Source organism: Phascolarctos cinereus, unplaced genomic scaffold (genome assembly GCF_003287225.1).
Source record: "Phascolarctos cinereus isolate Bilbo 61053 unplaced genomic scaffold, phaCin_HiC Scaffold_3;HRSCAF=262, whole genome shotgun sequence".
Lineage (NCBI taxonomy): Eukaryota > Metazoa > Chordata > Mammalia > Diprotodontia > Phascolarctidae > Phascolarctos > Phascolarctos cinereus.
Window position 1 is genome coordinate 154,928,609 of NW_027555736.1, and position 144,179 is coordinate 155,072,787.

The window sequence follows — 144,179 nt, forward strand, 5'->3', positions numbered from 1 at the left end:
TGAAAGGGATTTTCGCTATGACTCTCAACAAGTGGCTGTCCAGTTTTTGGAGACCCTCAAGAAGGAGGACACCTCCATTTCTCCTCTGCTGTAGTTTCCAGTACACAGCTTTGGGTACTGCTGTCTATTGTACACTTCTTGGTTCTTCTGAAATCTCTCTACTCTATTGTTCCTTCTCTGACCCCAACCCCAGTTGTTCCCAGCAGGACTCTGCAAGCTTGGTATTCCTCACTTGGTCTCCGTTTTCTTTTGTCCAGCCAAATGCAAAAATTCTTCTCTGAGACTAAGGTAAAATATTCTATTTCTCAAAGGGGAAAACATTTTTGGACTCTTTTCTGACAGAGGATATAGGAAAAACTTTCAAACAATTAGAGCTATCCAAGACTAGAGTGGGCTTGAGCCACAGAGAATGATCTTCCCTCCTCACCAGAAGTCTTAGGATCATCACATAGATTTAGAGACTGAAAGGAACTTGAAGGTCATCTGGTCCAATCTCTTTGTTTTCCTAATAAGAAAATTGACTTTCTCCCCTTTCTTTATATCCCCAGTGCCTGGAGCATAGCAGGTGTTTAATAAATGTTTGTTGACTTTACTTGACATATACCAAATAGTGGGATAGCTGGGCCAAAGGGTAAGAACCAATGTTCTTTCCAACTATACCATTGGCCCTCAAAATTTTATAGTCCATCTATTGGATATACTTTGTAGTAAAACTCAATTTGATCTCAAAACTCAGATTAACTTCAGTAAATTCAAAAAGCAATTTGTCTCTGGAGCCTCCTAATTAGCTTCATGAGTAAAGTAGGCAACCAAAGTAGATCATTAAATGTCTGGTACTATTTAAAGACTACTTAGATTACCTCTCTGCCCCCAAATCTTTCCCCAATATCTCCCCATGTGGTAAGAAAAATACTTTTATATTAGTGAAACTAATTTTTCCTTAGAAAGTACTGAAACCACTCCTGGAACCAAATTTGGCTCAGGGGAATAAGCTCAGAACTTTGGCCCGGCTTCCTGGTGGCGTAAGTACAAAAGTCAGCTCACAAGGAGCCAGAAGTGGCTCTTAGACTTGGCTGGTGTGTTCAGTATGACCAACAGAGAAGCAGGGAAAGCTGCATTCAGCTCAGGCAGGGTTGTGTTGCTGGAGGGGATCCTGTCCACACTATGGCTAAACAAAGTTTTGGTTAACGGGTAGATCAGCTGTGAGGGTTTCATTTCATTTTGATTTCAAATCTGAAATGCCAGATTGGGGAATCAAGCCCAGCCTGCTGGATCTCTTAAATCCAACATTGTTTAAAATACATCTCTTTATTTTGTCATACTACTTTTCATCCCACCAAGTAGTGAATTAACTCCTCCCCTACAATTAAATTCAAACATTGATCAGGCACCAACTATGTATAAACACCCACTGGGGGACTGGAGAAACAGAAAGAGATATTACATAGGTCCTCCTTTTAAGGACCTTATAATCTAATGAGTAGGGAAGGCTAAGTACAATTATAATACAAGGGTATAGAGAATATTCAATTCAATTCAATTCAATAAACATTGCATTATGCACCTACTATGTGTCAGGAACTGTGCTAAATAGTAGGGGTACAAAAAGAGGCAAAAGATGGTTCCTGACCTCAAGGGGTATACAATCTAATGGAAGAGACAACATGTAAACAAATATGTACCAAATCGGAGAGGTGTGTATATGTATGTATGTATGTATGTATGTATGTATATAGGTGTGAATATGTGTGTGTGTATGTATGTATGTATGTGTAGGAGAGTAAGACAGGTATAAGGAAAGTTACTGTGAGAAATTTGAGAGAGATCACTTTGACCTGGTAGGTGGAGCTGTTAAGGAAGGCTTCTTAGGTGAACATACAATCTGAGATGAGTCCTGAAAGAATGGATGGGTTTAAATAGATAGCAAAAGAGAAGACTTGGGGAATTCCCAAACAAAACACTTAGAGTTATGACAGGACCCTCCAAGATAAGAATAGGAAATCGAATAATCCAGTAGAGCTGGAAAGAAGAATCATGTGAAGGGGAATAGTATGACATAAATGTGGCCAGATGAGTTAGAAAAACATTATGTAGAGCCTTGAAGAACAATCAATCAATGTCAATAGGCATTTACTAAATATTAACATTTATTAAATATTAATTTAATTAAATTAATTAATTAAATGAATATAAATATTCATCAGACACTGTGCTAGGAATTAAGGATACAAAGAAAAAAACTAATCCTGGTCCTCAATGAGCTTACCTTCTGTGAGGGAGGTATATATATATAGGTACATATATAGGTATATATAAATAGATAGGAAATAAATATAAGGTAATTTATGGGAAAATATAAGGTAATTTATTGGGTAGGGGACGGGTGGGATTAGGAAAGGTTTCATATAGATGGTGGCACTTAAAACAAATTTTAAAAGAAACTGGAGATTCTAAAAGGCAGAGGTGAGGAGGGAGTATGTTTCAGATATGGTGACCAGCGAATGCAAAGATAGGAAATGGGAAATGGAATACCATGTGTGGGAAACAAGAGAAAGATCAAGTTGACCAGACAGTAGAATGAATGAAGGGAAATAATGTATAATAAGGCTGGTAAGATGGGTTAGGGCCAGGATGTGAAGGGTTTAAAATGCTAGTTTATATTTGCTTTTAGTTGTAATAGAGAACCACACAAACATTTTCTGTTTTGGTCAGAATCTTTGAGGGACTTCCCCTCCCAGACTGATGTTTTTATGATGGTAAATTAGGCCATCTTTTGTCTCAATTCTTACCTAAGCCTTTGTTATTAAATGGGTGTTGCCTCAGACAAACTGAGACCTGGGAAAGACCTTAATTTGGAAAGATGAAGGTCATTCACCACATCCTGGGCAATCATCAGATTTTTGTCTTGCCACTGGACTTTGATAACTTCAGAGGACAGGATAAGGCTGATGACTGTGCCACTCTGCTTCACTTAAATCCAATTCACTTGCAAGTCAAGATATCACCCTCATGAAATCATTGGTCCATTACAAGAACAAAGGCTGAACAACAATAGGGAGCTACTGCAGTTTACTGAATTAAATAGTGACATGGTATGTTCAGACATTTAGGAAAATCACTTTGGTAGCTGTGTGGGATAGAGCAGCTAGGCAGCTCATTGGATAGAGTGCAGGGCCTGGAGACAGAAAGGCTAAATTACTTCCAGAGTTCAAATTTGACCTTAGACACCTACTAGCTATGTGACCCTGGGCAAGTCACTTACCCCTGTTTGACTCAGTTTCCTCACCTGTAAAAGGAGCTGGAGAAGGAAATGGCAAACCACTCCTGAATGTTTGCCAAGAAAACCCCAAATAGAGTCATGAAGAGTTGGACATGGCTGAAATGACTGAATAACAACAACAAACTGTGTGGTGAATGGACTAGCAAACAGAGACTTGAGGAAGGGAGATTAATTAAAAGGCTATTGCAAGAGTGTAGGTCAGAAGTGATGAGGTCCTGAACTTGAGTAGTGTCTGTGGAGAGAAGGGGTTGGAGTTATATTTCAGGAGCTTATACTTTATTTCATAGGCAGTGGAGAAGCACTGAGGATTTTGGGGTAGACTGACATGATCACAGCTGTATGTTAGGATTACTTGGACTGAGCAACGGAAAATGGATTAGAGAGGGGATGGCCCAGGGCAGGGATCTTTAACCTTTCTTGTGTCATGGACCCTTCTGGCAGTCCAGGGAAGCCTATGGACCCTTTCTCAGAGTAATGTTTTCAAATTCATAAAACAGAATACATAGTATTAAAAAGGAAGCAAATTATCTTGAAATGCAGTTATAAATATATTAAAACAAAGCAAAATAAGTTCCTGGACCTCAGATTAAGAGGGGAGGAGAAAAGACTAAATAGGAGGCTATGACAATTTACTCTGTGAGAAGAAATATAAATCTAAACTACAGTAGTTGCATCCATCAGAAGCAGACAGAAAGGATCATCTATGGAGATAATATGGAGATAGAGATGACAGGGTCTGACAGATGATTACATGTGTGAGTAAGGTGTAGAGAAGAACCAAAAATGATTTCAAGAGTATGCACCTGGGATACTGGGAGGATGTGGGCGCCTTTAACAAAAATAGAGAAGTTGGGGGAGGAGCAGGTATAGGGGGAATGTAATCATTTTCATTCTAGACATGTTGATTTTGAGGATCCAGGGCTGTCACTTAAACTTGGTATCTCTGTTGCTTATCCTTCATTTTCAAAGAGGACTGATATCATCATGCGGTGATGTCTTGATTTGCACATGAATTAGATTTAAGTGAGGCAGAGCTGAACAAAGTCCTCAGCCTCACTCTCTGTTCCAGACTCATTGAAGGCAGTGGCAAAACAAAAGTCAGGATGGCTGGCAATGGTCTGGGATGCAGTGGATGACCTTGGTGGCTTTGATGTCCGACTGAGCTCTAAACACTCCACAGTGCCTGCTTCAGCTGCCTTCGTCACCTCTCCATTCTGCCAGAAGAAGTCTTCACACGCTTGGGGGAGACACCCCCCTAACTTACTGAAGGTTTGGAGGCCTCTCTGTTACCCTCAACCTGGTCTAGCCCCTTTGCCAGGAAGGTTTACCAGGGTGTGGTCACTGCACATGCTACAGCTTCAAAATAGAGATCTGAAGATTGTGTGTTGTACATAGAAGGTACGTAATAATTACTCGTAATATCTAGCTGGGAGTTGCAAGAGCAGAACTAGAGCTCTTGGGAGAAGTTGTGGATGAAGTTAAAGATCTGAGAGGTGATAACCAAAGCTGGGGTTAATGGATGAGATCACCAGGGTAGAAAGTGCAGAAAACAAAAGGGTAAAGGTCAGGGACAGAACCTTGAGGAATAACTATGATTCCAAGACATAACTAGAATTCTGGTGCTGGGGGTGGGGAGAAGAGCACTACCAAAAATATTCAGGACAAGAAGCCAGAAAGATGTCCTCAAATCAACTGTTGCAGAATATCAGGGGAGACCTCGAGATAGTAAAGATCTTGGGACTTTGCTCCATGGAGGGGAGGCTGTGTGTACAGGACACAGTAAGGCCATTAGGGAAAGGATTTGAGTGAGGCTGGTCTGAGGAGGAGCACACCTGGGGTACTGCCATGACCTTCTGGATGCTTCCTATTTTAACTATGTTCACCAACTCTACAAAGTCCTACTTTTAATGCCACATTGAGGCATGGAGGTGATCCTATGTTCTCAAAGATTATGCCAGCAAAGTACAGTTCTGTTCAGGTTTATCATGCTGGAATGCCTTTGAATACAGTCCCTGCAGCGCCCAACTCCCCCTTTCTAAGGACCAGTCTAACAAACACAGAGAGACTCATCACCAGTAGGCTGGCCACTTCGTGATGAATTCTTTGACCATGGCAACACATGAAACAAAGAAAAACGCAAGATGGCCCTGAGCCCTCCATAGCTGCCTACCTCTCATATACTGACAATAGTAGAATGATGGGAAAGAACAGACGTTACTAAGCATAACACAAGTTTTAGATCATCTAATTTAGCAGTTGTAAATGTGAAAACCTTGCCCTAATGAAAGGACATAATTTAGGAGGGAATGAATTACATCAATCTTGACATTCTTGCTCTAAACAGAATCCAAACACAAAAGGGATTAGAACTAAATGGAGAGTTGGCTCACTGTTTCTCCTTGGAAAGACAAATAAAGGAGTTGATGGAATTTGTTTTATCATTCATCCAAAGGCAATGAGAAACACTATTATGTTATGATAATGAGGATAGAAAATGGACCTGTGATTTTTTTGGAATAGAGGACTCCCAGGTCAATAAAATCCTTCTACCAATGCAGGGCAGTACCTTCTCTGCAATTTATATTCTTAGAGATGTGTCTTGAGCATTAAGAAATTATTTGATTTACCCAGGGTTCTACAGTCAGTATTAGTCAGAAGTGGAACTTGAATGGAAAACTTCCTGGCTTTGGGAACAGCTCTCTATCTACAATACCAGAGGCATTAAATGCATGCCTAAATACCACATGTGGCCCAAAATAATCCCCCCTGAACTAAATTAAAATATAAGTGGGAAATATCTAACAAGATAAACACTAAAACCTAGATAATATTCCTTTTTAAAACTAAGTCAAAATGTGGTCTGTTAGGATCCTTACGTGTGAATTAGTGACCTCCATTTTTATTTGAGTTTGACATTCTGATGACTCTGGTCATGACAAATTTCTGTAAAGAGGGCATCATGAAAATAATTATAGCTTATACGCCAACATTTGTGGCAGAAACTAAAAGGGCTTCTAAAAACTCAATAAGACAGTTAAACTTAAATCAATATATACTTTTATACTTCAATGCCAAGTTGAACAAAGCTGGGAATGGAGGAAAAATATGTGTGAAAATGCAGTTCAAGATTTTTAGACTATACCCAAGCCTCCCTCCCATGTATTATGAATACTTTCTTCAAGAAAAAAATTGGAAGGCATTGGACATGGTGAGCCCAAGATAACATCACAAAAAATGAAACATTATACTTTAACAAGAAGGAAACAATATGGAAGTCATTCCTGAGTCAGCCCTCTGCTAGAAGCAAAATAATGACTTATTAGAACAACGATAAAAGTTCATACAAAGTTGAATAAAGAATAAAAACAAGAAAAAAAATTGCATCCAATTGAAAGGCCTTTGACCTGACCTGTTTTAGAAAAGTTGTTGCCACTAAAAAAAAAAAAAGGGAAATGGATAAAAGAGAGGATATAGATACAAAGTCTCACAATTTCATACAAATATGTAAGTGATGTAAATTACCTGCCATGACAGGTAAACTAAAAAAATAAAAACTCGTCTTAGTTTGTAAGCACTTGACTTCCTTGTCAACCAAGGGAGGGTAATACTAGTTTAGAACCTAATAACTACATGTTGGTTGATGAGTGAAAAGGTTGGTAGAAGATTCTGAGCACTATCATTTCATTAATATGCTGAGAAACAGTGGGTTATAAAAAAAAAACCCAAACTCCCCCTGTTCCCCCCAAAAAACAGTTTAAAGAAAGCTTATCAAGGCAATTTGTCCCACAACAATTTACATTTTCAAACTAGATAAATCTTAAGCTGGATGAATAAATCCATAGTTAGACTTTCAGGAAAGTTATAATAAAGATATTTTAGAGAGAGGGGAGAAAGGGAGCCTTTCTAATATAAGATATAGATGACTTTTTTTGGCCCACTCTGCTTGAAAGTCTGGTACTGCTCAAGAATGGTCATCCCATATCTTTCTATCCCTTGAAAAGGACTTATCTTTAGAAATTCTTCTATAGGGTTGCTGCAGATGAATATTGGCTTTCGGCCAAAGGGCTGGCTTTCTCTCTGTGCTTAGCCACCCAATAGGTAATAGGATATGCTCAGAAACAGAGCCCTATTGTTTCAGATTGCCTGACATTTCCGTCATGTTGTGATTTTGCTTTGACCACTGGGGTCAAGCTGCTTCTTCCTTTCTTTCTCTTTGGTTCACTGTCCATTTATCTTCCTCCTCAGAAAGTGACAAAAGCGAGTCCTTTGGTACATTCATGTCCAGGAATGAGACAGGCCAGGCAAGCTAAATTCTGTATTTTTTTCCTTCTCCTTTTTTTGTGTCACTCTTCAATCACCTTTTTCTTCCCAGAAGTTTGGGCTCTGAAATCCAGAGCACACTATCCCCTCCCAAATAAAAAGGAGCATGACAGATATAAGCAAATGATTCGGGGGGAAAATCAAAAAGCATAGTTATTCTGAAGGTATTTTCTGTCATCTCATGTCCTCTCTCCCCTTCATCACCATTCCCTTGCCCCCATCTCTGAGGCAAAGAGAACCTGCTGAGGAAGTGATCTGTGTCCTACATCTGTCTCCCTTTTTTTTCTCTATCTAATTAATTTCTAGGTTCAGAAATGATCTGTTATCTGGAGTTAAGACAGTCAAATCAAACCTTAGCAGTCAAGAATGAGCAACTAAAGTTACTGTTTAAGAGAAAAACACATAGGAGTTATAAAAGGCCAGGAAATGCAGCTAATCCTCAAACATTTCCCCATTGTTGACAATTGGGCTTATTCAGTGAGAGGGTTGGTTTTCTTTTAAATGGCAAGAACAAAGCCTTAACAGTTATATTTCAAACCAATTAAAGGCTTCACCCTTTGACAAAGCATCCTCTTGACCTCTTTCTTTCATGTGTTCAGCAAAGCAAACAGGCAGGATAAACACAATGGACCTTTGACTTTCCAAACAGAGCCAGGCCTTGTTTGTAGGGTGACCTCATTCAGGTCCATGGGCTGAAATGGATGGTGAACAGCCCTCTCCCCAGGGCTACTGTCTGTCTCTTGGCCTCCCAGCTCTCCTAATCTCAGGATCATTTAAGGGATGGTCACCCTGGTACAGAAAGAAGAAGCCTGCTTGTAAGGCCTCTTACTAAGTTGGAGTTGGGGTTAGGTAGGAGAAGTAAATGTCCCATTTGCCACCACTGCTATTATGACTGGCCAAAAGTATGAGGGAAAGTCTTGGCTTCTTCTAGAAGAAACACATCTTCAAGACAGAACAGGAATGCCTGCCTTTTCCCAAAAGAATTCAAAGAAAGAAGGAGAATGATAGAGAAGGAAGCCAAAGGAGTGAGGCACCATTAGACAGGTGTTAACATTTACTGAGGCCGATAGAAATATTTCTTCCCCTGAGATAGGGCTAGTTTATACCTCTGGTATAATAATGAGTGAGTGTTCCCCAATCTTTAGTCCTAGGTGGTATCTGGATGTTAATGTTAAATGAGTAACACATTATGTCAATATTTAAAACCAGTTGGGTCAGTACAACAGAGAACAATACCTTATATGCAGCAGGTGTTTAATAAATGTCTGTTGGATGAATGTAAAGAGCAATATATATGTTCACTGTTCTTTCCCACAAAATGGTAGGTTTTTGTCTTTTTTTTGGCACCACCGGAAAAAGGAATTCACTTATAGGGGTCATTTGTGACAATGTGTTGAATTCTTGGCTAAAGGAACAGGGAGTCACTCTACTTTGTTTCTCTAAAGCTGAAACAATGTAATCCCTGCATTTTAGAGTTAGAAGAGCCCATGGAGACCAGTCAAATTTCCTTATTTTGTAAATGTGGAAACTGAGGCCAGGAAAGGTGAAGTGACTTGCCAACACCATCACAAAGTCACTTAGTGGCAAGACCCAGGTGTCCTGACTTCCAGGCCAGTCTTCTCACTACCACTCCTTTTTGCACTTCATCAATATGGCTGATGTTTATAGGTCCCTTGCTAACTACCAGATTTTTATTTCATTTTTGCAGAAATGAAAATAACTTCCCAATATCTTCCTCATTACTCTGGTGTTTAAGTCACCTTCATACATTATCAGAAAAAATTTTGAGAACTTGATATAAAGATGTTATCACAGTGTTTTCTTATTTTTAAAGCTTTTCCTTTTTTTTGCTTTTAAAAACATTTATTATTTATTTTTTAACATTCTTTTCTTTTTAAATTTTGAATTCATAGTTCTCTCCTTCCTTCCCTCCCATACCTCCCCGCTGCACTGAGAAGGTAAGTAAAAGTGATATCAATTATACTTGTGAAATCATGCAAAACATATTTTCATATTAGCCATATCACAAAAAAGCAAGAAAAACAAAGAAAATGAGAAAATTATACTTCAATTTGTATTCAGAGTTCATCAGTTCTCTCCCTGAAGGTGAATAGCATACTTCATCATGACTCCTTTGTAATTGTCTTGGATTACTGCATGGATCAGAGTAGCCAAGCCTTTCACAGTTGATCATCATTAGAGCACTGCTGTTACTGTATGCGATTTCTTGGTTCTTCTCTCTTCATTTTACATCAATTCATATAGGTGTTACCCTGGTTTTTTTTCTGAAATCATTAGGTATTGTGCAATGGTACTCCCATTACAATCACATGCCACAAACTCTTGAGTCATTCCCCAATGGACGGGCATCCCCTCAATTTCCAATTCTTTGCCACCACAAAAAGAGCTGCTATGTAAGTCCTTTTTGTACATACATCCTTTTTCTTTGTCTTTGATCTCTTTGGGGTACAAACCTAGTAGTGATATTGCTGGTCCAAAGAGTATGCTCAGTTTTAAAGCCCTTTGGGCATAGCTCCAAATTGTTCCACAGAATGTTAACAACTCCAGGAGCAGCTTATTAGTCTACCTATTTCCCCCTCCTCTTCTCCAGCATTTGTCATTTTTGATAGGTGTGAGGTGGTACCTCAAAGTTCTTTTAATTTGTATTTCTCTAATCAATAGTGATTTAGAGCATTTTTCATATGACTATAGATAGCTTTGATTTCTTCTTCTAAAAACTTCATGTTCATATCATTTGACCATTTATCAATTGCAGAATGGCTCTTATTTTTATAAATTTGATTCTGTTCCCTATATGTTTGAGAAATGAGGCCTTCATCCAAGAAATTTGCCTTTAAAATTTTTTTGATATTACTTCATTGATTATGCTACTTTTTAGCAAAATATAGTTTCCTTGCTTATCTTTTTTGAGGATTCTCTTTTCTCTTTTCTAATCCTTTCTGTTATCAGCTTCCATTTTATGGGTGAGCTCATCCTATTCACATTCAGTTCTGACTACTGTGTATTTTTTTCTGCTTATCTTTCTCTCTCTTTTTTATCCTGTTCCTCCTCAAAAGTCTGTTCTGCTCAGGACCACTGCCTCCCTTAATCTGTCCTCCCTTTTATTATCCCCCCCTTTCTCTTCTTCTTATTTCCCTATTGTGTAAGTTACATTTCTATACCCAGCTGAGTGTATATGTATATTCTTCCCTCTTTGAACCAAATTCTGATGAGAGACTTCATTTTTCCCTCCATTGTAAAAGTGCTTCTTTGCGCATCACTTTATGTGAGATAATTTTCCCCATTCTAGCCTTCCCTTTTCTCTCTTCCCTATGCATTCCTCTTTCTCACTCATCCCTTTTTTTGAGATCATCCCAACATAACTGACTCACATTCATGCCTTCTACGTAGACTCTTTCTACCTGCCCTACTAATAATAAAGTTCTTAGGCATTACATATATCATCTTCCCATATAGGAGTGTAAACAGTTTAACTTGAGTCCATTATGATTATTCTTTCATGTTTACCTTTTTATGCTTCTTTTGAGTCTTGTGTTTGAATGTCAAATTTTCTATTCAGCTCTTTTCATCAGGAATGCTTGACAGTCCTCTATTTCATTAAATATCCATTTCCCTCCTTGAAGGATCATATTAAGTTTAGCTAGGTAGGTAACTCTTGGTTACCTTTGCTTTCTGGAGAGAAAGCTCCTTTGCTTTCTGGAGTATCATACTTCAAGCCCTCCACTCCTTAAACATGGAAGATGCTAAGTCTTGAGCGATCCTGAGTGGGGCTCTATGATATCTGAATTTTTTCTTTCTGGCTGCTCGAAGTATTTTCTCCTGGACCTAGGAGCTCTAGAATGTGACTGTAATATTCCTGGTAATTTTCATTTTGGGATCTCTTTCAGGAAGCAATTGGTGGATTTTCCCAATTTTTATTTTGCCCTCTGGATCTAAGATACTGGGGTAGTTTTTCTTGATAATTTCTTGAAATATGATGTCTAGGTTCTTTTTTTGATCATGGCTTTCAGGTGTTCCAATAATTCTTAAATTATCTCTCCTCAATATGTTTTCCAGGTCAGTTGTTTTTCCTATGAGATAATTCACATTTTCTTCTAATTTTTTTCCATTTTTTGGACTTTGTTTTATTTTTTTATTGATGTCTCATAGAATCATTAAATTCCACTTGCCCAATCTAAATTTTAAGGGATTATTTTCTTCAGTGGGCTTTTGTCTTTCTTTTTCCATTTGGCCTATTCTTCTTTTTAAGGAGTTCTTTTTTTCAGTGAAGTTTTGTGCCTCTTTCATCATTTGGGACAATTCTGTTTCTTCTGTATTTTTTTGGGGGGACCTTTTTAATAAAGTTGTTAATTTTCTTTTCACAATTTTCTTGCATCACTTTCATTTCTTTGCTCAGTTTTTCCTCTACCACTCTCACCTCCGTCTTTAATTCTTTCAGGAATTCTTGTTGGGCTTTGGTCCAATTCACATTTTTTTATGGCTTTGTTTGTAGATGTTTTCACATTATTGTCTTCTTCTGAGTTTATATCTTGTCACCACAATAACTTATTATAGTTAAGGGTTTTTTTTTTGCTTATTTTCCTAGCCCATTTCTTGAATTTGAATGTTAAGTTGAAGTTATAATCTGCTCACCTAGGGGTGGGGATGCACTGTCCCAAGCTTCAGGCTGTTTCATGCTGCTAGAGTTAGTTCTGGGAATTTACAAGTTTTAGGTACTTCCAGAGTGGTGTGATCCAGGGGGAGATATGATCACTGTTCTCCCGGTCTGTGCTCTGATCTTTCTCCTGCTCCTCCGCAGGTGGAAGCTCTAGTACTCCTCTTGGCCCTGGAACTGTGACCAGGTTCCCTGTTCTCCCGCAGCCACAAATGCTAGTGTTCCCTTCACCCTTGCAATTAGGACCAGAGCCCCTGCTCCCTTGTGACCAACTACCAGTGTTCCTCTCTGTCCTGTAACTGCAACCGAGAACTATGTATACGCAACACAAGCTGCACCCAGTGCCAGCAAAAGGTCTCCTGTAATCTGTTTCTGACAAGTTGTCTGACCCCCTTACCATCTCTGGGCTGAGAGCTCCAGGGGCTGTTGCTGCTGCCACCACTTCCAAGGCTCATAGCTAGTGATGCTACCTTGCTCTGGACTGACTCCCACCTCAGTGTTACAGTAGCTTCTGTCCACCTACTAAATTGTCTTAGGCTGGAAAAATGTCTCACTCTGACCTTATGTTGGCTCTGCCACTCCAAAATTTGATTTGAGCAGTTATTTTAAACTTGGGAGGGGAATGTTGGGAGACTTCAGCTGTGTAGCTGCCTCTAATCCATCATCTATCATAGTATTTTCAATTTTTAATTCAATGAATATTAAGATCCAACCATGTACAAGGACACACTGTGCTAGGTGCTGAAGACACAAAGATGAAATAAGACATAATCTTTGCCTTCAGGGAGTTTACAAAAGGATTATATATTTATACAAATATTTAGAATATTAGGCAGAATGTGAGAAATGCAGAGAAGTTCAAAGTGCTACAACAAATTTGAGGATGGAAGAATTGAATTAATTTTAATCAATATTTTTAAAGCAACAACTATATAAAAGACAAAAGTGAAACAGTCCTCACACTCAAGGAGTGCATGTACTAATTGGGGAGACAACCTATACATATATAAGATTATTATATACATGATATATATGTAATACATATAATAGCATATGCATAATAAATACAAAATGAATACAAGGTAGTTTTGGAAGCAGTTTCACTGGAAGCTGGAGAGACCAGAAAGTCTTCATGAAGAAGGTGGGGTTTGAGCCAATTAGAGGCATTCATTGAAGGAAACCAGGAATTTCAAGAGGGAGGTGAGGAGAGAGGGCATTCTGTCATGGGAAAAAGCCAGTACAAAGCACAGAGATAGGAGAAGTAATGTTATGTGCATAGAAAAGTGAGCAGGCCAGCATGGTATGATTGCATAGTAAGAAGGGGGGAGGACCAAAGTGTAGGAAGATCATAAAGGTAGGAAGGATCTTGATTATGAAGGGCTTCTGTCTACCTTACTTGCCTCTCTCATAGCCTCAATTTATCCTAGAAACTATCTGGGATGGCCAGGCAGTGGGAAGGGCTATCACCAACATGTATACCTGGCTTCTAATTTTCACCTTTGCCTCTCCCTGACTGGGCTGTCCAGAACTCACATGGCTTGCATAACACGTGGGTCATCTATTTTATTCCTTTTGGTGAGATGAAGAACCACTTGACCTCACCATCTGCTTTGCCACTGCCTCCTAAAGTCCTCTAGGACTTACAATCTGCCCTGCCTCTAGCCCTGCAGATTCCTGGAACTGTCAGTTAACCTACTGGCATAATCCAAGGACCCCCTTTGAACCTTTCCAATACACTTTGCTGCAGAACTTTCTTTTTATGCATTGTCTTTCCCAATTCTGATATAAGTTTCTTGAGAGCAAGGGTTATCTCACTTAAAAAATTCTGTATTCTTAGCACTTAGCTCAGTACTTGGCACATACTAATAATTTAATAAATGCTTTTTCCTCCCTTCCGTTCTTCTTCTGAGAAAGCAAAGAGAGCCAGAGAGTCTGTTGAATGGGAGTGGGGGGAAGAGGTTGATGTGTCACATGATCAGACCTGTGCTTTAGGAAAATCACTTAAGCAGCTGTGGTGGATGGATTAGAGTGGAGAGAGATGTGACCAAAAGAGGCTATTGTAGTACTCTAGCTAACAGGTGAAGAATAAGGGGTCTATACAGGAGTGGTATCAGCATGAGTGGGAAAAAGGGACATATTTTTAAGGAGAGTAATGTTGACTTTAAGGAATAGCTAGTAGTATAGTTTGGCTGGAACATAAGAATACCTACCTGAAGGATATTAATGTGAGATGACTGGAAAGGTAGTGATGATGATGATTTTGGAGGGCCTCAACTGCCAATTAGAGGCATTTATATTTTATCCTACTGGCCATAGGATCCACTAAAGGGGTTTGATCAGTGTAGTGAGGGATCCCTGCCTTATGGAGATGATTTTGGTAGCTAAGTGGAGGATGGCTCAGAGAAGGGGAAATACTGGAACCAGGGCTACCACTGAGGATGCTATTACAATATGCCAAAGAATGAGTGTTGTATAGTAAGGAGTGTTGGACTTGAAGTCAGGAAGATGCATGTTCAAATCCCAGCTCTGATACAGCTATAAGATCATGGACAGTCTCTTAAACTTACCGCTTTAGGTAACTCTAAGACTTATCTACTAAAGGAAAGAAAGAAAGAAAGAAATATAGATAGAGCATTTATTAGGCTCTAATTGTATGCCTGGTACTGTACTCACTGCTGGGGATATAAATATAAGCAAACAAGACAGTCCCTGCCCTCAAGGAGCTTATATTCTAATAGGGGAAGATAAAACATGAAGGAGAGCTGAAAGAGGGTAGGGAGATTTCCAATTTTCAGATGAGAAGCAAGCAGAGCTCATATAATCTGAGTGGAGACTGTATGCTAGAAGCATATAGTAGAAGCTTGAATGTGGACACTATAAGGCCAAAGTTGGCCTATCAACACCCAAGGTTGTAGTAGCATTTTCTACGGGGAAAGAGGTGAAAATCATGGCCCTAGTGCAGAGGAGGGGAGACAACACAGTGCGGAGATGTCCAGCAAGTGCTGTGCGGACCTGACTGGCAGTACGATGAGGCCACAGCTGGCCAATCAAAGCCCAGGGCAGTTCTAGGGGTGGCGCCCAATTTTCTGCTGGGGAGGAGGCAATGATGGCCTGAGCGAAGACGAAGACAGATCATAGATGGTTAGGTTGCTGCTGCTGTTCAAGCTTAGGCCACCTGCACTGAAGGAAGACATCCCCAGCCTTGTGAAACCACAGATTCTTGATGTTACAGGTCAGTTGATGTTGACTTAAGATAGGATGAGAAGTGACAAAACCTAGCTATGGTTGTGACATTAAAAAAGAAAATAGGCAGCTAAAATTTCAAATAAAAATTCAAAAAATGTTTGTGCCCAGGATAGATATGTGTACACTTGTGTGATATACATATACATACATGCATGTATACATAAATGCAAACACACACATACATGTGGTTGAGAACCCAGAATTAATGAATACTGAATCATTGTTACTAGAGGAAATGCAGGGTTAGATTCCTTTAAGCCTATGGTCACAACATTTATTTACTTTAGCACTTTCTGGAGTAGCTTTACATATACATTGGTGAATTTCCTCTTCCCTTTTCTGGATGTATCATATTGTTGATTCATTAACACTGAACTCATGGCCAATAGCACTATAACCCATGCCTGAATGAAGCTTATCTAACACACATATTTTCTCCATAAGGCATATCACAGCCTTCTTGCCCATAGGAACACTAGACAGTACTTCTACACTACACTTGGGGGCCATTTTAAACAGTGAAATCACCAACAAAAAAGCACAAAAATACAAAAAACGTGGGTACTCAATAGGCTGCAAAAAGCACACTTGTTTACAGTATAAGAGCTGAAACACGAAGGCAGAGTTCTCCTTGTTTGACCTCAGCTGGAAATGTGCAGTGGATGCAGCTCTGTGAATGACTGAAAATGGCAAAGTATCGACTGTGGAGTTACAAAGAAATTTTAGTGAATTCGCAAATAATGAGAATCTACTGCATACACACACACACGCACACACACACACACACACACATGCACGGGTGTAGATAAACACAGGTGTGCATACGTGTATATATCTGCACATATACATATACACACATATACGTAAAATGCCTTAGACCATACTTAGTGAAGATACTGGGGATGCAGGAGGCAAGCTTGGGGTGGCCCTGGTCCTCTTATTACCAGTGCCCACTCCCACCAATTGGCTCCCCAAATGACATTCTGATGGGCAGACAGGGCTGATGAAAATGTTGAAGGCTGGGTGATATTTAAGAACAAAAGAATTTCAAAGTGTTTTGCTTATGTGAATGATATTATCATGAAGTGCTACTGGCCATGCCATCTTATTATTCTTTTATGTTTATAATCTCTCTTCTAAGCTGAAGCCCTCCCTCAACTCATTTCCTCATCATTCCCTAGGGATGAGGAGAAGGAATTACTATCCTCATTTCACAAATGGGGACAATGAAGCAGACAAAAATTAAAGGAACTGCCTCAGGGTGAATTGGTTGTAGAGCTAGATTTAAGCCCCAGATTTCTGGGAGAGGCTCTTTCTAGCAGACTACAGCAGACCCTGGGGCTGGCCCCAAGTCAAATTATGAAGTGGTTCCAGAGATACTAATTTGCTCATCAGTTTATTCATTTACTCATGAAGCATTTACTGAAACTCTATCGCGCCCACATTTCTGTGCAAGGTGCTTTGATGGATAAAAATGAAGCAAAAGAAAGTCATCCACCAGTTGGTAGTGGATTAACCCCATACTTCTTTCTCCATGCCCTGGCTGGTCAAGTATCCAGCATATTTGCAGTTCAGGAGGTTCCCATCCTCACTATGTCCCCCTTTCAGCCTCAGGCAGGGTAGGAAGAGCCTCAGAAGAACCAAGGGAAGAGCAGATGTCTGATCCAACCACCCCAAACCCTGGTGAAGGGAGGGCTGCAGCGTGTGACAGTGTTAGTCTCGTGTCTGAAGGTTCTAGGCGCATTATTGGTTCTACCCTTTCCACTGTTATACTCCTCAGACTTGTGGTTGCTTCCCCCGTTCATGCAGAGGTTGGGAGGGGCTTGACTTTTTGTGTGAGTTCTCTAAATTTGTCATCTTTTACATTCAGGTGCTTTGGGCAAGTCTTGGCTGCCATGACTCAGTTACAACTCTATCTATATTCTTGATTCTTTGGTGGTTGGCCCCTTACCAAACCTAAAAAAAAAAAAAAGTGCAAGAAGAGGGAGGAAAGACAGGCCCTGGTTTATGGCCTAGGTTGTGCAAACTCTGGCACTATGGGCACCTTGTTAATCTGAAATATCTTGTGCTACTTTCTATACTGGCTGGACACTGGGGCCAGCCAGGTGCAGAGTACAAATCACATTGGTTGAAGGGAGCACATTACAGATGATTTCCTTTAAAAATATCATTCTCCTTTTGTATTTCCCTATTTTGCTGTGAGAACAACCAGGCATTTCATTGCCAGGAACATCTGTGTTGGAATTGTATTTGGAGTCCTAACAAAGCCAAGTTTCTTAAAAGCAGCTTCCCTCTGTCCAGATGGCTTCAACAGCCTTGACTGAAGAGGTGGAACAGGTAATGTGGGAGAAGGATAGGAAGAAGCAGGAGAGAGAGGTAGAAGGATAGAGAGAGGGAGAGAAGAGGAAGAAGAATAGGGAAAGGGGGAGGGAGAAAGATGAGAGAGGGAGAAGCAGAGGGAGAGAGGGAGAAAGAGGAAGAGGAAGAAGGGGGGGATAAAATAGGCATCTCAATTTCTTATTGCTTTTAAAGATTATGTCCCTGTGTGACTCTTGTCCCACTAGGCTGGCTCCAAACCTCACTTGCCCTTCTCCAGTGTCTTGCTTTGAGGGAGAGAACAAGGGTTTTCCCAAGTTCCTCCCAGCCTAGAGTTTCTTAGTGAAGGGATCCTAGTTCCAGATAATTGATGATTCAGGATGAGAGTTCAAGTAGAAGACAAGGGCTGGCTGGATAGATAAATCGGGGAGTCGTATATATAACTGCAGACATATTTCTCCCAAAGGCAAAACTTTTACTTATTGAACTGTTTGACAAATATTTATTTACCTCTCTTTTTAAAAATTAACTTATTTTTAATTTATGGAGAAATATTTATTAAGAATCTATGATTGTCATATTCAACATTGGGTATATAATGATAAAATAAAGCAGTCCGTGCCTTCAGGGAGTTGATAATCTGTGTGAGTCTGGAGCTCAGAAGAGAGGATAGGGTTGGTGGACATGATTATTTTAGAGTTATTTACATGAAAATAATTGAATCCATAGGAGCTAATCTCACTGAGGGAGGGTGAATGGGTGGCAATATGGTTCAGTAGATGGCTGGATTTGTAATCAGAGTACCTGGAGGTGAATCATGGGTCAGATGCTACCCAGGTGACCTTGGCCAAGTTTCTCATTAAATGAGGGAGTTGGACTTCCAGTTCTAAAACAATGATCCTATAAGAGGGCAAATCAGATCTGCCCATGTATAAGTGTGACACGAGGTAGAATATGAGATGTGTAAAGCAGTGGTTCAGACAAAGCGCTCTGTGAAATTCGAGTAAGGAGAGATCAATTCCAGTTGGAAAGATCAGGAAGAGCTAATAATTAGCAATTTCAGCACCTAGGGCAGGTTGCTTGGGGCAAACAAAATGAAATGTGCCCTTAAATCAACTTTATGTTTCAGGCTTTGAAAATAACATAAGAATTAATAAAGGCAAATTAGTTGAATGGGGAAGAGAATTTGTTACTAGAGTGGCTTCAGGGCAGAATCTCAGCGTTGTGAGGGACCTTGGAGGCCGGCTGCTCCAGACTGTGCCTGGCCAACATTTCCTCCCGCCCATCGTACAGGAAGAAAGCTAACACAAAGATGAATATGCATCCTGTCTGCAGGAAAGTGTTAATACTTGCAGAGAGAGGGTGAGACAGAGATTGGTCTGCCTGGAATGATGATGGGAAGGCAAACCTAGGGAGGGAATCAGGTGGTGTGTGGAGAGTTGAGGATTTTTTTTTATGGAATAGAGGAACAGAGAAAAGGAACAGTCTGCTCCCTCCACGGTCATCATCCCCACTCCTTGGATAGTATCTAAACTCACCTTGCCCTGAACAATTTCTACTCCGCTGAACGAGTACAGGTGTTAAATTTTTGTATCTTCCAGATGGTACAACCCCAGTAGCCCTGGGCTAGTTATACTTATATAACCTGCAAAGGTGACATGGAGGGTGTGGCAGGGAGGGATTTTATCAGTCAGAGGTAGGTAAAGGGCATGTGGTATAGATACAAAATCACGCTTTAGAATGTAGATTGAAATATGAATTAGGAACATAGTGATATCGGCAAGGTCTGGAATTAATATTGTCTGTCTGCCCCCCACTCCCATCACAACCTCCCCCCAAGCTTTCAAATGATTCAGAAATATTGGCACATTTATTCATCCTTATACCAGGAAGGTATCAAAGACAGGCTTTTTCATCCTTTACATTTTAGATGGGAAACCAAACTCATGTAGAAGTAGAATAATTTTAAAATAAAATTAAGCTCCATTAAAAGGAAACAAGGTGGTGACAAATTAAAATGATGATAACAAGTGAATAAACGTCCAGTAGCTTTGGGACTATACTCCTAGATAAACATGAGAATTGTCATGCTGGGTCAATCTATGGCTCAGCCAGCCTGGTATCCTGTCTCTAGCAGTGATGGTTAGGTTTTTTGGGGTTTTTTTTAATAGGAAAGATCTTTTTGACAAGGTGCTCACTGACATCCAGATTATCCCTTTGGGGATGGCAATAGGTAAGAAAAATGCAGGAGTTTTTTGCTTGTCACAAACACATAAAAAGACACATTCCAGTGTTTCATTGTGGTGTGGAGGTGGTTCTGGTTTTGCAAAAGCTGTGCTAGGAGATGCTAAACTCTAGAGCAGGGGTTCTTAATGTGGGGTTGTGGACAGATGTCAGTGGGTCCATGAACTTGGATTGGGAAAAAAAACCCTACATCTTTGTTTCAATATAATTGTTTTCCTTTTTAATCCTATGTGTTTTTATTTTATGAATTTAAATACATTACTTTGAGAAGGAGTCCACAGGTTTCACCAGATTAGCAATGGAGTCCATGATGCCAAAAAGGTGAAGAACTCCTGAAATCCAGAGGGTCTTGCTAAGCTCAAAAGACTTCTACTACAAGTCCAGTTATAGGTTATATCTGTGATCAATGAATTTTAGATTTCGAGTTGAAAGGGACTTTAGTTCGATTCTCTCATTTTACAGAGATTTGTCACAGGTCACTCAGTATATGAATTAAGGTTATCTGACTCCAAATCTTTCCAGTGGTCTGGGGAACAGTCCATCAACAAACATTTATTGAGTGCCAAGCACTGTCCTAAGCACTCTGGATACAGAGAAAGGAACAACCTACTCCTCGCTCCTCAAGAAGCTCAAGGTCTAATGGTGGAGAAACATAAATATCACTATGTACAAACATGCTATCCACAGGATAAACTGAAGATGACCAACAGAGGGAAGGCCCTAGCACTAAGGGGGAGTGGGAAAGGCTTCTTGTAGGAAGTGGAATTTTGGCTGGGACTTGAAGGAAGCCAGGGAGGGCAGGAGATGATAGAGATGAGGAGGGAGAGAATTCCAGGCACGGTAGACAGTCAGCAAAACTGCCCAAAGATGAGAGATGGGGTGTCATGTGAGAGGAAGAGCAAGGAAGCCCATGCTACTGGATCACAGAGTACATGAGGGGAATACTGTATAAAAAGAAAGGAAAGGTAGGAAGGGACTGGGTTTTGAATGCCAAATAGAGGATTTTATATTTTATCCTGGAGGTGTTAGGGGGCCAGTGGGGTTGACTGAATAAGAGAGGGAGGTGACATGGTCAGGTCTGCACTTTAGTTGAGTGGAGGATGCACTGGAGTAGAGAGAGACAAGGCAGAGAGACAAGACAGCAGATATTGTAGTAGGTCTCATAGTAGGAAATGAGGGCCTGCTCCAGGGTGGTAGCAGTGTCTGAGGAGAGCAGGAATCGTATATGAAAGATATAATGGAGGTAGAATTGGCAGAACTTGGCAACAGATTGAATTGGAGGAAGGATGGGAGACAGAGTGAGGAGCTGAAGGACGACATCTGGATTGTAAGCCAAAGTGACTGAGAAGATGGCGGTGCCCCAAACAGAAATAAGAAAATGAGAAAGGAGGAAAGGCTTGGAGGGAAAGATAATGAGTTCAGTTTGGGACAAGTTGAGTTTCAGATATCTACAGGACATCCAGTTTGAAATGTCTAATAGACAACTGAAGATGCAAGATCAGAGGTCAGGATGAGAGATTAGGACTGGATAAGAAGATGTGAGAATTATTAGCAGAGAGATAATAATAGAATCCATGACAGCTGATGAACTCACCAAACAAAACAGTATAGAAAGGGGAGAGAAGAGGGCAGAGAACAGGGCCTTGTGGGACACCCACAGTTAGCGGGTATGACCTGGTTGAAGATGTAGCAAAGGAGGCTTAAAAAGGAGAAATTAGACATGTAGGAGGAGAAAAAAAAAACAGTGTCATGAAAACCTAGGGAAGAGAGTATCAAGGAGAAGAGGGTAATAAAAATGTCAAAGGCTGTAGAGAAGCCAGAAGGACTGAGAAAAGGACATCAGATTTGGAAATTAGGAGATATAGTAACTTTGGAGCAAATAGTTTCAGTTGAGTGGTGAGCCTGGAAGCCAGACAACAGAGAATTAAGAAAAGAAGGAGAGAAGAGGAAGTAGAGGCATCAATTCTAGATAGCCTTCTCAAGGAGCTCATCCCCCGATGGTTGGCCACCAAGTGATGAATCGTTTTAGCCACAGGCATTCACTAAATCATTTACTGCATCGATGGAGGGCTACCCATATTTGAAGCATTAAAATTACAGCTCATTTGAAATATTGAAGCAAGTTAATACATTCGTTGTAAATAAGATTACAAGTCTGGGTCAACCACCTTGCCCACGGTCATGGAACTAGACAGGGATAGAGCAGGAGCACGTGGTTCCCAGGCCAGTATTCGCTCCATCTATTAGAATGCATCATTTTATTTTATTCTTCCCTGGAGGGCCACTATAGTAGAGAATATTAAAAGGCAATAATTAGCCTCACATTGTAACATCCTTGACTTCAGGCTAGCTTTATCAAGGATGTGGCAGGAAAAGGTCAGTTCTGTCCTCTGAGAGAACTACAAGCCGAGTGGGTCATGGAGTTCCTGCAGGCAGGGAAGATGATATCTAGGGAGCTTGCTACATGCTAGTGACCGGGGGTGGGGGACAGCAATTTATTACCTTATTATTAAAAGCCCTTGTATTATCTGTCTATAGCACCCGAGGCAATCTGTCTCAATGTGGGACACCAAGAATAGCTACTCCAGACTCAAGCTGCAATGTGGGTTCACATTCACTTATAACCATAACTCATTAGCCCCCACTGATGTGTTTACTTTTCTTCTAGTCAACCAGAGGACACAATTAGTTCAAAGCAAAGGCATTTAGCAAAATAGCATCATAAGAAAAATCACAATAGAAGATTCTTTTTATAACCCTGGGATATATTTTCTCATAAATACCTATATCATTAATAAGAAAAGTGGGCAGGGATAGGAACCAGGTCTGAGGGACACACATGCAAGGAAAACATGTTGCTGAAGTAATTCATGTTTCTGATGCAGGACAACCAATGTTCTGCTCACTTCACTCAGCATCAGTCCATACAAGTCTTTCCAGGTTTTTCTGTAAGCCTGCCTGCTCATCATTTCTTACAGCACAATAGTATTACATTACATTCACATACCACAACTTGTTCAGCCATTCCCCAGTTGATGGGCATCCCCTCAATTTCCAATTCTTTGCCACCACAAAAAAGAGCTGCTATAAATATTTTTGCACATGTGGGTCCTTTCCCTTTTTTATGATCTCTTTGGGATACAGACCTAGCAGTGGTATTGCTGGATCAAAGGGTATATGTACAGTTTGGTTGCCCTTTGGGCGTAGTTCCAAATTGCTCTCCACAATGGTTGGATCAGTTCAAAATCCCACCAGCAATGCATTAGTGTCCCAGTTTCCCACATTTTCTCCAACATTTATCATCTCCCTTTTCTATCATATTAGCCAGTCTGATAGGTGTGAGTTGTTTTAATTTGCATTTCTCTAATCAATAGTGATTTAGAGTATTTTTTTCACATGACTATAGATAGCTTTGATTTCTTTGTTTGAAAACTGCCTGTTCATATCCTTTGACCATTTATAAATTGGGGAATGACTTATATTCTTATAAATTTGACTCATCATCCATCTTCTTCACACACATAAGGTCACCAGTATATTTAAGGTCTTCATGTAATAGCCTCCTAATTGGTTTTTCTGCTTCAGTCCTCTCTGTTCTTTAAAATGGGTTAAATGGGTGTTAAAGTTAAATTCTTAAAACACAAGTCTGACTGGGTCATTTGCCTATGCCATTAATCATAGGGGCTCCCTAGAATCAAATACAAACTTCTCTGACTGGCATTCAGAGCATCTTACAACCTGACTCCAACCTATCTTTCTAGCCTTATTTTTCATTATTTCTCTAAATTGGCTTTCTTGCTTTTCTTTACATGTGACAATCCATCTCCTATCTCTAAACCTTTGGATGGGTGGCCGCCATGTTAGTGCACTCCTCTCTCACTTCTGCCTCTCAGAATCCTTAGATTCCTTCAATGCTAAGTTCTACTTCCTGCGTGAGACTTTTCTTGAACCCCCTAGCTACTAATGGCTCCCTAGTCTACCTTCCCATCCCAAACCAATTACTTTGTTTTTTATTTTGTATGTATTTCTATGTGTATATATTTTCCTCCCAATAGAACATGATATGTTCCAAGTAGTGACAGCATTCACAACCTTAGCATCCACTTGTCCTGGGGGCTGGATCTGTATCAGTCAAATTGGTTTTCATTGGTTTTCATTGGTTCACATTAGTGATGACTGTTGGGCATTCAGCTGAATGTTTCTATTGTGCTACTGGATGGGTGGATCCTTGCTAGGATCTTAGTGTGATTTTTGCTCCTTGCTTCTGGGCTTTCTCTCTTCAGAGTTACCATCTGAACTTCAATGTGCTAGGTTATAGTGGCTAGAACCTTTCCCTACCAAGAGTGCTAAGGTACAGGGAAAAAATAAACTACCCCATGAGACTTTGAGGAAGTAAGGCTAGGACTTCAGTCCTAGAGGATCTGGGGTATTTGAGGGGAAAACAAACCAGACTTTCAGGCATAGAGGTAGACGAAAACTGGGGCAAGACCCAGCTACTGAATCAAGACACAAGGCTGGGCCTTAGTGATGAAAAACAAGCCAAAAGCCCAGTAATTAAAACTGGGATCCAAAGTCAGGATTGGAGCAATAGGAAGACTGACTTGATGCCAAGAGGGCAACCTATCCATTTCTCATTTCCTATGTTTGTCCTGCTTAGGAACAGGGTCAAACCTATGGGTAGGGGCTAGGTGGCACCAGTTATGGGAACCCAAAGGTTTCCAGGTCAGATAATCTAGCTAATTATTTCAGGAGGACACTATCACAGGGTTTGACACACTTAACCATCTCCCAGCTCTAGGCATTTCACTGGCAGTACCCCATGCCTGGAATATTCACTCTCCCTTTTCATCTCTGCCTCCTGGCTTCCCTTGGCTTCCCCCATGTCCCAGCTAAAATCTCACCTTCTACAGGAAGTTTTTCTCAATCCTTAGTGCCTTTTCACTGTTGATTATTTCCCATTCATCCTGGATATAGCTTTTTTGTAAATAGTTGTTGAATGCTGTCTCCCCCATTAGATTGTAAGTTTCTTGAGGGCAGTGACTGTTTTTTGCCTTTCTTTGTGTCCTCAGCACTTAGCACAGTGCCTGACTCATTGATGGTTAACTCATAAATGTTTATTGGCTGACTGACTTAATCGGACTCCATGTGACTTATTTTTTTTTCAATTTTTCATTAGAGGATGAATAACCAAGAAAAACTGAGGGTTCAATTTAGAATTATAGGATTCAGAGTTGGAAGGGGCCTTAAAGATAGGAGATGTAGGTTTAGAGCAGAAGGAATTTTCAAGGTCAACTAGTTCAAATCCCTCATTTTATAGTTGAGGAAACTGACACCTGAGAATACAGTGACTTGCCCAGTATCACATAGATAGTTATATTGCTAAGTTAAGATTTGAACCCACGTCTTTTGACTCTAGGGTTGTTTCCACTATAGCACACATCTCTTAAGAGATTTTTTTTTCAGGCACATTCAAATTGATGACTGAAATTTCTGAGCTCTAGAGAGCTAATGTTTTCTGCAAGATAAGAGTCTGCTTTTTAAGTGATAGGGAAAAAATTACGGGTATTTGTTTCAAATTTTTCATTTGATGTTGCAAGGAGGCATCTACTTTTTTCATTTTTTCTAGGTTTTGTAGATACTTAAAATGGGAACTTCCTAACACATTCCCTGTGCTGTCAGTGCTTTGTTTGGCCATGAAACAATTTATTTTTCTGCCTAGGGGACATCTTCAAATTTCTTGACTCTGCCCATAATGCTTTGTGGCTCCTGAGACCATTCTTCAAGCCTGTAATATATCCACACCATTTGTCTGAAGATATTTTCAAAGAGCTTTGTTGATCTGAAAATCTTAAAGAACTGAGAATGAAGCATGGTTTTAAACTTACACTGTGACTATTTTCTGAGGTTCTCATTTTGTTTATGGCCTTGAAGCCTAAATTAAGTGGAAACATAGTCTATCCAATAGTTCCATCATTGCCATAAATAATAAAGGAGATGGCTCTGTAAAGCACCTGAGGATTTTTCTTAAAGCTCTTAATAGCATACATGAAACCTTGTAAATTTAAAGTAATTAGTGAGAGAATCAGCCTGAATCAGTCAAAATTCTCAGTTATAGTATTTTGGAAATATAATTTTATTACTTCTGAGTAGATATCGAAGTACTCCTTCCTTCCCCCCAACTACATTAACAAAATATTAGTAAGTCAAAGTTCTTGGCATACTACTTTAATAGATAACAATGATTTGTAATAAACACATTCAATTAAATTTAACTGACATTTATTAAGTGTTTACTATGTGCAGGCACAATACTGGGATACCAAAATAAAACAGTTCTTGCTCTCAAAAAACATACACTCTGGGGGCAGCTAGGTGGCGCAGCGGATAGAGCACCAGTCCTGGATTCAGGAGGACCTAAGTTTAAATCCGGCCTCATACACATAAAAACACTTACTAGCTGTGTGACCATGGGCAAGTCACTTAACCCCACTGCCTAGCCAAAAACCAAACCAAACCAAACCAAACCAAACCACACTCTACTGGGAGAAATAGCATATATACAGATTAAGTGAAGCAAAGGTGTTATATAGGAAATGGACCATAAACTGAGCCTCAAATGGACTTTAGGATTCTAAGAGGCCAAGATGAAAATGGAATGTATTCCAGGTATGAGGAATAATTAGTGCAAAGCTATAGCAGTAGGAGATAGAATGTCATGTGTAGTCTATATAATTATTGTGAAGTCTACAATTAGTAGGGAGAGCCAGATTGTGAAAGGCTTTCAAATTCCAAAAAGGAGGGTTTTCACTTTATTCCAAAGGCATATATATAAGTAGATGCCGAATATATTAAAAATGAATATAAAGTAGTTTAGGGAGGGAGAATACTAGTAGCTGGGAGGATCGGCAAAGGTTTCACGTAGAAAACGTCACTTGAACTGTCTTGAAGAAAGCCAAAGATTCCAAGAGATGGCGATGAGGAGGGAGTGCATTCCGGCTTGGGGAAAAGCTGACCCAATGGTAGGGAGATGGGAGAGGAGTTGTAACTGACTCTGCTTTACCTTGTTTTGCCAATATAAGAATGTGTGAGGTCCTTTTATTGTCTGTACTTTCAAGTGACTTAAAACATCATTAAGGTTTTAAAAATGAGTGTAATAAAGTAACCTTTGGCATTTTTTTTAAATAAAGCTCATTGTTTACTTCATTTATTTATTTATTTTGGTGAGGCAATTGGGAGTAAGTGACTTGCCCCGGGTCACACAGCTAGGAAGTATTAAGTGTCTGAAGCTGGATTTCAACTCAGGTCCTCCTGATTCCAGGGCTGGTGCTCTATCCACTGCACCACCTAGTTGCTCCAACATTTTTATTACAATCAGATTACCCATCCATTTCCTCACCTATAAAATAAATAAAGGGGTTGGAATAGATATCTTCTAAGGTACCTTCCTGGGCAGTTAGATGGTGCAGTGCCAAGCCTGAAGTCAGGAAGATTCATCTTTGTGAGTTCAAATCTGGCCTGAGATACTTTTATCTGTGTGACTCTGGGCAAGTCTGTTTCTCAGTTTCTTCATCTGTAAAATGAGCTGCAGAAGGAAATGATAAACCACTTCAGTATCTTTGCCAAGAAAACGTCAAGTGGGGCCATGAAGAGTAGGACACAACTGAACAACAACAACAAAAGCTACTTTCCAATTCTAAATTCTTTTATCCTATAAATTTGGGTTCATTTTGTGATTGGGATGAACATTCCTTGAATGGTTTTTCATTTTCTTTGCTTTTTTATTTAGAATTTTATTTTTCCCCAATTACATATAAAAAAATATTAACATTCCTTTTCAAAACTGAGTTCCAAATTCTCTGCCTTCCTCCCTCCCCATCCCCCCTCACTGATGGTCTTTCATTTTCAATTACTCCAGCAGTTGAATATCCCACACATTTTTCAGGGAGATGTTATCTGATCTGAAAACATCTGCTATAGTGTGGACTATCTTCCCAAGTACTTGACTTCAAGCTTATTATAGATATCAGATGTTCTCAGAGATTGTGTCTTATCTGAGTATTACCAAACAAACAGCAGGCATTCCTGTGTATTCATAAACAACACTACTGGAAAACTTGCCATGCTCACTAATAGACCTTTCCATTAGCCTCCTGACACTGTCCATAACTTGGATAATACATGGGTGTTGCCCAATCCGATTCCTTAGAAAATTTTGACATTGATCATAAAACCTTAAATTTGTAAGGGTCGATAGAGGTCATCTAATCCATCACTCTCATTTTACAGATGAAGAAACTGAGGCCCAGAGAGGTTAAACAACTTGTCTTAGGTCATACAACTACTTAGTTATGGAGCCAGGATTCAAATTCAAGTGTCTTGACTCTCAAGAAGTGCTCTCTTTTTCATTCAACTATTCACTTCTTATAGATATAGCCGTAGTCAGTGATGTGCTGGCTGGATAGATCCTTAAACTTTCAGAGTGAACATTTACACCTTGGAAATCAGCAGATGCTTTAAATCAGGGCTAGATATAGGGTTGTGTTGATTGTCTAGACTTAAAAAAATAATGGGGAAAATATTAATAATGTGAGTTAAACTTGAAAGTGTACTGTGGGTATATTTCTTCCCTTCTGGAGGGCTGGTTGTTAAACATTTACCAGCACATTCCTGGCTGACTACTTTTCAGAGCTGGAGGAGTGTTCCCTTCATTACTTAAAAAAATAATTGCTTAGATTAAGATACACACCCAAAGCTGAGCTTACCCATAGTTGGAAAAGATGGTTGCCTGTGGGGTAAGATTTGAATGGCTCTGGGGAAGGAATCTGGTGATAAATTCAAAAGGAGTTGTAGGCTTCAGAAATGGTGCACTTGCAGAACTTGAAGAAATTCAGAAAATATATATAAGAAAATATAAAATAAGAATCCATGTAAAACAGATCAAATTAGATATGGAAACAATTCAACTTAAGAAATGGCGGTATGCTGCTGATAAAACTAGGCAGGTTTTTGCATCCCAGCAAGGGGACTATGCCTCCCTTAAAACCAAGGCATTAAGAAAGACCTAGGTTCTAATTTTTCCTCTGCCCCTAATTTGCTATGTGACCTCAGGTGAGTCATTTAACCCCTCTAGGCTCTGGATTTCAGATCCTATATTTGTAAAATGAGAGAAGTGGAATGCTATGGTGCCTTTTAAGGGGAAATTTAAGGCAAAAAAAAAGAAAAGAAAAGGGAACTTTATTTAATTCAACTAATATTGATTAGACATATAAAACCAAGCACTGTCCTAGGTGCTGAGAGGGACACAAAGATGAATAAAACATGGATACTGTGCTTTAGGAAATTACCATGCAGTTGGGATAAATAAAACATATTCACAAATAAATATAACACAGACCAGAGTATGAAAATAAATTACAGAGGAGTGAAAAAAGTGCTTTGAGTTCATAGGTGGCAAGCATCACTTCTGGCTAGGAGAAATGAGGGTAAGCTATACAAAAGAGGTGGTATGTCAAAAAGGATTTGAAAGATGGGAAGGGTTTTTTCCTTTTTATAGCATTTTTTCCAATTACATGTAAAGACAATTTTTAACATTAATTTAAAGTTCCAAATTTTTTTCCTCCCTTTCTTGCCTCCTTCCTCTCTAAGATAGTAAGCTATTTGAGGTAGGATATCTATAGCTATCTATCTATCTATCTATCTATATATAGATAGATAGATATATACATACACACACAAAATCATGTAAAACACATTTGACAGGAAGGATTTCAAGAGCTAGAGGTGTGTGTGCATGTGTGTGTGTGTGTGTGTGTGTGTGTGTGTGTGTGTGTGTATGTGTGTAGAGGAGGACATTTCAGGCATAGTCAGTGATGTAAACAAAGGTATAGTGGCAGAAAAACCTATGATGCTTTTAGGGAACAGAGGCTCCCTACCTTAAGGGAGGCAGGGAGAGTTAAGTATGGAAAGGGTCAGCTGAAGTCACATCGTGGGGGGTCTTGAAGAAGGAGAGCTTTGAGGATAATCACACTGTGTACTAGGAAGATGATATAAGGTATTCATTACTCTAAGAAGTGGTACAGGCTAAAATTATAAATAGATTCAAGAAGGATTTAGATAAACTCATGGATGACAGACCTAGAATAGGTTATTATGAGAAACTAGGGATCTTTGAAGGGACATCATTAACCTCTGAGTTTGATATCAAGGAAGTCAACTATCCCCTTAAACAACAGTTTAAGGTGTTGCTGTCAAAGACTGAAGAAGGATGCTGGACAGACTATTATGGTTCTGACTCAGGGTTCTGGGGATTCTCATGTTCTTAGGAAATGTGGGATAGCAAACAGCTTTTCTGTTCCTCTAAGGAAAGGATAAGGCAGAATGTGTCAGCTGCAGCAGCAGGAAGATTTTATGCTAGACTTAAGAAAGGTCTTCCCAACTGGAGGGGTTCAAGTATATGATGACAAAAAAATCAGAAGATTTCTTCTCTGGAGAGTTAAGGAGGGGGTAGACTATTATTTTTCCTTTTTAAAGATATTTAATTGTTATCTTTTGTTTTTACATGACCTATCACCTTCATTTTCAAAATACGCTGTTATCCATGCTGAACAAGCCACTTCTTGTAACCCAGAAAAATTTAAAAGCAAGAGAAGGGGGGGGAAGCAACATGTCAGATGAGTCTGACAGTACATGCAATTCTCCACATGTGTTGTCTTTCCCCTTCCTCTGGCCTCTGCAAAGGAGGGAGGGAGGCATATTTTCTCAAAGCATCTTTGGGGATAAGCTTGGACCATTTCAGTTCAAGATAGCTTAATAGAGTCCTGCCTGAAAGCAAAGTAATATAGGACCATAGGAAAAATGGTATAGTAAAGAGGGCCCTGGACTTGAAGTGCAGAAGACTTGGGTTCAAATCCTGCCTCAGATACGCAATATCTGTGTGACCTTAGGCAAGTTATTGAACCTCTCATTGCCTCAGTTTCTCCACCTATATAATGAAAGGCATAGATTTAGTGGCTTTTAAAGTCCATCCCAGTTTATATCTAGGATTTGAACTCAGGTCCTAATGAGGAAGCTGTGGGCCAGAGAAGCCATGTGATTAGCTTCAGGTCATAGAACAAGTTAATGACAGAGCATGGACCAGAAACCTAGCTTTAAAATTAAGCCTCAGATGAGACAACTGCTTCCAGCCCTTTAAGAATATCAGATCCTACCTACAGGGAAGGGAGGACCAGCTGGCTGAGAAAGTCAGAGTTTATTACAGTCTTACCAAGAGTATGTTACCAAAGTTCTGCTTTCTTAGGAAGGAAAGCCACTCCTAATTATCCTGTATACACACAAAATTGGAGGTTGGTGGGGGGGAGAGGGGGTTGTTGTGCTAAATTATACCAAGGTGGGGGAGAGGAAGAGAAAATGGCAAGTATGAACAAAAACTGACTAAATGTTTCATGAGCTAAGATCAATTTTCTGAGAGCCCAAACGACCAATTATTTTTGAACAGATTCATCTTTTGGTATTATTTTAAATGCTGCCAATTGGTTAAATTTTCATTCTGTTTATAGAGAACTGTAATTTGTGAAACAGGAAGAATTTCTCAAGAACAGTAGAAAGCTCAGCCAAATAGACACAGGTAGGGTTAGTGATAAACTGATGGACTTAGAAGCAGGAAGCCATGGGTTCAAATCCTGCTCCAGATACATACTAGCTGTGTGACCTTGGCCAAGTCACTCAACCTTTGTCTGCCTCAGTGTCCTCAACTGTAAAATGAGGATAATAACAATACCTGCTCTGAGATAACATATATAAGTAGTTTACAAACTTTAAAATGATATATATATATATATGTTATCTCAGTCACCTGTTGAAAGGTGACCAGACAAGAGAATCATGAGACCCACAACGATCTGTGTGACTCTTTGGACAAGGAATTTAGCTTCCTGGGATTGCAGCATCATAAATTCAGAGCTGGAAGGAATGTCAAAGGTCACTGAGTCACATACCCTTATTTTCCAGATAAATGATTTGCCCAAGTTTACATATAGTCCAACTTCAAAAGAGGTTGGATTCAAAGGTTCTCTGACTCAAGAGCCAGCACACTTTCTACTAATTCAGAACTCACATCAATATAGCATAAAAATGCGTACCAGCTACCTTGCTCACAACTCCGTTAGGTGATATAAGTATTACTGTCCCAGATTTACAGACAAGGAAGTTGAGGACAGAGGAAATTAGGTGACTTGCCCAGGATCAGATAATCTGTAAGTTTCTGAAATAGGATTCAAACCCAGTTCTTCCTGACTTGAGCACCTTATCTATAATTACACCTGGATTCTCTCTGGTCTTGCCTTCTCCTTCTTGCCCGCCACATTGCCCAGGCACAGGTACCCTTTCTCTCTATCCCTCTTTCAGGTCCTCTTTCCCCTTTTATTTCTTGTTTTTCTCACTAGAATGTAAGCTCTTTGAAGATAGGGACTCTCCCACTAATTTGTACTTTTATCTCCAGTGGTTAGCACAATACTTGGCTCATAATAAGCTAGTATGTAATAAACTCTCTCTCTTTGTGTGTGTGTGTGTGTGTGTGTGTGTGTGTGTGTGTGTGTCTTTCTCTCTCTTTCTCTCTCTCTCTCTCTCTCCCCCTCCCTCTCTCCTTCCCTCCCTCTTTTTTCTGAAAAAAATAAATCCAATCTCCTGTTGGTCAGTCAGTCAATAAACATTTATCAAATGTGTACTATATGCCAGGCACTGTGCTAAATGCTAGGGATTTAAAAAAAAAAGCCAAAAGATAATCCCTGCTCTCTAGAAGCTCACAATCTAATGGAGACAAAAAGCAAACATGTACAAACAAACTCTATACAGGATAAATAGGAAATAAATAAAAGAAGAAAGGCTCTAGATTTAAGAGCAGTTGGGAAGGACTTCTTGTAAAAGATGAGATTTTAGTTAGTAATTAAAGGAAGCCAGGGAAGTCAGTAGATGGAGATGAGGAAGGAGAGTGTTGCAGGCATAGGGGACAGCCAGAGAAAATGCTTAGAGCTGAGAGATGGAGTGTTATTAGGGAATAAGTTTTAAGAAGACTGGAAATTGGGGCAGCTAGGGGGTGCAGTGGATAGAGCACTGGCCCTGAAGTCAGAAGGACCTGAGTTCAAATCTGCCCTCAGACACATAGCACTTACTAGCTGTGTGACCCTGCACAAGTCACTTAACCCCACTGCCTAGCCAAAAAAAAAAAAAAAAAAAAAGAAGAAGACCGGAAATGTACAAGAGGACTAGGTTACGATTGGTTGATGCAGCTTGGGATTGCTGGGAACCCCGATTTGTTAGGATGTAGAGTGGTGTCCACCTGGAATGAATTCATGCACTCAAATCAACTTCCAGTCCAGGGGCAGTTTATTGTAACACCAATAGTAGCCAGCATGATTCCTAGTGAACCTGCAACTTAATTGGGGTGAAACTGATGCTTATATACAAAAAGGACAGTGAAAAGAATCTGGATGGGATTAGGAGGAGTAAGTAGTCTTGGAGTGGGCCAGGCCAATAGTAAAAGGAATGTCTAGTAAGCTAATTAAGTGATCTAGATGGGCAGGGGTGGGCCACATGCCTTGGGTGGAGGCACCAGTGATCTGGGCTACTTAAAAGTGTGGGAAAATTCTGAGACTGGGTTGCTTTCAAAGACACAGTCTTTTCCTTTTAGGGGTCCAGGTCTCATAACCCCATCAGGGCTTTGAAAGCCAAACAGAGCATTTTGTACTTGATCTTAGAGGTGATAGGGAGTCACTGGAGTTTATTAAGTGTGTGGGGGGATGGGGTGGGGGTGGGTGACATGTTCAGAATTGAACTTTAGGAAAATCTCTTTGGTGGCTGAATGGAGGATAGGTTGGAGAACGGGGAAAACTGAAAAACCCTATTATGTGTTTAGTCAGCTTTACAAAGTGAATTGCTGCAAGCTTCAGGCATTAGGAAGAACCTGAGAGGCAGAGTTAAAAACAATGACCTGCCCGGAGGAGCTTTGGAGGTGTCACTGAAAGCTTATGACAAGTAGGCACTGAGGAGTTGAAAAACAGACACTTGGCAAAGCACAGCTACCTTTTGTGTCAAACTAGTAGAAATAAAAAAGCCCAATGGTAGGGAAAAGGGCTTATTCAAAAAACGGAAAAAGAACCCAAGCATGGAGTCTCAGGTTCCTGAATTCAGAGACAACAGGTAGAGATCTCTACCCATCCAACTCTCCACCTTCGTGTCAGCTGGCTCAATCCCCACTCCCTCCCAAATGACTTTTTACCTCCTGACAATGAAAATTCCCTTTAGAGAAGGCAAAGTCTTTATTCCACATTTAGAGAGAAAGCCAAAAATGCAAAGGCTCCCAGGGAAGGTAATAGACTGAGACTCATACATGCTAACAAGTGTATTTGGACATTAGAGTCTTTTTTAGAAATGAATGTGGAGAGGAGGAAGGATGAAGGCAACTAGATTCATAGCTGGGAATTCTGGTACCTGAGACAAATTCAGCTGGGAAGGCCAGGGTGGTCAGTTTTCAGCAATGATGCTATGGGTCCTCAGGACATGGTCAGGAGTGGGAGGACAGGGATCAAGCATTAAGTGCCTATTATGTGGCAGGCACTGTGCTAATTGTTGTACAAATATCTCATTTGATCCTCACAATAACCCTGAAAGGTGGGTGTTATTAATATCCCCATTTTACAGGAGAGAAAACTGAAGTTAGGTGACTTGCCCAAGGTCACACAGCTAGTAAGTGTCTGATACAAAACACTGAACACAGTTTCTTTCTGATTCTAGGCTTAGTGCTCTATCCACTGTGCCACCTAACTACCTCTGAAAGAGTAATTACTTCCCAATGTCCCACCTTCCTCAAATAATCAGGCATCTTGGCTGCCAAGTATGAAGAGACAACTGACTTTAGCACCTAGTTATGAAAAATGATTTGTTAAAATAGGAAGCTACACCATGGCACTCTTTCTGGGGGCCGGGTTTCTGGGGGGCAATCTCTTCAGAGCCACCTTCTTGTGTTCCAAGGTTTTTGTCTCCTCTCTTGAGCAGTATTTTGTCTCAAATCCTTCCCTCCCCAACGAAATAAATGAGGATGCCTCAGTTGCTGCATTCGTGGTTCTGGACACAGGTATGAACAATCTTAGTCATGGCTTGGGAAGGGGGACAACAGGACGGAAACTCCAGTGAGTGGAGAGAGAGAGGGAGAGGGGAAGAGTGGGGGGGCATGCTCAATGAATGGCATTCCCCAGCTGAGAGCTATTCAATCATTGCCTCTCTCTTCTGCACCTAGCTGTCTGTCTTTATAAAGGTTTATCTTTTTTTTTTTTTCGAGGAAGGCACAGCTAGCTGGGTCTATAATTAATTCAAGAAAAAACCCTTACAGGTTGTATTAAGAGTGCCAAGACAGCGTGTTTAGTGGAAAGATCATTTTGATGTTTGATTTGGATCCAGAGAAGCAGGGTTTGGACCCTGGCTTTGCCACCCTCTTCCTGCGTGACTTTGGATAAGTCACTTAACTCCACTAGGTCTCAGTTTCCTCATCTGTAACATGGTCTGGAGTGACCTCTGAGGTCCCCTTCAGCTTTAAAGCTATGATCCTTACAAGATCACAGTTCTGAGAGTTAGGAAGGCCTTCTGAGCGTCTAACCCAAATCCCCCCATAAATTCAGACCCATTCTTTCTTTGCCTGTCATCAGGAATAATGAAAACCAGCTGCTCATCCCCATCCTTCATGGCATCTGAAGCCAGTTATTAAGGCTATCCTCTCAGCTTTCTTTTCTTCGAGCTAAATAAGTTCAGTTCCTTTTTCTCTTGGGGGCTGTTTCCCAACCCTTCCATCCTTTTCATTGCTTTCTGACAGGTCAATGTCCTGAGCACACCATGTGTCACTCGTATGTGAACATTAACACTTTGAAAGCAAGGTCAGGCTGGGAACATTTGTTGGTTGGTTGAATGGATTTTAGGGAGGGCTCTGGAGAGAAAGCCTCCATTCATTTGGAGACCAATTTGTCAAGGAAGACAGTTTCACTGGGTTCTGGGGTTTTTAGGACCCTTGGTTCCCTGAGGAAGGGTGGGTCCCTATACATGAATGGCAGCTGTTAAGGTAATGGATATTAGGAAGAAGTGTGCAGGTTAGTGGGTAGATAGTAAGACCTTGAAATTCTAGGATTTTAAGGTTTAATTATGATCCCAGGTCCCTACATCAACTAGATCTGTTACAACTTGATGCCATTTAACTGCAACTCGTCCTCCACTGCTATGTGATAATCACCCTTCAATTCAATTTAGCAAACATTGGAAATTAACAAATTTCCTGCTAAGTGGAAGACACTTTGCTAGGCTTGGTGATATAAAGACAAAAATGTAGGATCATTTGTTTAGAGTTAGAAGGGACCTCAGAAGTCATCTATCCTACCCTTTTCATTTTATTACTACTATTATTACTACTGCTGCTGCCACTACCAATAATTGTTAACTAACAGTACTTTAAGGTTTGGAAAGCACTTTACATGTTATCTCATTCAACAGTTTTGTTGTTGAGTCATTTTCAGTTGTATCTAACTGTTCATGACTTCATTTGGGGTTTTCTCGGCAAAGATACTGGAGTGGTTTGCTATTTCCTTCTCCAGCTCCTTTTTCTTGGGAGTTTAGTTTCTTACAGAGTTAGATAACTTGCCCATTTCAAACAGCCAGTGTATGTCAGATGCTTGAACCCAGACCTTCCCAGCTCAAAGGATGTCTCTCTACTAAAACTATTCTCTCCAAATCGCCAGATTTGATAGTTTTTTTTTCTGTATTAATCCTCCTTGATATCTCTATATCATCTGACATTGGCTTTGTTACCTTCCCTTTTCTTGATACTTTTCCCTTTCAAGGAGGCAATGTGGTCTGGTAGTAAGAGAGCTAATTTTGGAGTCAGAGAATCTAAGCTTGAATCCTGCTTCTGTCACTTATTATCTGGATGACCTTGGGCAAGTCACTTGCCCAAACTCTCTGGGCCTCAGTGTTCATCTGTAAAATGAAGGGATTGAACTAGATGAATTCTTTGGATGATGTCTATGGTCCCTCCTAGCCCTAGATGTGATGTATGATCCTAAGATCCTTAGTTTCACATGCCATCATTCCTGTGTTAGTCCTCTGATCACTTCATTTCTGTCTCCCTTGACAGTCCTCATCTTCCCTTACTCCTTAAACATGAGTGCCTAACCATCACCTCCAAAGACTATACTTGCCCTTTTTTCTTGACTCGCTACACTTTCTCCTTTGGTAAATGCAGCCATTTCCATGGTTTCTAGTTTCATCCTACTTTTACCACATTGTGATCTGAAATTTTTTAATAATTTTTGCCCTTTTGAATTTATATAAGTCTTCTCTATGACCGAACATATGAAATTTTTATGAGTGTACTACACATACTTGAATGGAATGTTTATGCCCTACTTCTTCCACTTAATTTTCTCCATATTTCTATCAATTCCAACTTCTTAAATTTGTTGTTCGCATCTGTGATTTTTAAATTGTTCAACTTTTCTTATTTATCACATTCTGATAATGGTATATTGATGTCTTCTGTTATTTTCTTTTCCCCTTATATTACTTCTGGTCTTTCCTTTATTAATTTCAGTGTCAAATTGTTATATATAAATTCAGAATTAATTCCTTCATTTTTTCACGTGTTTCCTTCCTCTCCAGTCTTTATTTGACCAAGTACTTAAGCCCTTTTTTGGGTGTTTCTCCCATTTGTCACATCTTCTCCAGGTCAGGAATGACATATTCTGGTGACTGAGAAAACATCTTATGATGTAAAAGCAGAGAAGGAAAGGTCTGAACTAGGAGCCTAGTATAAAACTAGGCCTGTACCAGGGTTTCAAATACTAATTGGTAAAACAAGTAGAGAAACTGACAGCAAGAGTGGAGATTCCAAATATAAAATTAGATCTAGATTGGGAGGAAAGATATTTAAGAATGCTGAGGAAGCTGACTATCTGACTCAACCTATTTCCCTAAAGCTTGTCTTTTGTAACAGCTTCTTGACTTTCCCTTTCCTATGCTGATATATATCTATGGTTCTGACCTGGGGCTGCTCTGTTCCCTCCTGACCCATCAGTAAAACCTTAGACAGACATCATTGACATAGGCATCAGGTTAAAGCTGTGATTTTTTCTAGAACCTCTTTGGTGGAGATCGAGGGAAAGTAACAAAGATGCACAGTGCATAGAGTTCTGGGCTTGGAGTCAGGAAGACTCATCTTCCAGAGTTCAAATCCAGCCCAGGCACTTACTAGCTATGCGACCCTGGGCAAGTCACTTAACTCTGTTTGCCCCAGTTTCTTCATCTGTAAAATGATCTGGAGAAGAAAATGGCAAACCACTCTAGTATCTTTGCCAAGAAAACCCCAAATGGGGTCACAAAGAGTTGGACATTACTGAAAAAAAAAAAGACTGAACAAAAATTGAAGTTGAAGTCTGAGCTTTCTTCTGCTATTTTTATGCTAACACTCCAGCTCAGGTTTGGGTTTAAAAATCTGGGTTTGGGGGCAGCTAGGTGGTGCAGTGGATAGAGCTCTGGCCTTGGAATTAGGAAGACCTGAGTTCAAATCCAGCCTCAGACATTCAACCCTTACTAGCTGTGTGACCTTGGGCAAGTCACTTAACCCCAATTGCCTCACAAAAAAAAAATCTGAGTTTTATATCAAGGCAGAAGATTGACTGTCAGTTCAGGACCTGAGGAAGAGAACAAGTACAATTTTTATTTAATTTATTTAATCATTCTATTTATGTGACTCAGCTGGAATGCTATAAGAGGGTACAAGAAAAGCAGGATTGATGACTCATTATCATACCCAGAAAATAAATTGCAAGTGCGTGGTCTACTGACTCAAAGTCAGTGGCCTCATTTCTATGTGCATAGGGCCACATGTCTTGTTTTAGTGTGAGACAGAATGTCTTTCCTTCTGGGAGGATGGCTTGGCCAATGCCCACTCTCTTAAAGTGGCAATGTCTTTCATTTGGTTTCAGAACAAAGTTTCAAAAAGAAGGGGGATCTCTGGTTCCTTACTGATTGGGTTGGTGTGATCATGAAGATGAATCTAGCTAGGAGATGATTTGTTTCTTTCATTTGCTCTCTTTCTTTGGCACATGATAACATTAGCATTTGTTCAGGAGTGGGAAGAGATTTGGCTTTTGTTCAAAATACATAAATGGTTTCTGTCAATGACCTTTGAACTTAGGACCCTAAGACCTACAGCAGCAGGAAGAGATCTCAAAGATCAGCTGGTCCAAGGATTCTTAAGCTTTTTTGTATCATGGACCCCTTTGGCAGGCTGTTAAAGTCTATGGGACCCTTCTGATTACGAAGTTTCTAAATGCATAAAACAAAATGCATAGAATTGATTAAAAAAGAAACCAATTACAGTGAAATACAATCATTAAAATATTTTAAAAACAGGTTTATGGACTCCAGGTTAAGGGCCTTGATCTAATTCAATTCCTCATTTTGCAGGTGAGGAAACTGAGGCCTAAAGAAGTGAAAGGGAATTGCCAAAGGCCATGCAAGTAATAAGTAGAAGAGTTGGTATTTGGGGCAGCTAAGTGGCACAGTGGATAGAGCACCAGCCCTGGATTCAGGAAGACCTGAGTTTAAAGCTGGCCTTAGATGCTTGAATTTACTAGCTGTGTGACCCTGGGTAAGTCACTTAACAGCATTGCCTCATTAAAAAAAAAAAGAGCTGGATTCAAAGCCAAGTCTTTTGATTCCACAGCCATCATTCTTTCCACTACATCACACTATTTTTCCCTAGCTGACTTAGCCAATATTGTACAGTTCAGTGACAGAGCCAAGAATGGTATCATTATTCCTCCTTTGACACTATCTATATAGCAATGGGCATATTACTTAATGTCTCTCAGCCTCAGTTTCCTCACCTGTAAAATAAGACAAATACCTTTCATAGTCACCTCACATAGATACTGTGAGCATTAAATGAGGTACAGTGGAAAGATCACTGGATTTAGAGTCACAAGGCCTGGGTTATGAATCTTGGCTCTGCTATTTGAAACCTGTGTGACCTTGGGCAATTTATTTAACCTATCTGGGCTTCGGTTTCCCCACCTGTAAAATGAGGAGGTTGGATTAGATCATCTTTGAGGTTCCTTCCAGCTGTAGATACTATGATCCTGAATTGTTGGCTATTGACAGAGGCCCCTTTGTATATCTTGAGCTAAAAGCCAAACCTCCCCCCACCTTCTTTTGGTCCAGTTGTTTCAGTCACATCCAATTCTTTGTGACCTCACTTGGAGTTTTCTTGGCAAAGATACTGGAGTGGTTTGCCATTTTACAGCTCATTTTACAGATAAGGAAACTGAGGCAAACAGGGTTAAGTGAATTGCCCAGCTAGGCAGATGTCTGAGACCAATATGAATTCAGGTCTTCCTGACTCTAGGTCTGGTGCTCTATCTACTGTGCCCCAAACAGGGGGGCTAAATGACCTCTAATGTCTCTTCTAGCTACAAAACTCTGATCTTACTCATTGTAAATCTTAAAACATTTAGCACAGTGATTGGTATGTATTGTTGTTGTTCAGTTATTTTTCAGTTGTGTCTGATTCTTCATGATCCCATTTGAGTTTGTTTTGTTTTGTGTGTGTGTGTGGCAAAGATACTGGAGTGGTTTGCCATTTCTTTCTCTAGCTTTTTATAGATGAGGAAACTGAGGCAAACAGGGTTTAGTGACTTGTCCATGGTCACACAGCTAGTGTCTGAGGTTAGATTTGAACTCAGGAAGATGAATCTTTCTGACTCCATGCCCAGCACTCTATCCACTGTGCCTAGCTGCCCCATATCAGGTGCTTAACAAATGTTCACTGATGACTTTATTAACTGTATTACTACTGCTTCTACTGCTATATCACGTTACCTTTTCAATTATCATTAGATTTCTTGGAGTTTTCTGTATGTGTATGTATGTCTTTGGTGATTAAGACAGGAAGTAGATGGCTGTGGCATATAAATTATTGCCATCAATTAGTAACAGCAGTGTTAGCACCATTCATGGGGGGATGGCCAATAGAGATTTTTACTGTTAACAGTGACATCTTCAAATGCAAAGTAAGACAAATGAGAGTCAAGTAATGGCCCAGACACTAATAGGTGGCTTTAGAGGGTTTGGGGGGGAAATCTATCAGGAACACATTTTTTATCACTCACAAATTATAGTCATTTTAATGTCTATAGCATTTTATATGGACTTGAAACCCTGGAGAATAGCTAGGAAGCCATCCAGTGATTTATATTGACCATGAAACAAAGAATGAAATTATGATTAGAAGCTTTCCAAAGGTTAGTAGGAAAATAAATTTAGAGAAGCAGATTCTGGAACTTTCCAAATGGGAAGACTGCGCTATATTAGTTTCCCTTCTGTTTTGGCGATCTTATTATGTGTATAGTCTAAGCATAAATTTTATTTCTACAATGGTATAATGAACTCCAAATCCTCGTTTTTCAGAATAACATATCCAAGTGTCTGTAATTCTGTAATGTATGATATAAACAAGGGCTCAGCATGACAGAAGAAAAGAATACTAGACTAAAAAATTCATCAGACCTGGCCTAGAAGTTTAACAAGGGATTTTTCACATGGGGCTTAAAAACAGTTGTGGGGAGTGATCACTCAGTAAAACGGGAATGGTCTGGCCCTTCTCACCTCCTCCTCCCTGAGAACTGGGGGAAGTGGAGGCTGCTACACCCCAAGAGTTGGGAGATATCGGAAGTATGAGGACAGATCCTCTCATAGACACATGAAGGAAGAACACTCCAGCATCCTTCCTCTACAGAAAACTCAGTCCCCTGGATGACAGCATCCTGGGGCAAAGTCCCATTCACCCTGTGAGAGTTATACACACCTCTGGTTATTATTCGAGCTTTACCATGCTTATTCGCTAAGTGACCTGGAACAAGTCACCTTGATTTTTGTTTTTCTCATGGGTGAAATGAGGATAATAATCCTTATTCATCTCACAGGCTGGGTTTTGGTTGTTTTCGTTTCTTTGTTTTTTTGGTGAGAATCAAATGAGAAAACATATGAGAAAGCTTTTTGAAAACTGAAAACTATCCAAAGCTAAGGTATTCTTTTATGCTAAAACAGTCCAAAACCAAGGGAAATGACTGACAATTATCCCACCATATTCAATTACCCCCTTTAACTCTCCAGAAAGCAGTATCACCTCCAAAGTTTTATGGATAAGTGGATATGGTTGAGATGCAAGTTTATTTCTGGACAACTGAGGTTTTTCAAGTTAGCTAAACGAGTCCATCTGTCACCTTTTTCTCTAAAGAATCAAATTGACCCTCCGAGTCCCCCTTCCCACTCCAAAGACTCTCAGTCTCTGATTTTGCCCATACTGCTGAGGTCATTGTTTCCACATATGTTTGCAAAATGAATAATAAGTAATTCATGCTGAAGATAGTTCAGCAGAGAGGGCAGGGGAGAAGGATGAGAGTCTATTTGAAGAGCTCAAGTTCAACATTGAGTGTAAACAAGCACATGCAGTTTCAATTTTCTTCATGTTTCTTAGCTGGATTTTTGTTAAAATGTTAACTACTTGCTAACTGAAGTTAGTCATGCCCTTTAATGTCCTGGGAGCATTTCCAAAGGCAAAGTGAAGTAGAGATTTGAAAGAATGATTTAGATAATAAAGCCCAAATCCTGTTATAAAGGAGCAAGAAGACCAGTGTTTCAAGCCGGAAAGGACCTCAGAGGTCATTTAGTACAGTACGGTGCTGAATTTGGAGTCAGTGAAGCTGGGTTCAAATTCTTGCTCTGCTTATTATTATTTGGGTGACCATGGGCAAATCACTCTCTTAGCTGAATTCAGTTCCTCATCTGCAAGGTACAGGGTTGTACTAAATGGCTTCTAAGATATAAATCTACAACACACCCATCCCCCTCCATTTGTAGGTGAAAAAAATGAGGACCTGAGAAGGAAGGTGATTTGGCATAGGTCACATAGTAATAGATGGCAGAGCTGTATTTGAATCTAGACCCTTTAACTCTAAGTGTAGAACTTTTTCAATGGTACCATGTTGCCTCTCCGTTGGGTGACTAACTATCTTAGATTGTCTATTTATAATGATTGTTTAAATTTCCATTCCCCATGGCTTATGTAGACTCAGCTAGATGGTATCACCAGATATTTGTTTGGGAATTCTTGGAGAAAAGGCTCTGAAAAGTTTGAAAACTGAGTTTATTCAACTTTTATCTCAAAATATACAACAATATTTTTCCTACAGCCCCAAGGTTTCTCTTTCTTTAGAGAAACCACTAAAAAAAATCAGATCAGTAAGAACAAAAGAGAGAATCCTAGAAATTGAGGCTGGGGCCTTGTGGATATTGTTGGGGTAGAGAAAGTGGTAGCTTTTCCAGATGCCATGCTATTATCAGATATGATAAAAGATAGCATAAATAAGCAGACCAGAGTTTTAGTGAATTTATTACATTTAGAAAAGGGAACTTTAAGCGACTCCTAAGGGATTATCAATGTAAGGAGTATATGCACTGTGAAAAACTTGATTTCTCCATCTGTTCATGCTCTACTAAAGAAATGGAGATGACAAGAAGTTTGTTTTGTTTTTTGGGGGGGAGGGGTTGGCTGCTGAATTGGTGTGAGAAGCATCTACTAGAACATCTTTTGCCTTATGGTTTTTATAGGTTAATGTTTCAAATATACATTTCCATTAGCCTGTCAGCTCACTGAGAAAAAGTACTGCCTTTTGTGTCCCCAGTGATTAGCACAGTGCCTGCCACATAGTAGGTGCTTAATATGTTTTTGATTATTGAAACAAAACAAAATCCATCATAATGAAGGCATGGCAAACTAGAATTTCCTCAAACATGGAAGGATTAAGAAGCAGCAAAAATATGATGTCTAATTCTGACGTAATATTATTATTGAAATCATGGGCTACAGGCAAGCTTTGCAGGATTTTTCACTTCTTTTATTCACTGCCCCCAGCCAGGTAATTAGGGAACTTCCATATCATTCACACACACATACATGCACACACACACACACACACACACACACACACACACACACACACACACACGTCTTCCAAAATTGGGGGATATGGTCACCAGCTTTCCTTACAAGCACACAAGCTCACAAAGCTTAAAACAGTAGTCTAAGGGAAGAAAATAAGACTCATATCAGAGTCCATAGAAAATGGCAATACTCGGCCAGTACTGGGGATTTAAATAAGAAAAAGGGGGACAGGCCCTACCCTCAAGGAGCTTACAATCTGGTGGGTATAAATTAAATTAAAATAAAATGTCATGTGAAGATTGCAGTACAATAGAAAGAGCAGGGGACTTGAAATCAGAGACAACTCTGCCACTTGTGACCTTAATGACTTTGAGCAAATCATGGACTCTCTCTGGGCCTCAGTTTCTTTAAGATGAGGGGATTAGACCAAGTGATCTTTTAGGTCCATTCTAGCTCCAAATTCTAAGATCTGATGTATACCTCTTTGTAACTCCCTCAGTGGCCACTACAGTCTTCCATGCATACAAGATGCTTAGTAAATATTCACTGAAGTAAATCACTAGATAATCGTGTCCTTAATAAGATTTCTCGTCCAAAGCACAGATCTTATGAGACTTGCTGCTAGAAAGTGGAATTGTAACTGGACTGCTTTTTTATTTTTTTTTAGTAAGCATAAATATTACTGTATTGGTTTTCATAGGATCATAGAACTAGAGCTGGAAAGAGACTTACATGTCATCTGGTCCAATCCATTATTTCACAGGTGAAGAAAGTGAGACTTCAAAAGGTTAAGTGACTCACCCAAGGTCACACAGAGCTAGGATTCAAACTCAGTTCTGTGGCTCCAAATTCAGCTCTTTTTGAACTATTAGAATTCATTCACAAAGCCAGCACTTACTAAAGAGCCTGTATGGTATGTGGATATAACATTTCCATTTCTAAAAATTCAATTTTATTTTATTTTGAGTTCCAAATTCTCTTCCTCTAATCTTTCTTCCCTCACCCAATGAGAAATTAAAAAAACCCAACCCTATTTAAAATGTATAATCAAGGGGGCAGCACAGTGGATAGAGCACTGGCCCTGGGAGTCAGGAGGACCTGAGTTCAAATCCGACCTCAAACACTTGACACTTGCTAGCTGTGTGACACTGGGCAAGTCACTTAACCCCATTGCCTAGCCTCCCCCCCAATATGTGTGTGTGTGTGTGTGTGTATATACATATATTATATATATATATATATATATATATACACATATATATATATAGTATATATTATATATATATGTATATATATACACACATATGTAGATATACATACATACACATATACATGTATATATATACATATATAATCAAGCACACATAGTATTTCAATTCCCAACTATCCCAAGGTAAAACTTCTAACATTTTTTTAGCTCGTCTCAAGCAATGACTAGAAGAGCTAAAGGCATGATGATTGTGTATAACATAGTGTAATATATTAGTAAAGATGTAGTCTCATGGACTGGCAATGACTTACAAAAGTTGAATCCTATGGCTGCCAACAAAGCATGGAAGAAACCAAGAGTCCATAGAGAGAAAAAAAGACAAGGAGAGAAGAGGGGTTGGGGTGTGATGGTAAGAAAGACAGAACAAAGAAAGAGAGAGAAGAGGAGAAAAAAAGAAACCAAGGACTAGCAGAGCTTCTGGACAGCAAGAGCAATGGGAGGGATTAGAAGCAGTGAGAGGAGAAGTGAATAGCAGACCTTCTGAGAGTTGTGAGAAGTAACAGCAGAGAACAGAGCCAGTCACATCAAAAAGACAGAAACACCAGGAACTAGGACAACTCTGTATTCTTGGGGGCACTTTCAGAGCAAGGGCAAATGAATTCCTACCCACTTCAATAGCTTTTGTCTGTCATTATGGTATTTGAGACAGTATTCCATTCACCGAGGCATGCCTATCAATGCAGCTCAGTACTTCAGAGGCAAGAAGAAGTCATCCAGGCAGAAGAGTGCAAATTAACCCATAGGATGGCAAAGCTGTGCCGCTTATAAGTGTGCTGACACATCAGGAGCTCCTCAGAACTATGTCTGTGGTAGAAGACATCCCATTATTCCAAACCTTCCCTAGCAAAAGGCAGTGGGAAGGATAGCAAGGAAGCTATAGTCTGAAAGATAAAATGGCCACCTGGCATTGTATCTGGGGACAAAGAATTTGGCAGTCACATACCAAATGGATGGGAGAGGAAGGGGACAGGAGGGAAATGTAACACGTATCAATGAAAATAACACATACAGGGGATACTTTATTCCAAAGGTATAATATGGAGCCAAACCAGAGCCATTCAAAATCTGACAGTTTAATAGAAATGATAGCAGTGTTATAGTGGGATATAAACCCCAATACAAATTGTTTGTGGTTTCATCGATGCAGGGAACTAACTCCTGGTGAGGAAACTCTCTCTACCAATGTAGACAGTACCAATTTTGCTTGGATTTGGGTGGTAATGTATCAAAGGTATTACAGTTATCCCTTCCACATCATGGGAGGTTGGGGGCACAGAGCCACTGGGATCTGGAAAATCTGCATAAAATGTTTTGGCCCTCCCTTTGTACCAGAGAAGAAGTCTGAATTATTATGGTATTAAAAGATAAAATATGTTGATATTATACAATACTATACACACATTTTACACATTTCTGAGTTTCTAAACTTTTTCTGGGTTGTCTGCTGGGCTTTGTGTATTATCTATGGCTTCCATAAAATTCCCATTTAATTTCTTATACTGACCCACAATATACTGAAACTGTGACAGGGAAAGTCATGATGTGGAAGGGATAACTGTATTATTGTAACCCTCCCAAGATATCATGAAGGTGGGGAGAATTGCCAGCTAGAGCGTGTATAGGCTTTAAAGGAAAGACTCAGTTTCTCTCCATCTCAAAGACAATGTCTCTATGGAATATGTTACATTTTGAAATGACTTGGGTCATAAAGAAAATGAGCTTTGGGAAATACCATAATAATCTAATCATGAGATGATAAGGGGCAGAAATAGGATATCAGTGAGAATGGAAAGAATGAAATGTATGTGAAAAACACGAAGGACTCTAAGTAGCTGCCATGGCTGCAGGAGAAGAAGAAAAAGAGAATTATGTCTTTTCCTCTTTCCTCATTGAAAAGCTGAGGGATATCTCAAAAGGTGCAAATATTTGACAGATAGGAAGAAAGCATGAGAGGGCAGAGTTACTACTATTAAAGCCTGCTGAGTGGGCTGCTTTTCCTGGCTCAGTGGCCAATCATCCTTGACACATCATGACTAAGACCGAAGACCTTTTAGAAAATCAGCCACATGACTAATAGAATGTCATTACTTATTGTGTATATGGTTCCTTATAGGTTATGAGTAACTCTACAATTCTGTGGGTTATTTTCATAAGAGGTAGCTTGGCATGATAGGATGCTGGGCTTGAAGTTGGAAAGAGCTGGGTTCAAATCTTACTCCTGACAACAGCTGTGGGAATCTGGGGAACTCTCTAGGATCAATCTACTAAATAGTAGACAGCGTGACCTGTGCTAGTGGAGTGAATTTCTCCCCCAGATTAGTAATAAAATCACATATCCTTCATAGAGGAAGCAGTGTGGTACCAAGGAAAGAATATTTGATTTGGACAAGTGACAAAATACTTTCATATACTATACCTCTTTTTGAGTCTTACACCTATGCTTCAAGGTAAATAGTGCAGATGTTAGTGTTCCCATTTTTCAGGTAAGGAAGGTGAGCCTTAGAGAGGTTAGGGGCTTTTTCAAAGCTAATACATTTGCTAAGTGCCAGGATTCCAAGACCAGCCCACTCTACTCCTGTTACAATGCTTTTATATGTTACAGATGAATGAAACTCAGTATTTGCCACTGCTTTTTATTATTTCCTCAAGCTGTTTCCATGCAGGAAAAGAAGCAGATAAGCACACACCTGGAATTTTGCTTCCTTTCTTTGCATCTCTCCCTTCTTTGCAGCGGATGAATGCTATTGTTACTGTTTGGCAAAGTCATCTTTCCCCCTTAATAAATGGTTTTTATCTGTTGCTGCTTTTATCTTATCAGGCCGACACTATTTTGTCTTTTCTCTGCTCCTAAAGATAATTCTTGCTTTGCTATACATCATAAATGTCATCACAGCATTGCACTAAAAAATAAGGAATAAACTACTTATGAGGGAGAGAAAGCAAATACAAGCCCCAAGACCTGGCAGAAGCCTATGGTTACTTCACTGCACAATGGGTGATGTCTTTAACATTTTTTAAGGGGCCCTGGAGTCAGAGAGGTCACAAAGAACATCCAAACCCACTCAGGGAACTGTGGACGTCTTTGCAGGGCAACTTCTTTTGGGATGGGATCCAGCAGCTAACTGGCATTCAGAGAGCAGCATCTCTCTGAAGAATAACACAGCAACCTAAGAATACGTATTTATTTTTTGGCTGTTCAGCCTTTCTTTCCTTTTTTCTTTTTTATTGATCTATTTATTCTGCCACAATAGTGAATCATAGAGACTGATGTAAATGCTTACTAGGTTATCTGTGGTGTCCTTGGTATATTACCATGCCAAATCAAGTCAACAAGCATTTATTAAGGATATACTATGTGCTAGACACTATGCTAAGTGCTGGGGATACAAAAAACAAACAAACAAACAAAAAACCAATCCTTTCTTTCAAAGAGCTCAAAATCTAATGGGAGAAATAACATATGAACAAGTACGTACAAATAAGTTACATACAGGATAAATTGGAGGTAATCTCAGAGGGATGGCCTTAGCAATAAGAGGAACCAGGAAAGGTTCTTATACAATGTGGGAGACAGAGATGCGAAGGCCAATGAAAACTACAAGTCAGGAGATGGATCGTCTTGTTCACAGAACAATGAGTCCAATGTCACTACATCAAAGAGTACATAATAAGGAGTAAGGTGTAAATAAACTGAAAAAGTAGGAGGGAGCTAGGCTATGAAGGGCTTTGGATGTCAAACAGAGGGTTTTGTATTTGATCCAGGAGGTGATCAGGGGCCGATTTATTGAATGGAGGTAGTGGGGGATGGGGGTGGAGATGACGTGGTCCAATCTGCTGTTCAGGAAGATCACTTTGACAGCTAAGTGGAAGATGGACTGAAGAGTGGGGAGAATTGAGGCAGGCAGACCCACCAGTAGACTATTTCAATAGTCCAGGCATGAAGTGATGAGGTCTTGAACCAAGGTGGTGGCAGTGTCAGAGGAGAGAAGGGGGCACATAAGAGAAATGTTACAAAGGTAGAAACAACCACCATGATATATGGCCATAGTAAGGCAAAATAATTACTCAGGCATGTTACCAACAAAGGCTATAAATGAAGACCTGACTATCCTCTGGCATGCTCCAATAATTCAGTGGGTATGTGATACCACTGATGGAGATATTCGCTCCTGTACTACAGATCTCAAACTGCCCATACTCACCCACCCATTGTGTACCTTGCTCATGTCCTCTCATAAGCCTAACAGGGAAATTCACCCAACATAAGAAGGGCCTTCTTCAGATGCTTACAGGCTTGAAAAGAGTTCTGGCTAAGATGTGAGTAAAAGGGAACAGTTAGGAATTGGCTTATGTGTCGAATAACTTTGGTATTACACAACTGTTCTTCACACAATATCAGCAACATTATCTACAACATCCCAAGTGCATGTGCATTTAAATACATGGAAATTACCCAAAGAGGGAAAAATAATTCATGACATGCTCCAGAGTCAGCATCTCCTATAGTATAATCAATTCTCTCTATATAAATCAGGATCTTTAATATCAACTTTTTCTGTATACAGAATATCGTTTAGCCCCTAGATTTACTTATTTACTAAAGTCAAACTTTATAACCAGATGCAAGCCAAATAATTCGATTTCATCATCTCTGGTTACTTTCAGTTTCTATGTAAGAATACTCAAAGGGTATGTTATTTTATAAAATTGGAGATTCCTTCCAAGGGCTACTGGTGCTTGAGTTAGTAGCTGAATCCTAGAGTAATCCTTAAGGCACTTAAAATTTTAGAGTCTTATCAGAATGAAATAGCTAACAAATGTCAGAGGCCAACTGGAACCTAGTTTTTCCTGCCTATACTCTCTATTCACTAGGTTGTCTCTCTTTAAAAAAATTTCTTTAATTCCAGAATTAAAAGAGAGAGAGAAAAAGAGAGACAAAGAATGACACTGACAGAGAGAACTTTTCCATATAAAAAGTACAACAGAAAACGAGGATTATATGTGAAATCATGACTATTGCATACCTACTTAGCCTTCCTGCTATACCAAGGTACCCCCTTTTCTTTCATTTTGGCCCCTGAGATTTGTTTTCCCAGCTCTATTTGTTTGGCATTTCTTCTGTGGCATTGTCCAATGGTTCAACATGAAAAACTGATGTGATTTCTATCAGTGGAAATGACATGAAAGAAGAACCATTAATATCTGTTTGGCCACTGCCCCCTAAAGACCATGGGACTTTTTCACCTGATTTGCTGCTGAAACCTCCAATATGTGCTGCCTTCCCCATTAGAATGTGAACTCTTTGAGAAGCAGGGACTATCTTCCTTTTTTTTTTTTTTGGTGTCTCTAGTGCTTAATACAGTTCTTTGTAAGTAAAATTCTTTGCTTCATAGTAAGCATTTAAAAATCCTTCTTTCTTCCCTTCTTTGTTTCTTTCCTTCCTTCCTTCTTTCTTTTCTCCTAGTGTTCGGTTGTAAGATTTTTGCATTTGTGATAAAGCCACAACAGCAGCTTTGATATCCTCTGGCTTTGTTATCCTGGAGAAACCTAGATTCAATCAAGAGGTAGCGTAGGATACTGGAAAGAGTACCAGTCTTGGAGGCTGACCTAATATAGAGTGCCAGCACTGGCACTTACTAGTTATGTGACTCTGGTAATCCTCTACCTCTCTCTTGAGTCTCAGTTTGCTCATGGGTTAATTGAAGGAACCAGACTGAATCTAAAATTTTATAAGTCCATAATTTTCTCCCCTGACATCTGCCACTTTTAAGTGGGCTTTTCAGACATCCCAAGAGCATACACATGCCAATAACTTACCATTATTAGCTCTTTGTTCATGGGAGGGCAACACACAGATGCTCTAAGGCCTTAGGCTGGTTATCAGAGCCCATGGTTAGTGGGTAAAGAGAGGTCAGGAGGAAGAAAAGCCCATTTATACTCTATTAGGCTCAGTTGCTGAGAAATTAGTCAATCACAGATGATGATAAGAACATCACAAAGAGCTCTTGCTGGTGGCGATCACCAGTTATGTTTTCTAAGGAACAAAATTTGAGGCTCAGAATGTTTGAAGCTGTGAATGTGTACCGGTAAGTCAGAGAACAAACAGGTAGCAGTTGTTACAAGATTTCACAGCCAGTTAATGGTCATGCTTTTCCTATTGTTTGGTGGAATGCAGTGGGGGAAATTTAAGAAATGGCTTTTTAAAAAATGAACAGTCGAAAGGAAATTAGCTCCTCTCACTTTCCACTGCAGGGCCACTCACAAAGAGCTTTTAAAGCTACACGGCAATGGAACAACACCCCCATCCATTCAGTCAAACCAGTGGACAAGTCAGGGGGAAAATCAGTCTAAGTGGTTGTTTGAATTGACAAGTCAATCAATAATGGGGAAATACAGTGAGTGGGCTCTTTGGGGAGTTGTAAGCGCTTCAGGGGAAGAGAGGGAAAGTAGGGGAAGGATGACTCAGAGAGAAGGGGGAGGGGTGGAGAATGAATGGACTGAATTCTAAAGTGGCTTAAACTGGGTTACCTGATGCAGGTGATGGAAATGTAGTGGTCTGAATCATTGAATTTATTTTTTATGAGTGACTTCCAACATCACTTTCAGTAAGCATTTGGCTATATACATTCTATTTTAGCTGATAAAATCTGTAGCAGCTTCCATTCTTTGAATGCACCCCCACGCCCAATCTATTTTGTAATGTCATATCTGCATCTCCACTTCCAATTTCTGCTCTCCATTGTAGGCCCTTATATCTTTTTCTATTCACTATAACTTGGGAGGATCCTAGGAAGATGGCAGAGTGGGAGATTTCCTAGCGGCAGTTTTTCTCCCACTATAACAAGTCATTCAAGTAAAAATCCCCCAAATATAATTAACTCAACAATGACAAGAAGTTAAACGAAAGAAACTGACAAAAGGAAATTCTTAGAGAAAAATAGCTTTAGACCAACTGGCCAGCATGTTACTCTAGATACTTTTCCATCACTTTGTCCTCCCCCCTTTCCTTACACACCCTGGCCCATTGTAGGCCTAAGACCCTTAGAGTTGTGTGATTTTTGGAGGTAACCCTGTTAGAATTTTTCAGGGGAAACTACTACCAGGGCAATTTGAAGCTTATGGATCAGACCAGCTCAAAGCCTAGAAAGTGTAGGAAAAGGGAGGCTGGGAAAGAGTGTGGAGACCTCAGGGAGTGAAAAAGTGGCAGAGGGAAGAGATCCAATATGCAACACTGATTAAAATGAATTAAAGCACAGGAAGAAATGAGTAGCCAACAGAAGGGCTGAGGAAAGGTTGGAGAGGGACCCAATTCAAAAACTTCTCAGAGCATTCCTGAGGAACTCTTCCCCCAACTCTTCCACTACCAGCCCACAGGTACCAGCTAAGTAACAAAGAAAGTGAGCTGCAGAAGAGACAGCGGAGCCCATATGAGCTGAATTGATGAAGGTGGAAAATAGGCCCCATTACAGTGGGCAATGACCTAACTAGCACTTACCCTTTGAGAGAGACAGGCCTTTTCCAACCCTGGTAGGCTGAGAAAAGAAAGAACAGGCTGTACAGGGCCTTCTGTAGGGGAAGAAGTGGTAGCAAGTGCGTTTTCAGCAAAGATACTATGGAAAAATCAGCAGAGCGATTGAATAAAGTAGACAAGAGGTGACTGAGGAGGAGAAATGAACAATCATTTGAACAAAAGAGCCACCCAAGTGGGAAAAAAAACCATTTTATAACAAGGAGTAGAGCTAATATGCTCTGAACAAGATGACTATATCTCACACACACACACACACACACACACACACACACACACACACACACTCCTTCAAGTTCCCAAGATACCATAATGGAGCAACTCTAAGAACTACAAAATAGTTCAAGAGAACAGTCAGAGAATTAAGTGAAAATATTAAAGAAATAAGAACAGAAATTAGATCTCTTAAGGAAGAAATGAACAAGTCTTACTGGAGAATAGTGAATTTACAACCCAAGACAGCATCATGCTGCTTAACAGAAGATTTTCTAGAAAAGAAAATGATAGAATTGGAACTTGAAAATGTAGAGACAAAAGGAAAAATCATGGAGCACATTTTTTTAAAGAATGGTAAAACATGGGCATTCTATCAAAAAAGAATACTGAACTTGAAGACAGGATGTATAATCTAAGGATTATAGATATTTCAGAAAAAAAAACACAAAAAAGGAAACCTGAATATCACACTTCAAGAATCATCCAGAAAAAAATTCTCAGAAAGTTCAGATTGAAAGAATCCATGAAAGATCAACAGAAAGAAGGTCCAAGTTTAAATCACCAAGAAACTGAATGATCAAATGTCATGACTATAAGATCAAAGAACAAATAGTCTAGTCAGCAAAGAAAAACTTTCAAATTCTAAGAAAACCAATAACAAAGCAAAAATTGAAATATGTTATTCTCAAGATCAAAGAAGAATGACCAGTTCACAAAAATAACATATTCTGCAAATAACACCCTAAGCATAAAAAACCATAAATAATTTAGCAAAAGAGAAGAATTACAAGAATCCTTCAAAAGAATACAGAGATAAATGAACATAGTATTCAACCTGCCAACTAACCAAAAAGAAGAAAGTTACATATTTTCGGATAGTAATGACAAGTTCTGTTGGTTGTCTATCTAGGTGGTATAGCAGCTAGAGCACTAGAAACAGAATCAGGAAGAAACAGGACTGAGTTTGACTGCAAAGGTAGAAGTCAGGAACATGATACCCTACTTGCCCATGCACTGAACCTCAGGTCAGGAAGACTTGAGGTCTTGATGCTGAGTGAAGGGAACAGAACCAGGAAAACATTGTACACAGTAATAGCAGCATTGTGAGATGACTAACTTTGATAGACTTAGCTCTATTCAGCAGTGCAATGATCTAAGACAATTCCAAAAGACTCATAATGTAAAATGCTATCCACATCCAGAGAAAGAATTATGAAGTCTGAATGCAAATGGAAGCTTTTATTTTTCCTTTTTCTTTCTTTCTTTTCTTTTTTTTTTCTTGGTTTTTGGTTTTTGTTTGTTTTTTCCCTTTGGTTCTAATTCTTCTTTACAACATGACTAATGTGGAAATATGTTTAATATGATTTTACATGTATGGCCTATATCAGATTGCATGCTGTCTTGAGGAGGGCGAAGGGGAAGGAAAGGGAGAAAATTTGAAACTCAAAATCTTATAAAAGTGAATGTTGAAAAGTAAAAACAAACAAATAAATAAATATTTAAAAAATGTATTTAAAAAAGGAAGACCTGAGTTTGAATCCATCCTTAGATACTTACTAGCTATGTGACTCTGGACAAGTCATTAAACCCTTCTCTGCCTCAGTTTCCTCAGCTGTAAAACACAAATAATAGTACTTTATAGGTTGTTGTGAGGATCAAATGAAATAATATGTAAAGCACTTTGCAAACCTTAAAAGCACTGTATAAATTATTCACACATTACACTGCAAATGCATTTTGAAATCTGGGTAATCTTTCCTTTGTGGATGAGTAGGCCAAATTTATTTGGCTTATCTCTTCCAAGAGATTCTGCAATTTTCTGCTTAAAAAATACTTCTTCCTTCTTTCCTTTGTTCCTTCCTTCCCTTCTTTTCTTCCTCTCTCCCTTCCTTTTTCTTTCTTTCTTTTTTTCCCTCCTTCCTTCCTTCCTTTCTTTCTTTCTCTCTTTCTTTTTTTCTTCTTTCTTTCTTCCTTGCCTCACAACAGCCAAGCAATATGCTAATAAATAAACTAACTTTGAACATCATCCCCTCTAAGGATAACACCAATGTTTTCATAGGAACTTTCCTACAATAATGTCTTAACCACTGAGGGAGATTTTTTGGGACAGGTATTCTCACGTTACATTCAGTATATTATAAATGCACCAAAAGTATAAGCACAGCACCCACTTTCTACAAAGCATTTCCCCCAAACTGGATCTTTGGCTAACAAGCTACATACAGTTGTCTAGTTGTGCACTGCTCAGATCTTAATGATCTGGCTTACTTGCCACCCCCGATGCTCTACCATATCCTGCTATTTTCAGTCCTCGGATCTACAGTATTTTGAGGAGTGAGAATCCTTAGGGATCCTCCGTAAAGCCTTTTGGTGACTGTAATAAGCATCTCCATCTAGCAGCTCTGTCATGTTTGGTCACTGGCTATGCCATCAGGGCCCAGTGGAATTTCATGGTCACATTGTTTTTCTCAACTAGTCAAGTGGTCAAGTCTCTGAGCTATGACTGGGCCCCTCCTCTGCCTGAAAAACTCTTCTGTATTTTCCAGTCTCATAATCTATTCTCTTTAACCTTCTTTTGCCTGCAAATTGCTCTTGGCAACATGATTTATTCTCCTTACTGAAGACTGTGGGGATGTGTAACATCCATGTCTAATAGTTTTCCATGTAGAATTCTTTTCTTGTCAGATGCTTTGTCTCCTGAGTTGAGCTTCCATTTTTCCCAGGTGATTAATTCTATTCTTGCTGGGCTTGTCTGTTCGCATTTTGGGGTCTGTTCTGTTCTGAATGATTTCTCAGGTGAGCATGGCTGGCTCCTATTATGAATGTCAGTCGAACCTGAGCAGAACCTGTGGCTCATGTCACTTAGGTAGTGCCTAATAGGCCTGACAGGAGGAGATGGACAGACTTATTACATGCTAATATTCCAGAAGTAACCCTGAGAGGAAATTTCTTTCCTATAAACAGCATAGATATCCCTTATTAACAGAGCTGTAACTAGGGTGGGGTGATGTGGGCTTTCTCTCTGATCACCAACATTTAAGGGGTTGTGACAGGCCTTATTCTCCACCAACAGCATAGAAAGAACTGAGCTTAGCATTTAGTTAAAATGAACATTTAGTTAAAATAAGAAGCTACCAGACAGCACTCTTTCTCTCTCCCTAGAGGCTTCACTGAGGCTTTCTCTCCCAGCCTTGTCCTTCTCTCCCCTAAGTGGAAGCCTAGGGGCAGCTAGATAGTGCAGTAGATAGAGCACCAGCCCTGGAGTTAGGAGGACCTGAGTTCAAATGTGATCTCAGACACATAACACTTACTAGCTGTGTGCCCCTGGGCAAGTCACTTAACCCCATTGCCTAGCAAAAAAACCCAAAACAAAAAGAAACAAAATGAAGTGGCAGCCTACTTAGTAGCATCCATATTGTGTCATGGGTCTTTTCTTCCTACCTTATCCCAAATAGGCTTGTAGATTAAGAGCTGGAAGAGACCTTAAATCCCTTCTAATCTGAATGCCTCATTAAACAGATGTGGAAACTGAGGTCTGGAAAGATGTGGTAATTTAACAGAAAAGCACATAGGTACTAAATAGAAGAGTCAGGATTCAACCCTAGGTCCTCAAACTCAAATCAAATGTTCTTTACATTGTACTATAGTACATGAACTGAATTTATTTTAAGCAGTTGATGAGGAGAGGGAGGCAGGAGAGGTATGGGTATACTGTGTGAAGCTAGCTGTCTAGGCACCAAAATAACTAGTTATGGCTTTGTTCACTTAAACCTATTCATATGAGGGAGACTTAGGAATTTGGCCCTTGGTATCTGGTGGTAGCAACAGGCATGTTGGGGAGTAGATATAGACAGGTAAGGTTGGAAAATTAGTTTGGGGCTATAGAGGTCCTTGAATGCCTAATTAAGAAATACAGATTTTTATCTCCATGGATAATAGGGAAAGAATGACAGCTTTTAATCAAAGATTGTTGTTGTTTGTCCTTCTTTCCTGAAGAGGACCAATGACTTCAGGAAGGTGATGTCTTGACTTGTAAGTGAATTGGATTTAAGTGAGGGAGGGCTGTACAAAGGCACCAGCCTCTCACTCTCTCCTCCAGAGCCATCTGGGTCTAGCGGTAAGACATAGATCAGGGAGATTGGAAATGGCCCTGGATGCAGTAGGAGACCTTGGCCTTTTTAAGCTAAGGTATTTCCTAGGTTCCAGTTCGTCTGAGGCAATACCCATTCAATAATTAAAGCTAGGTAAGAAATGAGGCAAAAAATGGCCTCATTTACCTACTCAAAAAAAAAATCAGTCTGGGAGGGGAAGATCCTCAGGGTTTCTGGCCAGAACAGAAACAATTTACATTCATTCCTAGCCATCAAAAATCAAACAATGACCAAGTGAGTCACAAAGCAGTGACTTGATGAAGGTAGCAATTTAAGAAGGCAGCCTAAGGAACTATTACTAACCTCAGGGGACAAAGTTAGCTGGAGTCTCAGGGAGTGTATTAGGAGCATCCCATGTCCAGCAGGGGCACACTGGTTTAAGTAATTTACTTGCAGGAAAACTTCTGACCTACAAGTGTGTTCATGAGTAGGCACAGGCCTAGTGGCACTGATGTGGGGAGGTTCGGAGTCTCCTGAATGGCAAATTGCTATATAGTCAGCATGGTGGGGAATTTGCCACTTGCCCTTGGTTCAGAATACTCTTCTTACATTTTGATAATAATAGCTGCCTTTTTATTTTTTCCTAAGTACTTTAGGGGGCTCATAACTTAGGTACTATAAACTTTTTAAAAAATTTCAACAGCAATATTTCAATGTAATCCTATGTATTTTATTTTATGCATCTAAAAATAGTTACCAAACTGACAAAGGGGTCCGTCACATTAACAACCCCATGCTGGAGCCTTCCCCAGTAAGGTTACCTTCCATCTACTCTATACTCTACTTCCAAATACTCCATTACTCCAGGTAACATGTACCTATTTACATGCTGTCTTTTCCATTTAAATGTAAGCTTCTTGAGGGCACGGTGCCTGGCACATAATACCTATTAGCTAAATGACTGATGACTAATTTTGTTTTACTCATAGCACTGAAATATAGGGTTAGGTTTTGTTATTCCTAGTTTATTGATGAAGTAACCATAAGAGTCCATAAGAGGATAATTGAAAAAGTCAACCAAGTCCAAAGTCTAGCATACAGTTCTAATGTCCAAAAACCTTCAATGGCTTCCCAGGTCTCACAGGATAAAGTATAAACTTCTTAGCTTTTTGTTGAAGGAAGGCCACCTACAGTTTGGCTCTCATCTACTTTTCCAGCCTTATTTCATAAGTGTTAGCTGGCATTGGAACCTTTTCATGAAATCCATATTCCAATCAAATTGAATTACTAGGCATTCCCCAAATTTGATGCTCAATCTTCTGTCTCCATGTGCTCTCACAAGCCATTCCCTATGCTCAGAAAGCATTCCCTCCTCCTTTCAGAAAACTTATCTTCCATCAAGACTTAAATTAGGGCTACCTCCTCTTTGAAGCTTTCCCTGTTCTCCAGTGGTTGTGAGTGTTTTCTTCCTCTGCAATTTTCCTTATGTCTGGACAATGAGGGTCAGTTCTCAAAACATGTATAGGAGGCTCTGCCTGCTGCCAACTTAAATATATGTGCCTTTAACATAGTAGTTGATTAGTGATGTTCATTAAAATGAATCTAATTGGCTTCTGGTTCATGTGATCAACAAGGTTAAGGACTGAGTATTTTCTCTGATCCTCAAGACCTCTCAAACCTCTCCCAAATAGGAATTATGCATCAGATACAGAGCAACACCTGCTATCTCCATGGTCTAGGACACCAAGAACCCTAAATGAATCAACAATAGAGAAGGCCCATAACTCCTAACCTCTAATTCACTCACTCAGTACCTCTCCCCAACTGCCAAGAGGGCACGGCAACAGGGCAGCACAAACCAGTGCCTTGGTCTTGGTCTACAGAGATTTCAACTCTATACTCCCATTCCGTCTTCCCAGTGTGGTGGAAATACAGGCAGGAGCTTGCTCAGGCTGGGACAAGAGTTTGGTAGCTCTCTTGGCTACAAACAAGCACAGCCACAGAACTGAAGAACAGAGGTAACTGGGACCAGACACATGTGAGTGGCTGTGTCACACTCTACTAAGCTTGAGGGAAAGAGCACAGTATCCAGCTGAGGCCAGTCTGTCCCCTCAGAAGTTACCTGAGGCAAAGACTGAGGATAGAAAACTGTGAACTGCTCAGTGCAGGAGAAAGCTGAGAAGGCTTCGAGGTCCAGCTCCCAAGGTAACTGCCATCAAAGAGGAGGGAGTCAGAAAATAAGCACTAGTGGAAAATAAGGGAAAAAAAAAACCACCTGAGAATACCAAAGATCTCAGGAGGAAGAAAACTTAGTGAAAGACTTTAGGCATAAGAAGATAAACCAACAGGGAAGATATTAACAACAGAAGGGAATATTGCCTCCAGATCAGGTAAAAGAATTCAGACATCTTTGAATAAATATTTTGAGACAAAGAAATATGGACTAGAAGACCCTGTGGAATTCTAAGAGAGTGTGGAATGCCGGCAGGATGCTCCTCAATGGTTTAAAAAAGAAATAAGCATTGTGAAAGTAGAATTTATGACTGATGCAGCAGAAGTAATTGACAGAATAGAAAACTTGAATTTACAAGTCTCAGAAAAGAAACACATGGCCCCTAAAATCCAATGTACAACAAAGACACTTAGGCAAGCACGTGTTCAATTTATTAGAGGGACTAGTGCTTCCTAAGTAATTGGATCCAAGACTTTCCTCTGCAGTTAAGGATCTGTCAGCTTGAGAAGAAATTGCTTTTACAGTCATTAAAGAAATACCAAAAATAGAATGAGATGGTACAATTCCATGATTGGTTAGTTCCAGAAACAGGAGAAACCTTATGATTGGCTAAGGGACATGTCCATCAATCATCAGTGTTTGGTCGATGTTTAGTCACTAGGACTCTGGGACTTTTCACAAGCAGTTATGAACATTAGGTGTGAAAGAACATAGAAGATAGGGAAACTGGTTTTTTGGAACACAGCTCTCAGAATACACTGGGGATGGGAGATAGAATGAGGCAAACACACAAGTTACATAAATCTTTATAACAGGCCTAATAGGCCTAGCTGATATATTTTAAATCTATCTTATAAATCAATTAAAAGCAATAAAATCATCTATATGTAGTAAGTAAATTAATCCTAAGTTAAATAACTCCTATTCTAACAGTATTGATGAAATCAAACTTAAATTCTATCCTATTTGTCTTACTACAGACAATGACTGATTCCCATAAACACAATGAACTGAGTAAATACTGATTAAATTGAATGGGGGTGGGTGGGTAATCAAGATTATTTTCACAATTCCCTCCTTTGATCCAAAAACATCTAAGGTTTTTACGGATTGCTAAAGTCTAAAAACACATAGAGGGCTGTCCTCTCTGGGCAATGCAAAATACCAGAGGGGGTAGTCCCCTACTGAGATGCAAGGGTGACAAGAAGGGGGGAAAGGGGTACAACTTTTATAACATACTGATTAAGTTACAATGATTCATTTTCATTAAATTCTGTGATATAACCATCACACAGTGCAGTGTGTTAGATCAGTTAAACAACAAAAGTCTATTAAAAAAAAAAAAATGAGCTTTTCAAGTGATATAGATAGGGCCAGAAGAATCATGGTCTGCTTCTGTATCACACCTGTTGGATGCCCTGTGGAAAAGCTGTTTCTTCCTGTATTTAATGAAGTGATTGCAGCAGGTCATATAGTTGTCATGATGGAGATGGGATGCCAAGTTTTTTACAGATGATGCACAATCACATCTATTGAGTATAGGAGGTTTCATGAACTGGCAAGGTGGAAGGAGGCTGAATGGGGTTGTGATATAGTTCAATCATTGCTAGAGTATATGAAGAAGTGGACATGGGAGGCTGAGACGCAGAGGGGCAAACAGGGGTAGATGTATCTGGGGGTGCTGTAGTCACTTGTGGAGATTGGGATCCAGATGGCCAAGGGACAAGCTCAGAGGGAGTTGCAATGGGGCCAGAGTCTTCCCATTCACAAACTGGCAAACATGCAAGCATAAGACCATCAAGGCACAAAATCTATTTGGTAGTAGTAAGGTGCTTGCGTAGCCCAAAATGCATGCCTTTACAGGAGTACTTCTTCCAGCAACATGCTGGGCAATCTAGGAGGGTAATCAATGGTGATGGGGCAATCATTATTGTTCTTGCACTTGGGAAGCTTCCCTTTCTTCTCTATAACCTTAAAAACATAAGCACAGCTGTCACGGCACAGAGCCTCATAATGATAGCCTGAAGCAAACCCACTGCAGATCACACACACAAAAAAAGACTAAATGATGAGGGAGGAGCTCCGTAGGAGCAAAGTGAGAAAGTCCAGATGTAGCAGGAGAAACTGCACTCTGTTGGGATGATGATCCAGGAATGTGGTCACTTAGGCAGGACGACAGGGAAGAAGGGACACAAACTGAGTCAGGAGGAATGACAGGCAGAGCAAAGGCGGGGCTTCCATCCTTCTTAGACTCAGGCAGTTGAGACAAATGACCAGGACAGGCCACACCATAGTCGAATTCTGCAAAAAACAAGAGTCATCAAATAAAGTCTATTCTTTTCATGAATCTATAGAGTGGACATAGTTAAAAGGGAAGCCTGAGACAGCAAGGTCAAATCTTAAGAGGACCTCCAACACAAAACACACTTCTTATCATTAATGCAATTGTCAGTTAAGGTAGCATATTTAAGAAGATGCTTCTTTCCCACACTGACAAAAAAACAATTTATAGCAGTCACAAATAAAAGCTCCTTAATAATACCCAAGAGCAAAATCTCCACAAACACCACAGGAAAAATCTGAGAGAATGGGAAGAGTAGATGGAGAAGCTTTAGGGTGAGCTTCAGGGGAGACTGAAGCGTGGGTGGGCTCCTCAGAGTCAAACACTGGAAAGGTGGACAGATATTCATTGTCCTTTTTAGACTGAGAGATATTCATAACTTGAAGTGCTTTGGAGGTGGGGTTATTTCTTGAGCAGTTATGAAACACAAACAGTAACAATAAATGAGGTACAAAAGACAAGCTAGAGTTTAGCCACCAAGCAATTCCTGTTCTACTACAGCTATTAGTGGTGTTAAAGTAGTTGAGAATTTTACATCTTTCTCTTACAACAGCACAGATAAGGCCTCCAGCCTTCTTTGGAACACAAATATGTATGATAGAATTGAAAAGATTCTGTTCTGTAGTGGCTTTGTCACTACTATGATCATCAATTTCTCCCTTCTCTTAAATACACAGCTAGCTTTCTTGGGACTCAGATCAATGGTATTTAAATCACGTATGTGTTGTATGCCATCTTTAGGGACAGGTATATACCTATCATTTCCAAGGGCAAGAGGGAATAATAATAATAAAAAAACCAGGCCAACATAATAGGGATTGTAATGACAAACAGCTTTGCCATCTTTTTTTGCCTTGCAGTAGACTCGCCAGGTGGATTGGTCCCAAGTTTCTTTACATTTTCATATTCCTTGACTACAACTAAATAACTCTTGCCCCAAAGTTCATCAAGATTCTCACATTCTGATTTCTCCACTCCAGTATCATTTTTATCTGTTGCTTCATATTTATCGATCTCATTTTCAAGATATGTTTCTTCTGTTTATTTGGTTAAATCAGTAAGGACTGTGTTGGGTTGAGGCTATGCTTGTAATATGTAACTCCTACTTGGGTCAGGGATATCATGACTCCCCCAGTGCACCACTTGTAACAATACTAACCCCTTCCCCCCCTATATTGATATAATGATCACCAGTGATACTGCCAATAACACTAGAATCCACATAGGGAGATTACAGCCTGCCCACTGAGGGAGTAAAGTCTGTATATTGCTGGTTCCCCCAATTGCTGGAAGAGTTCATTAGACCAGGAACTGGGTTAGAAAGATTCTCTGAGGAGACTGAAGGGGCATAATATATTGTAGAAGGAATGCTGGAAGTTATACTGATGGGGCTACTACTAGGAATTAATTGAAGAAGCTACTACTAGAGATTATATTGACAGAAGCTAAGATCACTGTTGGATTATCTAGGAGCATAGTTATCTGAGAGCATTGTTGAGATATTTAGGAGTGTTTTTGGTTTATTCGAGGTGACTTGCTTCTATAAAAAGGACTGATTCATGGACGTATTTAAAGGAGAAGAAACCTTGTTAAAAGAATTCAAATAAGCAGGTTTTAGAGTAGATGGGGAAGATGAACTCTTAAAAGGTGTAGGCTTAGGAGATGTGGGCCTGCTGGATGTAGAGGGCCTAGTACCTGTCCTACATAGACATTTCCCTTAGAGGGAAAGTCTTAGTAGAAGGAGTGGGAGCCTTTTCACTCTTATTAGCATTCACAGGGGAGGAAAGTTTTCCAGGAAACTTTTCCAAGGCCCCTATCCTTCACTTTCCAATATATCGGGTTCACCAATAAGGTCCCCACCTTGTCTTGGCTTGCAATTAGTAGACTGAATGCCAGAATGAAGGACAGGTGCTGTTGCCAAAATCAAGACAATGATATGTGGGGGAAAGGTCCTGGGTTTCTTCATGATCTTTCTTATTATCCACATCATAACAGCAAGTAGCAGAAAAGTTGGAATCACTAGATAACGATCTCCAGCCATCTGGGAGGAAATGAGGAGGTTGTTTCCCCATTAGGCATTCAAACAAAGCTCTCCTTTCCTTTACAAGAACAAATGTAACCTTGAGGAGGAGTGTGCCCATAACAAACGTTGGATAGCAACAGCAGAAGGGAAAGCAATGCGTAAGGAAAACCAACTCTGGATCCAGATATTGTCTTAATAAGCATCATAACCCAAAGAAGCAAGAAGCTAATCAAACTATTAAAATAAAGATAAACCCACAACACTACAGGTAGTGGAGATTCATCTTTAATGAGAAGAGTTTTAATAGAATTAGAAAATGCCAGAAAAGCCTACAAGAGTCATGAACCAGAATATGGCACGAACCAGGTTTTACATGTGAGCAGTGAATCCATGAGTCCTTTTCTCCAGTTTTGATGCCAATTGGAGTGGTCAGCAGAACCTGGAATGGAACTTCCCAAGCAGGCTGAGTCCCACTGGTTCAGTGAAAGTTCTTGATGTAGGTAGAGACAGACTAAAGAACAACTAAATAAGTAGGAAGGCTATAAATCAAAGATAAATGTCTAGAACAGATGAAAAGAGAAGATAGACAATGAAGAGAATGAGAGAAGGAAATTCTTTTTTAGAAAAATGCATAGAAAATGAAAAATTTTAAACTAATAAACAAAACAAGTTGTAGGGGAAGAGAGGAAGAGGGATATCGCTTTTAAAATTTTTTTTATTTGACCAAATATTTCTTAATTACATGTAAAAAATTTTTAACATTCATTTTTTTAATGTTGAGTTTCAAATTACTCCCTCCCTCTTGCCCTACCCCCACCCATTGAGAAGACAGGCAAATGATATCAATTATACATGTGAAATAATGCAAAACACATTTCCGTATTGGCCATGTTGCAAAAGGCAGCACACATAAGAAAAATAAAGAAAATTTTAAAAAAATGTTTCAATCTGCACTCAGAGTTCATCAGTTCTTTCTGGGGGTAGACAGCATTTTTAATCATGGGTCCTTTGGAATAGTCTTGGATTCTTGTATTGATCAGAGTAGCTTAGCCTTTCACAGTTGATCATCATTACAGCATTTCTATTACTGTGTATGATGTTCTCTCCTGGTTCTTCTCACTTCACTTTGCATCAGTTCATATAGGTGTTGCCATGGTTTTTTTTTTTCCTGAAACTACTCCCCTTGTCATTTCTTATAGCACAATAGTACTCTATCACAATCATACCACAACTTACTCAGCTGTTTCCTAATCGATGGGCATCCCCTCAATTTTTGATTCTTTGCAACCACAAAAAGAGCTACTATAAAGTTTTTTTTCAAACAAATAGATTCTTTCCCCTTTTCTTTGATCTCTTTGTATTGGTATTTCTGGGTCAAAAGGTATGCACAGTTTTATAGCCCTTTGGGCATAGTTTCAAATTGTTCTCCAGAATGGTTGGACAGTTCACATTAAAGTACATTAGTGTCCCGATTTTTCCATATCCCCTCCAGCATTTGTCATTTTCCTTTTCTTTCATGTTAGCCAATCTGAGAGGTGTTGAGGTGGTATCATTGGGGGATATTACTTAATTATTTAGCTGAGAGGGGAAAAAAGAGGGGAGAAGGAATGTAATCTAATTACCCTATAGCTAATTTTTGGGAGGGACTAAATCTGTGATTTCATTGGTTTTGGGAACTCCTGGTGAGGAACCTGCCTTCACCAAAGCAGATTGATGACATCTCTTCCACTCATGGTTTTAGGGACTTGCTTGGACGCTGGAACACTCACTGACTTGCCCAGCACTGAACTCCTTCACCCCCTTCCAGGCACTTGAGGGGATGGAGGGCTCCCTCTGTCTATTGGAATAGTTTATCCTATAGATACCTTGTTTGTCTATAGCTGTTTTCATGTTGTCTCTCCCCCTAGATAGTGAACTCCTTGAGGGCAGGGACTGTCTTTTGCCTTTCTGGTGACTTGGCACAGCCCTCTTCACTTCAATCCAATTCACTTGCGTGTCATGGCATCACCTCCCTGATGTTATGGTCCTCTTCAGGAACCAAGGATGAACAACACCAACAATATCTCCAGTGGGTAGCACAACTCCTAGTACCTAGTAGGCACTTAACATATGCTTATTGACTGATAAAGGAACAGCTCCTGGATGGTGGGAGGCCTGAATCAGTCCCTGGGGTTCCCAGACAGGGGCCTTTAGACTCAGGTTACTTGGGAATGCAACTCAAATTGGATGGTCAATTCCATCTAAGGTTACATAGGCAAGGAGATAGGTAGCCCACAAGTTCCATTAGGAAAAATTGAAGGAAAAAAACCAAACCAAACTTTGAAGAGAGAGCTCAAGAGGAGGTGAACATGGCTAACCATATTTGGATGATATTGTCTCTCTTTTATAAGAGCCATTTCCTGAGTTCTGAAGTACCCTAGGTAGATGGATTAGTCTTAGCAGCTAAGGTGCTCTTTGTTTTGGAACCCTAAAATGTAAAGTATCCTTCTCTGCTCACAAAGAAAACAAATTCTCTCCTCAAACTGAGCAGGCCCAGCTATCTTTGTGCTCTTCTTTTATTACTTTATCACAGTCCCTTTTCCTTTTATCACTCCTAAAAACTAGGGAGATTTAAAAATTGAACTCCTCCCTCCCTTTGTAAATAAGAGGCTATCAGTCATGTCAGATGCCCGAGCCTGGGCTCAACTTCATATCTTTAATCAGGACTCGAATTTCTATCAGGGATTGTGTAAAAGAATTGACTGAGACCATTTAATTCAATAACTCTTCCTTTTACTCTCTGCTTTGGTGCTTCCTTTCCATGATTTAAATGGTTCCATTAACCGTTGTTCCAAATTGAGCTATTGATTCTTTAGCTTGAGTCTGTAAAGTTTTAGAGCCTCTCTTTAAAGTATTCAGAGTCTAACTTGAATTGTTTAAAAATCTTTGTAGGGAATGTCACATCCTTCAGAATTATTGCCATATATCTTTAGCCAAGTGGACCTTCAGTGAAGTCCCTCAGAATATAGGTAGCGGACTGGAATCCTCCCTATAGATATCTAACACTGGTTTGGGCCCCTTATCCATTCAACACCAATGCTAGGGAGTCCCTTTTTTCCACTGGATCTCTTTGACCTAAGCAGAATTAATAATAGGACTTCACAATAAGGGCATTAACTCAAAATAGAGTGAAAGAGAAGTAATAAGGAACAAAATCTGAAACACATACACTCGCTACATGTTTCCCAAAACTATTTACTCCCAAACATCCAGAGAACATAGGTTTTCAGTGTTCTTGGTGGCTCCTGTTCAGTCCAGAACTTAAGCCATTGGGATGGGAAAAAACACATTTGCAAGGCCGTTCTCCCAGGAGTAGGCTGTTACATCAAGGTTTCATTTCTTGACATATCGATATTCCATGACTATTAATTCATGGAAAAGTTGGGAACTTCCTGCTGATGCAATTCAGGAACTCAGTGATCCAATGGTTTCTCTTGAAGCTCTTCTTTCAGGTGATGGGTTTTTTTTCTCTCCTTCCTTCTTTCTTTCCTCTCTCTCTCTCTCTCTCTCTCTCTCTCTCTCTCTCTCTCTCTCTCTCTCTCTCTCTCCTCTTTCTGTCAGTCTCTCTTTCTACCAAGTGTAGGCATTTAATTGTATATCTTTCCCTTTAATCCTGAGCAAATCTGAAGGTGGTGGGCCTTGCAAGCTGTTTGGTTATCTTGGTCCTGCTAAGGCAAAGGAATAATAATCATAATAATATTAATAATAATGATAATTGCTAGTATTTATAATGTGTTAAGGTTTGTAAAGCACTTTACAAATATTATATCATTTTTATTCTTAAAATGACTCGGGGAGGAAGGTGTTATTATTTATCCACATTTCAGAGATGAGGAAAGTGAGGCAAACAGTTTAAGTGACTTCCTTACGGTCATATAGCTAGTAAGTAAGTACCTAAGGCTGGAATGGAACTTAATTCTTTCAGACTCCAGGTCCAGCGCATGGGTTAGCAAGGTACTATGTTCCTGACCTCTCTCTTTGCAGTCAAACTCAGTCCGTGTTTTAAAATCACCTACCCTGGCTATCTCTTGTGTTTGGTCTAGTGTAGGCAGGGCAAGAGTTTTACAGGTCTCTAATGGTATTTCAGTTTGGGGAATTGCATTTACTGCTATTATTTTTCAACACCTGGGTGAACTCCATGGCCTCAGCACATCAAAATTTAATTGCACTCCCCGCCACATTTAGTATCACTGCAATCTCGGGTTTTTAATATCCCACAGCTGTCTGTACCACATGTGACATCTTCAGTGTCACTTGTTCCTGCTTTGAGGGGTTTGTGATAACTCTTATCTAAGCCATTGTCAACTTGGCTAAGAATATTAGGTGCCCTTGGGTTCTCTGCCATCCGGAGCTCCCAGGTGCCAGATTGGTTGCATGGCTGTGACAGAGCAACCCAGCCATTCTAGGATTTGTATGAACCAGATGCAGAGAGAAAGCATCAATTTGAAGAGTACTTGGAATTATAAAAGAATAGTTAAACTCTTCGCTAATATTTGCCAACCTCTTCTCTCCTGTCTCCCCACATTCTCTTCCATTTGAATAACTGGGGAAAAGAATATGTGTCTCTCTCTAGGGATATGCATGGTGATGGGTGAGGCTGCTAATTGGTAGAGATAAAAGAGAGACCAGAGGAGGAAGCTGTGTTGGGTGAAGGGCAAGAAAGGGGGAAGTTGGGGCAGGGGAAGAAGGAAGAAAGAGTATGTAGTTTTTTGCCTGTACCTTACATCAGGGATATTGCAATGCAAGATTAGAGATCCTTTCTGGCCTTGAGAAACTGGTGTCTGGATGGCTCTGCTATTGATCCTTCAGTTGCAAAAAGCATAGAAATGGAGCTACGAATTGGGAAAATCTTTTAAAAAGCTATATGGACATATACAATAAGAACTATAAAGCTGTTGGAAAAATCTGAAACAAAAATCTGCTACAGTGAGTGAGTGAAGGAAAGTATTACACTTCTTGTAAGAGAAGCGGGCAAAACGCATGTTAGTAGCATGTGGGCACTGTTTCAGTGGTAGAATCGACTTTTAAACCTTTAGTAAGATCCATACTCCACCCATCAAGGCTCCTATTGGTCTAGTTCATCTGAGTTACACCCTTCCTGGACAGCCCATCGCATGTTTGTCCATGTTCTATTAACTCCACCCACTTTATGGGTCCCACGCTCAAAAATGGAGGCTATCTCTGCCCTTGGGGTGTGTCAGTTCATATTCAATAAGCTTATTAAGCAAGCACAGAGGAGAAAACCCTTTGCCTGGTAGAAGCCCAGTCCTTGAACCCAGCCAGTTGCAACTGGTTTAGCCTCTAGGGCTCTTTCTTAGGAACTAGTTGGTTACAGAAAAGTTTGGAGTATTTTCTGATTGGTTGAGGGACTGTCCACAAGATCTTGGAATTTCTTTTCCTGCTGTGGAAGCCTAACCCCCTAAAATCTTTCTTACAAAGCTATTTATAACCTTTGACCCACTTGATCCCACTACTAGGCATATCTGAAGGATTTTATCAGTAGGAAAAAAAAAGACCTATTCTTCAAAATTGTTCCTAATTATACTATATATAATTCCAAAAATCTGGAAATAATCCATGTCTATCAGTTAGGAGATAGCTAAATAAACTGTGATACAGATATATAATGGGCCATCATTGTGCCACTGAATTCTGTAATCCTTGGATAGATATACTAATTTCTTTAGGTCTCTTTCCTAATCTGTAAAATAAGTAGCCTAGGAGTCAGGAAGACCTGAGTTCAAATCTGGCCTTAGACACTTACTAGCTGTGTGACCCTGAAAAAGTCATTAAACTTCTTAACTTCTGTCTGATACAATTTCCCCATAAAATAAGGATAATGGTAGTACCTATCTCCCAAGGTTGTTGAAAGAATAAAATGAGATAATGTTTGTAAAGTACTTTGCAAACCTTTGAACTTGATATAAATGTTAGCTATTATTATCATCTTGAAAGTCATTTCTAGTTCTAAGAGCTCTCTAAATTTCTAATGCTCTACAAGAAAAGAGAAAAGAAAAAAGAAAAAAAAATTCCAACTCCTTAGGTGCTGGGACTAAGGGTTTGGGAAATGGAAAGAGGAACAGATAAGGTAGTTAGAAATTGACACCCTCAGGAAATAGCATAGGATGGGAGCAAGTGGATGAAGGAAAGGGAAGAACAGGATTAGTGGTCTGGTTGACCAAGGAGATGTCTTTGGCAGAGTAAGGCCAAGAAAACGGCCAGGAATGAACTACTGTCTCTGTGGCTGCTGCCTGCCAGGCCCTTTGTCCTTAAAATCTACTAGGAGACCACATCTTCTCAATATGGTCATAACTTCAGTAAATCCCAGAATCTGAGAGTGGGAAGGGACCCCAAAGGCCATCTAGGACAATCTAAACATACCTCAACAAGAATGCCATCTACATCATTCCTGACAAGAGATTATCCCAAGTTGTTTTTTTTTCTAATGAGGCCTAGAATCTCAAAACGGAGTAACACAGGAGCCATGAATTATATTGGAAAGTGGGTTTTTTAAATGAGTATTTTTTAAAAAGTGGGAATTCAGAGATTTCCATCAACCACGAGATTTCAATTGCTTCTAGAATAAAATACAAACTCTGGTTTAGCTTTTAAAGTGTTTTACAATCTGACCTCAATCTATCTTTCCAGCTTCATCATATATTTATTACCTCTCCTCCTTCCCCTTTTCAGAACTCCATGGTCCAGCCATATTGACCTTCTGTTAAAAAAAATAACAACAACAATAATAACAATAGCATTTGTACAGGGAGTTCCAAAAGTATTAATGTAGCTTTAAGCTTTATTAGCTATGTAACCCTTAATTCAAAGGATTAGTTGAATGGGACTCCTTCCTCATTGGTGGAGATTGATTACTCAATGTCCCTGAAACTGCAGGAGGGGTAGGTAGATTTGGTGAGAACTAGAGGGAAGAGAAATCCATGCTTCTAGCTTCCAATGTCAAGACAGAGATGCACCATTCCAATTTCTCTTCAGGTTCTGGAGGGAGAAAGACTGAGAAGATGATGACATGTGGCAAAAGTGGCAATTTCCATCATGTCCCTACTCTCAATGTGTTAGATTACACTAGACTTTGGGGAATTTCCTCTTGGGTGAGAACTGAGACTCTCCCTTGGTTAAGCTGAGTTATCTTATTCACTTTGTATTGTTTGGTATCATATGTGTATGTATATGTGTACTATGTATATACTATGTATATTTTCCCTGATTTCTGTTTTGCTATTGACATGGCTAAGTGGATTCATCGGCTATTTGCTATGTGTGCATTCATTATGGAACTGGTCTTTTGTGGGAAGGAAGTAAAAATTTGGTTAGATATATAGCTTGAGGCCCTTTTTCCTCATCATAGGATAGCAATCAAGAGTATGGTTTGAACCTAAAAATTACTTCTCTTAGAATAACAATAATTGTCATTTTTTTTTCAGTTATATCCGACTCTCTGTGACTTCATTTAGGGTTTTCTTGGCAGAGATACTGGAGTAGTTTTCCATTTCCTTCTCTGTCTCATTTTGCAAATGAGGAAACTGAGGCAAACAGAGTTAAGTGCCTTGGCCAAGCTAGTAAGTATCTGAAGCCAGATTTGAACTCATGAAAATGAGTCTCTTTGATTCCAAGCCAAGTGCTCTATTCATTGTGCCACCTAGCTGTCCAACCATAATTAAGAGAATAGTTATATATAATTCTGTCCCAGTACCCCCTTTCTCTGAGAAGAGCAGAACGGCCACCCTTTGGCCCTGATCTCTTCCTTTGTCTTTCGGCAGGAGTCAAAGTCCCTTTAAAGAAGAATGGAAAGAGGAGAGGGTAGAAATATTTATTTTTGTCTCTCTGAGAGCCACATATAGACAGACCCATGTGGTCTGATCACACATAACCTTCATGGGCAAAATCAAAACAGCACCTTGCCACCCTAGTTACAGCTAGTTAGCTTCTACTGCAGAAGTTAAACTAGGATTTTCCTGATTCCAGGTCCAGGCCTGGAGTCACTTGCATTACCTAATTATTCCTCCCATATGGCACTCTATCTCCCTCCTCTACTCCTTTGCCTTGACTATTGACTATGTCAGGAAGACTTTTCCCTCACATACCCTTCTTGCCTGTGCCACAAAAAATTAGTATCTTCCTTCAAGATGCAGCTCAGGTACGACTTTTCACATGAAGCCTTTCCTGATGCCTCCAACTGCTAGTGCCCTTCCCTCCCAAACTCCCTTGCTTTAATTGCTTTGTAGTTTTTGCATTTTTCTCATTATATTTAATCTGCATAAACACAATATGTATATGTGTACATAGATATGTACTTCTTGTGTGTCTCCCATTAGAATACAGAATGTAATTCCTAGAGAATAGGACTTGTTTCATTTTTTATATTTATATACCTAGTACCTAGCATAGTTCCTAGAACATAGTAGGGACACTTAATAACTGCTTATTGGGGCAGCTAGGTGGCGAAGTGGATAGAGTATCGGCCCTGAAGTCAGGAGGACCTGAGTTCAAATCCGGCCTCAGACCAAACACTTGATACTTACTAGCTGTGTGACCCTGGGCAAGTCACTTAACCCCTATTGCCTAAAAAAAAAAACTGCTTGTCAACTGACTGAACTCAGAGGAGGACATGCATTTAAGTGATTTTTTGGAACTGTAACAAATGACAGTGTCTCAGAGAGGGGGAAAAAATCTGTACATAAAAAACCAAAGAAGGGTGAATACTCAGTGTCTTTGGAGGCTGAATGAAATTAGTAATTGTGATCTTTGGGATTTCTGGAATCACAGACCTTGCCTAAGACACAAAGTGTAGTTATCTGTCCTTAGGAGAACTGGAAAAATCAGGAGAAGATTGAAAAGCAGCATATTAGAATAAAGAGCTTAGGTGTGAGCAGAATTGAGTAGGTCTCAAAGCTCTGAGTAAGAATCTTCAGTGATTGATTCAGTCTTGACTAAACTTCATCAAGACATGGGAGAATATGTAGAGCAATTTGGAACTATGCCCAAAGAGCTATAAAACCTTTGACCAAACAATATCACTACTAGGTCTGTATCTGAAAGAGATAAAAATCAAAAAGAAAAAGGATCCATATGTACAAAAATATTTATAGCAACTCTTTTAGTAGGTGAAAAAGAATTGGAAATTTAGGGGATGTACATCAATTGGGGACTGGCTAAACAAGTTGTGGTATATGATTGTAATAGAATACTGTTGTGCTGTAAGAAATGACGAGCAGGATACTCTCAGAAAAACCTGGAAGGACTTACATGAACTGATGCAAAGTGAAATGAGCAGAACCAGAACATTGTATACAGTAATAGCAATAATATATGATGAAGAACTGTTAATGACTTAGCTATTTTCAGCAAAACAATGATCCAAGACAGATCTGAAGAACTTATGATGAAAAATGCTACCCATCTCCACTGATACATCAAAGAACTGATGGAGTATGAATACAGACTGAGGCATACTTTTTCTTTATTTTTCTTGTTTTTTTTCTGTCCATGTTTTCTTTCACAAGATGACTAACATGGAAATATATTTTGTATGATTGCACGTGTCCAACCTCTATCAAATTGCCTGTCTTTTCAATGAAGGAGTAAGGGAAGGAGGAATAGAATTTGGAACTCAAAAATTTTTAAAAAACAAATGTTAAAAATTGTTTTTATATGTAATTGGGGAAAAATAAAATATTAAATAAAAATAAATATATTTGAGGAAAAAAAAGACATGGGAGGGTATTAGAAGTTCGGTAGCGGAGTTTGACTGCTCTGTTCCTACAGACTTGACCCTAGAGACCAGGAAGATTTTCAGAAATTTATAGCTGTGAGAAAGGCAGTTGTCCTGGTTTTTTTCCCCCTACAAATCCTGAAATTTTATTGAATGCTAATAGTTCTAGTCTAGGACTTAGGATATATATGATCCCAGCTGAGACTCTTAAGATCAAATAGGATCACAGATGTAGAGCTGACAAAGACCTTAGAAGCCATCTGATCTAACCCTCTCATCCTACGGAGGAGGCACCTGAGACACAGATAGGCAGTGTCTTGCCCAGGGTCATGCTATGGGATATATAGCCAATGCCAAGTCATGGAATGATGGCTCTAAAGCTGCAAGAGGTCCTTGAGGCCATTTTGTCCAACACCCCCTCATTTCATAGATGATGAAACTCAGGCTAAAAGAGTGTCCAGTGTTTAGCTTTGTGCCAAAAATCTGGTTGGAGAAAAGAGTAAAAGCATCTAAAGTAAAAATTTTTGGACATCTATGGCTTTTGATTATCTATGTTTTAACAGCCTCCAAAGTCTCTGGGCTTAAACAGACAGGATATGATCCTAGAGAATGACTTCCCACAAAATACAAACCATGGGTGTTGTCTGTCTCTCTTCAGCTAGGTGCTCCCAAATGCAATTACTCCAGGAAAATCTTCAAAAATGCTCCTGATATAGTTCGTGTCTTAGTTTCCCCACGTGTGTAGGAAATGGGTCTCTAGCTCCCATACAAGCACTCAAAGAAATAATACAGATATAGCACTCTAGCCTTTATTTTGCTCCACAGAAAATACATAAGATGCCAAAGACTCACAGGGACACATAAACTGATACAGAAAACAATAACAACCACCACCATAAAGTAGTTAAATAACCTATTAACTCCCCAGATTCCCCTAAGAAAGGTAATGAACTTGAGGTTGCTATGGGGTTGTCCTTTGACAAGGCTGTGGTACAGAAACAGGTAGAGAAATTTCTGTGGAATGTGTCATAATTGGATTAGGTATCCAGGTCATTTCAAAAGCATTTGGTTTTAAATGATAAAGATGGGACACTGAAAGAATTCAAAATAGTTTCAAGGCATAGGAGCTCCCTGAGGAACTCTAACTTGTCTTTCCCCTGAGATGAGATTTCATTGTATTCTATGTCTGAGTTTAACCTGGTGCCTTAAGAGCCCAGGCCATATCACTCATGAGGTTCTAGACCTCACAGGAGCTCCTGGGACTCTTCAGACCATTACTGTTGCCTTTGGCTATAGTGGTTGTGTGTGCTCCTGGTGGGAACTTGAACTCAGTTACTGGTTTATGAGAGATCTTACTGATCTAGTGAGTTCTGGTATAGCCAGGGCAAAATGGACATTACCCAACTGGTATAAAGTGGGCCAAGGGCCTTAGAGACCCTTCTGCCAGCTTCAACCTCATAACAGAAAAAAAGAAATATCACGGAGAACTTCTAATGAAGTCATTGGCTAGCAGAGCTACCTTGGAGGCCTCAGGTGAGAAGTTGAGGGAGAACTCCTCTCTAGGGATCAATGCTAGGCAGGAACCTGGTCAATTTCACTCAGAATAGGCAGAACATCATGATCCAATATTTACATAAAATTTCAAGATTTTTCAAGATTTTCTACAAATGTTATCTTGTTTTATCCCCACGATGACCCTAGGAGGTTATTGCTATTATTACCCCTATTTTAGAGATGAATACCTTCTCTCTTAGACTCCCTATAGATAGATAGATAGATAGATAGATAGATAGATAGATAGATAGACAGATAGATATAGATATAGATATAGATATAGATAGATAGATACATACATACATACATACATATAGTTATATAGATATAGATATCTTATTTGCATGTTGTCTCCGCCATTAGACTCTGAGTTTCTCTAGAGTAGGTATTGTTTTCTGCCTTTCTATCCTCAGCATAGTACCTTGTACACAGTAGGTGCTTAATACTAGCTCACTGACATATAGAGGTTAAGTGACTTGCCCAGGGTCACATTCCTAGTAAGTATTTGAGGTTGGATTTGAACTCAGGTCCTCCTGACTATAGGGTCACCACTCTATTCACTGGGCAACTTAACTACTTCCAGTTTTTAAAATGAAAGACATATCAGTATGCCCTCCAAGCAGAGAGGCAGTTGAAGCAGATAGGTGGTGGTATGGACAGAGCGGTTTCAGGAAGACCTGAGTTCAAATATGATCTCATATATTTGCTAGCTGTGTGATCCTGCACAAGTCACTTAACCCTGTCTCAATTTCTTCATCTGTAAAATGAGCTGGAGAAGGAAATTCAAACCACTCCAGTATCTCTGCCAAGAAAACCTCAAATGGAGTCAAAAAGTCCTGGAGCTGCCCTTTAAAGGAGGGGGCCCCCAAAGGGAGACAGCTGCCTCAGGGAGATGGCCCTAGCCAAGAAAAGCTAGGAATTCTTATAAGGGAAAACCTGTCATGGGCTGGGAGATGAAGTAATCAGGGACATAAACGTAAGTAATTAAGGACAGGAAGGTGATGTAATCAGGGACATGTAGGCAAGGGGGCGGTGGCTCAGAGTTTTGCCCACATCTAGGCACATCAATATTCCATTGTTCAGCCCATTTGCCCAGGGTGGAGGGACCCTTGTTAGTGTCAGTATTTCACTGGCCAGTCCATTTGAATCTTATTATCTCATTGATCAGTCTATTTGAATCTCATTGTCTCCAGAAAGGCTACTCTCATCATCTCCCCCCTCAAGAAGTAGGTACCCAAATTCATTCGGAAAGAAGGGCGAGGGTCATGCATTCCTCATCAGGACACCTGGATTCTGGGCTTGCACTTGGCTGACACTGACTATCTATGACCCCTGGTAAGTTAACTAACCTTTTGAGCCTCTGTTTCCTCACCTAAAGATAACTAGGTTGGGCTAGATGCATGGAAAGTGGGGTTGAAGGAAAGACAGAGAATGTGCTGGGATGAAATGATGGTGAAGAAGCTGGTAGGAGTAAATGAACAATTTTTGCCACCTTTTCTCCCCAGCATTTTCAGTGAAACTGCTGGGAGACCAGTTCTTTTCAGTAGAGTCAAGTATACACTGCATTTCTTTTTTCTTTTTAACATTCTTTTTTCTTTTTAGTTCCAAATTCTCTCCCTCCTCCACCCAATGAGAAGCTAAGCAATATGACACCCACTATACATGCATATACTGCATTCTAACTCTTTTCTGATGTCTTGGGCTGAGGCTTTTTCCCAAAAGAGATCTAAATTGGGAGAGTACTGTGAAAGGTTGAAAATCAGTGTTTTAAAAAGCCAGAATTTAAAGATTTCCCTTAACTGTTACCCAGAGGGAGATCTCAACCAAAGTCATTCTTTGAGCCCACTAGAGGCACAGGATGGAATGCCCTAGGGGAAGAGCTAAGAGTCCAGAAAAGGTGAGTAAAGACATAATGTGTGTGGAGGGTGACAGAGGTGGATAGTGTGATGTAGGGTCCTTCCTGGGCCCAAAGACCCTGGAGATCTCTACAAAAGGTGGGAAACCCAGGCTAAGATCGAAAGTAATCAAGTATTTAAGGTGTCATGGGGAGGAAGAGGAGACAGATCCCAGAGTTCTCAGTGGGATCTTCAGAAAAAAAAAAAAAACAACCCAGAGAAAACAGTGTCCAAAGCTGTGTTCTAGTTTGCTGAGGGCAGCCCTGGCCTTAGCTGGAAAGTGGAAAGAAGTTCAAGTTTTTGTCAGAGGCTTCCTTGTCCAATTTCTGTGCTCTTCCTCCACTGTCCACATCCTCCTTTTATCCCATTAGTATTTCTAGGAAAACTTGATGGGGAAAAAAATCTAATGTTTAATTAGAACAGAAATATATTTAATTCAGTATCTTTCATCTGTGACTCTTCTTCCTTGTTTCACTTTCTATGACACTCTTTGATTTTTCTTTGTGTCTTTTTCTGTTGCCCTTGCTTTCCTCCCCCATCTCCACCTCCACCCCCTACTTTCTTATGTTTTTTTCTGACATTAAGGAGTAAATGTCTTCTAACTCTCCTGGTTTCTTCCCACATCAAATATTCCAATCAGGCTTTTACACATATTATCTCATTTGATTCTCACAATAACTCCTTGAAGGGATATTGTTATCCCCATTTTATAGATGAGAAAACTGAGGTAGACAAAGGTTAATTTCTGAGGCAGGAACCAAACTTTAGTCTTTCTGATTCCAAGTCCAGTGCTCTATCCTGAACCACTTCTTGCAGACACATTCCTTGTAATTACCTCATTGTCATAAAAGTGGACAAGAACCTTTCTGTCTGAGACTGCACCCTTTTACATAGGTGGCAGAATGATAACTGGGCTTTTGGAGTTAAGAAGGAAGGAAATAAGTACTTATTTTTTTTAATGTAAATTTATTTATTTTTAGTTTTCAACATTTACTTCCACAAGATTTTGAGTTCCAAATTTTCACCCCATCTTGCCCCTCCCCTCACCCCAAGATGATCCTAGTCTGCCCTCTCTTCTATCTTTCCCCCCCTTCTCTTATCCCCTTCCCCTTCTATTTTCCTGTAGGGCTGGATAGACTTCTGTACCCCATTTCCTGTATTTCTTATTTCCCAGTTGCATGTGAAATTTTTTTTTTAAACATGTTTTTAAAACTTTGGGTTCCAAATTTTCTCCCTTCTTCCCTCCCCACCCACCCTCATTGAAAAGGCAAGCAAGCAACTCAATATAGGTTATACATGCGCAGTTATGCAAAACATTTCCATAGTAGACCTGTTGTGAAAAACTAACTTTATTTCCCCTTAATCCTATCCTGCCCTCACATTTATTCTATTATTTCTTTTGACCCTGTCCCTCCTCAGAAGTATTTGCTTCTGATTACTCCCTTTTCCAATCTGCCCTCCTCTCTACCATCCCCCTGCTCTTTTGTCCCCTTTTCTCCCTAATTTCCTATAGGGTAAGACAGATTTCCATACCCAATTGAATGTGTACATTATTCCCTCCGTAAGGCAAATCCTTTTTACTCATGCTGTTTCTTTATTCCCTGGCCTTTAAAGAGGTTAAGCTCTCCTGCTGGGGAACAGAGAGCACTGACCCAAGCTTCTTGTGTTGGGAGCCTAGGTCTTGGTCACTGGCTTTGTGTGCTGGTGTCTCTTATGTTGGCAATTGGAGGCTGTAGGTTTCTGGCAGCGTACCTCGTGTTAGGCTGGAATCAGCAAGGCTGGAACTTTCAGGCAATTCTAGGTTGTCTGCTGTTCCTTTCCTTTAGCTTTCTTCAGCTTCTTTTAGATGGGTGCTGTAAGGTGTTTATCTGCCTGGGGCCCCCTGCAGTGTTGTCTCCCTCATTTCTGCTAATGCACTGGAGATTCCTTTTCCATAGAGTGCCTAGGCACCTGGTGGTTTTCTGAGCCAGTTTCCATCGTTCCCCCTGCCCTCACTGAGGCATGTGGAGGTCCAGGTGTTGGTGTTTGCCTGTTCTACCACCTGGGCTTCAGGATTTCTTCACAATTGGAGGCTGCAGGGCTCCCATAGCTCACCTGTTGTTGGGCTGGAACCAGCAAGGCTGGAGCTTTAGGAAGCCTTTAGGTTGTTTTCTTCACCTCCTTTCAGTTGAATGCAGCAGGGTACTTATCTGCTTGGGGCCCCTCATAGTTCTGCCTCCCTTACTTTTGCTGAAGCACTGGGAGACCCTTTTGCTGGGCTGCTTCACTGCTGTCCCCCATCTTTCTTCTAATTCAGCTCCCAGAAGCAGAAGTCCTGTAAGGCAAATCCTATGAGAATAAGATTCACTCATTCCCTCTCACCTTCTCCTGTTTCCCCTCCACTGCTAAGAGCCTTTTCTTTTCCGCCTTTTTTTGTGAGTTAATTTACCCCATTCTACCTCTCCCTTTCTTCTTCTCCTAGTATAATCCTCTCTTATCCCTTAATTTTATTCTCCAGATATGACCCCTTAATCGTCAACTCACCGTGTGTCCTCTATCCATCTATCTATCTACATACATATAATTTTTTTCCCTCCAACTATCCTAATACTGACAAAGGTCTCATAAGTTATAAATTTCATCTTTCCATGCACGAATGTAAACAGTTCAACCTTAATAAGTCTCTTATGATTTCTCTTTCCTGTTTACTTCTTCATGTTCCACTTGAGTCTTGTATTTGAAAGTCAAATTTTCTATTCAGCTCTGGTCTTTTCATCAAGAATGCTTGAGAGGAGCCAAGATGGCAGAGTGAAAAGGTAGTCACTCTCACTCTCCCCTATCAACTTCTGAAAACACAGAAAATATCACCCCAGAAAAAAATCCCTGAAACAGCTGAACTAGAAGAAAGACAGGGAGCAGCAGTGCAGCAGCCCAGCAAAAGGGTCTCCCAGTGCCTGAGCAAAAATAAGGGAGGAAGAACTATGAGGGGCCCCAGGCTGATAAGTATCCTGCCGCATTCATCTGAAAGGAGGTGAAGAAAACAACCTAAAGGCTTCCTAAAGCTCCAGCCTTGCTGGTTCCAGCCCAACAACAGGTGAGCTATGGGAGCCCTGCAGCCTCCAATTGTGAAGAAATCCTGAAGCCCAGGTGGTAGAACAAGCAAACACCAACACCTGGTGAGGGCAGTGAGGGCAGGGGGAATGATGGAAACCAGATCAGAAAACCACCAGGTGCCTCGGCACTCTATGGAAAAGGAATCTCCAGTGCATTAGCAGAAATGAGGGAGACAACATTGCAGGGGGCCCAGGCAGATTAAACACCTTACAGCACCCATCTAAAAGAAGCTGAAGAAAGCTAAAGGAAAGGAACAGCAGACAACCTAGAATTGCCTGAAAGTTCCAGCCTTGCTGATTCCAGCCCAACATGAGGTAAGCTGCCAGAAACCTACAGCCTCCAATTGCCAACATAAGAGACACCAGCACACAAAGCCAGTGACCAAGACCTAGGCTCCCAATACAAGAAGCTTGGGTCAGTACCCTCTGTTCCCCAGCAGGAGAGCTCAATCCCTTTAAAGGCCAGGGAATAAAGAAACACCATGAGTAAAAAGAAATGTACCATAGATTCATATTATGAGAAGAGTGAAGATCAAGACAGAAATTCGGAAGAGGACAACATTGTCAACAAACCCACATCTGCAACAACAAAACAAGAAAATGATAAATGTTGGTGAGGATGTGGGAAAATTGGAACACTAATACATTGTTGGTGGAGTTGTGAAATGATCCAACCATTTTGGAGAACAATCTGGAACTATGCCCAAAGGGCTACAAAAATGTGCATACCCTTTGATCCAGCAATAGCACTTCTAGGGCTATATCCCAAAGAGATCAAACAAATGGGAAAAGGACCCACATGTACAAAAATATTCATAGCAGCTCTTTTTGTGGTGGCAAGGAATTGGAAATTGAGAGGATGCCCATCAATTGGGGAATGGCTGAGCAAGTTGTGGTATATGAATGTAATGGAATACTATTGTGCTATAAGAAATAATGAACAGGGTGACTTCAGAAAACCTGGATAGACGTATATGGTCTGATGCTGAGTGAAGTGAGCAGAACCAAGAGGACTTTGTACACAATAACAGCCACATTATACAATGACTAATATTGTTAAACTGAACCCTTCTCAGCAGTACAAGGATCTAAGACATCTCCAGAGGCCTTGGGATGGAAAACGCTGTCCACATCCAAAGAAAGAACTATGGAAGTCGAATCACTATCACTATTTTTACCTTCTGTTGAATTTTGTTTCATCTTTCTGATGGTTCCTCCTATTACTTTTAATTTTTACTTACAACTTCACTAAGGCAAAAATATGTTTAATAGGAATGTAAATGTAAAACCTATATCAGATTGTGTGCCATGTTGGAAAGGAAGGGGGGAAAGATTTTCAACTCAAAAGCATATGGAAGTGATTGTTAATGAATCAGTAAATTAATAAAATTGGGGGGGGGAAAGAATGCTTGAGAGTCCTCTATTTCACTGAATGACCATTTTTCCACTGAAGGATTACACTCAGTTTTGCTGGGTAGCTGATTCTTGGTTGTAATCCTATCTCCTTTGCCCTCCAGAATATTATATTCCATGCCCTGTGGTCCTTTAATGTAGAAGCTGCTAAATCTTGTGTTATCTTGATTGAGTTTCCATAATACTTGAATTGTTTCTTTCTGGCAGCTTGTAATATTTTCTCCTTGACCTGGGAACTCTGGGATTTGGCTACAATATTCCCAGGAGTTTTCCTTTGGGAATCTCAGGGGGAGATTGGTGGATTCTTTCAATTTCTATTTTGCCCTCTGGTTCTAAAATATCAGGGCAGTTTTCCTTGATAATTTCTTGAGAGATGATGTCTAGGCTCTTTTTTTGATCATGGCTTTCAGATAAGCACCTAGTATGTGACACGCACTGTGCTATGTGCTTTACAAATATTAACTCATTTGATCCTTACAACCACCCTGGTTGGTGGATGCTATCATTATACCCATTTCACAGCTGAGAATACTGAGGTAAACAGAGCTTAGTGACTTTCCCAGGGTCACATAGCTAGTAAATGTCTGAGGATGGATTTGAACTTGGGTCTCCCTGACTCCAGGTCCAGGAGCTAAACTCTGTCTATCACATAACCGAGTTGCCTCAAGCAGAATCGAATTGAATTCCTGCCTCAGACATTTACATTAACTATATGACACTGGGCAATTCACTTAACCTGTGTGTCTCAGTTTCCTCATCTAAAATATGAGGGGGTTAGACTTATAAGGTCTCTTCTAGCACTGAATCTATCATAAACTCAATGGGTATAGCTGTGAGTCTGACGACTAGGGGGTGGAGAAGATAGCTAGAAATATTAATGTAGTGAAGACTACAAATGCCATCCATATCATTAGCAAGGCCCACACATAAGGAAGTGACTGTATTGGCCAGAAAGGAGAGAAAAGGTGAATCTGCTACCAAAACTGAAACAAATTCAGCTTTGATGGTGAACCTGTACTTAAGGAGAGAACCTCCAAAAATAACAAATCTTACCCAGCAGCCTCACCTTCCTTCCCCACTGATTCTCTTCCTATAAAATCAAATTTCCTGACAAGGCACCCAACTGACAGCTAACAGCATCCCTCCTTCCCTGCACCTGACAGTCATAGTGTTAGCCTCAGTATCCTTCCTGAGGCATTTTTTTTTGCCCCTGGTAGGTCTCAACAAACAGTGAGACCAGCTCTGGCTCCAAACTGAGCTCAGCTATGCACAGTTCTCCAGGGCCTTGTGCAACATTATAGAACGCCAAAGGACATAAACTATTGTCATATCATTCTTTTGTTCTCTCCTACCCAGACTCCCTCAGACATCTAATGTATCCTTTTTTGCATTTGCATTTTGCTGTTGGTCAGTCATGTCTAACTCTTCTGGACCCCATTTGGGGTTTTCTTGGCAAAGATAATGGAGTGGTTTGCCATTTCCTTCTCCAGCTCATTTTACAGATGAAGAAATTGAGACAGGGTTAAGTGACTTGCCTAGGGTCACAGAGCTAGTGAGTGCCTGAGGCCAAATTTGAATTCAAGATGATAAGTCTTCCTGAACTCTACCTTCGTGGTCACCTAGCTACCCTGTTGCATTTGCATAATTAACTGCTAATATAGTGTATAAGAGCTTTGTGCAATGAAATCTCTGGAAGTAGAAGGCTCTTAGACCAGTGATGACAAATTCAAATGGAAAAAGAGGGCCACTAAACCGTATATAAGGATCCTTACCACAGCTTATTGACTTAGAAAACCATATACTGCATTAACATTATCTCTTTTCTATTGTACTTCTATTTATTTTGTTAAATATTTCCCAATTACACTTTAATCTGGTTTAGGCTCCACTCTAGATTGCTTCCTTGCCAATTCTGTCTGCCCTCCTCATTGCTTTAGTGTAAAATACTATTCCCTCCTTCATCTTCTCCCTAGTATTCCCCTCTATCTCCCAACCAGGTTCATTTTCTCCTTAAGAGTCCTTATGATAAAGTTTACTCTCAATACACATTTTTCAGCCACTGAGCATATATTACTTAATTATTGCTTTTGATACACTTCCCATCGAAAGCCTCTTATTTACTATGAGGGCCCATGTGGTCCTAATCACACATCACAGGCATTAACATTTTCCCCAGGCACCCAGACTTACAGTTTCAGTCCTATGTGACTCTTCCTTGGCTCTTGCCTTCTACTGCCAATCAATTCCCAAATAGTCTTGATTATTTATTTACACTGCTTATTATGCATATAGACTTCTTTCCATTTTTATTTGTATTCTCATCTGATATCTTGGCTCATGTTCACTTCTAGGCTGAAACACCCCCTCCTCTGTGTTCTCCCTTCAAGCTCTTCCCAGCCTTCAAAGTGCAGCTCATAACCAAGAAACACAGTAACAGCAATATTGTTTTAAGAATGACTTTTGAGCAAATAAGTTATCTATTACAAATACCCGAATTAATTATAAAGGACATATGAAGAAAGATGCTATCTGTATCCAGAGAAAGAACTGATAAATAGATGTAGCAAATAATTTTACAGATACATATATATATATATATATATATATTTAAACATACACATACATATACATATGCCCCCCCCATTTATGTCTAATGGTAGCCATCTTGGGAGGAGAAGGGAAGAAAAAACAAGAAATTTAGATCATAATTTCATTGGCATGTTTGAAAGGAATAGCAAATTGTGCATAGTAGATTTGCAGTTTCATGTTTGATCTTTTTTCCTGTGCTATGTTATGGAAATACTTGCTTTATTCCATAAAATAAAATTTGAAAAATGAATATTAAAAAGCCCACCAAAGTCCAGCTCATCTTCCTCTTCCTCTTTGAAGGTGTCAGCTCATAGGACCTCTAACCTTTGAACTCCTAAGGCCACTCCTATACGTACCTCAATCACTTGGCAGTTTGGCTCTACTGTCTTTCATCATTAATAATCTTCTTATAATAGGCAGAAGACTTAATAATAGCTAGAATTTATATGACACTTTAAAGATTGCAAAGCACTTTATATATATCATCTCATTTGAGTTTGTCATCAGTAGGTGAAGTGGCTTCTTAGAAGAGCTTAAAGAATTCTTGACACATTTCAGGTTTTTTTTTTAATTACAGGAGATTAAAAAGTACAAACCAGAGGAATAGTCTTGAGACCAGGAAACTCGAAGGGGAAGCAATTCTATGATTTTAAGTTTGCAAAGGCACTTGACAAATATTATCTCATTTGATCCTCACAACAAGCCTGGAAGGTAGGTACTAGTATTATCCCTATCTTGCTGTTGAGGAACTGAGGCAGACTGCGGTTAAGTGACTTGCCCATGGTCATTAGTTAATGCTTGAAGCCACAGTTGAACTCAGGCCTTCCTGACTCCAGGTACAGTGCTCTATTTTCTATACCACCCAGCTGCCTCCAATGGGCACCCTTGGTATTACTGTGCCTGTCCTTCTGAAACCTGTGCCTTTCCTCTGAAACCTAGATGTGTGGCCTCCCCCATTAGAATGTGAGTCTGTCTGGGTCTAAGGGTATGAAAAATTTTAAATCTAGTTACCTTTTTCTACTACTCTGAGCCCCTAAATGCCTTATGTCTTCAACATCCCCAATCTCTCGGACATTTCTACTCCCATTCTATTTCTCCTACTCCATCCTCCTTTGTTCTCTTCATCTCTTCTTTCTTTTCCATTTTTTTTCCCCTCTCTCCGCTTTAGCTTGAGTTTTCCCTGTGATGTTTACTGGCATAGCAGTCAGGGCCCAAGAGATTACTGATCTAAGAAATGACAGGAAGAGAGAGTGGATGCTTTAGGGAGAATCAAGAATGAAAACCTTAGGTGGTCTTTGTGCTGAGTCAATTAGGCACACAGTATTTCCACATTCACACTCCGTGGCAATTTTCCTAGGATGAGACATCACTCCATTAATAGTAATATTCGCTTCCTAAGTATTCCTTATACCCAATGCCAAAGAAATAAGTTGGGCAGATCTATTCTAACTATTATTATTTCTCTATGTCAAGGAATCTGAAGAGTCCTATATTGTGGAAAGGAACCCCCAGAATCCAGCTGATCTCTTAGATCCTGGCAGCCGACCAAGGCGATCCTAGGAGATGGGGGAAGGGAAGGAGAATGAGGGATACTTATGTACACCTAAAGGCATGGACTTGTCTTTTCCTTCAGGATCTGATCAAGTGGCCACCATTACCCATGGTTGACCCCGGGCTATCCTTGGAACAAAGAAATAGACCCTTGGTTCCCAAAGAAGTATGGTGATTTTATAAATTGTTAAAGGTACTCAGTGTTTTCGGCAGCGAGGTGGTGCAGTGGATACAGCATCAGGCCTAGAGTCAGGATGACTCATTTTCCTGAGTTCAAATATGGTCTCAGACATGTACTAGCTGTGTAACCTTGGGCAAGGCACTTAACCCTAATTACTTCAGTCTACTCATCTGTAAAATGAGTTGGAGAAGGAAATGGCAAACCACTCCAGTATCTTTGCCAAGAAAACCCCAAAAGGGGCCATGAGGAGTTGGACATGACTAAAAATGACTAAACTGTCAAAATACAAATGATAAATTGTTAATTGTACTTTATTTACTTTAGGTTCCCAGTTTCTAAGATTTGCTACCTGGCAAGGAAGAGCACAGAACTACTGTGAAGAAGAAGAGAAATATGTGAATCTGGTTAGGTCTTAGAGAAAAGGGAAGTTGGTAGGTTCCATGATGGGATATACATGTAAGTTCTATCAGGTTGTTTTGGAACTCAGTGGGTTAAACAGTAGAGATCAGAGCTAAAGCACTAATTCTGTTTTCCCTAAAACGGGATGGAGATGCCCAACTGGGATTTTCATCCTGTGTGGATTCACTCCAAAGTGCTGCCAGAGCCTCTGGGGGATACCTGGGGTGTAGGGAAAGACAAAGGACTGATGGCAAGGCAAGCAGGAGAGGCAAGACCCTTGTTTCATAATATCTGTACTTCTTTCAGTGGTAGCAATGGATTCTGAATGCTGGTAGAAAAAAAAAAGAAAATACAGGAAGAGAAGGCAGCAATCCTTGAGGAAAGAAACAGTCAGCAAGGCCAACAGATACAGAGAAGAAGCAATGTAAAAAGTGCTGCAGGATAGAAATGGTGAGTGGCATTAACTAGGAATGTTGACAACTCTGAGCCACAATTTAGTTGGTACGCCCTTTGAAAGAGAGGTGGGATATGAAAAAATCAACATTTTAGAGAAAAAAAAAGCAGGGCAGGGAAAAATCAGATCATCTTTATGCCCTAAGAGGAAGCAGGAGGTTAAATTTTCCACAAGAAGCCATTATATGAAATGTGAGAAGAGATGCCTTGTAACTCAAACACCATACAGGTTAGGGTCCCTTCTATAAAGGACAAGTTTTACAAATGGAAGAGTTTATTTGGCTTAGTACATATTTAGCACTCTAAACATAGGATGAAAGAAGGAAGGATTGGATAAATAAATGAATGATCACAGCGACTCCTTCTAATTATCATTACAGCTGGAAACCACAAAATCTTAAGGAACCTAAAGTGTCCACAGCCTGTCTCTGTGGGATCAGCAGCAAATCAGAGATCTCAAGACAGGAATATGATGTAGAGGAAATAATTACAGTGTTTTAACATGTCAGTGAGTTGTTCTCTGTTTCTTTCAAAATCTTTCCTCATCGGTTGTTTCCTTCCTCATTGGTAGAGAACACACCCTGTTCACTCACTCATCATCTTCACAAAGGACAGTGGAAAAGAACTGGGTTAAAGCATCCACGGACAAGAGGCTAAGTTCCAGTTTGAATAAGTTCCTGATTACCAGCAGTGATGTCTAGGGGAGTCATTCAATCCTTTCTGTAAAATAGGGGAAATAACGCCTGCTCTCCTTAGACCATGATGTTGGGAAAGATTGAAGGCAATAGGAGAAGGAGACAGCAAAGGATGAGTCGGCTAGTGTCATGGAAGTGATGAACATGAGCTTGGACAGATTTTGGGAGATAATGGAGGACAGAAAGGCTGGCTGTGCTATGGTCTATGGGGTCCCAGAGAGTCAGACACAACTGAACGAATGAACAACTCCTTACATCACTAGACTGTGGTTAGCCTACAAAGAGATAACATGTTCAAGTGCTTTGAATGATGTTGGACACTCTACAAATCTGGGTGCCCAAGTTAAGAGAGATTTCAGTAGATGGAGACTGAAGGGTTGCTCAGCCTGTGGCTCTCCCAGTAGCAGGGCTGAAGCATGGGTTCATCTCAGGGAAGGTTCTGGTCCTCAGCTTCCAAGATTCAGGACCTGGATCTTATCAGTCAAAGTGGAGGTTACCAGGTACCAGGGAACTAATTCACATTAAATATATCAAGAGACTAACTGAAAAGCCAGACTATGAATTCATTCATTGAGAATAGGCAACATGTCTGGCAAAGAAGCTATCATAAACCTTTTTTCACAGGGAATGTACTTCCTGGTCAGTAAGTTCATTTAGAAAATGAACACATTTACACTAAGCTGTCAAATTAAGGGGGAATGGGATGTGTGTGTGTGTGTGTGTGTGTGTGTGTGTGTGTGTGTGTGTGTGTGAAGATGCTAGGAGTAAATAGCATTTTCTTAAGCAGTATTTCCATTAAGCTAAGGGATATCTTGGTATGGATATACTCTGAACATTTTTTTTTCTTTTTTGAGACTGAGTCTTACTCAGGCTGGAGGAAGTCTAAGGACCACTCACAAGTCAGATTCCAATACTAGTCCATATGTAAACTTTAACCTGTTCCATTTTTTTCTAGCCTGGTAGCTCTCCAACTCTCTGGGTTACCATACTGGTGCTGCACTGGCGTGACTGGCCTAATTGGCTTTAGCCCTACTGTAGCTCAGGACTTCCAAACTTAAGATATTTATCAGCTTCAGCCTCTCTGATGTAGCAGGGATGATAGACATATACCACCATGGCTGGCAATATATTTGTTTCTCAACCTTTTTCATTATAAATCCTTTTGGCAGGTTAGTGAAATGAATTAATCTCATCAAAATAATGTTTCTAAATAAGTGAAAGAAATATATTTCAGTTAGAGTCAGTAGAAAACAAAGATATCATCCCCCGCCCCTCTGCAACCCCCCCCCAAGTTAATAGACCATCCTGAAATCTGTCAATGGACTGCAGCTTAAGAATCCCTGTTCCAAGGAATTGGTACTAGTTACATAAAATCAATGCTGGGTAAATACTGAAAAATACCTCCTCTTTGGGTGCTATCATTAGAGCTCTCTCAATATTCCATGGCAGGCATCATTAAAAAGTTCCCTCAAACTTTGTGATTCATCATGTGAAAATGATGCATATGTAACTGAGTTTCAGACTGATTTCCATGTTGTTGTTGTTCTCAAAAAGGATTAATGCTATCAAGGGGTGATGCCTTGACTTGCCCATGAATTGGATTTAGAGGAGAATGAACTGCATAAAATCATCAGCTTCACTCTCTCCTCCAGAGTCATCAAAATCCAGTGACAAGAAGAAAGTCAAGATGATTAGCGATGGCCCAGGATGCAGTGGGTGACCTTGGCCTTTCTAAACTTGGTCTTTTCCAGGTCTCAGTTTGTCTGAGGCAATGCCTACTCAATGAGTAAGGGCTACATAAGAACTGAGACAAAAGATGGCCCAATTTATTATCACAGAACTATCAATCTGGGAAGAGGAAGGTCCCAACAATTAAAAATGAGAAGAGAATCTTGTGTTTATAATTTTATTAATTACCTTTATTTATAATTATTTATAAACTCTTAAAGAAACTGAGAAAGAGATTTGCCCCAGGACTAAAAGAGTGAGTTATAGTTGTAACTAGAGTCAAGGTGTTTAAGACCATAGAAGCCTCTGGCAACTTCCCATCTTCGAGTTGGGGCTGAGGTAGAGATGGGGAACAAAGGGAAGGTCACACCTTTCAGTGGGAAGAGAAAGATGTGGCCTGGAAAGAATCAATTTCTCTCCTTTTCCTTCTGGGAGGAGGTAGTTAAAAAAAAAAAATAGCCAGCCAAACTTTGCTCCACAGTGACACCTGCTGTTTACATAAAATTAATTATTGTAAATTTCATTTTAATGAAAATGAATTTAAAATTAATATATATTAATACATCAGACCTGGGCTCCTTGAGAGCAGAGACTGCTACCTTTCTTTTTTATATTGCTAATAATAAAAATAACTAACATTTATCTAGTGCTTACTATGTGCCAGGCATGCTAAGTGCTTTACAATAATCATTTCATTTGACCTTCAGAACAATCCTGGGAGGTAGGTGCTATTATTGTCACCATTTTGCAAATGAGGAAACTGAAGGAAAGAAGTCAAGTGAGTTGATCAAGGTCACACAGCTGAAAAGTATCAGGGTCTATATCTGAACTCAAGTTTTCCTGACTCTAGACTCAGCAGTCTATCTACTGCACCACCAACTTGTACTTAGCACAGTCCTAGCACACAGGCACTTAAATGCTTGTTGACCAATTGGCAAATTAGAAGAGGCTGGCTGAAAACTCTAGACACAAGTTCTTGGGGTCAGCAGAGACAGAGGGACATTGCACTGTGAAAAGAAAGCCCTCAGATATTGTCTCCCTAGGAGAGGGAACCTGGGGACATTATAAAACCACTTCTGGGGAGGGAGCTGCTAGGGAAGGTCAGGACAGAGTGAGGCCAGGATGGAAAGGGGGGTGCAGTTGCAGGAGGAGGAGGTGGTTATCTGGTAACTTCTTATTTTAACATTATTCTTGCTCTGGAGGTTTTAAGACAGGATGGGGAACATGTGGCCTTCTGGATCCTCCGTGTGGCCATGTGACTGAGTCCAAGTTTTATGAGCAGGGCAGGGCAGGGCAGAGATTCCCCACCCCTGTAATCTAAGATCATTGCTTCTACTTCAGGAGTACAAGTGTTGTCAAAATGCAAAATGAAAATGCAACACTTGAAAAATTATACAATGGTTAAAAATTATTATTTTAAATTTTGAACCCTCTATATTTTGGTGCCCTGCTAAAGTGAAAACTCTTCATCTTTCCTTGTCCTTTTTTCATTCTTATCTTCCCTATTTTTCTCCTATTAATCTATTTATAGTTTTCTCCATTCACATTTTTCACTCTTTATTCTGCTCCCATTTCTTCCTCTCTTTTTGCATTTGTCTCTGACTTTGTGGTAGCAACCCCACTGCACTTGTGGTTCAAGAGATTTCTAAATCCTGATCTAAGTAAGTGACTTGGATAGATAAGTGATTTAGGGAGAATTAAGAATGACTCACTTGGCGAGAGATGCTTTTGTGCTGAATTGACAAGGTAATTGATATTTACATGTTCTGCCTTCCAGCGGCAAGCTTCAGACACTATCCTCTGACACTGATGGCTGCCTCCTGAGACTTGGTTTTATCCACTTACAAAACAAACAAACAAACAAGGTGTGGATGACCAATTCTAAATCTCATCTTTTCTATGTCAATGAATCAGAAGAGCCCCAATTGTGTGGAGATGGATCCACAGGGCACAACTCACATCTAGATACACAGATCTACACCACACTCTTTTAGGGGTGTCGAATTTGGGGGACAGTTTAAGAGGAAGGATTTCTTCTGAGCACTAATGATGATGCATGCTACCCATCCCATCAGAGAGCTTATGGTTGCAAGTTTCAGAAACAGACATACATTTTCTACATGACCCAATGTAGGAATTTGTTTTGCTCAAGCATATATATTTGCTACAAGAGTTTTGTTTTCTTTTTTTTCAATGGAGGTGGAAAGGTGAGAGGGAGAAAAAAGAAGGAAGACGTACAAGGAGACCCCTGAATCCAAAGGAAGAAGTTTTTTGTAAAAAGAAGATTCAGTATTTAGCTACAGAAATATAAATGAAGTATGGTAAACATTCTCTTTGTGTGCTCAGCAGCATCTGAGAACTACAGATGGGAAGAAAAGACCAACTATGTTCCTGAAGGAGGAGGAAAGAGGTGGGTTATGAACTCAACCTCATTGTTTCTGTGTGGTGCTGTATGGTACATGAGAAAGCCAAGTCACAGTTTTAGAAACAAACCAAAAGCCTTTGGAAATGGCTAGACATTCCATGGTTAAGTTTCTATCTTCCATTTGGCTCATTCTTAAAGTGAAATGTACTAAGAAACAATATAAAATACATGAGATACACCCGCTGGGGAAGTCACCCTTCATAAGGCAAGGTGTTTACATATTGCTAATTATATTAGTGCATCCTGCTAATGGCTTGAGATTCCCTTTAACAAAGAATGGAGGTCCAAAGCACAGAACCATGCTTAGTATAACTAATCAACATTCAAGCAGCAAGAGAGAAGCAGCAAGAGCAGGTCCCAATCACCAATGGACTCAGCTGAGCCCTCACGCAGAGTTAAGCAGTCAATAAACATTTAATAAGCACTTAGTATGTTCCAGGCATTGTGCTAAGTACTAGGGATACAAACAAATGCAAAAAATATTTGCATTTCCATTCTCAATGAGCTTATAGGTCCAATAAGAGGACAATATGCAAACAACTAAGGTCCAGGTATTGTGCTCAATGCTCGGAACACAAATGCAAAACATATTTCATTTCTGCTCCCAATGGACTTATATGTCTAATGGGGAGACAATTATACAAATAAGTTAATAATAACAATAGCAATACTAGCTAATAATAAAACAATAGTAATAATAGCTAGCATTTATATACTGTTTTAAGGTTTGTGAAGCTTTTTGCAAATATCTCATTTCATCCCCATAACAACCCTGTGAGGTAGATACTGTTATTGTCTTCATTTTATAGATGATGAAACTGAGGCAGACATAGATTAAGTGACTTGCCCAGGATCACCCAACTATTAAATATCTGAGATAGGATTTGAACTCAGTTCTTCCTGACCCTGAGTCTAGCACTCTATCAATTATTCTACTTAGCTGCCTCTGTGATGCCTCCAGATATGTACGTAATTCTTAAGGTGCCCACTCCTGCCAGAGGAATGCACTGAACAGAGATATAAGTAAAGGAGGGCATAGCTCTATGCTCCCAGAATGGCCTAACCAAGTCATATGGCTTTCCCCTTTTATTCCCTAGCACAAATCATGTCTATATAAGTTCACAGAAAGGACCTGGCATATCTTTTGTTTGGCTGCTTTTCTTCCAATTGGAAGAAATATAATATATTAATAAAACAATAATGTGATAAGCTATATTATAATGCATTTGTCAATACAGATCACTCCAGAGTAGGCAGGGCTGTGTGATGGCCAGGCAGCACTGACCTGCCCTTGTTATTAGGCACATCCTATCACAGGGGTACTCTAAAAGTTCCTTAAGGAAAGACCACTTAAAAGAGTCCTAAAGTCAGAACATGGCATCATGTACTCCACTGTACTGTAACACATACGAGGTAGTGATACAACATAAATGCCATGGTCTAGAAAAGGTAGAATGAGTTGCATGGTAGAGAAGCTTCCATGGAGATGAGTCCTTAATCCCTGGACTTCTCACATTTAAAGCATCTCCTCTTCCACCCACCTCCATCTTTTAGAGTTGTTTTCTTTACCACTTTTTCATATTCTTGCTTTATTCATCTATGGTACATTAGGAAGAGTCAAAGGACTCTGAGTACTAAGAGCACATGGAAAAGCCAAGTCACAGCTTTAGAAGCAAAGTCTACATTTGGGGTCAAAGGACCTGAACATTACAACCTGTAGCGAAGTCATATAAGCTCTCTTATCCTCCATTTTCTCATCTGTAAAATGATGGGGTTAGACTAAACCTCACCCAAGGGCCCTTTCAACTCTGGCTTTACAATCTCATTCTTTTCAGAAAAGCTTTTATTTAGTCACCTTTATCTGGGATTCATTAAAAACAACAACAACAACAACTGTACTGGGATACAAATGATTGCATCAGTGAGAAGCCTTAGTAGATGATTTTCATGAATGGTAAGTGCAAGAGCAAATTCACCAGTGGGTGGCTACACTCCCTGGATAGGAGCATCTCTCTCTCTCTCTCTGGAATAACATTTTATCTTTTCCCAATCACATGTAAAAAAAATTTTTAACATTCATTTTTAAAAATTGTGTTTTTTGGGGGGTGAGCCAAGATGGCAGAGTGAAAGCAGTGACTTGCTTGAGCTCTCCCCCAAACCCCTCCAAATACTCATAAAAAATGGCTCTAAACAAATTCTGAAGCAGCAGAACCCACAAAAAGACAAAGTGAAACAAATTTCCAGCCCAAGACAAACTGGATGATTGATCAGAAAGGTGTATTGCACCGGGCTGGGAGTGTGGCGCGCAGGCCAGAGCAAACTTGGAGCAGGCCTCAGAGGACTGAATTGTGGGCAGCTGTGGAGTTTCCGGACTCCTCAATCCATGCATGCCAAAGACAGCTTAGAAGGTCAGTGGGAAAAGTCTGTTTCTGCAGTGCTGAGAGAGGAAGGTGGGGTCTTAGCTCCATTCCCCAAGAGCATAGCGGGGGGGGGGGGGGGGGGGAGGCAGCTGCTTCCTGAGCTTCCGGCCCACATACTGAGGGGGAATCCAGTGGCTGATCAGACAGGGATTGCAAGGATCTCTTTGCCAGTGCTGAGGCAGGAATCTCTTGCTTTGCCTGTGTTTGGATCTGGGTCACAGTTCTGGGTGGCGGTGCTGGGGTGAGGAGGAGCGCTGGCACAGTAGAGCTTGTAGTGGCTGGGAGAGGAACCCCTCCTCACAGTTACAGGACAGAAAGGAGTACTTGTGGTCATAGGCCAGGAAAGGAGTAAACACCTCGCCCCTTATCATACCACCTTGGAAGAACTGAAAATTTACAGGTTCCTACCAGTATCTCTGAAAACAGCTGTACAAACCCATGAAGCTTGGGACAGTACATTCTCCACATTGGAAGCAGACTCTTACCTTAACAAAGAGTTTAAAACTCAAGTAATTGGCTGGGATCATGAGCTAGCAGCGCAAAAAGAGTCAGACTATATTATCTTACTTTGGTGAAAAAGAAGATCAAAATATACAACCAGAAGAAGACAACAAAGTCAAAGCTCCTACATCCAAAGCCTCCAAGAAAAATATGAGTCCCAGGTCTTGGAAGACCTCAAAAGAGATTTTGAGAAGCAAGTAAGAGAAGTAGAGGAAAAACTGGGAAAAAATGAGAGTGATGCAAGAAAATCATGAAAAACAAGTCAACAGCTTGCTAAGGGAGACCCAAAAAAAATACTGAAGAAAATAACACCTTAAAAAATAGCCTCACCCAAATGGCAAAAGAGGTCCAAAAAGCCAATGAGGAGATAAATGCCTTAAAAAGAAAAATTGGCCAAATGGAAAAGGAAGTCCAAAAGATTACTGAAGAAAATAAGTCCTTAAAAATTAGAATAGAGCAATTGGAAGCCAGTGACTTCATGAGAAATCAAGATACTGTAAAACAAATCCAAAAGAATGAAAAATTAGAAAACAATGTGAAATATCTCATTGGAAAAACAACTGACCTGGAAAATAGATCCAGGGGAGAGAATTTAAAAATTATTGGACTATCTGAAAGCCATGATCAAAAAAAGAGCGTAGACATCATCTTTCAATCAAGGAAAACTGCCTGGATATAATAGAACCAGAGGGCAAAATAGAAATTGAAAGAATCCACAGATCTCCTCCTGAAACAGATCCCCAAAGGAAAACTCCTAGGAATATTATAGCCAAATTCCAGAGTTCCCAGGTCAAGGAGAAAATATTACAAGCTGCCAGAAGGAAACAATTCAAGTACTGTGGAAACACAATCAGGATAACACAAGATTTAGCAGCTTCTACATTAAAGGACCGCAGGGCATGGAATATAATATTCCAGAGGGCAAAGGAGATAGGATTACAGCCAAGAATCACCTACCCAGCAAAACTGAGTATAATCCTTCAGGCAAAAAAAATGGGCATTCGGTGAAATAGAGGACTTTCAAGCATTCCTGATGAAAAGACCAGAGTTGAATAGAAAATTTGACTTTCAAATACAGGACTCAAATGGAACATGGAGAGGTAAACAGGAAAGAGAAATCATAAGAGACTTATTAAGATTGAACTGTTTACATTCCTGCATGGAAAGATGATATTTATAACTCATGAGACCTTTGTCAGTATTAGGGTAGTTGGAGGAAAAAAATTATATGTATGTATAGATAGATAGATAGATAGATAGATAGATAGATAGATAGATAGATAGAAGGCACAGGGTGAGTTGAAGATTAAGGGGTCATATCTGGAGAATAAAATTAAGGAATGAGGGAGGATTATACTCAGAGAAGAAAAAAGGGAAAGGTAAAATGGGGTAAATTATCTCACAAAAAAAACAGAAAAGAAAAATCTCTAAGGGGAGGGGAAACAGGGGAAGGTCAGAAGGAACGAGTGGATGTTATTCTCAGAGGATTTGGCTTAAGGAGGGAATAACATATACATTCAATTGGGTATGAAAATCTGTCTTACCTTACAGGAAAATAGGGGGAGAAGGGGACAAGAGAGCAGGGGGATGATAGAGAGGAGGGCAGATTGTGAAAGGGGGTAATCAGAAGTAAATACTTCTGAGGAGGAACAGGGTCAAAAGAAAGAATAGAATAAATGGGAGGGCAGGATAGGATTAATGGAAATAGAGTTAGTTTTTCACAACAGGTCTGCTGTGGAAGTGTTTTGCATAACTACACATGTACAACCTATAGTGAGTTGCTTGCCTTTTCAATGAGGGTGGGTTGGGAGGGAGGAAGAGAGAAAATTTGAAACCCAAAGTTTTCACATGCTTCTGGGAAATAAGAAATACAGGAAATGGGGTAAAGAAGTCTATCCTACCCTACAGGAAAACAGAAGGGGAAGGGGGTAAGAGAAGGGGGGAAAGACAGAAGAGAGGACAGATTAGGGGAAGGGATATTCAGAATGCATGCCATCTTGGGGTGGGGGAAGGGGGGAGATGGGATGAAAGTTTGGAATTCAAAAACTTGTGGAAGTGAATGTTGAAAACTAAAAATAAATAAATTTATATTAAAAAAATAAATTGTGTTTCCATTTATTTATTGTCAGATTTGATTAAATGAGGTGATGTAAAGAAGTTACTTTGTAATGTATGCTGTGCTAGATTAATTTCAGCTATGATCATTGTTAATACAAGTGTATCATTCTTTTAGAAAACCCAATATGCAAAATTAATATTTCCATATTAATCATGTGAAAGAAAACACAAACAAAAAAATAACAACCCACTAACAACCAAATAAACTGAAAAAGGTATGCTTTGATATGCATTCAGACACCATCAGTTCTTTCTCTAGAGGTGAACTGCATTTTTCATCATGAGTCCTTTGGAATTGCCTTGGGTCACTGTATTGCTTAGAGTAGTTAAGTCATTCACAATTGATCATCATACAACATTGGACAGACGTGCAGTTTGACTCCTAGCCAGCACTTGAGGATTTTCCAGTGTGGTATGACCTGAGAAAGTCTATGGTCCACCAGCATAACTTTTCAGAAATCAAGGGTTATTTACTACAATTTGTTGTTCTTCAGTCATTTTTCAGTTGTGTCCAACTCTTAGTGACCCCATTTGGGGTTTTCTTGGCAAAGATTCTGGAGCAGTTTGCCACTTCCTTCTCCCTCATTTGCAGATGAAAAAACGGAGGCAAACAGTGTTAAGTGATTTGCCCATGGTCACACAGATAGTAAGTGTCTGTGGCGGGATTTGAACTCAGGAAGATGAGTCTTTCCTGACTCCTGGCCCAGCACTCCATCCACTGTTATCCTTACCCCTGACATCCTCTCATGACTTTTCTCTTCTAATCTGTTGATCTTCGCTGCTTCATCATTCATTGCTTCTGCCTTAAAATACAAACAAAAAATATTTCTTCTCTTTACTACTTCTTGGCTCTTTCCCCTCTTGGCCTTGCCTTTCTATCTTTTTTTCCCTCTCTAATCTTTATTTTTCATCCTCTCCAGCCACCATTCCCCTACATGTATTGCCTTATTCTCTACCGTACTCCTCACCCCATCCCCTGACCTACCCCTTTTAGGGCAGGAACTGTCCTTCCTCTTTTTAATTTACATCCCCAACACTCAGCACCATGCTCGGTGTATAATAAGCACTTGAGAATTTTTCATTCATTCATTCATCTTACTTTTCCCTCTTGGTCTTTACTTCACCATATTGTCTTAGAGATCTTTGTTTTTCTAGTCCCTATTTATGACTCTTACTGCTCTAAGTCTCTGGCTTTGAGACTTTCATTTAATCCAACTTCACCATTTTGTGTTCCTTGGGGAAATTCATCTGAATTAATGCAAAGTTCCAGTCAAGGAACATCTTTCCAGAAAGACAGAAGTTTTATTTGAAAATAATTTGAAAAAGCCCCCCTGAAAATGGGGCTTATAAAACTCCAATCCAAAACAAAGATTTGACTCAGTTTTTCTTTAAATTTAGCATTACTTTGCCTTTACTGAAGTCACTAGAAATTGTTCATTTTAGCTATATAAGTAGTTGAATATAAAACTGCTCATGATTGTCAGGCAGGACCCCTGTACTTGAAGGCCCAGAGGACCATCAACCATGAGAGACCCCTTCTCCCAGTTCTTCCTTTCTGAGAAAAAGGATTGTTTCTCTCATGTTAATAACACATTATTGATTTAGGACTAAAGACTTCTATTTCCTCATTCAGAATTCAAATTCTGCAAGCTATTCAGCCAGCCTTTGAAGTGCAGGGCTGATGTAAGATGAATTCTTGGGCAAAACTGGGAAAACTTAGATCTGATCAAAAGGTAGAGAAATTCTAGTTTAGGTGAATTTGTGGATTCCAGCCCATTGTGTTTCAGTTTGACAGGTCTGGGTGGAAGTGGGTTCCCCTTTTTGTCTAGATTATCCTAGATGGGGTGGTATGGGTATAGATGAGTTTCTTTGTCCAAGAGTAAGTGATCACATCCCTGAGACCCTCATTAGAACAAGCCCACCTCTCATTATAACAGTCATTCATTACTTGTTAACCCATCAGAGTTGATTTCCACCCTCAGGAACATCCACTCTCCTAAGGGCAACAAGTGTTGAAGGGGTTCCATGAGGGGTCTTTGGTTTAGGAGAGATGATCAAATGACCATCCTTTCATTAATCACTTGCTGGCATAATTAATAAAATGATTAATTACCCAGAAACTATATCTCTTGAACTTTTTTATATATCACCTTTCACTACTATCATCTTTTCTAGATGTTTATCTCTCTTACCACCAGGAAATCTCGATTCCAATAATAGGAGTACATGACAGTGAGAACCCAACATGGTAGCAGCAAGAATTTTTGTAAAGTGATAAACTCACATTTCCAGGAGTAGTTGGGTAGCCCCAGTAATCACCCTACAAAACAGCCACCTATATGGGAACCTTCTGATACCACAAGGAGCCTAATTAAGGCAGTCCCTTTTATTTACACTGCCCATTGGTATGCAACCCAGAGAGCTGCCCAGGTTTCTAGGCAGTTATGGATAAGGGAGTTTACCTGTCCAAAATTCATATCACTATGTGCTAAGTCGGTATCACACATAATTCTACTGGCCAGCGTCACATAGTAGTACTATAGCTAGAAATTAGACCTTTGTTCACTTTCTTTCCTTACAAAATCGTCTGCAAATTCCTATAGATCACCTTTCCTGCCCCCAACAAAAAGGGCTCTATTAGGTTCTTAGTCCACCAAGATGGGACTAAAGGGTGTATGCTTACATATGTAAAAAAGTACAAATAACAGTAGTTACTTTTTGACACATTAGAGACATGTTTTGTGTAGTGGGGTTTCATACACAGTCTCTAAAAAGGGATTATGCAGGTGTCTCTTGAGGGGCTGCTGGTATCTGTCCACCATCCCAGCATTCTTCAGGGGTGTGTAGAAAGATAAGGTGGTGAGAAGGAAATAAATGGAAATGTCTTCTTCCTGAATATGTACAGCTGTATCTTCCTGTCCTAGCTCCAGCCCTGCTGTGGATTCTTAGAGTAAAATCCAGCAAAGAAAAGCAGCTACTTAGTGGCCAGGGCATTTACTCTGACAAGACTGCTTCTTCCTGTTCTTTCTCAGCTGCAACATTTCCTGTGGAGGTAGGAGCACCAAGAGTCTAGTGCCATCTCACAATCACACCACCCATGTTTCAGCCTGGGTGTAATCTTTGATGGTCTTAGTGATCTAAGCCCTTCAGTTTAACAGCCATAGTCACTTGCTTTTCATGTTTTTCCAATTGTCCCAGTAACTGATTTCTTGAGCCTCAACATTTTCCCTTCACTGTCTGCTCTGAGCCTTTCCTTCTTTAACCACATCTAGGGAAAGAACTTAAAGCCCCTGCCCCACTCCCCTACCCCTTACCCAAGGGTCCTGGGCTAGGCTCTTCCAGCCTTCTCCCCTCCCTCACATGGCCACCCACACTGCCTGGATGAGCAGGGAGTCACTAACTACTTCCTTCCTGTAAGATGGAGAGACACCAGGTCTTATCCCAACCAACAGGGAAATCTGCTTTTATGTGTTGCTCCCCCAATTATTAAAATTTGAATTCTTTGAAGGCAGGGACTGTCTAGCTTCTGTTTGTAGCCCTAGCAAATACTGCTTAATATATGATTTCTCATTCATTCATTCACTCATTCACATTAAGGAGAGGATTAGGTGAAAATGTAAATAAACATCAGGAACATTTATCAGACCCCTGGGGATGTGCACACCATAGGGCATCTTGGCATCTTCATTTGGATTTTGTGATTGGATGAAAGTTCTATCCCTGGTCTTTGAATTTTCTTTCCTCTCATTTGACTAGTCTAATTTCCTCACAGAGATGATATCTCTTGTGATTGCGACCGAAGTACATGGATAGTCATAAATTCAGTAGTTCTAGGAGTCTCACGAACTACTTTGTACATGATTCTTGTTTTCGTACAGGTCTCTCTGTATTGCTCTGTGTGTGAATGCTGTATACTTGCCCTACACCCAAAGAAGACTTTTGATCAATTTATAGTCAAGAAAAGGCACTTTTTGTGGTAGCAAAGAATTAATCAGGTGACCACTGATCAAGGATTGGCAAAACAAATTATGGTAAATGAATGGAATATTGCTTCACCATAAGAAAGAATGAATATGAAGAATTCAGAAAAAAATTAAGGGGGGACTTATATGAATTCATGCAGAGTGAAAAACAAAGAACCAGGAAGAAAATATACACAAAATTGCAACAATGTAAGTGGCAATAATGACAAGAATGAGCAAAAAAATTGAAAGATAGAGAATTATAATAGAGCATCATCCTGAAGAAGATATGAGAAAATTAACTTCCTGCCTTTACTTGCAGATGTGGAAGACTAAGATATGCAATACAGGACACGATACCAAATTCAGTTGATATGTTAAGTTTTTCTGAATTTTTTCCCCTCCTATTAATTTTTTTGTTACAAGGGATGGCTCTCTTGGTGGTGGGGGAGAAGAATATATTTGGAAATGAAGTAAATGTGAAAACAAAAAAATCAGTAAAAAATTAAAAAATTCTCTTTCTGAAGTTTTAAAGAAGAGGCAGCTCTCCCCAACTTTTCCACCTGGGAAACCTGCAATTTCCTTTAAATTTAATATTAGAGTCCACTCAAGCCATTTGGAATCAATCTTTGTAGCTGTTTGAGTGAATGGACAGAAGACTACTCATGGTGATCAGGGTTAGGTGGATGTTAAGGAGAGGCTTAGGTGAACAGGTAAATCAACATCCTATAAAACTTCAAGAGATTTTAATTATGGAGGCCTCTAGGTGTCTGTATTTGGATTTCTGGGAAGGATGACAGTTCCATTCCTTCTCTTTGGCTATTCTACTTGGCTTTCTCATAAGAATGACTTTCTTACCCACAAATATATCTCTTGTGATTCTGACTAAAATATATAGGCAGGCTTATGAGCCTAAGACAGTAATGGTCTAATTGCTTTGCTAAATTAATTTGCTAAAGCTTTGATGAAATTTATAGTCCTGAAGAGATAACTGTTGTTTTTGTGAAAGTAAAACAGATCCTCATTGGCTGGGAAATTGCTTAAATAAATTGTGGTACATGAATGTACTGTTTAAATGTACTGATTAAAACAAAACAAGATAAGACAAATATAAAGAATTTAGAGAACCTTGGGAGGATATACCTGAATTGATGCAGAGTAAAGGTAGCAGAACCAGGAAGAATATACACAATGATAACAATAATGCAATACCAAAAGGCCAAAAATGCAAAAATTAAGTGTTGTCTATTTATAATGACGAAGTAGAGATGAGAAAACATATTTCTCTTCCTTCTTTGCAAAGGTGGGGAGCTATGACAAACTGATGTGCTGATTTTGCTGCACCTCTTTCCTTTAAATATTTTTTTTCTTATAAGGGAGGCTCTCTATATAGGGGACAAATATGCTCCAAAATTAATGTGATATGAAAACAAAAGATATCAATATCATTTTAAAAGAAGAAAGTATTTCAAAAGCAGGAAAAATCAGTTAAAACCTAATCCTTTCATTTGAGAACTCCATTTTTTTAAAAGACACTACAGGGTTTTCAGTACTTGATCCCTACAGCACCTCACTTATGCCAACTAAAAGGGTTTTCTACTGCTACTATATTATTCTTTAACTAAGGTTAAAAATGTATTTGTTAGCACTAAATCGGGGTCATTTCAGGAAGCAGATTAAACATTCAAAATAATAGTTTCAGGAGGAAATTACCTGGATCTCTATGGGGATCACTTATACTAGAAGGATCCCTAGAAAAAAACAGCTTCAAAATATTACCTATTAAAGTAACAGTCTTATTTTTTCTCAATTACATGTAACAACAATTGTAACATTCTTTTTTAAAATTTTGAGTTCCAAATTCTCTCCTTTCCTTCCTCTCCTCCCCCCCCCCCCCAGGGAAAGCAAGCAATTTGACACAGGTTATCCAACACATGGTCATATATATACAGATATGTATATGTATATGTATATGTATATGTATATGTATATGTATATGTATATGTATATGTATATGTATATGTATATATTCAACAGCCTTATAAATTAACACCAGAGAATGCTAATCCATAACACTCATTTAGCACCCCTGCCCCACCAGCTTCCATGTGCTTATAAGATGCCTAAATCTACTCAGGATTCGGGACTTCAGATACTTTCCTCCTGGTGCAGGGCCTCTGCTGGCACACCCTACCTCTGTCCTTCCCCCACTGTCCCATTGCAACAAGCAGTGGATGGAAAAAGAGGATTTACAGAAGGGAGGAATTTGATTTTCTGGTACTCAGGAAGGCCAGTTGCAAAAAAAAAAGTCAAACTGAATTTCCCCAATTAGAGAATTAAAGACTGGGGGGAACTAGAGCAAGGCATGCCAGCATGCATGAGAGCATGGGCTCCAAAGAAAATGGAACTGGAATCTATCTGGGTCCAGTCTTGTACTCTCTATGACACTTACTTAAATCAGGGACCAAGGTTGGTAAAAATTAAATTCTGCAATGTGGAAGAGACCCAAGACAGTGTTCCTTAGGGCAAACCCTGCATTCATCAAGGAGGAGGTGTAATAAGAAAGGGATCACTAGGAGCATAGAAGTAAAAAAGACAAAAAAACTTTTTAGTGGTTTAAAAGATTTCAAGAGGAATAAAATTCAATTTGGAATGCAGAGCACAAGCAAATAAATCAACAGAGAAGATACTGAAGTTAGAAAGGAGGCTAAGTAACCCCAAATTCTGTATGAACATTGATATACTGATACCTGATAGTGATATGCTGACACTGTTCTGTATTACTAAATCCTGTATAAGTATTGATTCTAAGTTTAATAGGAGAAATCTGGAGTCACTAGATTACTTGTATTTAAATAGACCTAAAGGCTTACCTTTCGTGAAAGTAAAATTCATTACGATTTTGTGGGATGAGAATGCGTATGTCTAAAATCTACAAATAGCTGATATTCTTGGCTACTTTTCTAACTGAGCCTACTTGTCCTATTGCTGAGTTTGTAGTTCTATTTGGTTTGCTCTTGCAGTAGGAAGGAATTTCGGGTGCCCTTTAGGATAAATGGTCCAGAGGAAATTGCTTGGATCTGTACAGGGATCACTTATGCTAAAAGGATCCCTAGAAAATTTTGGTGTGCCCTGTGTTGAAAGAGACACTTTTTGTTTTGGTGTGCACTCTGTAGAAAGGTATGCTTTTGTGCCCACTCCAATTGGATAGCCTGGCTTATGCACTGTGAGAATTACTGGAAGAGTCTATGTGGGACAGTTTCCTTATTTGAGCAAGGGTCAGTGCCAAGTTGACTCCTGGTCCCAAAACCCTGCAGGGAGAGCTCCATGTAGCATGGAAAGCTCAGTATGCACCAAGTTTCTGTTCAAGAAAGCTTCTGTCACACAACTCATCAGGGCTACCCACAAAATCCTAAGAGGAAGCATGGCAGTTATGCGCTGGAGACCCAGCCCACCAGTGTGAGTGAGATTTGGAAAAGTAGTTCCTGCCCAGAACATGATATCTGAAATCACCGAAATGGCATACAAGTGCATACACCAATAAGAGCTGGGGAATGGCCCTAGAGACCTTGTAGTGGTCTTTCTCCAAGGGGGATGAAGGATGAACCACCAACAAGAGTTCCTATGCAAAACACAGACTTGATTCTGTTTTTCTCGAGCTTCAGCATTAGTTTAAGCTTACCCAAGGCAACGGAATCTCTTTTTGTAGATAGATGAGTGAATGAACACAAAATTACTGATGACCATTTGATTTGATTAAATGTTAAGGAGAGGTCTAGGTCAAACCAAAATAAAACCAAGAATATAATTCAAGAATTGTGGAGAAGTGAATTCTAGAGGATCCAAGAATCTCCCCTTGGATTTCTGGTACTAGGAAAGAGTTCCATCCTTTGTCTTTTATTATTTCTTCTTTCATCTAGTCAGATCATTTTGTCACACATAAAGATATCTTCTGTGATTCTGACTGAAATTAATGTCCAGTCTTATTGCTCAGAAGACCTAGGAATAATGTTCTAATAGCTCTGTTCCAGGATTTCTATTTTCACTCCACATCTGCTCCCCATTCCAAGGAAGATTTTGATGAATTTATGGTTGTGAAAAACCAGCCAAACCCATTTTTCCCATGTGAGAACCCTGAAATTTCTTTGGGTGCTGTTAATTCCAGTCCATCCCCTGGCCCCTATATCTCATCAATCACAATAGTTGAGATTCGTCTCCTCCTCTTTGAGGTACTAGGAGTCAGATGTGAATAAGGCAACTAGGAGAGAGATTTCTTGTCTAAGGTGGTAAATGTGGTAGTAGAACAAATCCACCCAGCTCATTTCAATCACAATCTATTTTCATTGACAAAGATGGAAAGCAGACAAAAAAAACACACAATAACAGTTCTACAACTTGGAAATTTCTGGAGGTACCTTCCCCACCTAGCACTTGGATTACACTTGCTATATGTGAGTTTAAACTAGGCCTTCAGAACCTGTGCTTTGGCACTGATGAGGTTCTAGTTTTCAGGAGCCCCACTGATCACAGTACAGCTGCTATAGATGGATGTTGTGATGTAAATATCCATAGTGGAGTATGACACAGATTTGCCAATTTGTGAGAAATCTCATTGATCTGGTGGTTACTGGATTTAGTAGAAAAAAATTATTTTGCCCAACTGTAAAAGAAGTTGATAAGCAAGTTGAAGCTGGCAAAGGGTCTTACAGACCTATTAGGGGGTTTTCTCCAAGATTCAACAACTTGTCAGGATAGAATATCAACAAGAGTTTTTAGAAAAGGTCCCACCCAAAGGAGCTGCCATCCTAAAAGATTCAGGTGTAACATTTGGAAGAAGAGCCTCCTCGGTATGACTTTTCAATAGGTAATTTCTTATAATAAGAGAACTAATTTGTTGACCATTCCCTGAGGTGCTTATCAAGTCAGCTAAAATCCTATTTCAACAGTAGCATGTAACATTTTTTCTATTCTAGTCAGTGGCTCATTGTAATGCTTTTTTGGGGAATGGAGGGCAGTTAGGTGTTGCAGTGGATAAAGTATTGTGCCTGGAGTTAGGAAGACTCCTCTTCCTAAGTTCATTGAAATCTAGCCACAAACCCTTAGTAGCTGACATGACTGAACAATTTTTTTTAAACAACTTATAGCTTCTCTTTCCTGTGGCCCTCCTCCACAAAGAAATAACCCAATTTTGTGCCATTTGCATTTTAGTCCAGGAAAAAGAGAAAACTGAGAACTGAGACAAGATCTAAAGGTGTACTACTTGCTATAAGGTAGCTATTATGTTTAAAATACCTGGTATCTTCCCACAGAAAACTTTCAATTGGGCCCCAAAGAACTCTTAATATATCTTCCTCCCCTAAATCCATGAGAGCTACAAACCTAAAATAGGTGAGAGCTGCTTAATGCCACCTTTGCTCTATCCTTCTCATCTAGATTCACAGTTCCAATACAAATTTAGTGGAAAGAGAATGGGTTCACTTGTGCTTTGATCTATCTCTAAGTCCGAGAGAGGAGGAACAAGGTTTCATCCCCCCCTGCCAGGACCTCTGAAGACCATGGCTAGCTATTTTATCCTCACTTTCCAACCTTGCTCCTGATACTTCTAGACTAAAGCAAGATGAATAGTTGGTAAGGGAAAAAGAAGTTTATGAGATTTTCACTGATTTCTCAGAGACCATGGAAAGAGTACAGACTCTACCCTAACTTGCACCACCCAGAGGCTCCAACAGCCTGGAAACTTTCTTACTACTGTATAAAGTGAGACTTCCTCCTCAGGCTCTCCTCATCTGGTGTATAAGAATCCCTATGTATTCTACATAGCCAGGGTTGAATCAGTACAGCAAAAAGGAGCCAGGAATGCATATTATAGCAACAGAGAAGGTGTACTTGTATAATGGGAAATTGTGAACAGATCCTGGACCATTCAGAAATCTCAGGTCTATGAGGCACAACAATTGCCAGAAAGTGCCATCAGGTCTTTCTTGCCCACCACCACCAGCATCCTCACCTTGCCCTAGGTCTTGGGCACCAAGCCCTGTGTAGTGTCTAGAGAGAAAATATACCTCTGTATTCTGCCATAAAGAAAAAATGAGCCCAAACCTAGGCCTACCAAAGAAACATAAGTTTTTCTAATGCTATGGGCTTTGGATGCAGGTCTCTCCTGCTGCCTTCCACAACACCACCTCTGATATCATTCAAATGCCATAAAAGTCAATAAATCAACTGGAGCTGGGAAAGAGCCCTAAGGACTTGGACTTTCTTCATGAAGATTAGAGGACAAAATGCCAACAAGACTCCACAAAACACAGATGTGATTCCGGTGTGTGGTTTATCTTTAGTTTGACTACCCTCAAGCCATCGGGCACCTCTTTTTGTAGCTACATGAGTGACTGAACTCAAGATTACCCATGATAATCAGGTCGATGGGATGTTATGGGAAGGATTGTGTGAATATGTAAATGAACACCAAGGAATGTTCATGACCAGTAGGAATGTGAATTATGGAGGGCTCTAGCCAACTCCATTTAAATTCCTGGGACAACTGGGACTAGAATTCCAACCCTAGTCTTTGGACTTTCTTTCCTCTCATCTGATCAGGCCAATTTTGTCAACCACAGAGGTCTTTCTTATGATTCTGACTGAAATCAATGGACAATCTTATGAGCCCAGGAACCTGGAAGTATTATTATAATCATCTTGTCCTAGAATTTCTATTTTCATTCCAGGTCTGCTATTAATACCAAAAAAATCTATGATGAATTTGTGGTCATGATCCTATTTTTTAAAATCTCAGAACCCTGAAAATTCTATAGATGCCATGGGTTCCAGTCCAGCCACTGGACCCTATATCTCTTCATCCATCACAGCTATGACTCTTTTCATGGACTGTGAAGTATGGTAGTAGATGCAAACTTCAAATAAGGAAACTTAAGAGAGATTTCTTGACTAAGGTAGGAAATGTGGGTGGTAGGACAAATGGATCTTGGTTATTTCAATCACATTCCATTTTCAATGGCAAAGATAGATAGCAGACAAAACAACAAGAACAACAGCAACAAACAGTCATTCTAGAAATTGAAGCTTCCTGGAAATACATCATCCTCTCCATTTGGAGAGTCCACTGTTGTTGTATTTGAATTTACTCTAGACTCTCAAAGCCTGTGCCTTGACACTGCTAAGGTCCTAGTTTCTTTAGGAGTTCCTGTGATCACAATGCAATTGCTGTTGTTGGATGTTTTGATTTAAATTTCCATGGGAAGTAGAGGTTGGGGAGAGGTAGGAAAAAAACTGATGACTGATGGGAAATATCACTGACTTGGAGATCACTGGAATTGTCAGAGAAGAACTGACTAATCTCAAACGGTACAAAAATTTTTTTTATTAATTTATTTTGATTTATCAACAATCACTTCCAATATGCTTTTGAGTTTAAATTTTTTCTCCCCCTTCCTCCCTACCACCCTCCCCAAGACAACCCACAATCTGATATAGGTTATACATATACATCCTATTAAACATATTTTCACATTACTGATGTTGTAAGTAAAAATTAGAACCAATAGGAGGAACCACCAGAAATAGGAAACAAAACTCAACAGAAGAGGAAAAAAATAGGAATTCAACTCCCACAGTTCTTTCTTTGGATGTGGACAGCATTTTGCATCACGAGGCCTCTCGAGATCTTAGATCCGTGTATTGCAGGGAAGGGTTAAGTTTATCAATATTAGTCATCTCACAACGTGGCTGTTATTGTATACAACGTTCTCTTGGTTCTGCTCACTTCACTGAGCATCAGACCATATAAGTCTTTCCAGGTTTTTCTGAAGTCAGCCTGTTCATCATTTCTTATAGCACAACAGTATTCCATTACATTCATATACTATAACTCGCTCAGCCATTCCCCAATTGATGGACATCCTCTCAATTTCCAATTCTTTGCCACCACAAAAAGAGCTGCTATGAATATTTTTTGTACATGTGGGTCCTTTTCCCATTTGTATGATCTCTTTGGGATATAGCCCTAGAAGTGCACATTACTGCAGCCCTTTGAGCATAGCTCCAAATTGCTCTCCAAAATGGCTGAATCATCAAATGGTCCAAATTTTAAAATGCCAATATGCCATAAAAGTTAATATACTATCAAATGGTTCCAGGGACCTTTTAGTGGGCTTTCTCTAAGGCTCACCATCTTGTCTGAAGGATGACCTATCAACAAGTGCCTTTAGAGAAAAGGAAATTGATCCACACTCCACCTTAGGATCTTCAGGAGCCACATTTGGAGGGACAGCCTCCCTAGAGATGACTTTTGAAAGGCATTCCCCATAAGAGAATTAATTTATTGAGCAACCCGTAGCAGTCTCATCAATACAGATACAATCCTATTTCAACAGAAGTATATAATAAAATTATTTTTCTATTTTGGCCAATGGCTCATTGGAACACTTCCTTATAATGGTTTCCCTTTCCCCTGCTCCTCCACAAGGAAAATGTCTGGTTTTGTAGCATTTGCATTTTGCTCCAGGACAACTGGCTGTGTGATACTGGGCAAGATACTTAAACTCATGACGCTCTAGGCAACTCTCTGAGAATCTAAGTTGCAGAGAAAGTGCCAACTTGTATTGGTAGAGGGCATTTCCTCCCCTTAAAGTTCTCTATACGAAGGGAATCACAGGTCTAATTTATTAGTGATAACCTCTCAAATCTCTTGCCATCTCCCCCAAGAAAACAGTTCCCAATATGACCCTCCCCCAACACATCCTAGATTCCCATCCTAGATTCAAAATTCTCATACTAATTGAGCAGAGGAAGATTGGACTCATCTGGGCTCTGCTGCTTCATCTCCAGCCTCAGGTGAAAAGAGGAGTCAAATGGTCCTCTGACCCCATACTTCCTATCACCTGCTAGACAAAGCATTTCCCCTAATGAAAGGTGGCAAGGGGCCCAATGGACACTTTTCTTTTGCCCCAAAGCAATGACTTCATCTGAGCCACCACAAGGCAACTCCAACCTTCTACTGCCAGCCTGATCTCCCAACTTGGATGTGGAGAACCTATAGTACAAAGAAGAACATCCTTCATTTTAACCTCAGGCCTTCCTTCCATCTTTTGCTGTGCCTGTCCCTTAAGGGAAAAGGAAGAGGAAAGTTGGTGGGGAAAATAACTTTTTTCTTCTGCTGTGTGGGGTCAACTACTATCTCCTGCTGTGCCCTTTCCTGCCTAATTCCGACCTTCCAAGGGCCTCCTGATAATATGTCTCCTATCTCATACTGCACTTGCCTCCAACTTGCTCTCCAACCTCTTCTGGGAAGAGTGGTGCCCTCTATTCAATGATGAACATTCTCATACCTGGTTATACCCTTCATATCCCAGTGATTCTGAGCCCCTATAGGTTGTCATCTGAACCCTATTCATGAACCCCTACCACCGGACTCCTTATTCCCATCCTTCCCAACCTTCTCACCTCAAAGTTTCAGTCAAATACCGCCCCATCCCTTACCCTGTGGAATGCCTGTTCCCTAAGTACGAAACTTCCCTTCATCCTTTCTCAATTTCTTCTCACTTCTTCCACCTACTAGGTATTACTGAAACCTGGTTCTCACTAGATGACACAGCCTCCTTGGTCACCTTTTCCAGTACTAGCTGTACCTTTGCTCATTCTCCTTGGTTTTCTCACACATACACCCTTCCATTATCTAATGTGTTGCTAAGCCCTGTTGATTTCATCTTTGTAACATCTCTTGAACATATTCTCTTCTGTCCTTTGACACTATCACTCTGGTGCAAGCCTTCCTCAGCCTGTGCTTGGACTACTGTAACAGCCTGCTTGTGGGTCTGCCTGCCTCAAATCTCTTTCCACTCCAATCCTTCCTCCACCCAACCATTAAAGTGATGTTCCTAAACCACAGATCTGACTATATCACTCCCCTACTCAATAAACTCCAGTGGAACAAATACACAAATCTCTGGCATTCAAGGCCCTTCATAACCTAGGCCCCTCCTATCTTTCCAGTCTTCTTACACTTCTACCATACACTCTTCAATTCACTGACACTGGTCTCTTGCTGTTCCACAAATAAGATTCTCCACCTCTTGGTTCCCAGCATTTTCTCTGGCTGTCCCTCCATACCTAGAATCTTCTTGTCAATTCCTCCTACTGACTTCCCTGGCTTCCTTTAGGAACCAACTCAAGTTCTCTCTCTTTTTTTTAATTATTTTTAGTTTTCAACATTCACTTCCACAAGATTTTGAGTTCCAAATTTTTTCCCCATCTTGTCCCTCCCCCCACCCCAAGATGGCATGCATTCTGAATACTCCTTCCCCTAATCTTCCCTCCCTTCTATCTCCCCCTGCTTCTCTTATCACCTTCCCTTTGTATTTTCCTAAAGGGCAGGATAGATTTATATACCCCACTTCCTGTATATATTATTTCCTAGTTGCATGTGAAAACAATTCTTAACATTTGTTTTTAAAACTTTGGGTTCCAAATTTTCTCCCTTCCTCCCTCCCCACCCACCCTCATTAAGAAGGCAAGCAATTCGAGACAGGTTATACTTGTGAATAACCTGCAAAACACTCCCATAGCAGTCATGCTGTGAAAAGCTATTTCCCTTCATCCTATTCACCCCCCCATTTATTCTATTCTCTCTTTTGACCCTGCCCCTCCTCAACAGTGTTTGCTTCCTATTACCCCCTCCCTCAATCTGCCCTCCCCTCTATCATCACCCTCCACTCTCTTATCCCCTGCCCCCTATTTTCCTATAGGGTAAGATAGCTTTCCATACCCAATTGAGTGTGTAAGTTATTCCCTCCTTAAGCCAAATCCTATGAGAATAAGATTCACTCATTCCCTCTCACCTTCTCCCACTTCCCTACCAGTTTTTTCTTGTCTGTTTTATGAGAGATAATTTACCCCATTCTACTTCTCCCTTCTCCTTCTTTCTCACTTTTAATTTTATTCTCCAGATAGCACCCCTTCATCTTCAACTCACCCTGTGCCCTCTATCTATCAATCTTTTTATACATATTTTTTTCCCCTCCAACTACTCTAATACTGACAAAGGTCACGAGTTACAAATATCATCTTTCCATGTAAGAACGTAAACAGTTCAAGCTTAATAAGTCCCTTTCCTGTTTACCTCTTCATGCTTCTCTTGAGTCTTGCATTTGAAAGTCCAATTGCCTATTCAGATCTGGTCTTTTCATCAAGAATGCTTGAAAATACTCCATTTCACTGAATGTCCATTTCCCCCCCAAAGGATTATACTCAGTTTTGCTGGGAAGGTGGCTGTAATCCTCTCTCCTTTGCCCTCTTGAATACCATATCCCAAGCCCTCAAATCCCTTAACGTAGAAGATGCTAAATCTTGCAGTATCCTGATTGTGTTTCCACAATACTTGAATTATTTCCTTCTGCCTGCTTGTAATATTTTCTCCTTGACCTAGGAACTCTGGAATTTGGCTATAATATTCCTATGAGTTTTCCTTTGGGGATCTGTTTCAGGAGGTGATTGGTGCATTCTTTTAATTTCTACCTCACTCTCGGGCTTTAAAATATCAAGGTGGTTTTCCTTGATAATTTCTTGAAAGATGATGTCTAGGCTTTTTTTTTTAATCACGGCTTTCAGATAGTCCAATAATTTTTAAATTCTCTCTCTGGATCTATTTTCCAGGTCACTTGTTTTTCCAATGAGATATCTCACATTGTTTTCTATTTTTTCATTCTTTTGGTTTTGTTTTACAATGTCTCCATTTCTCATAAAGTCACTACCTTCCATTTGCTCCATTCTAATTTTTAAGGAAGTATTTTCTTCAGTGAGCTTTTGGACTTCCTTTTCCATTTGGCCAATTCTCCTTTCTAAGGCATTCTTCTCCTCTAAAGTTTCATCTCTTAAAGAAGACCTCTCTAAACCTCTCTTACTGCCTTCCCCAGATTAATTACATCCTATTTATCCTGTATATAGTTGCATATATTTACTTCTTGTCTCCCCTATTAAATTGTGAACTCCTTGAGGGCAGGGACAGTCTTTGCCTTTTTTTGTGTCCTCAGTACTTGGCACAGTGCCTTAATAAGGGTTTATTGGTGGAATGGTTGATTGAGAATAAGTTTTTGGCCCCAATGCCAGGAACCAGGAGGACAACAAACTCCGTGCCTTGAAAGCAAGGGTTGGGACAGCAGAGGGAAAATGAGTTAGGAATACATACTACATCAAGGTTAGGGCAGTAAAAATAGTAACTATATGGTCAGAGTTCAAAGAAAGATTTTGTCTCATGCAACAGAAACCTCAAGCAAGTATCAAGGCCATTAGAGGGAAATCCCAACAGGTCCCTCTTCCCCCAAAAGCAGCATTACTACCATTAGTTACATCACTGACAGCCAGTCTGTTCAGGAAGAAACTAGGAGGGTCCCCAAAAGAGAAAACATCTTCCAAGAGACTTCTCAGAAGGAGCAGAAGACAGAGGGTGTCCACTCATAACTGAATGGACTGTGGACCATCATTATCCAGAGATCCCAATAACAACAATCTAGTCCACCCTTCCCCTCTTATAAAACAGATTTAAGAGAAATGGAGGCTACCTATTTTGACTCGTTGGTGTGCAATAAGCCCCTTATCTTCTGGAATACCAAAGTTAGAAAAGAAGGGTAAAAATGAGTCAGGTATCCACCCTGCATCATGTTAGGGCAGTATAGAGAGTAACTACCTAGCTAACTGGAATCCAAAGCAAAGTTACTGTCCATTTAAGGAGAAGCCTCAGGTAGGTCTCTGGGACAAGTTTTCAGGGCTAAACCCCAACAAGTCCCTCCTTCTACAGCAGTAGTATCACTACCATTAATGAAGGAGGACACTTGACAGTCAGGCTGCTGCAGAAGAGCCCTGGGAGAAGGCCTCCCCCCAAAAAAAAAAGTTGGAAGAGTAAAAAAAATGTACACACTACACCAAAGTCACGGCAGAGTGGGGAGAAGCTATATAATGAGAATTCAAAGTGAGATCCTGTTCCATTCAGGAGAAGTCTCAAGTAGGTGTCCGCAGGAAAGCTATCAGGAGAAAATCCCATCAAGTTCCTCTTTCCCCAGCAGCAGCATCACTATCAGGAAGAGACCCAGGAAGAGTCAAAAAGGATAAACATCCGTCCAGGTCTCTCAGAAGGTGCAAAAGGCAAAGTAAGGATGGCACCCTACCTCCCACCCCCCATTAACTAAGTGGATTCTGGACCATTAGTACCCAGAGATTTCAATAACAATTCAATCCCATCCTCTCCCTTATATAAAGCACATTTGGGAGAAGCAGATGCTTCCTTTTCTGATTCTCCTTTGGGATGCAACAAGACCCCTCCCTATCTTCTGGAATACCAAAGTGGGAAATGAAGAGTAAAAATAAGTCAGGTGTACATACTACAAGCAATGTCAGGGCAGTGTAAAGAGTAGCTAGCTAGCTGGAGTCCAAAGCAAAGCTGTTTTCCCTTCAAGTGAAGCCTCAGGCAGGTCTCTGGGGCAAAGCACTGAGGGTAAAATCCTATCAAGTCTCTTTTCCCCAGAAGCAGCATCATCTAACATTGGCCAGGACACAGACATTCAATCTTCTCAAAAGAGTAAGATCCCTCAAAAAAATAAACATTCCCTTACCACTTCTCAGAAGGAGCGGAAGACAAAGTAAGGGTACCCTTCCTCCCTCCCCCCACTTACTGAATGGATTCTGGACCATCATTACCCAGAGATCCCCATAACAGTCTAGTCCCTCCTTCCTTTTTGTACCAAGCAAGTCTGAGAAAGAAAGAGGCTTCCTGTTCTAACTCTCCTTTGATGTGCAACAAGCCCCCTGTCTTGTGGAATACCAAAGCTGGAAAAGAAGAGTGAAAATGAGTCAGGCGTACACCCTGCACCAAGGCCAGGGCAGTGTAGGGAGCAGCCATTTAGGGGAGTAAGATCCCGTCTCATTCAGGAGATTCAGGCAGGTGTCTGGGGCACAGTTCAGGAGAAAATCCCATCAAGGCTGTCTTCCTCCAGCAGCAGCTTCACTGCCATCAGCCAGGACACTGACAAACTAAACAGTCTGCTGAGCAATAGCCCTGGGAGATGCCCAGAGGGGAGAAAACATCCAGCCAGGACCTCCCATAAGCAACAAGCCAGACTAAAGGGGGCCACCCACTCCTAAGCAGTCACAGCCGCACTGGCCTCTGCTTTCCTCCCCTTGAGGGCCCTTGTGGAACAAGCTCTTTGCAGGCCATCCCTGGGTTTCAGGTTAAGGACAGGGTCAAGCTGGGGCCTGGCTCTCGGACAGCACAAAGTGGGCCTGGAGAAACAGGAGCAACTGAGGGCTTCAGAGTGCAGGAGCAGGAGGCCCCCCATTTGTCAGAGAGAGGAGAAGGGAGGGGAGCTCAGGCCTCTCAGCCACTGGGTCACAGGGTAACTTTCAGGCCGTCTGCTCTCTCCTCTGAGCTCCATTTCCTCCTCTCTGCGCCGAGGCGGTTGGACTAGGCAGGGGGAGGGGGCGGTTTCTAAAGGCCCTCCCCGGCGTCTCCATCTCTGGCTCTGAGTACTTGGCTTCTGGAACCCTGGAACAGGAAGGGAAGCGGAAGCAGCTAGATGGCCTGCAGCCCCGGAAGAGGAAGTAGCCTGAGAATCGTTTCCCTGCAGACCACGCCCCTATTGTCTTGGGGGTGGAGCCTCCTCCTCAGCCCAGTTTTTTGGGTTCAGGGAGAGCTGCAGGCCTGTGCCCTGGAGGCGGGGGAGGAGGGCGGGAACAGAGCAAGGCCTAGCTGGGCACAGCGGGGGGGCCAGGGTTCATGTAGAGGAAGCAAATGAGGAGGGGGAGGGGCGCGGCACTAGGTGGGGTCTGAATAGGAAGTAGACCTTGCTGGAAGGGGGTGTCCCCACAAACTGATCAGGACAAAAACAGAAGAACCCTTTTCACTGCACTCAGGCCTTCCCAGTCAATCAGTCAACATTTATTAGGTGCCTACTGCTGGCTGGGGATACAAAAGGAGACTAAAGACAGTCCCTACCCTCGAGGAGCTTACAATCTAATGGGGGAGACAGTATGCAAACAAATATATAAAAAAGAAGCATATGGCAGTGTAAGAAGGTGAATTTTAGTGTGTGTAAAGTGGGTTTTGATCGTTCTTTCTTAGAGTTTTCTTCTCAAGATCCATAGCCCTCACAATCTGTACTTCCCAAGTGTTAGGTACAAGTTCTCATGATCACAGTTCAAAATGGTTTTCTACCACACTTGTGCAGTAGATACAGGGATGAAGTAATGTAAAAATGTGAGGTTATTGCTGGCAGTGGGCCTTCTTTGTCTATTGCCCGGTAAAGCAAGTGGGCACTGGTCAGTGACTGGGGACCCCCTTAGGGGTGAATGTGCAAGCTGAATGCTGTGCCTGCCTTGAATGGCCCCCATCAAGGTTTGAGAGGGGGAATCTGTGTGTTTACCTCAACCGGCCCCCATTGAAGATTGAGGAGATTTAGGGGAAAGCACAAGTCGTGCTGGTCTCAACTGACCCCATCAAGACAAGGGGTTATTGCCCTCCCCTCTTCATGCTGGCTCCTACGAGAAAGGTTGTTAGGGAATGTTAGGAGTTGGTGCTCCTATTATTAGCAAACTTCCTTTGTGAAAACTAGACTAGAATAAGGTAATTTATTTAGCCCCTGTCTTCCTGTCTGACTAGAACAAAAACGAACCTGCTAGTGAGAGAGGGGCTAGAAGCCCTCCTAGTCGGTGTGTTTATCTGTCTAACAAACAGATAGGTAGCTCAGTGGATAAAACACTGGGCTGGAGGCAGGAAGACATGAGTTGAAATTTGACCTCAGACACTTAACTAGCTGTGTGTGACCCTGGGCAAGTCACTTAATCTCTGTTTGTTTGCCTTAATCCACTGGAGAAAGAAATGCCAAATCACTCCAATATCTCTGCCAAGAAAATCCCAAATGGGGTCATGGAGAGTTGAGCATGACTAAAAGCACCTAAACAATAAAACAACCTATCTATCTATCTATCTATCTATCTATCTATCTATCTATCTATCTATCTATCTATCTATCTATCTATCTATCTATCTATCTAATCTCTCTTCTATCTAGTCAGCTAGGAAGCTAGATGGTGAAATGGTTAAAATGCCGGGCCTGGAGTTAGGAAGACTCATCTTTTTGAGTTCAAATCGGGCCTCAGACAGTTACTTATAACTGTGTGACCCTTATAGCTAAGTGACCCAAGTCACTTAACCCTGTTTGTCTCAGTTTCCTCATCTGTAAAATGAGTTGGAGAAGGAAATAACAAACCACTCCAGTATCTTTGTCAAGAAAACTCCCAAGGAGTCAGACATGACTGAAACAACTAAACAACGACAACAACAAATTGGAATTAATTAATAGAGGGAAAGTACTAGAATTAAAAGTAAATTAGTATTTTAGAATTAAAGTAAATTAGAATTCACTTCCTGTAAAAATTCCCCTTCCAGGGAGAGGGAAGGTTGACCCCATTTTTCCATATATTCCTAAAGTGGATTCTAGTAGCCTTGGAGGAAAGCAGAGGAAAAAGGAACCCAGAAAAATCGAGAAGAGCAAAGAGGGGCTTACAATGTAGAGAGAAAGGACACTCTTTTTGGTTGCACACTAGAGGCTTTGCCTTGGTTCCCCAGGTATTCCCTTTTCTACCCATAGCTCCCTGGAACATAAAGGAATAGAATGTAAGGGCAGGGATTGTTTCATTTTCTATCTGAACCAGTGCCTAACAGTTCCTAGCACATAGGAGCTTAATAATTGATTGTTGATTGTTTATTGTTCCAGCCCAAGGTAAGGTTGGAGGTAGATGGAGAGCACCCAACTGTTTTCAACGAATTCTTGTTATCAGGCTCAGGTGTGCTACATCCCTGGGCAATGAATGACTGATTAAGTCACTGTTAGTAATCTTTGAGAAATGTCCAATAATCATAGAGATCCCCCCAGGGCTGAATATAACCAATTGCCCCAACTTTTAAAAACTAATGGATGAATTTCCCTTTGAAGATTTCATTGTACTCTGTTCTTGTCAGACTTGATCAGGAATATGATGTTTATTCCTGGTTTGCCATATTTTGGAGAGTACATTGAGAAGCTAGAACACATTCAAGGAACTATTGGAATGGAGAAAGAACCAGAGAAAAGGAACTAGGGATAGTTAGCCCAGAAAGAAGACAAAACTTAGGGGACTCAGGTATTTGAAAGTCTGTTGTGTGGAAGAGGGATTAGAATTAGCCCATAGTAGGTAAGAGTGTTGATTCATTTGTACTGCTTGGGTGCAGCAAAACTTTGAGGTAGAGGTGGGAGTCTGGAAGGGAAGGATGAGCTGGATGCAAGAAAAAACTTCCTAACAATTAGCTGCCAGAGTGGAATGGTCTGCCTTTGAAGAAAAGGGTAGGGTGGGGTAGAATATCTTCAATCACAGAGTAGATGACCACTTTTTAGGGATAATATTAGAGTGAATTTTGTTTGTTGAAACTAGGTAACGCTCCTTCCAAGGGAGGTTCTCAACCAAGCCTATCTTAAAAAACAAAAACACAAAAACTGAAACCAAAACCAAGATTGGAGTGGAGGCTAATTCCAGTTTGAGAGCATTTTAATATCAAAGGTTTCTACTGTTTTCCATTTGGGGGGGGTCTGATCAGGTCACTGTTATAAACAATGATGTGGAAAGAGTGCCTATTTCTTAAGGAATGATTGTGCTCTTAAATCCATCAGTAGTCAGGAAAGCTTACAAAAATAATTATATTTTTTCATCCAATAATTTCGTTGTTGGGGACATATCTTGAAAATGTTATAAAACAACAAAAATAAAGAGCTACCTGTCAAAGATTTTCATAGCAGTATTACATTGCTATTAAATTTTTAAAAAATACAACACCTGGAAACAACCTAAGTATCCAACAAAAATGAAACAGTAAATAAATTTTGGTATAATAATGTAATGGAATATAATAATATAATAAAGATTGGCAAGCATTAATAAATACAAAGAAATATGGAAAGAATCTTATGAAATATTCCGAAGTAAAAAACAAAACAACTACCTCCAGAACACATAGTAGAAAAAAAAATTCTTTCAAATGAATAAACAAACTAAAAATCCTAATAAAGTGAATGAAAGCTATTGTTATATGCATTAAATTTATTGAAATATCATTACTTAGCAAATTTAATCAATTGCATTGATGTTCAGTATTACATTATAGTTTATAATGAATCTTTAAAGAAATGAACCTTTTAAAGAAAATGTGGCAAATAAATCCATAAAAGTTGCCTCCCTTGAAGGAAAATCTTAACAATATGTAAAATAAATAATTAAAATATCATTTAAGAAACTTCTAAGGGGATCCTGTGTTTACCTGAAGAAATAGGAGCAGCTAGGTGATGCAATGGATAGAGCGCTAGCTCTGGGGTCAGGATGCCCTGAGTTTAAATCTGGCCTCAGACGCTTGACATTTACTAGCTGTGTGACCCTTGGCAGGTCACTTAACCCTGATTGCCTAACAAAAAAAAACATGTATACATACACACACACACACACACACACACACACACACACACACACACACACACACACACACATATATATATATATGTAAAATTTGATTGATTTTCCTTCTTTCCCTTGGGATTCCTGAACAGCAGAATGGGAGAGGAGAGCAAAGCTAAGTGGTAGAGGAGGAGGAGAGAGGTTGTTCTGTCTGGGACCTAGTGAGAGTGGAGTGTGGTAGGATCAGCAGTGAGGTCTTCAACATGCAATCCATTGGTATGTATAGAGCTCAGGAAGTGTGAATGGAAAGGTCAACTCACAGGCTTAAGACTAAATCAGAGGTACTTAGAAATGGATGGAGGACCCATAGTCCACCTGTTAACTCCTATTCTCCATACTGAACCCTTTTCATCAACCCAGAAGTAACTCTTGGGATAACTGTGTGACGAGCAGACAAGGCTGCTGGAGAGGGCACAGGGCCTTAGTGATCTGATGCATTAATCATATGCTGAACTGTTTTTAGTTCTCATACTAATAGCAGTGGTCAGTGGTTATAGGTGAAAAGCATCCAGAAAGATAATGCAACTGCATTAGATATATGCTTACTAGCTCTGTGACTACAGAAATGGCCTTTAACTTCTTGGAACTTCAGTTCCTTATTTGTAAAAGAAACAGAGAAGTAAAACCCTTAGAGTTGTGAAGGTCTAATAAGATACTTTATAAATCTGAAAGTCCCATGTAAATGCCTGCTGTCATCATTATAAAAAAAATCATCCTCTTCTTGTTCAATGGAGTTGAGATAGAGACAATCCTGGGACAAGTCATTATCCTGCTGTTATTCCTTTATATTTAATGATCTGTGGACTGTTGCACAGGTGGATAAGATAACTCCTTTTTGTAGTTGAAAAAAAGTATTAGGATGGAAGATTATTGTCTTTAGGCTCACTGAAAGCATCCATGCTGCAACTTGAGGAGTAGGGATAGGATGAGGCAGATAATATCCTATACTATGTATTATTCCCACATGATTTTGTTTTCTTCTGCTGGATCTGTCTATCTTGCAAGATTCTGGTTTCATGTCAATTGGAGATTATGAGTATTTGTTATAGAGACATGTTATAAAAATCTTAAGTTTTTAATGGAACAATGCCATGTCTGGGAGATTGTGGGCAATAGTTTGATCTGTGATAATGCCCAGTTAAATTAAATGCTTGTAGGCCTGTATTTGTAGTGTGGCAATTTTTCTTCTGTTAGTTCTTAAAAAAGATAGCAATCCTTGGAGGTATAATTCTAGTCATCAGGACAAGTCCTGCTAAGTATTTAGGTGCTAAATTTTTGCAACCTGCAGGGATGCATTGCATACCTTCTAACCATTTCATTGCATAATCTGCCTAGGTAAAACTCCTTTTTATAATTCAGGCAATGGTAATAACCTAGTTCTAACTCACCATCATAAATTCTTACATTTCTATAAACAGATTTCGGCCATTAGCTGCTACTTCCCTGTTGACATGTTGGGTGAGTTTATGTGGCTATCACCCAGGAAGGGCCTTTAAATTCCACTCTTGAAACTTTGATATTTCACAGGTTCCATCAGGAGATAAACCACTCTTGGTTACATTATAACAATTCCAATGGCATATACCTTGACTTTTGCTTGGTGAAATGTCTGCTTTTACCAAAAAAGTGTTTCTGTAGGGTTTTTTATTCATTTAGCATATGCTCTGAGAATGCCTTTCAATCTGTTTCTTCTTTTTTGGTGAGGAAATATTAATTTTTCTATATTTGCCTTAAGTTGATGGACCTTGAATTTCATTAATATTGAACAGGTTTTTGTTAGGCTACTTTCCGAATTAGTTATGATATGTTTTTACAGTTCTAAAAGCATAAATTAACACTAGCATTATGTAGATGTTAGTTGCTTTAAAAGTTTTCTAATTGAACTTAGACTTTGAGATGCCAATAAACCTCATGACATATACAGCCACAACTTTCTCCCTTGTACCCTGATTATCTTTATGTCCAATGCCTGAAGAGAGTAAGGTATTTTTTAACAACAACCTTCCTCCCTTGGTTCAATTTGACCCCTGAAAGAAACTTTCATCTCTATCTTTCCTTGTTGTACATTAAGAAATTTTACATTTATTAAGTTCAAACCACTACCACAAAAAGTGCTGATATGAATACTATAGTATAAGGGTTTTTCTTTCTATCTTTGACATCATAGAGCTATGTTTAGTAATAGGATCACTAAAGAGGTAGTAACAGTTTAGTGATTTTTCTCTTATATTTCCACATTATTTTCCAAAATGGTTAGAGTAATTTACAGTTCCTCTAACAGTGTATTATTGTGCCTATCTTCCCAGAATCCTTTGAATACTGACTTTTTGTCATTTATCATATTTGTCACTTTGATAGATCTGAGGTAAAGCCTCAAAATGCTTTTGATATTCATTTCTCTAATTATTTGGGATTTGTAGCATTTGGTCATATAGTTGTTGATAGTTTGCAATTCTTTTATTATATTTTCTTAATTTTTTTTAGTTTTTATAAATTTTATTACCTCTTTTTAATATTACCTTAAAAAAAAAACCAACAAAGTACTGGATCATCTGGGGTCTCAGTTTTTTTTTTAATTTTTAGTTTTCAACATTCATCTTTACAAGATTTTGAGTTTTATATTTTCTGTCCCTCCTCAAGATGGTGTGCAGTCTGATATAGGCCATACATGTACAATCATATTAAACATATTTCCACATTAGTCATGTTGTAAAGAAGAATTAGAACCAAAGGGAAAAACCACGAGAAGGAAAAAAACCCCAAAACAACAAAAAAAGGAAAAATAGTATGCTTCAATCTGCATTCAAACTCCATACTTCTTTCTTTGGATGTGGATAGCATTTTCCATTATGAGTCTTTTGGAATTGTCTTAGATCTTTGCATTCATTGCTAAGGAGAGCCAAGTCTACCAAAGTTGACCATTGCACAGTGTTGTTACTGTATACAATATTCTCCTGGTTCTACTCACTTCACTCAGCATCAGTTCCTGCAAGTCTTGGTAACTTCCTCCCTTCCCTCAGCTTTTTAATCTCCTTTTGTGTGTTGTCTTCCTTCATGTGATGGGACAGGGAGCCCCCTGAACTTGTTTTCTTGAGTTGCCCTATATTCCAGAGATGAAGCCCTCATGAACTAACATAATATTGATTATTTTGCAGTTGAATTCTATTAAACTGTCGGTGTGCCCTTGAAACCAAGTCAGCTACAGACCTGGCTTTACCAAGTCTAGTCCAAACTGATAAATTGTGCAGCTGGGACCCTTTCAGAAAGTTCCCAAGGAGGGAAAGGAGAATGCTGCCCTCTTGCGATCCCTCCCTGTACTGCTCCCTCTCCCATGCCACTCCCATTTGGGAGGGGATGGCCATTCTCTCCAACCAGGAGACCTCCCCTTTCTGCTGTAACCCTTAAATACCCAAGGTCTTGCCTGTATTTTTAGCCTCCTTTGTACTCTGTACAAGAGGGGGCCCAGCATGCATGTTTTTGTTTTCTCTTTGTAATAAAATGTTACTACTTAAGTCTTTTGGAGTTGTGAGTATTGGTTAACAGCCATTAGATTTTAAGCTTCTTGAGGGCAGGCACAGTCTTCTTTTATTTTTGTTTGTCTTTTTACCTCCAGGATTTAGCATAGTGCCTGGCACATAGCAGATGTTTAAAAAAATGTTTATTTACTAACTGTGACTGTTTCTTGGATATCAGAGATATTTGATGCAAATATTTCCCCCATTCAATAAGTTTTCTTCTTTTTTCTAGGTACTCTGATTTCATTTGTTAAAAAGCTTTTTAATTGTATGTAATTTTAAAAAATCTGGCTATTATCTTTTATTATCTCCTCTATCCTTTGTTTGGGTAAGAATTCCTCCCTCCCCAGAAGCAAAAATTACTAAACATAACTTGTCTTGTTTTCCTTTACTAATTTTTTCTGAATTCCCCTCCCTTCTGCCATATTTAGGTTGTATATCCTTTCAGAGTTTACTATAGTATGGTATAAGATGCTGACATAAATCTAATTTCTGTCAAATTGCTTTCAAGTCCTATCAGCAGTCTTTATTTAATTGAGAATCCTTCTCCCAGTAGTTTATGTCATTGGATTTATAAAATATTGGAAATTACTTACAAGTCTTGCTTTTCTGGTCTGTTCAACTGATTGACTCTTTTTTTTTAACTTAGTACCAAAGTTGATGAATTATTTAACTAATACAGTTTTATAACATAGTTTGAGATTTGGTACTGCTAGGCCCCATTTGTACCTACTGTTTACATTATTTCTCTTGAGATTTTTAGGCCCCTTTTTATTCCATTTGAATTTTGCTTACTTTCTCGCCATTATTTCTTTATAAAAGGCTACAATCGGACATAAATGCTAGGGAGGTGCTCTCTGATGCTGGAGAAATTTCCATTGGAAAGTAGCATATGGAAAATAGATGACCAGTCTAATAGATTCAGGCCAGAATCTGCTGCCTTTGGTGGAGAAAATGTCTTGGTCTTATTCCTGATTCTTACTCCTTACTCACTATCTTACCTCTTCTCTTTTCTTGTCATTTTTTACATCAGAAATCAGCAATCTCTTGAGCCCTGAATATAATTAGATGCTATGGCAGCATTATAGTAGAGGTAGAGAGGACAAATTTGGAGAAAGAAAATGAAGGAAAATGGGAAGAGAGGAATGGATAAAGAGGAATGCATAAAAGGGAAAAAGGTCTAGCCACATAGGGTATAGAGTAGTAGAGAAAGATCGCTAGAAATTGATAAGCCACATTATCTATTCTGGTGCTGTAGTATATTGCCATATTGCCTGTCCCATCTTAGAATTGCTTTTTCTTATCTCATAATTCTTCTATTCTCATGCATTTGTAAATCTCCTACAAGCAAAAAGACACCCAGGAAACCCATAGAAATAGATCTAAGTTTAAGGACACTGTTCTCAGGAGTGACTTCACACAGTGTGGTCCAACCCCTGTTCCTGACGTAAAAGAAGACTTGGAGAAAATTGTCATGATGACAGTATAGTAACTATTAATATTATCTGATGAAGTCAGTTAAGAGGGAAATATAAACTTCTTAATGGGCACATCTCTAGTACCTACATACATGTCACTGAACTAATAAGAATTAATATAAAAGTAATAAAATTAACTATGCAGGATAGAAGGTCCTTATGAGGTGATATAGTTACTACATGTGGGTCATTGATATCCCTCATGGATGTCAAATGTAACCAGGCTCCAGAGTTTGGCTGCATGGACTTAGGGGAATTTAAGCCAAGGTGTACTACAACAATAAGCAATGTTTAAGCCAAGGTGGCACAGTGGATAGAGCACTGGGCTTAAACCAGGAAGGACTCATCTTCATGAGTTGAAATCCAACCTCAGATATTTACTAGCTGTGTGACCTGGGCCAGTCACTGAATCCTGTTTGCCTCAATTTCTCATCTGTAACATGAGCTGGAGAAGGAAATGTCAAATCATTCCAGAATTTTTGCCAAGAAAACCCCAAGTGGGGTCACAAAGAATTGGACACAACTAAATGACTAAAAGACAACAATCCAAGATGACAATTTGGGTGCCTCTTGCTTGGAGGGTAATGACCTTGAACAGAGCCAGAGGTAATAGCATAGTATGGAGAGAGGTCCCATGGAACACTAGGAGTTCTGGGACCTTTGTCCAGCAGGGTAGAGGGGACATCAGTGGCTAGAGTAGGAGAAGCATCTGATAATTAGTGAAATTTCCTCTGGCTAAATATCCAGACAGCTTGGTAAAGCCATTTTCTTCCTTCCTCACTTTCTTTCTGAGAGAATGGCTGTATAATCTAGAGTTTTTTGTTCCTTAAAGTTGTTTACTTACTGTTTTAAGTAGTGCTTTAAGTCTTGATAAAATGAGCTATATAAACTACTTTTAATTTGCACATGTTCTTAATGTAAATCTTAATGTAGAGGAATTTCAGTGAAGGAAGATAGTGAATATATGGGAATAATCCAAACTAAAAAATATTTTCCCTAACTGGAGGCTCTGAGCAAAATATAGAGTATCGTAATGATATAGACTTAACGTTTTCATAAACTCTCTAAAAGGCAGGGCTAAATTGGGTCTGGGTTGCTTCCCCTAGCCTCTCCCCCCGACTCCCTGTATCCTAGACTAAAATGAGTCAGAGAATTTTCCTATCTAAGATAAACCTGGGTCTTTTGGCTCGCAAGTCCTCATTCAATTCTCTCCCCACTTCTGCTGCTTTCGGCAAAGGTAGAGTCATTGCCAAATATTGAGTAGGAGGAACCCTCTGGGAGGAGAAATAAGTATGATCAGACCTGGCCAGTAACATGGACGAAATATTGAAATGGGAGAGTGTGAGTGTGTGTGTGTGTGTGTGTGTGTGTGTGTGTGTGTGTGTGTGTGCAGGACAGAGAAGCCAGTACCTTTTAGTGTTGATTTCTTATATACAGCCAAATCCCTGCCTTTCACCTGGAGGTGAAATCTTTACATTTACAATTTACAAGCTATACCTGTAAAATTCCTTCAGGAGGATGCTCGTCCAAAGTATAATAATGTAAAAAAAGTTGCGTTCCTTTCACTTGTATTGTAAAATATTCAAGGCATCTTCCAAACAAAAGGGTAGTGACTTGCATGAAATTTTGATCAGGGTGTCCAAAGAGTAAGCATTTCTCAGTGGTTTTTCCAGAATTGAACTGCCCAGAACCTGTTCTTTAGGAAGAAAGAGTAGCTGTCTATCCAAACTATACCCTAGTATTCATGGAGAACATCCTCTTCCCTTTGTTCTAGTTCAAACGTTATCTTGAACCGTTCTGATTCTTTGTGATCTAAAGTCTTCAGTAGACCTTTATACCCCAGAAGAAGTGCTAGGTAGAGACCGCTGATAACATCTCTTCTGTAGATTACTTTACTAATTGTAGATTAATAAATTGTACAGGTCTAACAGCCAGGCTTCTCTGGATTTGTTTAGTGAAAATCATTTCTTCAGAGGATGAACATCCTGGGGCAGACTGATACCTAGTGTCTGACCTAGATTTGAAGCTGGATACTACACCTTGACCTGAGGTGATTCCATTAAAAGTCTGTCTACTATGAAAGGCAGTCTGGGCATCAAGCCAGAAGCTGGAGAATGGTCTCCAAATAATTTCTTTAACTGCAGTACCTATATTTTTAGTGTTTGATGGTTTTCTAAGCACTTGAACGTATATTACCTCATTGGCCTCGACAACAACTTAGCAAAGTATGTATTATATAGATAAAGAAATTGAGATTCCAACATTAAGTGATTCTCCCTGAGTCTCACTGTGGCTAATTAAAAGAATTTTTACCTGAATCATCACCTTTTAACTCCTAACCAGGTATTCTTTCCACCATATTCTACAAGGGATTTTGGAGGAGAGGGTTTAGTTTTTACCTATGAGGAAGGTAAGGAGATATGAAAGACACAGAAAACAACTCACTGAAGCTTGAAAACACTGAAATTATTCCCTTAACAGCCCATCCCTTTCCAACTTGTAGTTTTTTTTTTTAATTTCCTGAAACACGGACACTGCAGAGTTCTTTCTCCTACTCTACTTCTAGTCTCCAGGACTAATAATGGCCAAATAAGAAGCACCAGGATGAAAAAGAAATTAAAATGAACTATTTATTCAGTTATTCCTAATAAATTATGTAGTATGTTTCAGTCAGAATATTTCACACCGAAAAAAATTCTAAATTCTTATAGGCAGGCAAAGTACTACACCTCTCTCTCTTTCTGTATGGATAGATATAGGTATCTTAGGGGAATGGCAAGATAGGGGACGTGGGGAATGTCCAAACACTCAAGGCCATAATTATTTAAAAAGTAGAAAATGAACAACAACAACAAGAAAAGCTCAAGTTTTACCCCCCTATGAGTATATCCAGTGTTCTTCCAAAGGACATGAATTTTCTTAGTGTAATCACATAACCAAGGCAGTGATCCCTTGATTTAATGTGTTTCTTGTTTTAAAACATTATTCAAAATGAAATCAAGCTCATTAATACATACAGCTGCCCTTGGAATGTCAACTGTACTTTCATTAACTTAAAATTCACAAAGGGTACAATTAAGAGAGATCCAAAAAAATGGAAACTGCTTTCTATTGAACAGCTGCCCATGCTTAATCCGTAGTGGTCTGTTTGAACAGATTATGTTCTTTTAGAAAAAAGTACAAGTGTGTAAAAAAAACACAATAAAACATTTCATTTGAAAGAGTTGCTGGCTTTCATATATACTGACAAAAGAACAACAAAAGAATTGAAGGGGAAAACGTGCAACACTCTAGGCACAACCAAATATTTTTCAAAGGACAAGTGGCACAACAGGCATTCACTTCAATTTGTAGTGTTCAATTCATGTTTGTTTCTTGTTCCAGCCAGCGTATTTCATCAAACTTCTGATCACTATATTCCCTAGCAATACAGAGGGACAGGATGGTGATGACATCGTTTCCGATGCACTGGTATATAGCTTCCTGTTCATACTGCTCATCTCTTCAAGTAGCTGAATATTTTTTCATTCTGCTTCCAGAATTAAACTCCTGGCATCACTAATTATTCACAAGGTTGATGGATGGCAAAAAGCTCTTAAAATTTTGATTTATTGATTCCTTCACCTACCACATATTTATGGACTGCCTATTATATATTACAGGGCACCTTTAAATTTTCTTCCTATACACCTCTGAGAGGGACCCTAGGCAAGTCACTTAACCCTGTTAGCCTCATTTCATCATCTGTAAAATGAGTTGGAGAAGGAAATGGTAAACCACTCTAGTATCTCTGCCAAGAACACCCCAAACGGGGTCACAAATAGTTGGACATGACTGAAGAACACCAATAATACCAACAAAACTGTATCCCTATGGAGGAGCTGTGAGCTGTTTGGTGTTCCTGCTACTTGGTCATTTCAAACCTGTCCTGAAACATCTATTCTCTTACTTCCAAGGAACTCTTTTAAGGCAAAAATTATCTGACTTTTCCTTTTTTTTCCCTCCAGAATGTAGATTTTTAATTTCTCTTTTCTCTTTGAACAAATATTCTGGTCAAATGTGGGATCAACATACTTGCCTAGTACTGCTCACCTTCCCAAAACTGAAGTACCCTTTGAGGAGATTATTGATCCTTTTTGTGACCTCTGGACCTTGCAAGGGCATTTCTCCTTTCAGGAACTGTTGTATTTCTGTTTCTGCCCCACAGTGGGTAGCATTTAAGGATTATGGTTAAATTTCATTATAAAAGATACAGCACCTGTCCTAAAGTCCCTACTTTCTTCTCAGCAGTTTCATCTTCTCTCCCTGACAGAACTTCAGGACTGATCCAAACAGGAGAGGGTCACAGTCTTTCGTATGGCCAATTCTTGATGGCAAAGCCTTAATCTTGTATTGTAGCTGTGGTTTTGCCCTTCTCCTGGTATAACCTTTTATCTCCAATCAAGTGCAATGTGATTTATCTACAGGCCCCAATTCTAGTCCCGCTGTGGTATTCACCTAATCAGAACCCAAGTGGAAAGAGAATGAGCCCCTCACTTTAAACAAGGCTCCAACACAATAAAGACATCACTCTGCTCTTGTTTTCAAGATCGATTTGTCTTCATTATCTGGCTTCTTTTTCTGGGTCCATGGTTTCTTTCTGCACTGCTAGATCTGCTTCAGTAAGATTGGAAAAAACGAGAATGTAAGATCCACTACTGCACTTATTTATGTGGTTCTATGGGAAACTCTTACAAAGTATCGAAACATACAAAAATTATCTCTGAAATGTGGAACTGGCAAATAACCCCTCTCCTTAGAGACTCCAGCCCCCTCCATGCACAGAGGAGGAAATGGAGCCCAGAGGAGAGAGCACACTGCCTCAAAGTTACCCTGTGACCCAGTGCCTGAGAGTCCTGAGCTCCCCTTCTCCTCTCTCTGACAAATGGGGGGTCTCCTGCCCCTGCACTCTGAAGCCCTCGGTTGCTCCTGTTTCTCCAGGCAGCAGCTTGACCCTGTCTTTAACCTGAAACCTAGGGATGGCCTGCAAAGAGCTTGTTCCACAAGGGCCCTCAAGGGGAGGAAAGCAGAAGGTCAGGCAGCAGAAGACAGTGCAGTTGTGACTACTTAGGAATGGGTGGCACCCTTTAGTCTGTCTTTTTGTTGCTTATGGGAGGTCCTGGCTGGATGTTTTCTCCCCTCTGGGCATCTACAAGGGCTCCTGCTCAGCAAACTGTCAATGTCCTGTCTAATGGCAGTGAAGCTGCTGCTGGAGGAAGAGGTACTTGATGGGATTTTCTCCTGAACTCTGCCCCAGACACCTGCCTGAGGCTTCTCTTGAATAAGACAGGATCTTACTTTGGACTCCCCTAAATGGCTCCTCCCTACATTGTACTGACCTTGGTGCAATATGTACACCTGACTTCTCTTTACTCTTCCAATTTTGGTATGTCAGAAGACAGGGGACTTGTTGCACATCTAAGGAGAGTTAGAACAAGAAGTCTCTTTCTCTTTCTCAAATTTGCCCCATACAAAAATGAGGGAGGGACTAGACTGTTATTGGGGTCTCTGGGTAATGATGGTCCAGAATCTATTCAATAAGGAGGGGCACCCTTACTTTGTCTTTGGCATCTTTGGAGAGGCCTGGATGGGTGTTTTCTCCTTTTTGGCTCCTCCCAGGACTCTTCCTATAGTGATACTGTTTCTGGAGAAAGAGGGACCTGATGATATTTTCTCCTGAAAACTCTGCCTCAGACACCTGCTTGAGACTTCTGAATGGAACAGGATCTTTACTTTGAACTCCCACCAAATAGTTACTCTCTACGCTGCTCTGACCTTGGTGCAGTGTGTACACACGAGACTGATTTTCACTCTTCTTTTCCAACTTAAGTATTCCAGAAGATAGGAGGCTTGTCTCACGTGGAAGGAGAGTTAGAACAGGAAGCCTCTTTCTCTTTCTCAAAACTGCCTCATACAAAAAGGAAGGAGGGGACTAGACTGTTATTGGGGTCTCTGGGTAATGTTGGTCCAGAATCCACTTAGTGGGGGAGAGTCGGCACCTTACTTTGTGTTCTGCTCCTTCTGAGAGGTATTAGGGGGATGTTTTCTACTTCTAGGGCTTCTTATAGGACTCTTCAGAATATTGGATGTCTGTGTCCTGGCCAATGTTAGGTGATGGTGCTTCTGGGCAAAAGAGAGATTTGATGGGATTTTCCCCTCAGGGCTTTTCCCTAGAGACCTGCCTGGGGCTTCTCTTGAAGGGAAAACAACTTTGCTTTGGACTCCAGCGAGCTGGCTACTCCCTCCACTGCCCTGACATTGCTATACTGCTCTGACCTTGGTGCAGGGTGTACACCTGACTCTTTTTTACTCTTCTTTTCCAACTTTGGTATTCCAGAAGATAAGGAGGGTTCTTGTCGCATCCTAAAGAAGAATCAGAAAAGGAAGCTTCCATTGCTCTCAAATCTGCCTTTATACAAAGAGAGAGGGTGGGACTAGACTGTTATTGGGATCTCTGGGTACTGATGGTCCAGAATCTACTCAGTGCCATGGGGAGTGGCACCCTTCCTTTGTCTTCTGCTTCTTCTGAGAGACCTGGATGGATATTTTCCTCCTTTTTGGGCTTCTCCCAGGGTCCTTCCTCAGCAGGCTGACTGTGAAGTGTCCTACTTAATGGTAGTGATACCACTGGTGGAGGAGGGACTTGATGGGGTTTTCCTGTGAAAGCTTTGTCCCAGAGACCTGCCTGAGGCTTCTCCTAAATGGCCAGTAACTTTGCTTTGGACTCCAGCTAACTAGCTACTCCCTACACTGCCCTGACCTTGGTGCAGGGTGTACACTTCACTCATTTTCACTCTTCTTTTCCAACTTTGGAATTCCAGAAGATAGGGTGCTTGCTACATATCAAATGAGAGTTAGAACGGGAAGCCTCTATCTTTCTGAAATTTTCCTCATACAAAAAGGGTGGAGGGACTAGACTGTTATTGGGGTCTCTGGGTAATGATGGTCCAGAATCTATTCGGTAAGGAGGGGCACCCTTACTTTGTCTTTGGCATCTTTGGAGAGGCCTGATTGGATGTTTTCTCCTTTTTGGCTCCTCCCAGGACTCTTCCTATAGTGATACTGTTTCTGGAGAAAGAGGGACCTGATGAGATTTTCTCCTGAAAGCTCCGCCTCAGACACCTGCCTGAGAGTTCTGAATGGAACAGGATCTTTACTTTGAACTCCCACCAAATAGCTACTCCCTACAATGCTCTGACCTTGGTGCAGGTTGTACATGTGACTGATTTTCACTCTTCTTTTCCAACTTTGGTATTCCAGAATATAGGGGACTTGTTGCATATCAAAGGAGAGTTAGAACAGGAAGCCTGTTTCCCTTTCTCAAATCTGCCTCACACAAAAATGAGTGAGGGACTAGACTGTTATTGGGGTCTCTGGGTAATGTTGGTCCAGAATCCACTTAGTGGGGGGGGATTGGCACCCTTACTTTGTGTTCTGCTCCTTCTGAGAGGTATTAGGGGGATGTTTTCTACTTCTAGGGCTTCTTATAGGACTCTTCAGAATATTGGATGTCTGTGTCCTGGCCAATGTTAGGTGATGGTGCTTCTGGGCAAAAGAGAGATTTGATGGGATTTTCCCCTCAGGGCTTTTCCCTAGAGACCTGCCTGGGGCTTCTCTTGAAGGGAAAACAACTTTGCTTTGGACTCCAGCGAGCTGGCTACTCCCTCCACTGCCCTGACATTGCTATACTGCTCTGACCTTGGTGCAGGGTGTACACCTGACTCTTTTTTACTCTTCTTTTCCAACTTTGGTATTCCAGAAGATAAGGAGGGTTCTTGTCGCATCCTAAAGAAGAATCAGAAAAGGAAGCTTCCATTGCTCTCAAATCTGCCTTTACATAAGAGAGAGGGTGGGACTAGACTGTTATTGGGATCTCTGGGTACTGATGGTCCAGAATCTACTCAGTGCCATGGGGAGTGGCACCCTTCCTTTGTCTTCTGCTTCTTCTGAGAGACCTGGATGGATATTTTCCTTTTTGGGCTTCTCCCAGGGTCCTTCCTCAGCAGGCTGACTGTGAAGTGTCCTACTTAATGGTAGTGATACCACTGGTGGAGGAGGGACGTGATGGGGTTTTCCTGTGAAAGCTTTGTCCCAGAGACCTGCCTGAGGCTTCTCCTAAATGGCCAGTAACTTTGCTTTGGACTCCAGCTAGCTAGCTACTCCCTACACTGCCCTGACCTTGGTGCAGGGTGTACACTTCACTCATTTTCACTCTTCTTTTCCAACTTTGGTCTTCCAGAAGATAGGGGACTTATTGCACATCGAAGGAGAGTTAGAACAGGAAGCCTTTATCTTTCTCAAATCTGTCTTATACAAAAAGGGTGGAGGCACTAGACGTCTGTTGGGGTCTCTGGGTAATGATGGTCCAGAATCTATTCGGTAAGGAGGGGCACCCTTACTTTGTCTTTGGCATCTTTGGAGAGGCCTGATTGGATGTTTTCTCCTTTTTGGCTCCTCCCAGGACTCTTCCTATAGTGATACTGTTTCTGGAGAAAGAGGGACCTGATGAGATTTTCTCCTGAAAGCTCCGCCTCAGACACCTGCCTGAGAGTTCTGAATGGAACAGGATCTTTACTTTGAACTCCCACCAAATAGCTACTCCCTACAATGCTCTGACCTTGGTGCAGGTTGTACATGTGACTGATTTTCACTCTTCTTTTCCAACTTTGGTATTCCAGAATATAGGGGACTTGTTGCATATCAAAGGAGAGTTAGAACAGGAAGCCTGTTTCCCTTTCTCAAATCTGCCTCACACAAAAATGAGTGAGGGACTAGACTGTTATTGGGGTCTCTGGGTAATGTTGGTCCAGAATCCACTTAGTGGGGGGGGGATTGGCACCCTTACTTTGTGTTCTGCTCCTTCTGAGAGGTATTAGGGGGATGTTTTCTACTTCTAGGGCTTCTTATAGGACTCTTCAGAATATTGGATGTCTGTGTCCTGGCCAATGTTAGGTGATGGTGCTTCTGGGCAAAAGAGAGATTTGATGGGATTTTCCCCTCAGGGCTTTTCCCTAGAGACCTGCCTGGGGCTTCTCTTGAAGGGAAAACAACTTTGCTTTGGACTCCAGCGAGCTGGCTACTCCCTCCACTGCCCTGACATTGCTATACTGCTCTGACCTTGGTGCAGGGTGTACACCTGACTCTTTTTTACTCTTCTTTTCCAACTTTGGTATTCCAGAAGATAAGGAGGGTTCTTGTCACATCCTAAAGAAGAATCAGAAAAGGAAGCTTCCATTGCTCTCAAATCTGCCTTTATATAAGAGAGAGGGTGGGACTAGACTGTTATTGGGATCTCTGGGTACTGATGGTCCAGAATCTACTCAGTGCCATGGGGAGTGGCACCCTTCCTTTGTCTTCTGCTTCTTCTGAGAGACCTGGATGGATATTTTCCTCCTTTTTGGGCTTCTCCCAGGGTCCTTCCTCAGCAGGCTGACTGTGAAGTGTCCTACTTAATGGTAGTGATACCACTGGTGGAGGAGGGACTTGATGGGGTTTTCCTGTGAAAGCTTTGTCCCAGAGACCTGCCTGAGGCTTCTCCTAAATGGCCAGTAACTTTGCTTTGGACTCCAGCTAACTAGCTACTCCCTACACTGCCCTGACCTTGGTGCAGGGTGTACACTTCACTCATTTTCACTCTTCTTTTCCAACTTTGGTCTTCCAGAAGATAGGGGACTTATTGCACATCGAAGGAGAGTTAGAACAGGAAGCCTTTATCTTTCTCAAATCTGTCTTATACAAAAAGGGGGAGGGACTAGACGTCTTTTGGGTCTCTGGGTAATGATGGTCCAGAATCTATTCGGTAAGGAGGGAGCACCCTCACTTTGTCTTTGGCATCTTCAGAGAGGCCTGGACGGATGTTTTCTCCTTTTTGGCTCTTCCCAGGTTTCTTCCTGGTAGTGATGCTGCTGCTGGGGAAAGAGGGACTTGATGGGATTTTCCCCTGAAAGCTCTGCTGCAGTCACCTCCCTGAGGGTTCTCCTGAATGGAACAGGTCTCATTTTGAACTCCCACTAAGTAGCTACTCCCCACTTTGTCCTGACCTTGGTGTAGTGTGTAAACCTTACTTGTTTTTATTCTTCCAACTATGATATGACAGAGAATAGGGGGCTTGTTATACATCAAAAGAGAGTTAGAACAGGCAGCCTCCATCCCTCTAGTTCTGCGTTCTATAAGGGGGAGAGTGGGACCAGACTGTTATTGGGATCTCTGAGTAATGATGGTCCAGAATCCACTCAGTTAAGTAGGGGGTAGTACCATTATTTTGTCTTCTGCTTCTCCTGAGGGGCCTGGATGGATGTTTTCTCCTTCTTGGGCTTTTCCCCGAGTTCTTCCTCAGCAGGCTGATTGTCAAGTGTCTCACTAAATGGTAGTGATACCGCTGCTGGAGAAGCAGTGACTCAATGGGGTTTTCCTTTTGAAAGCTTTGTCTCAGAGACCTGCCTGAGTCTTCTCCTAAATGGCCAGTAACTTTGCTTTGGACTCCAGCTAGCTAGCTACTCCCTACACTGCCCTGACTTTGGTGCAGGGTGTACACCTGACTCATTTTCACTCTTGTTTTCCAACTTCGGTATTCCAGAAGATAGGGGGCTTGTTGCATATCAAAAAAGAATTAGAATAGGAAGCCATCATCTTCTGAATCTGCTACATATAAAAAGGAGGGAGGGAGCAGGCTGTTTTGGGCATCTGTGAGTAATTATGTTCTAAAAACTACTCAATAATAGGTATATACCCTTACTTTTTTCTTTCTACTCCTGCTGAGATATGCTGGGGGAATGTTTTCTCCTGTTTTGACTCCTCATAGGACTCTTCCTCAGCAGATTGGATGTCAGTGTCCTAGTTAATGGTAGATAATGCTGCTAGGAAAAGATGGACTTGAGAGTCCAGAAATCTCTCAGTAATGAGTGTCCACCTTTACTCTGTGTTCTGCTCCTGCTGGGCTACTCCCTTCACTATCTTGACCTGGGTGTGGTGTGTACACCTGACTCATTTTTACTCTGCTGACCCAGCCTTTGCATTACAAAAGACATAGGGCTTGATAGATGTTAAAGAACATCTTTTAAATATACCTCATTTAGGACTGAGGGAGGTGCCAAGTATTGGGATCTCTGGGTAAAGATGGTCCAGAAGCCACTCAGTAATGGATACTCACCCTTACTTTGCCTTTCTTCTCCTGCTGGGATGTCATGGTGGAATGTTTTCTCCTCTTTGGGCTCCTCCTAGGGCTCTTCTTCATCACACTGGATAGTGATGTCTGGCTTATGTTGCTGAGGAGGAAGAGGTACCTGATGGGAATTCCTGTGAAATCTCTGCCTCACAGAAATGCCTGAGGTTTTGCCTGAATGAGCCAGAATCTATTCCCTTTCCTGTCTTTGTTATGATGCATTTTTATTCTGCTAAGATAGCCTTTTCATTGAAGGAAGCCTCCATATCTCTTAGCTCTACAAAATTCAGAAGTGAGGGAGGAGTCTTGACTATTATTAGGGTCTCTAGGTACTGATAAGCCAGATTGTGATTGAATCTCTTCTGAAGCCCCCTGGAGATGAATGAATGGGCGCCTGAGGTGACCCAGCTATATAGCTGCCAAGAAACCTTAGCTGCTCTTCCCTTTCTTGCCATAATTTTTCTTCTCCCTGCAAAATTCTGGTCCTCAGACTGTACCCCCTCTGTCCAATCAGAAGGTATAACCTCTTCCTGGGCTCTGCGACCCTCACTTTCCCCTGATCCTCTTGCCTGCAGTTGCTGACCATTGGCCAGGCCAGAGCTTGACCAGCTCCTCAACCAAATGACATAGAGTGTTCAATAACAAACACACAAAAAGTATGTTCCACAAGAGTGTCCAGGGTGAAGAAAGAAGAAGGACACACAGCAGAAATTGATATCTGTGATGAACATTCATTGACTGATGGACACCCTTAATCTCTATGATGGAGGGATGTTTTCATTTTGTGTTCCTCATTGGACTCTTCTTCAGAAGATTAGATATCAGTGTCCTAGCTCATTCTAGTGAAGCTTCTGCTGGGATTGGGGTAGAGGGCAGGGAAGTGTGGAGTTGAGAAGGAAGAAGGATTTGATTTGATTTTTCTCTGAAAACTCCTTCCCATAGAAATGTCAGAGGCTTTTCCTAAATGAGCCAGGATCTTGCCTTATAGAGCTCTACTCTTTCCCTCTTCTGATACAGAGAATGATATGCACACCTGGTGCATTTTTCTTTGGCTGAGTCAGACTTTTCATTGCAGGAGGCAGATGGCTTCTGTTACATCAAATAAAGAAAACTAGAACAGGATGCCTCTATCTTTCTCAGTTCTTGGTTGAGTAAGGATAAGGCAGGAGCTAGATTGTTGTTGGGATTTCTAAATACTGGTAGTCTAGGTTGTTATTATGTGATTATGCATTATGGGTGAATCTCCCTTTTCCTAAGCTTTCTGGGGCCAAAGAAATGAATGGACATCAGAGGTCAAAGAGAAATTTAGCAGCCATGAGACCTGAACTCCCTTCCTTCTTTAGATTTCTCTCTCTCTTCTCCTTGGTCTCATTCCTTTCAGTTTGTCCTGTCAGAACATCTAATGAACATATTGACCTCTTAACTGTGAGCTCAGAGATCCTCACTTTTCTCTGATCTTCCAGACCCAGTGTTTGCTACCTGCTGCTTTGGCCTAAACTTGTCCATGCTGATCTAAAACCTAGTGATGCCCATCAAGAAAAATATGTTTCACAAAGGCTCCCAGGGAAGGGAAAACAAGCTAGGCAGCAGAAACCAATGGCCTGCCTGAGGCTTCTCCTTGAAGAGGCTTCTTCTTTGAACTCCTACTAAAGGGCTACTCCCTTCACTACTCTGACCTTGGTGTATACCTGACTCATTTTTACTCAACTGCCCCCACATTTGCTTTACAAAAGGGGCTTGTACACTAAAGGAGAGTCAGAATAAGAATCTCTTAGTTCTGCCTCATATAGGAGTGATGGAGATGCCGGACTATTATTCCCATCTCTAAGTAATGTTGATCAAAGATTGTGTCTGAGTCTCCTCTGTAACTGAGGAATTGTGGGGGCCAGTGAAGTGAGTAAATTTCTATTGTTCTCATAGCAACTCACTGATTGAGGGGCTTAAGCTCCCCTCCCTTGCCATAACTTTGCTTGTACCTGACAAATTCAGAGCCCCTCCTTTGCCAAGGGTTCTCTCTCTGTTCAGTCAAAACATGTAGCCTCCTTATTGGCCAGGCCTGAACCTAAACATGTCCTTAATATGAAGGCCAGAAATATTTTGTAAAGAGAATGTTCCACATGGGCACTCAGGAGGAGGAAGGTAGAAGGCCAGGCAGCAGAAACAGATGTCTTTTGTCACTACTCAGTAACAGGTGGTTACCCTTAGTTTTTCTTTCTGCTCTTTCTAGGGGTGGAGGTTGGGGATATTTTCTCTGATTTGGTTTCTTCACAGGACTCATCCTCAGCAGATTGGATGTCAGCATCCTGGCTCATAGTGGTGATGCTGCAGCTAGGGAAGGAAGGACACATCAAGATTTTCCCCTGAAACTTGTGCCCCAGAGCTCTCCCTGAGGCTTTTCCTGATTGGGCCAGAACTTTGCTTTGTATTCACACTAAGTAATTATGCCTTCATTGCACTGACTTTAGTTTATATACCTGACTCATTTTTACTTTTGTAAACGGAGGCAAACGCTCTCTTGAGGGAATTTAGATCTCTCCCCAAAAGCGGAAGATGCCTGGAGAACACAAAGTCCAGTTCTCAAGATTTAAATCCCCCTTTTCCCTAAGGGGAAGAAAATCAGAGGAAGGTGATGCCTGTGAAATTAAAGAAAGGTTTTTTATTATTTTATTAAGCAGGGAAGAAAAAAAATAACATGCACGGGCACTATCCAGCCTGTGCTGAACAGGATGCCAGGTAATAGATGGGAAGAGTTTATATACTGTTTAAACAAAGGACGATAAAGAATTTGGGGAGAAAGGCGTGCTTAAAAAGGAGTGAGTCTGAGTAAGTCCAACCCCAAAGGGAGGGGGAAGTGAAGAATTCCAGGTGTCAGAGCTGTGGCCCTTTGATACACAAATCAGAAGGCATCCTAGGTGATAAGCAGTCCATAGTTCAAGGCTTAATAAGGAGATGTCTCCCACAGCACGATATTCTGACAGCCCTATAACCAAAGTTAGGGGAGTTTCTGGAGATAAGGTTGTCTTCAAAAACCGTAAAACAGGATATGTCCACAGTCTCATAACCTGCAGTCAGGAAAGTCTTTGAAGATAGAGATGTCTCTTAAACGTCCATAAACCACGAAATGGCTGAGGGTCTGCTTCAAAGCTTATATGCATTTAATTGGCTTCAGAGTTGCTAATTTTCTGCATATCCATCTAGGTTTACTCTAGGTCACCACAAAGGACTGTTGTTATGTCAAGCCAATATAGCTAGTCCTCATACAATTATTCTGGTTACCTGGATAATTAGGGGTTCAGTCAAATCAAGGTATTCATTTTCACACTCTTTTGACCCAGCCTTTACATTAATCACAAGGCATCTTGTACACCAAAGAAGGAAGACCAGAATAGGAAGCCTCTGTTTCTCTCTGCTCTGACTCATAACAGGAGTGAAGAAATGACCAGACTGTTATTGACATCTCTAAGTACTTATGGTCCAAATTGTGGTTCGGTTTTGTTGTGGCATGAGGGGTTGAGAGGTTGTGACCCCTCAAAGACTGAAGTACACAATGGGTCATCTGGAATGAATTCACAGACTGGAGCATTCTTTAAGTCAAGGTGGCAAAGTTAATTGTTATGCTTTTCAGCAGGCAAGAATTCTTAAGGATTCCTGCAACCTTAGAGTGGTACAATTAAAGTTTATATAGGATAAAATACAATAAACATGTGCCAAATATGCTAACTAGATGATTCAGAGTGGGATTAGGGAGTAGTTAAGGAGTGGTCAGTTCTTAAAAGAACATGCACTTCTTGTACCTACTGCGCAGGTGTTTAACCCAGAGTTCACTGGGAAAAGCCCACAAGGGGGGCGCCCATGGAGGTGTGGTTTTAGGCCTGCTATACCACTAAGTTAACTAGAGTTCAGGGTAACTGAGAGTTGTCCAGTCTGCTACCAATCAATGTCTTGTTTGACAAGATAGATGTAGGGAGTATGTCTTAAGTCTAGAATACAGTTAATGAGGAGTCCAGGATGTAGATAATGAGGTAGGGCAGTAGGTGCTGGTTGGAACTGCACCAGGGAAAGAGATAAGGGTCTTGCTGGGGCCCACTCATGAGTAATTGCTAGGCACAGTGTCCTTGGGCTGGGGAGAAACTGTAAGGGATAGCATTTCTGAGGCTAGGGAGAAATTGGGGTCCAAGTATAAGCACCCAAACATAAGCACCCAAGCACCCCATCAGTTTCTTCTATTCTTAAGCACCCTGGGATCTAGAGATATGTTCCACAAAGGCCCCCACAGGGAAGATATCAGGCAGCCAGGGAGCAGAAGCCAATGTCTGTTGTTATCATTAAGTCATAGGTGGCTATCCTTAGTCTACCTTCCTATTCATTCTAAGAGGTCCTAGAGGAATACTTTTTCTTCTTTGTGTTCTACACAGGGCTCTTTCTCAGTAGATTGGATGTCATTGCCCTGGATCATGGTGGTGATGCTATTTCAGGGGGAGGAGGGACTCAATGGGATTTTCCATTAAGTTTTGCCCTGCCAGAGGCTTTTCTTGAAGGAACGAAGATCTTACTTTGGACTACGACTAGCTATAGTAGTAGTTGGGACCCCCCCCCCCAAACCATTTTGAACCTCTAAGACCCGAGAAAGGCCTAAAACCTGGACTGGCCAGTCAGGAGAAACATTGTAGCCTACTCTGAGCTTAATCAACCATAATGCTTTGCATGCTCTGGCATAACAGACATGCTTTGCTTTGCTCTCTGAGTGAACCCAAAATGCTCCTTCCTGTGTCAGCAACTATAAGTCCAGATGAAGCTGACCAGGAGCATTCTTCTGTTTATGACTATCAAGACAAGACACCTTGACCCAGACACTATTTTGAATGATGGGACATTTCTTATCTTGATATTCTATAGACTCATGTTATGTTATGTTAATGTTATGTTATGTTATGTTATGTTATTTATGTTGTTATGTTATGTTATGTTATGTTATGTTATGTTATGTTATGTTATGTTATGTTATGTTATGTTATGTCATATTATGTCATGTTAATGATAGAAGAAACACAGACATCCTGGGTCTATCATTTCAATTGACACTTTGATATTCTCCTATCTTATTGTATTTACAATCTATCACTTAAGAAATTCCTTTCTCATATTATATTAACACATATGGAGACTATAATTTTGGCTGAGAAATAAGCATACACACACAGCCTAATTTTGTTTGTCTTTCTTAGAATGAACTTAGTAATGGTTGACAAAACCTACTCCCTTCACTGCCCAGACTTTGATGTAGTATGTACATCTGACTCATTTATGTCCACTGGCCCAACCTGCCCTTTGCACTGAAGAAGACGTGTAGTTTTTTGTGTAATAGGAAGTCAGAACAGGAAGCCTTCGTCTCTTTCATCTCTTCCCATTCTGGAATGAGGGAGAGGCAAAATTGTTGTTGATGTCTCTTGGTGCTGATGGTTCTCTATGTACTGATGGTTTATTTCCTTTCTTCCTAAAACCCTCTGGGGTCCAGAAAAGAGTATGGACATCTGAGGTAACCCAGTTATTTGATGGCTGGGACACCTGAGCTCTCCTCATTTCTAACAACTATGGGTTCTTTTTCTTCTCCTGTTTGCTATCTTGGAACTTTGGGGTTCATAGTTCACCTCACTCCCTCCAGGCTGAAGAAGCTACTCATCCCTTGTTGACCTCTAGTACATGAATTTGGAGCCTCTTCACTCTGCTCTGCCACCTGTGTTGCTTTAACAGGTATAGAGACAACTGGTGTTTGGGATATGGTGATGACTTGAGTCGACAAGACTGAGTGGACATTGTCATTGAAGAGAACTATTGCAGCCTGTGTGCCTGGCTGTGACTCCCACTGCTTCTGCTTGTTCTTTGAAATCTAGAGTCAGCACCATGGCAGTGAAATTCCTGGTATTCTCTTAACCTCTAGGTTTGAATTTGATAAAAGGCCTCCTAGTTTAGGCTGCATCAGCAGTGTCAGACTTAGCTATGAAGACTAACCTGAACTTGAGGACTGCAAGGCTATAGCTGACAATGTTGGATCTGAGCTGAACTTTCAGCCAGCACTTGATAACGCTGGGCTTTCCACCCTTTTCCTGGTAGTGTGTCATGTTCCACTGACATTCTGCAAATCCTCATCACCTGACAAGTGTTTTCCACCAGGTCCTCCAGAATTAGAAAACATGGCAGCAGGCAATGTAGTTGAAGTAATCATCTGTTGCTTGTTGAAGCTTGTCCAAAATTGGTCTTGTTTCCTTCTTAGCCAGCCCTGGGTATTTGCTCCTTTTAAAAATGAATTTCCTGACTCTTCATTTTCTTTAGGGCAGATCTCAAGGGCATATTTTCTCCTTTTGGGGCTCTACATAAAGGTCTTACTCAGCAAAATGTGTGCCCATGTCATAACACATGGTGGGATGCTGATGGTGGTGACTAGGAGGCAATGGATAGTACTTTTCCTTCATGGCTGTGCCTCCTAGACCTGAGACTTCTAAAGTTGATCAAGATCAGTTGTCACTCTCCTATTATTTACTAGACATTGACCAGAGTACTTCAAGCTCATTTTTGCTTGCAGTTAGAAGACATAAGGATTCGTGTATATAACATGAGGAAAGCCTGAGGGGAAAGCCTCCATTTCCCTGGACTCTGCCTCATATTGTAGTAGGAAAGTTACTAGGATAATTCAGGGGCCTTTGGATGCCTCTGGTATAGGTTGGAGGTAGAGATTTGCTCACCCCACTCATATCAACAGACAGAATCACACTAGTGAAGGTAGGGTAGCATAGGTAGCCTTGGTCCTCAGGGTTCCTGGCATGGGGGCCAAAAACTTATTCTTAGCACATAAGATCTGGAGATAAGAGCAGAGCTCAGCTGAATCCAATGTCTCTTTACTGAATTAGTATAGGAATTCTGAATCTAGGATGGGAAGAATGGAGGGAGGATAACACTGAGCAGTTTGTAATTCAAGCTTGTAATTCCTGGATTGTGGAAGAAGTGGGCATGTCATATTGAGAAATGTTTGAGAACTGATTGGAAATTTTTTCAAGATGTAAGGAGATCTGAAAGGCAATCATTACTTAAATCCTAATGGAGAGATCGGGAAAGAGATAGGCACTGGACTTATAATTTTGTTAACATAGAGATCTTCAAGGGGAGGCAATGCCCTCTGCCAATAGAGGTTGGTGCCTTTTTGGCAACTTAGATTTTTAGAGATTTGTCTAAAACACTGAGAATTTAAATATCTTGTCCAGTGTCATAGCCAGAATGTGTTAGATGTGGGATTTCAACCCAGGTCTCAATTCTCTCATTGTCCTGGACTGAAATATAAATGCTACAGAATTGAGTATTTTCTTTGTGAAGAAGGTGCAGGGGAAAGCAAAGTCATTAGTTGTAAAGAAGCATAACAATAAGCTATTGAACAGAATAGAAAAATAACTTTTTTATATACTCCTATGGAAATAGGATTGTACCAGTATTGATGAGACAAAGGGTTGCTCAACTTATTTGTTCTCTTGTCTTGGGGAATGATCCATTGGAAACATTCATAGGAGGGGCCACTTTCAAATGTGGCACTTGAAGCTTCTGAGGTGGAGACTGAATTAAGTGCCTCTCCTCTAAAGGCTTTTGTTGACATTTTTGTCTTGATATAATGATGAATCTAGGAGGAAGACCACGAAAAAGGTCTCTAGAGTCCTTTTATGCATATTTATGCCACTTCAGTGTAGTCAATTTTTTTTCTCTGACAATTCCAGTAATCTCCAGATCAGTGAAATTTCCCACAAATCAGCAAATCTCTTCTCCCCCGCTTCCTTGGACACACACAACTCCCATGTATATTTAAGCCACAACATCCTGAGGTGACAGCTGAGCTGTGACCATAGGGATTGCCCCAGTGTTCAGGACCTTATCAGTGCCAAGGCACAGTTTCTGAGGACCAAGAGAAAACTCAAATATAATAACAGTGGAATCCCCAAATGCTAGGTGGGGAAACCTTAAGCTCTGGAATGATTTTTTTTGGTTTTGTTTATTTTTGTTTTGTTGTGTGTGTGTGTGTGTGTGTGTGTGTGTGTGTGTGTGTGTGTGTGTGTGTGTGTGTGTCTGCTTTCCATTTTTTGCCATTAGAAATGAGTGTGACTAAAATAACCTGGAGGGATTTGTCCTACCATCCATCTTCCACCTGACCATTCCATACCTTGGACAAGAAATCTCTTCTAATTTCTTTATGTGAAGCTGGCATCTACCATGTCTTATAACCCATGAGAAGAATCACAGCTGAGATGGGTAAAGAGAATAGGAGTCAGGGCCTGGACTAGAATGATGACATCCATAGAATTTGCAGGGCATTGAGATGAAAAAATTTGGGTCAACTGGCTTTTCATGACCATAAATTCATCAAAAACTCCCTTGGGACTGAGAGCAGGACTGGAGTGAAAAGAGAATTCTAGTAGAAAACAATTAGAACATGACTCACAGGATTTCTGGATTCAAAAGACTGCCCACTGATTTCAATCAGCATTACAAGAAATATCCCTGTAGATATGAAAATTGGCCTGATCAAATGAAGAGAAATAAAATCCAAAGTCTAGGAATAGAACTCTTACCCACTTCCAGGAATTTTAATGGAGTACCTCCATATTCACCACCCAACAGGCATAAAAGGATGTTCCTGGTGTGTGTTTGCATAATTACATAGTCCTCTCCTTAACATGTCACCAAACCTAATATCCATGATTAGTTTTAGGTTTTTCAGTCCCTCAACATGCTGCAAGCAAAATCTCCAATGGCTTGAATAAACTCATTAATGCTAAAGTCAAGGAAAAACAGAATCTATGTTTTGGATAGGAGCTCTTACTGACATTCCATCCTCCCATCC

At 40.3% G+C, this 144,179-nt stretch overlaps 1 long non-coding RNA gene across 3 annotated transcripts; it reads left to right on the forward strand.

Moving 5' to 3' along the window:
- The first annotated feature begins 17,753 nt into the window (after positions 1 to 17,753).
- Positions 17,754 to 94,014, forward strand: LOC110208389 (uncharacterized). 3 transcript variants are annotated; one of them, XR_013485353.1, is made up of 6 exons: positions 17,754 to 17,858; positions 76,337 to 76,478; positions 84,710 to 84,843; positions 86,189 to 86,295; positions 86,570 to 86,713; positions 87,097 to 87,224. It is a non-coding gene; the product is annotated as an uncharacterized LOC110208389 (long non-coding RNA). The 3 variants fall into 3 exon arrangements; XR_002324498.2 differs by lacking the exons at positions 17,754 to 17,858; positions 87,097 to 87,224 and adding an exon at positions 91,339 to 94,014 and having other exon boundaries at positions 76,235 to 76,478; XR_002324485.2 differs by lacking the exon at positions 17,754 to 17,858 and having other exon boundaries at positions 76,235 to 76,478.
- Positions 94,015 to 144,179: the final 50,165 nt, after the last annotated feature.